Source organism: Pyrus communis, chromosome 8, assembly GCF_963583255.1.
Source record: "Pyrus communis chromosome 8, drPyrComm1.1, whole genome shotgun sequence".
NCBI classification, from domain to species: Eukaryota; Viridiplantae; Streptophyta; class Magnoliopsida; order Rosales; family Rosaceae; genus Pyrus; species Pyrus communis.
In genome coordinates, this window is record NC_084810.1 from 6,135,019 (window position 1) to 6,279,197 (window position 144,179).

Genomic DNA, 144,179 nt, shown 5'->3' on the forward strand with positions numbered 1-144,179 from the left:
ATCTAAGGATTAAAGGTTGCAAGCCGTTGAAATTTGATCCAACAGCTACAATTATTATAACTTTTAAAGGGGCCCCTGTTTGAAATCGTTGGATCAAATTTCAACGGTCCGGATCCTTTGTTCAAAAGGCTCAATTTATTTGAACCCGGAGGAGATCCGGTTCCGTTTTTTACTATCAATACTATCACACATGGCAGGGATAGTGCTACATAAGTTTCTCTCGGTTTGATGGAATGACTTTTTATTTTAGTACAAGCGATATTATTACTTTATTTACGTTAGGGGAAGGGAAAAAGTTTAAACTCGAAATGCAATGAGTTAAAGAGAAAGATTTTAATCATTGAAACAATTTATGAAAGCTAGTCTCAAAATTTAACAGAATTTGACAGGTTCATTTTTCCATCAATTTAAGGGATTAAACAATACAAAGTACAACTTAAACTACTACATGGGCACATATGATCAAATATCGAAGTCTAGGCATCCCAACCAAAAGAGATGCAGAAGCAGAGAGAAAAAACAATTACATAGAGCAAGCAAGACCTAATATTTAAATCCGCACTTGCCTTATTTATCCTATACTCGCAGAGTTGTTTCTCCAATCTGTGTTGATCAGCAGCCAATGCCTTCACTTCCACTTGTAGCTCAGCTACTTCCTTCTTGTATTCATTGAACTCTTTCTCCAACCGGTGTACATCTGCCCGCAGTGCCTTCACGTCCACTTCTGTTTCATCAGACCCGTTTAAGAAGCGGAGTGATCTCGCAACAATTTTGTAACCTACACGTCCACTTGCAAAATCAGTAGAAAAGCAACCGAGACTACAGACTAGAGTAACAAATTCTGTATTCATGCATTACTATACTGATGCTGGTGTAACAAACATATAGATAAGAAGAGTGCGATGAGGAAGTAAAACCTGGAATACCATTAAGGCCCTCCTCAATTGCGTGTTTTACGATGCTGGTGCCCAACCGGACCATCTTGGCCTGGGCATCCTCGTCCTGAAATAAGTGGTTCAAGTTGTTGTTGGAGCAATATTAGAAAATATGAAAAATAACAATATAATTCCAATGATAATAATCATAAAAAAATTCACAACATCAATTATACATGAGATTAATATAAACAACTAAAGAGAATGTTAGAAAAACTGACAAACTTGGAGATTGAGGCTTGCATAAATGCAATGTTCTAAAGACAGAATTTCGCCTCTACTCTTGTGCTTGTAGTTCGGTAAGCGTCCGTCTCCCAAGATTCAACAATCTATAATCTGAAATTAAAGTACTTCAATCTTCGGACTCTGGCGAACTTTATATATTCCGTACTCTCAAGACACGACTTGGAATTTGACACACGAAGCATGAGAGAAACAAAGTGGTGAAATCATATTTCTCAAGAGTAAAAATTAACTCTAATTTTCTCTATTTAATACCAATGGTTTCATGGGTTTATATAGAATCCAATTTCTACTTATCAAAAAGATGTAACTTTTCATCTATAAGTATACATCACTTATCAAGGGAATACAACTAAACAACATAACCTTTCTAAGAAATTGGTTAACAATATTTTTCATTCAATTATTAAAATTATATACTATAATATATAATATATAATTTCCAACAGTTGCCCCTGACGGCGCGATCCATTTCGATTGGTAACGAGCGGTGGAGCACGGTGTTACTTCTCATCTGTAGGGCTGCTCTCTTAGCTCAAGCTCAGGCGTTTCTCTTTGTAGTAATTGGTATAGCAAGAGATTATTTGGGAGGGTAAACAACCTTGTGTCTGATATGGGTACGTAGGACGATGATGCATGGGTCATATGAATAGCTAGGCGGCCTTGTGTTTATTGCAACGATACTCATTGGTTCGCCTTGGTAAGCACATGCTAGGAAATGAATTCCGCTTTGCTCTTTAGTATTCCCATTCTTGCATTGGTACATGCATTGTGAGTGGTGGTTTAAATTCCATTCTCTTCAATGACTTACCATAAAGAGCTAGTTTGAAAATGTTTTTTTGTAAAAAATAATTATGTTTGTATACACTTATATTAGAGAGGAAAATGCTAGAACAATCATTTTTTAGATTATATTTTGTAAATCATGTGGCTGTTGATGGTTAATTATTATTTTTTTTTAACAGTGTTCTAAAAATCCTTGCTTAAGCGCTAGGTGGTTGAGTAGGGTCTTTCATGTTGAACGGACCACACCTTAAATAATAAGACTGCATCTCTTGTGCGCTAGCCTTAGACCATCTTCAAAGGAGATGTTAAATTGTAAACCTAAAATTTAAATTTGAAGGCTTACATGGCATTTTGACATCTTTTAAACTTTTGCTCTCCAACCAATATGTCAAATTTTAAACATAAAATAATAATTCATGTACTTTCTTTGCATTGAGAATGAAAAGAAACAAAAGGATAATGCTTTAAACTAACAAAAAATTAATTAAAAGTATTTAATAATTAATTAAAAAAATTTGAAGGTGCTATCAAATTTAGCTGCAAGGGGGAGAGATGTCAATCCATGTCATGCCACATCAGATTTGGCTTCTCGGTTGGAAAACATTAATGCTGTCATTTGTTACCGTTATTACTAATTTGGATAATTTGACATCTCTTTTAGAAATGCTCTTATGCGCTAAACTTTGTGAGCCATCGATTCTAGTGATATAGATTTGGAAGTTAGTGTTGTCGATTCATCTGATATAGATTTCAAACTAGACTTGAGAATCGAGGCCAAAAGTGGGTAAGAATGAAACGTAGAAAGTTGAAAATTAACGAGAAGTTGTCAATGGTACCCAGCTAGTCATGGAGACAAGTATATATTCCAATAGAGAAAGCAAAATGTTGGTATAATCTTTGCTTCTGGTGATGGCATATGTTCTGCACTGAGTTGAGTGCATATGTTCTAGAACGATCATTTTTTATATTATATTTTGTAAATCATGTGGCAGTTGATGGTTTTTTTTTTTTTTTTTTTTTAACAGTGTTCTAAAAAGCTCTGCTTAGGTGCTAGGCGGTTGAGTTGGGTCTTTCATGTTGAACGGACCACACCTTAAATAATAAGATTGTGTTTGGGCCCAAAATATTATTGCTGGGCCGAGCAGCAGGATGTGCTCGGCCCAAGGAGATGATAAATACTATGGGCCGAATAATAAGGCCCGGGCCAGCTAACAGGGTCGGCCAAATCCTATCATAAATAGTCCAGATAAATAGAAAGGTCGAGGGAGTCCTGTTGCAACCAGGATTCTCGACCAGCAAGGAATGAAGTCCCGAAAAGAAGGAAAATTCAGAATCCCAGTAGGAGTAGGTTTGATCGAGGAAGAAGCGAAATGGGACAAGAACTCCCAATCCAAATCGGAGTCAGTTTCAAGGAATGGGGCACTATAAATACAAGAAATCATGCAAACAGAAAGGACCTTCAGATCAGCATACAATTGCCCTGCGCAAAACCTCTCAACCCCTTGAGATTTTTTCCTTTTCTTTTCCTGCCGACACACCTTCAGTTTGGATAAACAGCACTGTGGAAGCGCCCGGCGAGCACCTTCAGTTTGGATAAACAGCACTGCTGCCGCAGGATCAGCCGACCGAGAACCATCTTCAGTTTGGATAAACAGCACTGCGTCGAGGTCGACCGATTATCTATCCAAGTCTCGGTCGAGAAAGGTTTTCGAACCTTTGTTGGCAGAGGTCACCTTGCTAGCCTTCTCGGCATAGTTAGGTGTTACGAATTACATTGCTCGGCGTACTGGTCGCCGAGTGGTTTTATGATTGGATACTCACAAGTGAGTTTCAGGGTTCGGCATTCCGACGGCCGAACTACGTTTACCATCAAGACATACATCACGTTCGAGTACTTGTGCCCATACACCTTGGTCTCGATTCGACGTGCTTATACTCTCACGAATATAATCACAGTGACCGAATCGGGCTCGGACGATTTGTGAACTCCGCAGAATTAGCAACCTTGTCTTCAGGCTGTAGAACCCAGAGACCGAGAGTGTTCCTTCCTCGGTCGCAATCGCAAGTTAAAGAAGTCAGCGACGCGCTCAAAGCTACATCAACAAATTTTACTCCTCGGCCAGACTCGGCCGACGAGTTGGCACGCCCCGCATTCGACCGAAGGACGTAGTTAGGTTATTAGTTACTCGGCCTGCGCGCCACGTAGGTTTTGTAATTTTTAGGGTCAACAGATTGCATCTCTTGTCCGCTAGCCTTATGCGCTAAACTTTGTGAGCCATCGATTCTAGTAATATAGATTTGGAAGTTAGTGTCGTCGATTCATCTGATATAGATTTCAAACTAGACGAGAGAATCGGGGGCAAAAGTGGGTAAGAAAGAAACTTAAAAAGTAGAATAATAATGAGAAGTTGCAAATGGTACGTAGCTAATCATGGAGACAAGTATATATTCCAATAGAGAAAGCAAAATGTTGGTATAATCTTTGCTTCTGATAAGGGCATATGTTCTGCACCGAGTTGAGTGCATATGTTCTAGAACGATCATTTTTTATATTATATTTTGTCAACCATGTGGCATGGTTAATATTTTTTTTTTTTAACAGTGCTCTAAAAAGTCCTGCTTAGGCGTTAGGCGGTTGAGTTGGGTCTTTCATGTTGAACGGACCACACCTTAAATAATAAGACTGCATCTCTTGTGCGCTAGCCTTATGCGCTAAACTTTGTGAGCCATCGAGTCTAGCGATATAGAGTTGGAAGTTAGTGTCGTCGATTCATCTGATATAGATTTCAAACTAGACGAGGGAATCGGGGGCAAATGTTGGTAAGAAAGAAACTTGAAAAGTTGAAAAATAATGAGAAGTTGCAAATGGTACCTAGCTAATCATGGAGACAAGTATATATTCCAATAGAGAAAGCAAAATGTTGGTATAATCTTTGCTTCTGATAAGGGCATATGTTCTGCACTGAGTTGAGTGCATTTCGTTACCACAAGTAAGAATACCCGCACTTCGTTGCAGGTTTTAAAAACGTTTAAGTTGATAAATGAATAGCTAGAAACATAAGAACAGTTTTGTTCATTACTTAAATAGTAGAATATGTACATGGTAAATTTGTATCTATTCCACAATAACAACCTATGTACAACCAAAAAGGCCTATACTCAATTTCAAGATTGAGTTTAAAATCCTAATACAGCAGTAGCAAAGAAATCTGACATTTTAGTAGATGGGGGTTTGTTCAAAAGAAAAAAAATTCTTTCTCTGTTTTTCAAATTAGACACTAAATTCTTCAAGAGGCATAATTAGATAGTATCCACGTATATATTGATTATTTATTGATTATGTAATACTTATTATTGACTATTTATGATTCAATATTTAGTTCTCCACAATACATAGTTAATATATGATAATTACATAGAGATCAATGAACCATCAATATGAGATAATTTTGTAGAACTTATTAGAGTTTCTTATTGTGCCCCCATTGTGATTTAATCCTGGCTCCACTGCACAGAACAAATTAAAAATAAAAAAAAATAAAAAAAAATAAAAAAAATAAAAAAAGAGTTTAAATCCTTTCACATCACCTCCTTGATGAATAGTCTCAATGGATGAAGTAGCAAGATGAATATTATGAGAAACACAGAAAAACCGAAGATGAAAAGTACCAAAATCAGGGACATCAAGAAAAGAGGTCCAACTCCTTCATCAGTTTCTGATTTGCAACTGAATGAATGTTGGCTGTGTTTGGTGACTTCAAATCCACACTTGGCTTATCTAGCTGAACTTGCTTATGTCGTTTCCTGAGTTCACTGAACTCTTTCTTCAATTTGCGTAGATCAGTCTGCATTGCCTTCACTTCCACTTCCTGTTTATCGGACTCATTTAAGTCACGGATTGATCTCGCAACAATTTTGTAACCTACACAATCCGCTTGCAAATTAATAGAAAACAACTGCTGGTAGACTAGTCAAGAAACCCAAATCAATATGCTACACCATAGTTCTGAAGCTTCATGAAAACCAAACTTCACAAATTTTGAACAAAAGTTATGTTGGCACAATTCTATACAGCAAACCTACACAAAACAGATTCGTGAACCGCTATTCGCACCAACTCGTGCATGAAAAATTATCCAAAATAATGAATTATGGCTTATGACTAAATGGGTGTGGATTTAGGCTAAACCACGCACAAAGGACAACCAAAATAATTAGGTATTGAACATGTCATCCAAGTGAGTTAGAACCTCCTCACTTAGTGGAGATGAATGTTACATGACCGTAGTTTAGCGGCACATCCAACATGTTTTAAGACAACATCAACATCGAGTGTGTTCAAAAATCAGCAATGTAGTCTATGTAGAGTAACTTGGACATATGTGGTATATGTATGTAGAGTAACTATGACATATGTGGTATATGTTCGGGTTTCGCAAAACTACGTTAGCGCAAGGAGTACCGGTCGTCAAGTAAATTTCAAGCAAATTCTTTCTGGATTTTTTCCCCAATTTTATAATAAAGATATCAGCAAACCAAATAATATAAATACTTGCTTGGCAAAAATAAATATATAAATTTTTGTACAAAAATATAGCAGTATTCAGACACTTACCTAAGGCTATATCGACGCAATTTAATTTTCCAAAAAATGAGAAAATGACGAGGAAACAAAACCTGGGACGGTTTTGAGGCTCTCATGCGCTGTGTGTTTAACGATGCTGGAGCTGAACCGGACGATCTCTGCCCGGCCTTCCGTGTCCCCCAAATAATAATTCAAGTTACCCTGGACGGCCTTGTCTATTTGGGTAACGGCACCCGCCCGTACCCGTAAGCGGTGGGGCACAAGTTCTTGGCAGATGTTACATCGGGTGTGATTCGTTTGACCGAATCGGGTGTCGGCCACCGAGGTCCGAAGCTTTTCCGTTTCAGCGAATCGGTTGTCCCGGAGATGTAATCCCAAATCCCCATTTTTTCTCTGTAGCTCAAAGCGTCAGGCTTTCCTCTTTATCTTGGTGGCTTTATGAATAAGTGGGGAAGTTTGTGACTTGACTTTAACGCTATTATTAGACCCTGAGATTGGGACGTTTGGCGCCAATAGTAATAATACGTGTTTTGTGTATATTGCGTTTGTATCATTATTATGAAACGATATGGTTACGGTATATTTGTTCCATGTAAATGATTATAGAGATGAAGGCATGTTTAAAACTGCCTTTATAAGACGCACTTTCTGTCCATAATTGCTTTTTTCAAATTTGGAGGCACTTGCATTTAGAAGTGCTTTCACGCTTTTCTCTGTTAGAAGTGTTTTTTAATATTTTTAGGGTGCGTTTGTTGCACTGGACTGTCTCGGACTAGATTAGCTTCAAGGATTAAGCTGGACTGGCTTAGACTAGATTAAGCTGGACTAGTTTAGTGAAGCGTTTGGTGCAGTGTCGGACTCAGAAGTTGGATAATTATCTAACTCAAATATTATATTATTTTATCTATATTTATTAATATTTTATTATTAATTTATCATTTTATTTGTTTCTAGAATCATATACTCTTCTGTAAGGGCCAAAATCTTTTTATTTATTTATTCCTAAAATTATCTCTCTCTACCCTATTCCTCTTTTCCTCCGCCATTCTCCCTCTCATCTCCTTCTTTTTATTCTGTTTCTCCATTTTTCCAAAATATTCTTCCTCTCTCTGCAACTTCTCCCTATTTTCTTCCGGCAACTCTCTCCTTCCCCTCTCCTTTTTTTCCCTTCGTCCACTTTATCCCTAACCTCTCCCTCTTTTCCTTATGCAGAAGATTCGCATGGAGGATTCATCGGAGCTCTCCACGCAGTGCCTCCTGATTTTCTCGAAAAATCTCAGGATTCTCTGGTGATTTTGCCTTTTTGTTTTGAATTTATGTGGGGATTTGCAGGTGCTTGAGCATTTGGTACGCTTTCGGTCCCGACTTGCGTCTGGGTTGCGCGCGAATGCAGAGATCGACGGCGAGCTTCTGGTGATGGTTGTCTGGTGGTGGTCTGGTGGTTGCAACCATGACGCTTTTGCTGAGAAAGAGAGTGAATTGAACGGAGAAGAAAGGAAGGGAATCAATGGATTGTTTTTCAGTTTTGTTTGAGGTCTGGGTTTAGGCTTTTGGGTGGCATAGTGAAGGCCCAAGGGAGTGGGCAAAGGTGCGGATCAGAAGGGAGAGGGCGAAGGAGTAGGGAGACGACGAGGGACCAGCGGCGGGGGAGAGAACGGGACTAGCAGTCCGCTTGAAATTGAGGGGTCTCCTTAAGAACGTTTAGCGAAACGTTCAGTCGGGGCGAGTCCCCTTTAGTCCCATTAAACCTAATCCTTGTCCAGACCAAACAAGGGACTACAGTCTAGTCTAGTCCAGTCCCCCTTAATCCGGTCAAACAAACGCCCCCTTAAGGGTTTTGAATTTGTAAAAGCATTTTAGTCAAACAGTTGTTTTTTTTTTTTTTTGAATCAAGAAGAATAAATTAAGAGGAAAAACCACAAGTACAACTGTTCCTTGCCTAATCAAACTGAAGGGTATGAAGAGGAAATGAATGAGTACAATGATCCAAAATATGACAATCAGTAATAATAAGATCATGGCGAGCGAAGGTATCCACCACAAAGTTAACCTCTCAATTAATATGAAAAACAGTTTTTTCTTGTTGCATATAGTTTTATACAAGCGATATTAAGGGAATACAACTCGAACACACAAACCCCTTGCACTATTACTTTAAGCCATTTTTCGTTTTCAAAACAACAGCAGCTTGAGGCTTAAGAAATACACAATCGTAAGTCCCGAACAAACAAAAAATAATTATCTTTTGAAAGTTTTGTTTATCTGAACTCAACCTTTCTCGGCAGTGGTCGGTTCCATTTGAAAGTTTTGTTTTGTGGAAATAGACACTAATTATCTTAGTTGGAAGACATGATCATGTTACGACCTTCCTTGCCTTTTCGGATCACTTAATACTGTGTCCATATATGCTATACCAATGTACGTTTTTGGCACACTAATAACATCTTACTCTTGTATATCCTTGCCTCTTGACATGGTGTAAGTGTATGTTTTTGTGATGTAGAAATATGTGTATGGTAGTGATCCCGGAGATTATATATATCATCAACTTGGCATTCCATTTCCCACTTTGGAGTTAATGACTTGGAGCATTCCTTGGTTTCATATGGATGCAATTCTCCGAAGGCAGAATCGGCATGATGAACTTTGGACCTCTTTTCTTGACGTCCCCGAGTTCGGTAACTTCATTGTCGGTTTTTCTGTGTCTCTCATAATATTCATCTTGTTACTTCATCCATTGAGACTGTTCATCATCAAGGAGGTGATGAGAAAGGATTTGAACTCATTTTTTGTTTGTTTTTGTTGTGTGATTCTGAAGAACTGTACTTTAGAGTTCTTTACATCTTAAACCATGCTTTATTTTTTGTTTGTTCGGGACTTACGATTGTGTATTTCTTAAGCCTCAAGCTGCTGTTGAAAACGAAAAATGGCTTAAAGTAATAGTGCAAGGGGTTTGTGTGTTCGAGTTGTATTCCCTTAATATCGCTTGTATAAAACTATATGCAACAAGAAAAAACTGTTTTTCATATTAATTGAGATGCTAACTTTGTGGTGGATGCCTTCGCTCGCCATGACCTTATTATTACTGATTGTCATATTTTGGATCATTGTACTCCTTCATTTGCTCTTCATGCCCTTCCATTTGATTATGTAAGGAACAATTGTACTCGTGATTTTTCCTCTTAATTTATTCTTCTTGATTCAAAAAAAAAAAAAAAAAACCAACTGTTTGACTAAAATGCTTTTACAAATTCAAAACCCTTAAAAATATTAAAAAACACTTCTAACAGAGAAAAGCGCGAATGCACTTCTAAATGCAAGTGCCTCCAAATTTGAAAAAAACAATTATGAACAGAAAGTGCTTCTTATATAGGCAGTTTTAAACATGCCTTCATCTCTATAATCATTTACATGGAACAAATATACCGTATGACACGCCCCGACCCCGATATTCTCCGAATACCAGGATAGGCACGTGCTGGCCGACACCCGAGGGTGACGAAAGCCATTTATTGAGTGCAAATGCTGAAAACAAGGGATATATAAGACTTATAAATATAAAAGAATAATGAATATGCAAATAAGGACCGTGTTCAGAGCACACCTCTAATCTAGAACACTAAAAGAAAATAATATAAAATTGAATGAAACAAAGGAGTGGGTCCTACACCGAGAGGACTTGAAGATGCCGATGCGGAAGTGCCTGGACGTCGGGATTGTATGCCTCGATTCTAAGTCCTGAAGGGGGCGCAAAACAAACATGAGTGGACCAAGTTGATATATATATAATAAAACAGTTATCAACATACTAACCCCCAGGTTTTATGAAAACACATATATATAATGATAAACATAGGTTTTCCGAAACCTAGCATGTCGTGCAGTGTCTCAAATCATAATTCGGATAAATAATAAACACTAGTGAATGTCCGATATAACTCTTCAGGTCTCATGCCGACTCCCCGTCTGCTCAGCCGGCTCTGAGCAGACAGTCAGAGGAAAATACACTTCAGGCCCCTTGCCGGCTCCCCGTCTCTGAACAGACAGTCAGAGCAAAACACACTCCAGGCCATATGCCAACATCAAACCGTCGCCCTGGTCTGACCGGATCTATCCCTACGTCCCGTAGCGGAAATGACCACTAGGTAAGTACAAAACCAGTGAACATACATATATTGAAAATCAACTTCATAGTATAAAGTCATGCATCATCTATACTATAAAGATGTGTTCTAAACATGTTCTAAATATCATATCGTCATCCATCAGATATTCTATAAAATCATGGGTTATAGGAAAAATAGTAATAATTCAAACTAGCCTTAGTAAGCATGTTATCTCAAAACGTTTCATAAAACATAATCGTAAAGTCATGCTTTTCTGTGTATGCAATTCTACCATTAAAACATGCATTTTTAGAAGGGGTCCACTCACAGTACTTCGCCGTCGAAAAGCCACGCTACTAGCGAAGACGGAAACGCCACAATTAAACGCCCCTAAGCACATAAAGGGTACATTTAATCAAACTCTACTCAAACAATTGAATTTGGGAAAACGGATATCGGAAACGGGTTCGGGACGTCGAAATTAGCCTAGGAGGGGTCCCGCACGAAAACCAAAAAGTCAACGGTCAAAGTCAACGTTGACAGTCGACCGGTCAAAGTCAAAGTCAACGATGACCGTTGACCGGATCAACGGTCAGACCGGGTCCGGGTCAACAGGTCAAACGGGTCACGGTCACGGGTCACGGGTCAGGGCTTTAGGGTTTTGGGTTAGGGTTTTGGGCTAGGGTTTTAAATGGGTTGGGTTTGGGTAAAAACAGAAAATGGGTTTGGGTTTTTGAACCTCACGGCCCAAGGCCTAATTTAAAAGGGGAAATGGGTTTGGGCTGCAACCAAGGCCCTAAGGCCTTTGGGTTTTTAAAATGAAACAAAACAAAAATAAAAAGGAAAAGGTTTTGGGTTTTGGGCCAGAGACCAAACAGGCCTAAGGCCTGTGTGAGGGTGGAGAACGGCCCGAAGGCCTGGGTGCGCCGGAGAAGGACGCCGGAATTCGGCCAGAAAATTCCCAAGCTCTGTTGGAGCTCAAAACTTAACCAAAACATGTCATTTAATATACCAAATTGAAGCCCCGAAGGTAAGGAATCGAAATATACCTTGGTTCTCGTCATTGTGGCCGGAGTTGGCCGGAAAACAGCCTGGAAGCCACGGGTGTCCGCCGGAAACTGGGTAAGATTCAAATGAGCATAACTTCTTCAATACTCAATGAAATTGAGTGAAACAAAAAGGAAAGTTGTAGTACTCAGCGAGACGAAGAGATTGATACTTCGCACGCCGGCCAACTCTCCGTGTTTTGGCCGGAAATTGCCTCGAAAGGGGCGGTGCTCGCCGGAAAATTGGGTGTGCACTCACCCGTGCCAAAAACACTCCAAAACCTTGGAAATCAAGAACCCAAACTCAATAACCACATCTAGGCAAAGTCTAACATAAGAAAAGAAGAAGAAAAAGGGCTTACCCAACCGGAAAACAACCAAAACTCGCCGGAGGTGTTCGTGTCCTCCCGACGCCGCGAGCAGGGGAAAGAGAGAGAGAGAGAGATGCAGTTGAATGGCGATGATGGTGATGATTTCCTCGAGTAGGTGTAGTTGTGGGTGTGTGTGTGTGTGTTCTTGTCGGAGGAAAGAGCATCGAGAGGAGGGGGAAAGAGAGAGCACGGAGGAAGAAAGAGAGAAGAGAGAAGAGAAGACTTTTCAGAAAAAGAAAAGAAAAGGGAAAGGGAACCGGGGACAAAACAGGGGTTGGGCCCTTGGGCTCACCAATTAAGACTCAAAAACAATTTTAAAAAGAAAGATATCCCTCTAACTTAGTGAAAATACAAAAATACCCATTTTCTTCCGTAAATTCCGGGACGGGTTATTACACCGTAACCATATCGTTTCATAATAATGATACAAACGCAATATACACAAAACACGTATTATTACTATTGGCGCCAAACGTCCCAATCTCAGGGTCTAATAATAGCGCTAAAGTCAAGTCACAAACTTCCCCACTTATTCATAAAGCCACCAAGATAAAGTGGAAAGCCTGACGCTTTGAGCTACAGAGAAAAAATGGGGATCTGGGATTACATCGCCGGGACAACCGATTCGCTGAAACGGAAAAGCTTCGGACCTCGGTGGCCAACACCCGATTCGGTCAAACGAATCACACCCGATGTAACATCTGCCAAGAACTTGTGCTCCACCGCTTACGGGTACGGGGCGGGTGCCGTTACCCAAATAGACAAGGCCGTCCGGGGTAACTTGAATTATTATTTGGGGGACACGGAAGGCCGGGCAAAGATCGTCCGGTTCAGCTCCAGCATCGTTAAACACACAGCGCATGAGAGCCTCAAAACCGTCCCAGGTTTTGTTTCCTCGTCATTTTCTCATTTTTTGGAAAATTAAATTGCGTCGATATAGCCTTAGGTAAGTGTCTGAATACTGCTATATTTATGTACAAAAATTTATATATTTATTTTTGCCAAGCAAGTATTTATATTATTTGGTTTGCTGATATCTTTATCGTCTTTCCTTCACCTGTAAATATGTTTCTCAAACTTTATAAAGTCTGGGTTCCATGAGTTTCCAAAGTGTTGGTGTCATGCATTGATGCGGAGTTTGTTACAAGCCTAGCCGGCATTTGTTTTCTACTAACTTTTAGGTGGATTTTAGGTTACAAAATTCTTTCCAAATCACTTCGCGACGTTAAAGAGTCCGATAATCAAACTTCTCAAAAGGAGTCTGATAAAGAAAAAGTGCATTTGAAGGCGGTACGGGTTGATCTAGACGGATTGAAGAAGGAATTCAGTGAAAACAGGAAATTACCCAAGCAAGAGGAGATAGATAAGCCATGTGCAGATTTGAAGTCAGCTGATAAGATTCGTTCGAAGATGTGATGGAGGAGTTTATGGGCGGGCATTTCTTCGACGATCTAATTGTTTTTTCGCCGGGAAACCTAAGAAGACCATTGGAAATAGAAGGCAACGCCAGGTACCGAGTGAAGATAGGTGGAGCCATGATCACTTTTAGTCATGAATTTGTACTGTGTATCAGGGCCGGACCTGAGTTTTTCAGGGTTCTGTGCAAAACTTAAATAGACGCCCTTTATTTTTTTAATGTTATATTTCTTTATTATTTTTTTTTTCAATTTTTTCATCTATAAAATTAAAATATTACAAGTTACTGCAACAAAAATAAGTTGTTTGATCGGCTAGGTTTTTTTCCTTACCTTCAAAGGTCCTAGGTTCGATACACGTTGGATGCGTTTTTGTTAACCTAGCACATGGACAATAAGGAAGAAGAGTTAAACCGCTAGCTCTAGAACCACAAATATAAATATGATTGAATGAAAATTTGGGGGCCCCGTGCGGTGGCACCTTTTGCACACCCTCAGGGCCGGCTCTGCTGTGTTTCTCTAAGTGCTTTTGCAATTGCAATTCCATCTGTTTTATTGAGGGGCCTAGACTTAAGATTTCGCCAAAAAAATTTATTTGGTTGATTAGTGTAGCTCGAAATAGTTGGGATGCGAGTTTTCCACAACAGTTGCGTTTGTCCGAAACAAATCTTATGTGAGGGTGTTCGTGTCATATGGCAGTGTTGAAAAGTTGTACTGTACATAATTGTTCTTGCCCTTGTTTCAAGAAAAGGCTTAGCATCAGATTGTAATTTTGAAAGTACTTGAACTTCAGAAAGTGCTTATCCAAGATTTACAGTGCCATTTTATCCGGTGCTTCTAAAGACATTCTTTGCTTCCCTTAGCACCAAGACCAGCAGATACTTTGCTTCAGTAACTCTATGCTTTTAAGTTTTCAGTTCTCTTATAAAGGGCTTAGCCTTTCAAGGCAATCCCTCGCACAAATAAGTTACTTTTAATTTGCTCTGGTTTTCGGTTTCTTTTCATAGAGGACGCGACCTTCACCTGTTTTAGCAGTCAGTGAAGCCAGGTACGCTCTCTTTTCTGAAAATTATCGACTGCTAGTTTCTTTTATGTTACAAATTTCTGATAGTTTAGTTAATTAATCAGATAACAGTTAACAACTAATTTTAGATCAAACCCAAACAACCAAGAGCTAGCCATCGTAATCAGATACAAGTACTGCTAGTTCCCCGCTCTTCAAATCAGAATCAGGAAGAGTATAATTTCGACAAAAATCTCGACAAATATCTGGAAAATCATGTGGAAATGAAAAAGATAAAGGCTGGTGCTAATGAAGTTAATAGGACTTTCACTAAAAGAGATTAAAACTCAATACATAAATAGACGAAGATGTTGCTAGGACCTGTATATGATATGGTACAAAATGTTTAACCACAGTTTCGAAAACCAGATTAATGATCCTCTATATATCGAATTGCTTGTTGAAAAATATATGGATCGAGGTACCGTATATTCAGAGTAAAATTATCTTGCATTGTTCTGGTGATGTGCAGGAAGCTATGGGATTTCTGACACCGATTTGTGAACCAATAATGTTCATATGGGCTCTGATTACACGATGGTTAAAGTATCAACAAAACTTTGATTAGCCAAAGTCAAGATATAATCGAGAAAATAGAGGCCGAGCCTCTCCTTCCAAGTAAACCGCAACGCGATGAAGTCTATGAGTGGTTAGAGAATGTGGAAAGGATCAAAACTCAAATACTAACTATTGAAAAACTCGGCGAACGGAAATTTCTCTCGATTGCACATCTTGCAAAGCTTGTTGAAGAAAAAATTGGAGAAGTTGAAGAATTGCTCGAAAAGGGTAGTCTCTTTAGTGAGATTTCCAGTAAGAAGTCATTTAGGTACGTGATCATCGGTGGTGGAGTTGCAGCTGGATACGCAGCAAGGGAGTTTGTCAAGCAACGGCTTGAACCAGGTGAGTTAGCGATCATATCCAAAGAAGCCGTTGCACCTTATGAACGTCCGGCACTTAGTAAGGGCTATCTGCTTCCTTAGGGAGCTGCAAGGCTTCCGGGGTTCCATGTCTGTGTCGGAAGTGGAGGAGAGAAGCTGCTTCCGGAGTGGTATGCGGAGAAAGCCATTGAGTTACTTCTTAGCACAGAAATAGTCGAAGCAGATCTTCAATCAAAGATCCTCACTAGTGCAACTGGGGGAATGTTTGAATTCGAAACTTTGATCATTGCAACTGGTTCCAGAATTATAAGGTTGACGGAATTTGGTGTGCAAGGAGATGATGCCAAAAACATTTTCTACTTGAGGGAAATCAGCAATGCCGATAAACTTGTGGAGGCAATTAGAGCCAAGAAAAACGGAAAGTTAGTGATTGTTGGAGGAGGGTACATTGGTTTTGAAGTCGGAGCAGCTATTAGAATCAACAAGTTCAATGTCACCGTAGTTTTTCCGGAACCGTGGTGCATGCCTCGGCTTTTCACTAAGGAGATAGCCGCTTTCTACGAGGGTTACTACGCCAATAAAGGAGTTCAAATGATCAAGGGCACCACTGCAGTAGGGTTCGATGCTGACACGAACGGAGAGGTAAAGGCAGTGAAACTCAAGGATGGCAGGGTGCTGCAAGCTGACATTGTTGCTGTTGGTGTCGGCGCAAAGCCTCTAATTGATTTGTTCCAAGGGCAAGTCAGTGAAGAGAAAGGCGGAATCCAAACTGATGGAATGTTCGAAACAGATGTCCCTGATGTATATGCCGTGGGGGACATTGCTACTTTCCCTATGAAATTGTATGACGACATGAGAAGAGTTGAGCATGTTGACCATGCCAGAAAATCAGCTGAGCATGCTGTGAGAGCTATCAGGGCAAGCGAGGAAGGGAAGTGCATTGAAGAGTATGACTATGTTCCGTACTTCTACTCCCGTGCCTTTGATTTGTCGTGGACATTTTATGGAGACAATGTGGGCGATCTGTTTCTGTTTGGGGACCCCAATCCAGCATCAAACCAACCGAAGTTTGGAGCAGCATGGATCAAGGACGGGAGGATTGTGGGAGCGTTTTTGGAGGGAGGGACAGATGCAGAAAACAAGGCTATTGCCAAAGTTGCAAGGGCACAACCTTCAGCTGAGTATCTGGATACACTGAAAAGGGAGGGCTCTTCCCTTGATATTTCCATGTCAACAAATTCCCACATATAATTTGGGAAGTGAGTTTAATAGGTTACTGGAACTGAACTCTAGCCCCGTACTCGTAAGCGGCGGAGCACAAGTTCTTGGCAGATGTTACATCGGGTGTGATTCGTTTGACCGAATTGGGTGTCGGCCACCGAGGTCCGAAGCTTTTCCGTTTCAGCGAATCGGTTGTCCTGGAGATGTAATCCCAAATCCCCCTTTTTTTCTCTGTAGCTCAAAGCTTCAGGGTTTCCTCTGTCTTGGTCGCTTTATGAATAAGTGGGGAAGTTTGTGACTTGACTTTAACGCCATTGTTAGACTATGAGATTGGGACGTTTGGCGCCAATAATAATAATAATACGTGTTTTGTGTATATTGCGTTTGTATCATTATTATGAAACGATATGGATACCGTATATTTGTTCCATGTAAATGATTATAGAGATGAAGGCATGCTTAAAACTGCCCTTATAAGAGGTGGAGATGCCAAATTGTCCACATAAGGTATAACAGTAAAAAAAGACATCCACTATTGTTTCCAACCGAAATGTCAAATCTTATGCGGCATGACATGGAATGGCAACAAAAGGGTTTGCTGTCAAATTTGACAGCAGCTTCAAATACATTTTAATTTATTATTAAATGCTTTTTATTAATATGTCAAATCTTATGCGGCATGACATGGAATGGCAACAAAAGGGTTTGCTGTCAAATTTGACAGCAGCTTCAAATACATTTTAATTTTTTATTAAATGCTTTTTATTAATATTTTATAGTTTTAAAACATTTATGACTTCTTGATGATGATGAAGAGTCAATCTCAGTTGATGATGATGAATCGGAACTACAAGGCTTGGCCTCAGCCGATGCCTTAATTCGTTGCCCAAAAGCCGCCTCTGTTGAATCTTAGCCTCATTGGGTTCACCTTGTGCAGTGACTCCGAGTATTCTGCCCATGCCCATGTTTCACCTTTGAGGGAGATCTTAAGAGATATGGTGAAAGCGGAGTGGGTATTGATGGGTATGGGTCAATGAAAGAGTTGATTTGGCTTCCTTCACCTGGAAATGATGACGAGGAGGGTGGTGGCTGATCAAGTGAGAGGGATGTGGACGACCATGTGGAGGTGGAAAGGAGGTTGGATCATGATTTGAGTCGGTTCGACTTGGTGTACCCAAACTACAATGGGGTTGCTTGTAACAATGCTTTGGATAGGGTGGATGATCAGGATACCCATATTGTTCAATTGGAGGAAGAGAATCTGACATTGAAGGAGAGGCTTTTCTTGATGAAGAGGGAATTGGTGGATTTGAGAAGGATGATGTAGGTCATTGCGAGAGAGGACCATGTGATGGGCGAGGTCAACGAAGAGGTGGTGAAAAAAGGATCTAGATAATGTCAAAACAAAAATTATGAGAAATAAAATAATAATTTAATTTGACATATCAGATAGAGAGTAAAATTTTAAAATATGTCAAAATGCGACATAAGCTGTCAAATTTAAATTTTTTGTTTAAAATCTGATATCTTCTTTGGAGATGGTCTAGGAAGCACTTTTTGTCCATAATTGCTTTTTTCAAATTTGGAGGCACTTGTATTTAGAAGAGCATTCACGCTTCTCTGTTAGAAGTGTTTTTAATATTTTTAAGGGTTTTGCATTTGTAAAAACATTTTAGTCAAACAGTTCTTTTCTTTCTTTTCTTTTTTAATCAAGAAGAATAAATTAAAAGGAAAAACCACGAGTACAACCGTTCCCTACAGAATCAAACTGAAGGGCATAAAGAGCAAATGAAGGAGTACAATGATCCAAAATATGACAATTAGTACTAATAAGGCCATGGCGAGCAAAGGCATCAACTACAAAGTTAGCCTCTCAATTAATATGAAAAACAGTTTTTTCTTGTTGCATATAGTTTTATACAAGCGATATTAAGGGAATACAACTCGAACACACAAACCCCTTGCACTATTACTTTAAGCCATTTTTCGTTTTCAAAACGACAGCAGAAATACACAATCGTAAGAGTCCCGAACAAACAAAAAATAAAGCATGGTTTAAGATGTAAAGAACTCTAAAGTACAGTTCTTCAGAATCACACAACAAAAACAAACAAAAAATGAGTTCAAATCCTTTCTCATCACCTCCTTGATGATGAACAGTCTCAATGGATGAAGTAACAAGATGAATATTATGAGAAACACAGAAAAACCGACAATGAAGTTACCGAACTCGGGGACGTCAAGAAAAGAGGTCCAAAGTTCATCATGCCGATTCTGCCTTCGGAGAATTGCATCCATATGAAACCAAGGAATGCTCCAAGTCATTAACTCCAAAGTGGGAAATGGAATGCCAAGTTGATGATATAATCTCCAGGATCACTACCATACACATATTTCTACATCACAAAAACATACACTTGCACCATGTCAAGAGGCAAGGATATTACAAGAGTAAGATGTTATTAGTGTGCCAAAAACGTACATTGGTATAGCATATATGGACACAGTATTAAGTGATCCGAAAAGGCAAGGAAGGTCGTAACACGATCATGTCTTCCAACTAAGATAATTACAGTATCTATTTCCACAAAACAAAACTTTCAAATGGAACCGACCACTGCCGAGAAAGGTTGAGTTCAGATAGACAGCCTAGCAAAAAGCAACCCCAACACAACATTTCTCTTCTAATTTTAACCAGAATCATATACAAAACACAACATTCCATATTTCATTAACCAAAAAAATTAGTAAATTAAGAGCCCATTAGACAACCATAAATAAATAAATTAGGTAGCTAGACAATTTGGAATTTTAGTTTCCATGTCGTGTCGATCATCTAGAATACCAAATTGAGCAAAGGAAATTCAAATCCCTCCGTTAAAAATAAATAAATTAAAACATTCGAATTAAAACAAAAACTACCCTAATGAAAGCAAAAAAAATGTTGGTTCAATTGGAACGGTCCAGCGGGACATAGTGGATCCGGGTGGCACCGACCCGTTATCCTTCCACTGCAGAGAGCGGGAGGTAATCGTTGCCCTGTGAAGCCAGCCTTACGCAGTGCCCTCCGCTCTAGGAACTGTGGAGCCTGCGCCTTCGCCCAGGCCACACAGCCCAACTCCCAGCTTGGAATGGGCGGACCAGAAGAGAGCCACGACGGATCCGACCCGCTGAGACTGAACCAGCGTCCCAACATCCTGTTGCCCCCACTTGGGTTATAAGCTTTCGTTAGTAAGCTCGGCGATTGATGCTACATGCATAATCTATATAAAGGGTTATGTTTATCTGTCCGTGGTCGATGTGGGACAAATTCTGTTCTGAACTACGACCGTGTTCAAATTAAATTGCAGTTTTAAATGGAAATTCCTGAACATAATAGTTTAAATCCATTGGGTAGCAGGCGAGAGTTAATGGTTAAACTACGCTTTATACAGTAAACTGAAAATTCGACGTTTGTGCACCTGAATGGACAAAAGCTGGAGAATTTTGTTGAGAACCCGCAACCGGTGAGTGACGTAAGTGCTGTGTGCAGGCAGCTTCTGCATTCTCTTCACTTGTTCGTGCACTGGCGCCTCCTTCTCCCCAGGCCCTCTTTGCTTCCATGGAGCTTCCGGTCAACTTTCAAGAAAACCTCGAAATTGTTATTATTTGGAAAGCAAAGGTAGGCGTCTCTCAGATTTGCACAGGGAGAAGCGAAAGAAGAAGAAGAAGGTAGAGAGGGGGTGGTCGATAGCTTATCCGGCGTTTGAGAGTGACAGAAGGCAAGTTGAGAGCAACGGAAGCAGAGATTTTCGAAAGGGATAACTGAAACGGATGGAAAAATCGAGAAACTGCAGCCAAAGTAGAGGTTTCACACGATGATGGACTCGTGGCCAACGCGGACAAATGCGTAATTTCACTGTGCCAAGATGGAAAAACAACGGGGCAAGGAAAGCTGATTGAGGGCGATTCCACCATTTTACTGTTGATAAACAGTACTTTTCCATTGGATTTTAGTATATAAATAATTTCTTAAGTTTAACTATAAAAGCACAATTTAGACAACGTAGGTAAATAAAAGTAATTGGCAATAAGAGTTTTGAAAACGATGTTTGAACGGTTAGGACTTTGACTTCCATCTCTAACATTTTTCGCCTAAGCAACTAATACATACTATGATACAAAACAGATTTTTTTTTATGCTTTACATTTGTCTACCTAAAGGCATGGTATTTACTCTTTAAGCTATTGATTTCCCTAAACAACAAATTAGGCATGGGCGTCTACACTAACTCCTTTCATTCTCGAAGTATTTAGCATGGTATCTACTTAATTGCACTCCAAGAAAGCATAATACAATGGAAATCGACAAACACACGAATCCTAGAAAATAGTATCTATTCCGGTTATTCGTGATAATTAATTCCAAGAACCGTAACTAGTTCTCTTGTCACCCGGCATAGGTACAAGACTCGATCATCCAAATTTATCCATGTAACAAACTCAATTACAAAGCTATTCTATGATGATCAATCATAAAATAACTCAATAAGATTGGAATTAAAACTAGAATTTATCACTAAAGCATCAACAAATTGTCTTATAACAAAATGTATCGAAAATTCTCAAGGAAACATGATTAGACTTCAACCAAGTCCCAACTATGAAATTTAGTTACTCATAATGTAAATGGGCAGCAAAGTCAAACAAAACAGAAAGTAAAAGGAGAAGAAGAAACTCTTCGATGACGAATTGCAGAACGGTGCTCTGGTCCTTCCTTTTTCTCCCTTCTGTCGTGGCTGCCTCCTCTTTTTTGGTGGCTGCTGCTTACACAAGTGAAAATGAATACTATTAAACCGTAGTACTAAGTAGCACTGCAACTTGAGGCTTAAGAAAAACACAATCGTAAGTCCCAAACAAACAAAAATAAGCATGGTTTAAGATATGAAGATACTTAAAGTACAACTCTTCACATTCACATAACCAGTAGTGGAGTTACATTGGGGTCAACGGATGCAAGTGACCCCAATAAGCTCTTATTTTCACACAACCAATAATAGTCCCGACCCCATAATCAATCCAAACCCAGCAAAGTAAAATCCCTTACCGATCAGCCAAGCATAACCCCTGTATGAAGCTTTCTTGACCGCTGGTTCATTCCCAAGGCAAAGCTAGCTATAAAGCCATGGGAGAAAGGTCTCATACACAAACTGAATAAATGGAATAACTTATGTTCCATTTTAATATTTCCTGGAGAACTTCTTGAGTTTCTTATTGTGCCCCCATTGTGATTTAATCCTGGCTCTGCCACTACACAGAACAAATAAAAAAACCTCCTTGATGAACAGTCTCAACGGATGAATATTATGAGAAACACAGAAAAACCGACAATGAAGTTACCAAAATCGGGGACTTCAAGAAATGAGGTCCAAAGTTCATGCTGATTCTGCTTTCGGAGAATTGCATCCATATGAAACCAAGGAATGCTCCAAGTCATTAACTCCAAAGGAATTGCATCCATACACATATTTCTACATCACAAAAACATACACTTCCACCATGTCAAGAGGCAAGGATACCAGAGCAACAAAAAGAATATTACAAGCTTGGTTCACCAAAAAAAAAAAAACAAAATATTTATAGAGAGACGCATACAAAAGATAGTCACAAGAGTAAGATGTTATTAGTGTGCCAAAAACGTACAATCTTCAGTGTGTGATGGAAAAGACCCAAACTCGTGTCTTCTCATAAACACAAATATAAAATATAATTGGTATAGCACATATGGACACAGTATTAAGTGATCCGAAAAGGTAAGGAAGGTCGTAACATGATCATGTCTTCCAACTAAGATAATTACAGCATCTAATTCCAGGAACCGGATCCCCTCCTAAGCATAGGGTGGGGATCCTCCTAACCGGGTCATCTGGATCCTTGAATTTTGATCCAACGGCTACAAACAAGGGGATCCATTAAAAGTTATAATTATTGTAGCCGTTGGATCAAATTTTAAAGGCCCAGATGGCCAGGTCAGGAGGATCCCCACCCTATGCTCAGGAGGGGATCCAGTTCCCTAATTCCACAGAACAAAACTTTCAAATGGAACCGACCACTGCCGAGAAAGGTTGAGTTCAGATAGACAGCCCAGCAAAAAGCAACCCCAACACAACATTTCTCTTCTAATTTTAACCAGAATCATATACAAAACACAACATTCCATATTTCATTAACAAAAAAAAATAGTAAATTAAGAGCCCATTAGACAACCATAAATAAATAAATTAGGCAGCTAGATAATTTGGAATTTTAGTTGCCTTGTCGTGTCGATCAACTAGAATACCAAATTGAGCAAAGGAAATTCAAATCCCTCCGTTAAAAAAAATAAATTAAAACAAAAACTACCCTAATGAAAGCAAAAAAGAAATGTTGGTTCAATTGGAACAGTCCAGCGGGCCATAGTGGATCCGGATGGCACCGACCCGTTATCCTTCCACTGCCGAGAGCGGGAGGTAATCGTTGCTCTGTGAAGCCAGCCTTACGCGGTGCCCTCCGCTCTAGGAACCATGAAGCCTGAGCCTTCGCCCAAGCCAAACAGCCCAACTCCCAGCTTGGAATGGGCGGGCCAGAAGAGAGCCACGACGGATCCGACCCGCTGAGACTGAACCAGCGTCCCAACATCTTGTCGCCCCCACTTGGGTTATAAGCTTTCGTTAGTAAGCTCGGCAATGGGAGTTCCATGCACAATCTATATAAAGGGTTATGTTTATCTGTCCGTGGTCGATGTGGGACAAGTTCTGTTCCGAACTATGGCCGTGTTTAAATTAAATTGCAGTTTTAAATGGAAATTTCCGAACATAATAGTTTAAATCCATTGGGTAGCAGGCGAGAGTTAATAGTTAAACTACGCTTTATACAGTAAACTGAAAATCCGACGTTTGTGCACCTGAATGGACAAAAGCTGGAGAATTTTGTTGAGAACCCGCAACCGGTGAGTGACGTAAGTGCTGTGTGCAGAAAGCTTCTGCATTCTCTTCACTTGTTCGTGCACTGGCGCCTCCTTCTCCCCAGGCCCTCTTTGCTTCCATGGAGCTTCCGGTTGAGCGCCGCCGCCATCTTCCGTAGTCACATCAAGCGTACTCCTGGCCTTACAAGGATCAACTTTCAAGAAAACCTCGAAATTGTTATTATTTGGAAATCAAAGGTAGGGTTTTGGGCGGAGTCACAAAATTGAAAACTCAAATGCAAAACCCCAACATCTCACTGTTTGTCGAATAATATTTCGCTCATTTTCTCGGCAACCAAACAAGACCGCGATTTGGAAAAAGATGTAGGACAAAGAGAAGAAAACGTAAAACCCTACAACAAAGGGGGACTTGCAGACTTTTTGTAGTTATAGATTCCTCGTTACGAGGAAGCAATTTCGCGCTGGGGAAGAAGAAGCGGTGGAGTTATTGCGGGCTGGTTTGGAAGTTAAATTAAAATGTCTGAGAGTTTTTTTTTTTTTTTTTTTTTTGGTTGAAAATGATTTTGGAAATAATTTTTGATAAAAAATAACTTTAAAAGAAAAATTATAGTGCATTTACAAGAAGCACGCAACGGAATATTCTTGAAATAAAGCACTAATTATTTTGGGAATTTAAAAATATCTTCTTTAAAAACGTTTTTAGATATTTTGAAAGAACACTTGATTTTATTTGAATTGGAGAAATCAGACAACCAAGTTATAAGAATAGATTGTTGGGGAGAGATAACAGAATTATTTTGAAGATGACATCAAACTACCTGGTACTGTGTTCCATGGAACTAACCATAATGCTAACCTATTGGCACCTGGTAAAAGGAAAGGAATTCTCTCTAGATTCCTTCCATCAAATCCACCCAATCAATCAATCCGGGTTCTTGAAATTCGATCCAACGGTTACAAACAAAGAGCTTCTTTAAAAGTTGTAATAACTTTAGTCGTTGAATCAAATTTCAAATGGGCGGATTAGGTGATTTGGTGGATTTGGTGGAAGGGAACCGGAGAGAATCCCTTTCCCTGCTAAAAGGCTACTCTCGTTCTAATATGAGCATTGGGTTAAAATGTAAGTTGAAATGAAATGCAAAATTTTTTTATGAAAAAAGTTTGTTAACGGGTTGAATTTAAGTAACCTATTAACTTAACAGATCGGGTTGAAACCGATCCAAACCCAATAAAAATAACTAGTTACATGGTCAGCCCCAAAATGTTTGATAATTCCCACTTTATTAAGTGGGATGGATTCCCACTAAATAATTCTTCCACCTTTTGTGATCACTCAACACAACTCATTACCTGCAAGACTCAAACCAGCTCCCCCCAAATAACAATTGACATTTGCAAATTGATTTGTTAAATTGTTTTGTCTGCCAACAATTTCACTTTCTCATTCTCATTCATAGGTTTGGGTAGTGGTTAAGTCACATTCACACTCTCATTGTCTTCTTTTGCAAATCTTTTTTTATTTCGTTTAAGTTAGTTAATTCAATAGTTTTTTTTTTAATTACAAGCGATATTACTACTTTAAACTTAATTAAGGAAATAAAGAAGATTGGGACTAAAATGTAATGAGTTGAAGATAACGATCTATCTACTAGAACAATCTATCACTTGGTATTAAATTCAAAAACTAGAAAAAAATTGCCCATAAAAAAGTACTACGAAAATCGCTTCCCATTTTCCAGAATCTTATACCATCGGATCTCTTAGTTTTACCCCTTTTTTTTTTGTTTGTCAAAAACAATAAAGAAGTAGTAGTTATTGTGGAGCTGTTATTGCTTGTTTAGTTATGTTGAAGTTGGGTGAACCACACAGCAAGCATTGTCTGCTACTACTTAACCAATTCCACTAACTTGGAAGCCACCTTGAAAGGATGAATTATGCTTTTCTTCTCACCTTTTTCAAATCAAATCACTTTTATTGTATGATTAGATTAATACTGGCAACGATCACATAATATGATGATTTTGCCATTTAGTACTACGGTCTAATGATATTATTTTTTATTTGTAAGTGAGAGGTCTTAAGTTATATTATTACCAAAAGCGAATTTGAACCATATTATTACTAATCTATTGAAAGGCTTAGCTCACTCTACTACCTTTTAATATAGATAATATCGTATGTTTACGAAAAATACAATGGTCTTTGGCCATCTCCAACCGATGGCTGGCCAAAGGGCTCATTTTAGCCCTCTGGCTCTCCAAGATTCTCTAAGATATTAATATTTTAATGAACAGTACAAGGCCATATTTGCTTCCGTCTCCAACCGAGGGCCAAAGGGCCAGAGGGCTCATTTTAGCCCTATCACAAAAAACCGTCTCCAACCGAGGGCCATAGGGCCAAACATAATTTATTATTTAAAAACTACAACTTAAATGTTGTTTAAGTTTCATATTGTTATATGTTTTTTTTTAACAAATATGAAAAACTAGAAATGTTTTTTAATAATTTGTTAAATGTTGTTAAAAACTACAAATTTTGTAAAATAAAAGTTATAGGAAAAAATAGAATTTAAAAAAAAATGAAAAATAGAAGTTATAGGAAAATTTTCGTAAATAAAAAATAATAATAAAACTGTAAAAAAAAAATTTCAAATCAATCATATCGATTAAAACCGACAGTAATACATTTATATTAGTAATACAAACATAAGCAAAAAACAAATGGCCAACCCGAGGTTGGCTGGCTGGCCGGAAGTGGCCAACCTTCTAGCCCTTTAACCCTTTGGGAGCTCACTGGCTTCGGGTTCCATGGGAACTTCGAAGTTAAGCAAGTAGCGCGCGAGAGCACTCCTAGGATAGGTGACCCATCGGGAAGTTCTCGTGTGAGTTCCCAAAAACAAAACCGTGAGGGCGTGGTCGGGGCCCAAAGCGGACAATATCGTGCTACGGTGGAGTTGGGCCCAGGAAGTGGTCCCGCCTGGGGCGGAATGTGACAAAAAATGTAAAAAAAAAAAAAATTTCAAAAATAACAGTTAGTTGACGTCGGCTAGTCGTTGGATTCAAATTTTTCTTTAAGCAATCTTGTCGATTATAACCGACAAGAATATATTTATATTAAATATACTTTGTCGGTTATAATCAACAAGATTGCTCTAATTTTCTGGCCAGCCCGAGTTGGCTGGCTGGCTGCATGCGGCCAACACTTTGGCCCTTTCAAATTCCATGGGGCCCACGAGTCCTCTACCCTAACCCTCGGTTGAAGACGATTTTCGGGCTATTTTTTACCCTCTGGACCCTTTGGTTGGAAATGACCTTAATTTCATAATTTGAGCCAATATCATTTTTTTCTCTCTCCTACCATCCTGTTCTCTTTCTCCCATTTCTCTCTCCTATTTCTCTCTCATTTCTCGCTCTTTCGATCCTCCCTTTGAATTTCTATGTCTGGCCAATTAAATTTAGTAGTAATTTGCAAATTCACGACGAGTTGTAGTAGACATATTTGTTTTTTTTAATTATTAAAATTTAAAAACAATTTTAAATCTCATACCAAACAAATTTTTTAATTTAAAAAAAATGTTCTTAAAAGATGTTCTTAAGAAATATTTTAAGAAATTATAATTTTTTTAATACGATTACGAATGGATCTTTATATTTTTATTCTCACCTTGATTTTTCAAATCAAATCACTTTTATTGTATGATTAAATTAATATTGAGAAATGCGATCTGATATGATGGACTTAATTTCCTAATTTAAGCCAATACCGACCACATATTTTTTTTATACTAGACTAGTACTTGCTAGAGGAGCCAAAAGCTTCCCACCATCTTATGTCATTTCTAGCTTTCACATCAACATTACCATCCAACAAAGTGGAAACAATGATACAATGTGCTAATGTGGAATTATGTATTGTTTTACCATTTTTACTAGGGATATAACTTGTTTGAGCTAAGCATTTGCAAATTCAGTAATGTTATTTCAAAATAGAAATTTGACCATATTATTATCGTACATGAGACTTATCTTGATTAGAAAATATGTTAGCAATAGAGGTAGAATTTTTTGCCAAATTACCATAGCAATTGTACCATATCAAAATTGTGGCAAAAAATTTGTACCATTGGTAATGGTACAGTATTTGTCCCGTACCATACATTTTTGGTACAGTAATGGTATTTAAAACCATTACCAGTAGTATACCGTACCGTACTACTATTATTAATATTATATCATTTATTTATTCTTTTCTATATAATTAGGTATTATTATCATTATATATGCACTTTATATTTTTTTCCTAGTCATTTATCCAATTATCTCACCCTTTAACCTCTACTTTCTCAATAAAAAAAACATAAGCCTTCTTACACTGCAACTCTTTATCTTTTCACTCATCTAGCCACCTACTTCATATTTGTTGCTCCAGTTCCGGCGACTCTCTCTCCGAAGTACATCTCATCTTCTCCTTCATCAAATTGGGATGTCTTTCTCTCTGGCTTCGTCTATTAAGTTAATTTTTGTACATTTTTAAAGAATATAGATATGAAATTTAAGAATCTTTGTACTATTTTTTTTAGAAATATTGGGTTCTTTCAGCAATTCTTCCATCTATTTACTTCTTGTTTCTTAAATGAATCTCTATAAAATTCTCATAATTATATACAAAAGTTTTAGAAACCCAAAGGGAGTGGTCAAAACATGTTTGGATCTTGACTTGGGTTGAAAAAAAAAAAAAATCAAATTACCATTACCATACCATACCAACCGAACTATTTGGCATGCCGAAATTCAGTATGCCAAAAGTTTGGCACGGTAATGGTAATAGATTTTGTCATACCAAAAGTTTTGTATGGTAATTGGTACATGGGTTTTGGTACAGTAATCGTACCAATGCCTTGTGACATCCCACATCGCCCAGGGGAGTGATCTTTATATGTATATTCCCATCTCTACCTAGCACGAGTCCTTTTGGGAGCTCACTGGCTTCAGGTTCCGTAGGAACTCCGAAGTTAAGCGAGAAGGGGGCTAGAGCAATCCCATGATGGGTGACCCACTGGGAAGTTGCTCGTGAGTTCCCAAAAACAAAACCGTGAGGGAATGGTAAGCCCAAAGCGGACAATATCGTGCTACGGTGGTGGAGTGGGCCCGGGATGTGATCCGCCCTGGGCCGGGATGTGACAATTTGGTATCAGAGCCTAACCGTGGTTGCATGTGTGTCGATGAGGATGTCGAGCCCCTAAGGGGGGTGGATTGTGACATCCCACATCGCCCAGGGGAGTGATCCTTAAATGTATATTCCCATCCCTACCTAGCACGAGGCCTTTTGGGAGCTCACTGGCTTCGGGTTTCGTAGGAACTCCGAAGTTAAGCGAGAAGGGGGCTAGAGCAATCCCATGATGGGTGACCCACTGGGAAGTTGCTCGTGAGTTCCCATAAACAAAACCGTAAGAGAATGGTAAGCCCAAAGCAGACAATATCATGCTACGGTGGTGGAGCGGGCCCGAGAAGTGATCCACCCCGGGTCGAGATGTGACATGCCTCCCCTAGTAAGCAATATAGAAAATTTGATTGTTGATTAGTAGAAGATCTTCGAAGAGTTGAGATGATGTAGAGTGAATCCCTCTCAAATTGAAATTTAGAAAATCACATGACACCGCCATTGTCACACCTTCATGAGCAGCCAACGCTTCTATGTGTTAGGTTCAAGAAAATGTTATCAAAATAGTTAGCAAGTCTAAGAGCATTGTAAAGTAGATGTCAAATTTTAAATATAAAATTTAAATTTAAAAGCCTGTGCGGCACTTTTGATATTTTTTAAAGTTTTGTTCTCACCTAATTTACATTAATTACATTTTATAATTGTAATAAATATTTTCAGAACAAAAACAATAATAAAAATAATAAAGCCATTTATTAATATTTTTTTAAATTTTGTTCTCCACCCGATTTACATTAAATACTTTTAATAGAAATAATAAAATTTTGTTCTTCGTGTCAGGCTACATAAGAATTGACATTTCGGTTAGAAAACACTAATTTTTTTTTCCACTATTATTTCTGATACATACTTTGTGTTTGTGATATTCATTTGGAAATGTTCTAATTTTTAAGATTGAGGAAGAGTTCCTCTTCAGTTTATTTTGTATTTATAATTAAAATCGTTTATATTAAAATCATTTTGTAAAAATTTCCAAAAAAAATAGTTAAAATCAATGTTGTTTAATCAATGATAATAAATATATAGATGGTTGATAATGTTTTTACTGAATTTGTGCAATTTTTTTTGTAGGATTATATGATTTCATATTTTATCGATGTTTTTGCAGAGATATCCTTATAGAGTGGTTTATAATATTAACAGTTTCGATCATAAACTTGAAGTTTCTTGAATCAGCCCCCCAAAGTTAATTGAGGAGGAACTCCTCCTCAGCTAATGAGGAACCAAATTAATTCTTAAAAATATTACTTGACTTATCACACACACATTTTTAAATGTCAGTTCGGTTTAGACTAGTTTACAATAATATAAAATCAAATTTGATCATATCACTATAAATTGATTTGATTTCGGACCAATCGAATTTCTTATTCAAAATTAAATCAAACCGTTCAAAACGGTTCAAACCGGTCGGTTTGATCGGTTCGGTTGAACTTGACGTCACCTCCACTCCTAGTATGTGATTTTGGGTTTTAAAAATGGGAAAATCTGAAGGATCATGTGATCGTGTCCTTTCATCGTACATCGTACGATCAATTTTTATTAGGTATTATTTATATTTCATTTTAAATTTTAAATTTCAAATAATTTCTAACCGCACGATGTACGATAAACGGACACGATCACGGAAAAATCTCGAGGAAAAGGATCATTTTCCTTAAAAATGAAAGGAAAAAAAAAAATGAGAAATGTGAAAAGGGAAAAAACAGGGCGAGTTAATAGCAAAGACTCAAAAATAAAAGTCGAGAGCGAATCTGCTTTGACCTCTCTCCTTCTCTCTTACTTTCATTTCTCTTTGGTGGTCGCATAATAATCCAGAGAGAGAAAGGAGAGGGAGAAAGAGCGCAAAAAGACCAATTTGACCTTCGTCCGCCCGCGGAGCTGCTGCTGCTTTTTCTTCTTCGTCTTTCCTCGCGTCTGCTAGTTTTGCTGCTGTACGGTCGCCTCACCATGAACGAGAAGGCCAACGTCACCAAGGAGCTCAACGCCAAGCACAGAAAGGTCTCGTCTTTTTTTTTATTTTTCCCGTTTTCAAATTTTGGAAATTACAATTTATGCACCCAGAATTTGGAATTTGCCCCCCCCCCCCGCCCCCCAATCCTGTTCATTTCCGTGCAAATTGTTTCGGATCCTCGACTATGAATTGTGGAATTCGATTTCTGTTTTTGGGTGTTATTATCCCTTTTGTTTGGTTGCTGAGAATTGAGGGGAAAACGTTTGAGAATCTGTGCATGGTTGGAGTTTGATTGGATTTGATTAGATTTGTACATTTCAATTTGGATTCGTGGATATGAATTGCAATATTGAAGTGGTAGATTTGACTGGATTTGATGAGATTTGATCTATAGTTATGGGTCATGATTCGATTTATCTGAATTTGTTTGGATTCACCAATACCCCTACTGTTTTTCCTATGTGTATGAAATTTGGTCATAGGTTTAGATGATGAACTATCGAAATGGGCAATAATGGTAGTTTGCATTTGTGCTTTAACAGTTATCTGTAATTATCCGTGTATGCTGTTATTAGTTAATATGTGAATTTTGAAGCTTGGAGAAATTATTCTTGAAGAAGATCCTTTCGAAGCATTTATTGTCAATTCTGTTTATGTGTGATTTCCAAATCATTTTCTGCTTTGATTTCTTTTATAAAAATGAAAATCGAAGTTGCCTTATTGACATTCCATGTAAGCTGTTGCAGATCGTTTGCAACATTATGATTGTGATCCTACTGAGTGTTAAATCACCCAGTGCGCTATTTGTGCGGCAAGTCATTGGTCTCTCTTTAAATAGTTACACTTTCTTTTTATGATTATATTCAGTGGTTGCATGTATTTATAATTTTCGCGTATTTGTTTTATGATGTGCAGATACTGGAAGGACTTCTTAAATTGCCAGAGAATAGGGAATGTGCTGACTGCAAAGCTAAGTACGTAAGCATTCAAAAGAGATGATTTGCATTTCATGATACTGAATAACCAAGCATTGAGAATGAAAAATGATTTAAGTCATAACAGCCGTGCATCTTAATCCATGCATAACAAGTGTCATAATAAGCTTTCTAAATTGGTGAACGTATAGTATCAATTTTAAATGATGAATTGTCTTCTTCACAGGGGTCCAAGATGGGCTAGCGTGAATTTAGGTATCTTTATATGCATGCAATGTTCTGGGATCCACAGAAGTCTTGGCGTACACATATCGAAGGTGATTTTCATCTTTTATGTGGCTCATGACAAGAATACTTGGTGAACTAATTGTTAGGGCTGTTTACATTTCTCTTGGTATGCCTCTTCGAATTTTTGTTGACAGTAATATTAAGGTCCAGCAAATTATAATAACGGGTGAATCCACCTAACATTAGGTCTTGGTTTTTGAAAAATATCCTGAAAATGGATTTCATTAACTGCCCCTTGTTGGTGGCAAACGGCACCGTTGTGTCTTTTCATGCCTTCCATTCTTATCTATATATTTACATGGACAGGCTCCAAAAAACCGTAAAAAACCCATAAAATCCCCTTGGTTAACAAGATTTCTAATAAACGATAATTTAATATCATGAGGGTAGAACGGTAAACAAATAATTTTTTAAATTAACAGAATTTGATATAAAATCCAAGAACAACCCATGTAGTACAGTTGTAATGCGCTGATCTGAGTGTTATTGACTTTTTCTGCAGGTGCGGTCTGCTACTTTGGACACATGGCTTCCAGAGCAGGTTGCTTTTATTCAATGTAAGTTGGTCTTAGGACCTGGGCTTCTAGTTTGTTTCTCTGTTGATTGATGTCAATTTTCTTATGTTTAGAAAGATTGTTTGATTTTATACAGCAATGGGAAATGAGAAGTCAAATAGTTACTGGGAAGCAGAACTACCTCCAAACTATGACAGAGTTGGAATTGAGAATTTTATTCGTGCAAAGTGCGTGTCTGGCGGTACCCCTTAGAACTAGCATCTATTTGTCGAGATACAGTTATTGTCTATCATTAGTTTTTATTATGATTTAGGTAAACTCTTTAAAAGTGCTTCTGGCATTCTTTTCAGGTATGAAGATAAGAGATGGGTTCCTAGGGACGGACAACCAAAGCCACCTTCTAAAGTGTGGGAAGAAAGGACTAACTTACATTGGCCTCAACCTGCAGAAAAAAGTGGGCATGGTTATGTTGGAAATTCTGAAAAGAAGGTTGAGGAAAGGAAGAACATTCTAGCGACTCGTACAAAAGAAAGTGTTCCTGCTGCAAGAATTAGTCTTCCTGTTCCTCCGAAAGGTCCTGAACAGGTATTTAATATGGTGTTTCCCTGTAAGCTTATGTTTTTTCTGTTTGTTTTCATGTTGTTGCGCCTGATTGATTTCTTATTGTAGATTGGGGTTCTTGTTGACAAACTCAGTGTTAATGATTTTTATGTCAGATCTACCAATTGTTTTGCATGAACTGTATTGTTTAAGAAACAAGAAAATATATGATGGGCAGATATTCTCAGTAAGAGAGTTTTTTTTTTTTGGTCAACAGTAAGAGAGTTAGTAAAGCAACAAACATGACAAAAGAAAGGGAAATAGTAAAATTAAAAATGGAAAGTTTTATTTAAGGGGTGTGCTACTATGTTACCATGTTTTCATGGAAATCATCTTCCTTTAAAAGAAAAGAGCATTGTTGAACGAACTTGCGTTTGATAATTGGTAGCAAGAATGGACAAAAACATGTGATATGTTGGAGATAATGCATCATTCCGTTGCTGGCATGCAGAAAGCTTGCAAAAATTAAGTATCAATGGTGTCATAGAAATATTGAATTGCCTTTGGCATTTGGTAACCCAGAGTGTGAATATTGGTGGGGCACTAAAGTGGTAATTAGAGCGTAGAGGTTCAAGTAGGTGTCATAGAGAGACGTTTCTCAGGGACTTGTTGAGTTATTTTTTAACCTTTGTTCCACATCATGTAGTAGGGAGAAGATTCATTTCTGGAAGGATTTCTGGTATGAGGATTCCTCTTTCTGCGTTCCTTTCCCCTGATCATACTAGCTTCCCTTGTCTCATAATGCGTTAATAGCTAGTTCGGTGCTTCCTCTGCTTCATCTTTTGTGGTGGAACTTCAATTTCTTTGGGAATCTGAGAGATCAGGAAATTGTCCAGATTTCTGCTCTTCTTTTCGATTGAGACCATATCCCTTTCCCCTTGAAGAATAGCCTGGATGGCCATGCTTGGAGTTCAGTCACCTGTTTGTGTAGATCACTGTCCATGATTTTTATCCCTTGCTTACTATGGAAGGCTAAAGTACCTATATTAATGAAAGGTTGTTATCCCTTCAATGGTGTCCCATGTGCAAAGGAGCAATTGACAGTATCAACCGCCTTTTCCTTCTTTGTGCTGTTTTGAGTTCGGTGTCATCTGAATTCAGAAAATGTCATTTTCTTCATTCTAAACTTGGATTGTGAAGCTGCTATCTCTTCAGGTGGCATGTTTTACATGGTCATTTTTAATTTGCTTGTTGCTTGGTTCCTTTTGGTTTGACCTTTTCTATTTAAAGTGTATTGATTGATGCGCTTTGTCTTTTTTTTTTATTTCTTCTCTCAGTATGTTTCAAGTCCTGTAAAAAAAATTGCATACTTTGATTTTATTGGCCCATTTCCTTTTTTTTTTACAGTTTTTTTTCCATAGTATTTGTTACCTCGTTTATTTTAGAAAGAGTAGTAGACCTAAAAGTTTTGTCATGGTGTATCCAAATTTTGACAGTTTGTACATGGCTCAAGACCACAAGATGTTCAGAAAATAGAACCAGCTGTTGAGCCAGCTGAAGCAACAAAGCAAGCTGTTGATGCTGCTCCTACTGCCCCTCCAAAAGTTGATTATGCTACTGACCTTTTCAACATGCTTTCAGTGGATGGTCCAAGTGAGAATGGATCGGATGCAGCATCAGCTGAGGATAATGATTGGGCTGGTTTTCAGTGTATGTCTTTACTTCCCTCCCATCATTCTAACACGTTTTCCTTTACTGGGATCATCCTATATAAGTTTGGTTCTGGGGGTTAAGAGATATGGTTGCCTTTATCTGCAGCTGCTGAAAAGGCATCGACAGCTGAGAAAACTGGTCCATCAAATGCAGCAGAGAACAATGTCAAATCTTCATCAGGAATTGAGGATCTATTTAAAGATGCACCTTCGTTAACACCTGTTTCAGAGAAACCCCAGAAAGACGTAAAAACTGACATTATGAGTCTTTTTGAGAAGGTATGTGCTGGATTATCATGTGAATCCGAATTATTGTTTGGAGAATATTTAAATGGTTTGATAAATTCTTTTTGTTAGTTGGACAAAAATGGATCTGGCTTTTGCCCCATAATCCATTATAAATTTTGTACAAGGTTGATTTATTTAATTTAAAATTAAGCCTTACAAAATTAAGTAAAATAATCTTTTTAAAAATTACTTTGGTTTTGACTAAATCGAATTATCGTTTTCTTGTTCCGTTGCATAACATGGTTTGTAAATGCACGTTATATTATTTAAAGATTTGAATATCTGCAGTCGAACATGGTGTCACCCTTCTCAATGCATCAGCAGCAACTAGCAATGCTGGCTCAGCACCAGTCTCTTCTCATGGCTGCAGCTAAATCTGGCGCAGATCAAAAGTTTCCTGGTATTATTCAACAACCTGTGTCCAACGGAAGCAATTTACCTTCCCAAGGTTGGTCAAACGTTGGCTACCAATATCCTGGATTGGTGATGCCTGTAGATGGGCAGGCTGATCTACAGAAAGTTCCACAGGTAGAGTCCACAATAAGGCTTCATTATGCTATAGTTTTTTCATTCATCAACGTTGAGTGACATTCTCATTGTGTATTTTTCCTTTTGAGTCAGAGTCAGACAAAGACCATGGGACAGGCACATCCACTGGGGACCTCTGTTCCGTATTCAGCGTCTAGGTATGTCATTAATCTCTGCCTGTCCTAGTTTTAGTTGGCACAAGTGTGATGGGATTTTCTCGCTGTTATTTGGGTGTGTAAATGGTTAGCAAATGAAAAAAATTCCGAAGCAAATTGAGCTCATATTGGTCCTTGTGGTTCATGTTTCACAACCTTGATTGCTGCTGTTATGCAATAAGCCCCTTCTTGAACTGAATTGGTGGTGAATCGTTGACTGCCATGTCAAACCCAACCCCCCAAAACCAACACTGACAGGAAGTGAGCATGATGTGAACATTGAGCGTAAAACCTTAAGATTTACCATGATTTTTTTTTTCTCAATTTCCGTTATGAATCTAAGGCCGTACCTTTTCTTTGTGGAATATAATGAATCCGTCTCTTTGCAAGCACTGTTCTTAAAACATATGGGCTTAAGTTAGTTTACCAATTAGACGAGCTTACACTGGAGAAATGGGGATGTAATGCATCAAATATTCATCATTTCGTGCTAATGTTACATTTAGTTTTGCTTCATTAGCATAATAACACACCTCTTATCTGGTTCCCAAAGGTTTTCGGAGTTTCTAATTGGATTCTATACAGCTAATATTAATGAATGAAACGTTTTACCCCTAGTATTTTCTTTCATCCATACTACTGCTTCTATTTTGTAGCTTTTACGGTATGGCCCAAGTTAACCCAGTTAATGGCGTGACAAACGATGGGGCGAAGAAGACTCAATCACCATCTCCAGTATCATCTTCAACTTCTGCACAATCAGGAAAAGATTATGATTTCTCTTCTTTAACACAATTGATGTTCGCAAAACCCTGAAAAGTCTCTGGTCCCAGCCTTGTTATACCATACAAAAACAGTCGAATTACGGAAGGATATGACTTCTTTTTTTCCCATCGTCTGTTCCACCTGTACTGGGGTTCGTAAACTATTTTGTAGAGGGAGTACCACTTTTTAGCTTTTCTCTGGGTGGTCACTTCATTTGTATGATTAGGGCTATTTGATTAATAAGATGGGTTTAGATTGATCAAAACTATTTTGTTCCCAGTTTAATTTGTGTTCTTTGGATGAATATTTTTTACCTAAGGGAACCTCAAGAACAATGTCTATCGATACCTCGTGTTTGGAATCCCGGAATTCTTACAAATCGTTCCGTTTCTCGTTATTATTTTCTTTCGTTTTTCGGTAACAAGGATGGGTAACATCCCAAACACCAGCAAGTTCTAGCCAAAACTCACGGCAAGTCCTCTTGAAGTCCACTGTTTTATGCTCAATAACATGAACTATAAATCTCGAATAAGCACGCTAAATGGTCATGGTTTTGCCACAAGCAATGAAATCATGCTGCAATTGGGATAGGATGGTGGTTTGAAACCTCACCTACGTGAGAGAAACTTCAATACGCTACATGATTAGGACAACTCCCATATTGAGTTAAATTTTCGTGGGAGTTGAATGGGATTAATACAAGAAAGATCCAATGCTTTCCTGAGAGAATCATGACAGGATGGTAGTTTGAGGTCTTCCCTATGCTAAGAAGATACTTCAATAAGGCTGCTTGATTAGAGCAACTTTTACACTAGGTCACAATAGCTGGGGTTGAATGAGATCAAAATACAAGAAAGAACCATTGCTTTTATGAGAGTGATATCATCGTTCACGTGATCAAGTTGCCCTACTAAAGTGTTTCTCTAAGAGCCACAATAATGTTAAAGACTTTAAGGGAATCTCAACTTCATCTACCAAACTCCAAATGTAAAGATAACCTAACCTTTGTAATAAAAAGAAAGATAGAAAAGGAAAGGCCAATTTCAAGCATTGAGTAGTATTACAAAGTCACGGAATACAATAATTCATGGACAATTTGTCACCCAACGTTTTCAATTTTTTTTTAATTTCTTATTCTTATGAAGATGTTCAAGGTCATGCCTGGTGAACAACGATGAAATAAAGTTCAGACAACTATGACCATCATAGCACAACTCTCTTTTTAAAAATACTTTGATAGACTTTTTCAAAAAAATATTATTGTTTGTAACCAAGAATATTTTACATAGTATTTCTCTTATAACGTAACACATAATGAAATAAACTCAAAATACGAATACGAGGACATTTTTTATTTTTTTGATAGAATATAAGAACGACGTGCCAAAAAAAGAGGAAAAAAAACTCAAAATACACATGACAACATGTCTTGTTCTTGCCAATCGGTCATCAGAGCTTTTGTGTACTTAAGCCAAGTGAGCCATCATCTTTACGAATTTGGGTACATCTTGAAATTTCCCTACCAAAATTAGGTACAAAATGTTGAACTTGGAAAATACCAAATCGAAGTCCCCTGCAATGGTTGTAAAATTTGTAGTACTAGTTGTTCTAACTCATAACCCATCAGAATACAGTACCGGTAGATGGCTAACACTTGTCAATCACCCAACAAGTGGACGGTGGCATGAGAACACAGATGAATTTGTGGTAGTACAAGGCCATAAGCTACAGCTCCAAACCCTCCCAAATATTATCATCTTTGACTCACTTGTACCAGCTTGGTGTCCAAGTATATTAGGTCATCACCGGCCAATGGGAAACCACCACGTGTCGACTGCAAGCATGGGTTTTGAGAGAGGCCGACTGAAGATGATGAGCTGAATGACATGCATGCATGCATATATGCTCCATACTTTGCTTGATGCAATATAAGATCATGATAATGTCTTAAAGTTCTAACTCTGTGTGTATATATATAATTATATTATATATTGTTGACGTAAGCTCCTGGAGATTGAGAGCCTGGTGTGGGGATTTTGTTTCTGCTTCGGTGGGGCTTTCATCAGAGGAAGGGGACAAGTCATAAAAAGCTAGGACCAATGAGATTGCAAAAAATGAATCATCGGGAGTTTTAGAGAAAATTGGAGCGGAGCGTGAATGATTTTTACTTTGAAAAGTGTTTTAAGTTGAAATGCGTTGAAATTTTACTAAGAGTTTTTTTTTTTCAAAAATACTTGAAAGTACTTCTTGAGGATCTGTATAGAAAACACTTTTACATATAGGCACTTCTAAATAATTTACAATTAAAATTGCTTTAATTATCAGAACACTCTTTTTCCATTTTCAGAAGCAATCTGAAACACGTCTGAAATCTATGCATGACCTACAAATTTGTACTTGGAAAAAGAAACAATTACGCAACTGTAGTTCATGAGATTTGAACTTAAAAACTTTGCTAATAAAATAAAAATAAGTGTCACTAGACTAAATAATATTCAAATAAAATTGTTGAAATGTCCTTACGCACAGTTGATATTCAAGTTATCTAGTTGTTAGTGCCTAACTGTTTCTGTAGTTGTTTCGGCCTATTAGGCGGACATAACAACCCATTAAGGGCCACAAACGCCCCCATTAATTTTCCTAATCTCTTGTTCATGTTTCAGGGTGTCATCCGGCCACAAACATGACGGTGGTCTACAAATGTTAAGCATAAACAACTTTTTATGCTTACATCTTCTCAATTTAATTGAAAGTTTGTAACTTATATTTCTTCTCCGGCCGTCATATGTAGTTTGAGAGGAGAAATGGCTTTGAAAATCATATAATGGGCATATATATACAAATTAGTAATGTTCTCTTGACATATGACCTAACATATTGATATTGCTTGATCGTCGATGAACATCATTAGTTAGGTTAAATTATATTTAAATATTAGTTGATTAGGTTGATCTTATCAGTCTAACAACATAACTTGCCAAACAGTTGTAACGTGATAACATTTCTCTATTAAAATTCATTCTGCAATGGGATTTGCTCAATCTTATTAGTCTACTCCGTGTTATATCTGTTAATGTCCTCCTCGATCACATTTCTATGAAATTTGTTGCAAAACAATCATATATTACGACTTTTGCATGCTCGACCGTCTCTTGGCTCTGAGTCATTGCCATCCAATTGACTTTTATGACCATTTTTTGGATGTATATGCGTGCAGCCTTACTTTGTAGGACATGTCGACTTCTCAAAAACGACTTGATCACTGTCTCTCACTTGCGTATAGTTACACCAGCAATATATATATATAGCTAGCTACGGTTAAATAATCTTCCCACGTCGCACTCTTGCATTTGTATGTTTCTGGTAAGGAAAACGTGCATGGTTATATTGACCACAGACAAATCAAGACTCTTTAGGTACACACATTGCCTATCGAATTAATAAAACATGCACATCATGATTATATTCGTTGTTTGGACTACTGCAAAAACAAAAATGCTTGGTGCTTATTGGTTGGTCGGCAATCTTAACACATGAATTAATGTTTTATTATATGCTAATTAATTTAGGGTTCTTGAAAGTTAAGCCCTTGCGGTACTTATTTTTTAGACAAAAATCCATAACGTTTTAAACCTCTAAATAAAACCCAAGTTTCAAATTAACTCCCAAGTAGACAAATAAGTGACCTACTATTTACTAAAATATTTACAAATGTGTCATAACACTTTAATTACGTTAACGTATTTAATTACCTACCATGATTATGGCGAATAAGTGCCTTATTATTACAGAAATTATCCACTCATGAGTTTCTCACGTTATTTTAATACTTATCTATCACGTCTTATTTTTTTATTTGGTGACAACCGTTATAGGTAAATTATTTTACATGTTTTATTATTTATTAGGCACATTGTAATATTATTATATATGTGTGTGCAATAATTTACCTATACTTTATGTAAACTATATATAGGTAAATTAATTTTGAATCAAACAATTTATTTATTTATTTTGTAGGTAAATTATTGTGTATGTATTATTAGATATACTAAACACATTTTATTATTCTTATATATACGTGTGTGTGCGCGTGCGCAAATAATTTACCTATCTTTTTATGTAAAATGTAGGTAAGTTAATTTTGAATCAAGCAACATTCTTTTATTTTGTAGATAAATTATTTTTGTATGTATTATTATATTTATTAGGAACTTTTATTGTTATTACATATACGTTGTATAAAATAATTTACCTACATTTTTTTAGGTGAATTTACCTATATTTATAGGGTGGTGCTACATATATCAAATTTGTGCATAAAATAATGTGACACATTCTAATTTGTATTATTTAAATTGAGAAATAAACATTAATATTCAATATTTTTTATAATCATTGATCAAATTAATGATATCTTTCAATTTCAAAAAAAAAAAAAAAAAATCATATTTGATATTATATATGCAATGAATTTACAACGTTAATGCCTTTTTTCTCCTTTTTTTTTGTTTTTTTTTTTTTTGTTTTTTTGGCAAAGTCATTAATGCTGCTTTACAATTTGCATATAATTACTTGTCTACATCAAACATGCAATAGGAGTATTTTAGGGATCCAATAACTGTAAAATCTGTAAAGCATAATTATTGAATTTATTGATGTGGATCCTAGTCATTGGATTTTCTTTGCGTAAAAAAAAAAATGATATTGAGTTTATGTGGAGAAAATTAATTATGAGGGGCTAAAATTTTATTTTCAGTTAAGGAGGATCTATCCAATAATTATTTTGGGGTTGGAAAATGCATAATATTAAAAGATTTTAATTGATTTTTAATATTTTTAGAAAATATTAAATGAGTATAAAAGAAATAAAAACATATAATTAGATAACTGGACTCACTCTTAAAAACACTATGTTTTTGGACCTAGATCTAAAAGCCCCTATATTCAATATGTTCATATACTACTCTCACGCAATCTGGAGATACATTCTTGGATCCTGTTGCTTGTAAGTGCTCGTTTCTTAGGTGAGAAGTAAATATTGTATGAGGAAGAATTAGTGTTATACTAACTAGCTTATGTTATAATAAGTTTATTATAATATATCTTACACTTCTAAAATGTCACAATTTTATAACACATAGATTAGTACATAGTATGACAATATTTCGGTTCCATTCAATTTTTTTCGCAATGCATCTTGCATGGCTAATGGCTTTCGTTGCATTCTAATTAATTTGGTTATTGTACCATATTTGGCCTTCCCTTGTATCACAATCAATGTTTGAAATTTCTTCAATTTGGTTGAGATTAATCAGAAAAAGATATGGAAAGGGGGTGAAGTTGACTTCATTCTATATCAGATAAACTCTTAAATTTCGGCTAAAATCGACATATTTTTTTCTATAAATCCAGCATATTGGTTAAATATCGACAAACTGCCGTATGATATTTTCTAAAATTTCTATTTAAATTTCCACGTTTTAGCAAATTTTCATCATTTCCATCAAATGCAACTGATATCAATATATTCATCGTATTTTCATAAATTTACATATCAATATTTTCACCGACTAATATTTTAAACATTGATTAACAACTCACGAATTCTTTCTTAATTACCTTCTAAACACGGTCGGTTAATTAAGTAGGGTGGCAAGCGTGCGGGGAAGCTCAAGATTAATTAAGAAAAATCCATACCCAGTCTCCAAGGGTGAGTGAGTGAGTGGTCCAATGCGATACCCATGGACCGGGCATTTAGGATCCTTCACGATCAACACACTGCCGGAGTTAACGGTCACATTTATAAAAATATAGCCGTTGAGATGTGGTAGTGGTACCTTTTAAATATTAATTCTTCCTGTACAAAGATTAAACAATTAATCACCTTTTTTATTTACTTTTATGATGAAATGATAATTAAGTAAACAAAGAAATTAAAAAAAAGGGAAAGAACATGTCCCACCTCCCACCACCAGAACGGTCTGGAGAAGTAGAAACTGTTTATTTATGGACACGAAACTTCTTATCCAAGAAATAACAGGTAAAAGTCACATCTATTTTTGTGTATGAGAGACCCTAATCCAAGAAATGGCAGCTAAATTCTTATTTATGTATCCAAGATCATCACTTAAATTGTTAAAACTAAATTATTGAGCTTGAAAATTCATAGGATAGATAAATCAAGTGCTCCTCAAGTCACAATTTTCGCATCGGGGTTTTGCAACTACTTTAGCGAGAAATACTTTTGCTCGAGTGCTTCGATTAGAAGTGCTTTTATAAGAAATTTATAAAAAATACTTCTAGCTTTTTCTGTCAAACGCAACTAAAAACACTTATCAGAACTCATTTTTAACGATTTCAAAAGTAATCCCAAACATGTCTTAATGGAATGTTAATAAATAATAACATTTGCTAGTGAAATGATTCTAAACCCACTTAACCTTAAAATGATTTATTATTATTATTATTATTTTATTTATAAATAAAACATTTTTGGTTTGATGCTTATAAAACTAAAAATATGAATGATATTATTCATATATATATATATATAGAGAGAGAGAGAGAGAGAGAGAGAGTCAAAATAATCATTGAAATTGACATAACTCTTTACTTTGGCCGTTGGGGTTTGAAATCGATAGAAGTGGTCCCTGAGTTTGTCCACTATCAATCATTTTGGTCATTCTATGAAAAATTTCCATTAAATAAGTATAAAATGACAAAAATGCTCTTAATTTTTGTCAAATCATTTGGGCACATTGTTTATTAATTAAGGGTATTTTGTCATTTTGATCATTTTCAACATAATTCTCCCAGAATGACCAAAATGATTGATGGTAGACAAACTCATGAACTACTTCTATTGATTTCAAATTTCAATGTCCAAAATGAGGGTTATGCAAGTCTCAGAGATCATTTTGACTAAAAAACGTATATATGATACTAGTTAAATGTGTTTGTCGTGTCAAAATCGAGTCACTGATGCTGATATTAGCGTTATGCATATTAATTGGCAACCTGGTGTTGATATTAGCATCATGCATATTAATTGGTAACGACGTATTTTTTTTAGGTTCGTTAATTGTGGTCGTGTTGTGTTCAAAATTATCGCTTTTAACATGTGCTTTGCAGTGCCAAAAAGGAAATCTATATAGTTAGGAAAGAGATGGTATTTTATGTGTTAGATGGCTTCTCATTGGTAAGTGTAAGATGATAGAACTTATCAACTAGCTCAAAATTTAGCACTTTATCAATTAGCTCTAACTTTAGTAATATAAATCTTTTTAATATTCAAGGAGGAGCAAGGGAGACAAAAAATTTATAATCTATTGCGGATCATATTATATGCGATTAATTAATGTGTTTTTTTTCATAATTATTAAAAAATAAGTTCCATTATTAACCGTCACATCACTGATGTCGATGGTTTCAATCCTCTTATTTTCCCTAGCATTCGAAAACCCCAATGCCACGTGGAAGAAACCATTACATGCTTACGTGTCACCCATTCTCGTTTCGTCGCAAAAACTCTCTCTCCCCTCCGCCCCTATTTATAATCGTCCTCCTCACCCCATTCACTCATTCCTTAAACTTCCTATATAGAGCTCTCGCCGGAAAAGGTAAGATTCCGATCGATTCCCAACCTGCGTCGCCGGAAAAAAAATGTCTACGAGCACGAGCAACACCTGGTTACTTACTCTAAAGGTTGCGCTGATATCCACTGGTGTGGTCTCCATTGCCGTGGGGCTGAAACTCTCAGCTCCAGTGGTCGCCGACGCCGTCACCTCCCATGTCCCTTCTCTCTGGAGCTCCGCCGTCTCCTGGCTCAGACCTCCGTATCTCTACATAATCATCAACTGCATCATCATCAGCATCGTCGCCTCCTCCAAGCTCCACCCCAAACCCGAAGATTCGACGCCGGTGACGGAGCCGGAGCTGGTGAGGGTCTCTCCCGTGACGACAGCAAAGATATCCGCACAAATTAGTCCCGACTACTCAGCGTACGACGGCATCTTTCCGAGTGAGTCCGGTTACGATGAGAATGTTCTGACGAAGGTTTCGGATTCGTACGGAGGAGTGGTAGTGGAACCAATGGTTTCGGAGGTGGTGAAGGGGAAGGAGAAGAATAGCGAAGATCTGGCGGCGATTGAAGGCGGAGATGAGGCCGCCGCGGTATCGACGCCTGTAAAGACGAGTTTGCAGAGGAAGGACTCTATGGAGTTCTGGTTGAACGAGAACCAGAAACCGCCGGTTTCCGCTCGTATCGGTCACAGAAGATCCGTTAAAGCCGTTAAAGCTAGCCCTGAAGGTACCACTCTCTTTCTCTGTGTACGACTTGTCGTATAAGCCTTGGAATATTCGGATAGGAACAAAGAACCGGACTGGCCTGACCGCTTAACCGTTCGGTGGTCAGAGCGCCGCCTGGATTTTGCTTTTGTTATTATTGTGTAAATTCAAATTTATTTCTGATTGTAAAATATCGAAATTGACCTCGTCGTGTGGGTGCAGAAGTGTAATTGAACTGTGAAATGCCCGGCATAGAATTTAAGTAGACGATGTCACAATGGTAAATTAACGAGTTTGTTTTGGCAGGGGGAAAGTCGTTCGGAGTGTCGAAGCCGAAGCGGAACGACACCCTGGAGAGCACGTGGAAGACGATAACGGAAGGGCGGTCGGTGCCGTTAGCAAGGCACCTGAAGAAGTCGGACACGTGGGACACGCACGTGCAGGGGATAGACGAGAACACGCCCCCTCCGATGCCCAAGATGAACAAGTCGGAGACGTTCCAGGAGCGGAGCAGCGCGAACTCTCCGCCTCCGAACCCGAAGATGAAAAAGTCGGAGACGTTCCAGGAGCGAAGCAGCGAGAACTCGCCGTCGCTCGCTCGGTCGTCGGGGTCGGGGCGGCTGAGGAAAGAGCCGTCGCTGAGTCAGGACGAGTTGAACCGGCGGGTGGAGGCGTTCATCAACAAGTTTAACGAGGAAATGAGGCTGCAGAGGCAGGAGTCGTTGAATCAGTACCAGAAGATGGTGAACCGCGGGGCCAAGGCTCCAATGGCTCATTAGTTTAGTTATCTTTTTTTTTTCTTTTTTTTTTTTAATATATATATTTATAATTATAAACTTATAGAGTACTTGGATTTAACGGAAGACGTGACACAGAATCAAGCGCAATGACGTTTTAGGATTCATATAACCGACCATACTTAGTGGGAAAATGCTTTGTTGTTGTTTGTATTTATAATTATAAACAAATAAAAACATGCAATGTTGTTCTTGTGGGTTTTGAAAATTGCAATCAACTCCAACGGTTGTAAAGATGTTTGAAATCCAAATCAATATCTGCATACTCAAGTGTAGCGAAATTGGTTAGACAACATGCTTTTTTCCCCTTAAGTTGGAGCTTCATTGTCCAAAATTTTGAATTAGATTACGTTAATTGTAATATTTTTTGAATTTTAAAAAACTTTTAGGTCAATGATCAGTACTGGTGAATTCAGAATTCTAATATTGGGTATTTTTAATCAAGGTACAGTAAGCACAAATGGGATGGCGGGCTATTAAGTATCTATTTACATTTAGAAACTATACTTGTATTGAGAATGTGCGTTTATTATTTTAAACGAGCTAGTAAGTGTATATTTACACTTAGAAACTATACTTGTATTGCGAATTTGCGTTTGTTATTTTAACTAGGTGTATTGTTTAACATATATATGACATACAAAAATATCATAATTTTTTCTTTAGTATTATAGTAAATTTGATGGTATGAGATGAAAGATCATTAGGAGTTCATAGTACTTTATGAAAAGTTTCCCTTGCATAGCATCTGCACAGTCATGGTAGCTTTCTTTCTTCCACCACTTGCCCAGACTGTTGGATGGTTCTCAGAGATCCTCACAAGCGGTTCTTCGCCCCTTGATGATCCCGAGACCACTCGGGTCTATGGATGGATCCGCTTCTGGCTATGACTATGAGCGGCTAGATTCATTTGTTTACCAAAACACCTTCTTGAGGAGATCAAGAATAAGGTTGAGCCTTGGAGGAATGGAAATGAGATCAATTACTTGCTAATTTCAAGTATTGATTTATCGATAGCATGTACTTAATAACCTGTGTTAGTATAGTAAACACAAAGAAATACAAGAATTATAGGGCGTGTCCACTTAAAAAAAATAAAGCTAAATAGTATGAGTATCAATCCTACTCATGTGTTTACTAATGGATTGAAAAGTAAAGTCATCTCTAACCGAAGGCTAGCCAGAGGGTTCGTTTCTCCCTCTAGTCCTTCAAAAAATTAATATTTTAATGAACAGTGCATGACAATATTCCTTACCATCTCCAACCGAGGGACAAGGGGTCATAGGACTCATTTTAGCCTTGTCACAAAAAACCGTCTCCAACCGAAAACCACAAGGCTATAGTATGGAATGTGAAGAATTGAAATAAAATGAGGTAAGATAGTATGAAATAGTGAAAAATATGTGAGAAATGGTGTAGGAAAAAATTAGAAATAAAAAAAAAAAAAAAAAAAAAGGGCCGCTGGGCATAGAAACAAAAAGTGGGCTAGGACCATAAAAAAAAAAAAACCAAGCCCTAAACCCTAAAGTGGGCTGGGCAATGGAAAAGAACCAAACAAAAAGAAAAAGGGCTGGGCTAATGGAAAAAAACAAAAAAAACAAAACAAAAATGAAATTGGGCTAACTGAAAGTGGCTAGCTGATTTGCCTTCAGATTCCGTGGGGCTCACAAGCCTTCTGGCCTAATCCTCAGTTGAAGACGGTTTTCGGAAGTTTTTCGACCCTCTGGACCCTTTGGTTGGAGATGGCCTAAGTGCCTTCTATTGGTTTGATATGGCATGCCTGAAAAATGATGAGTATCCTACTAACGTAGGGAGTTATTTACCGCATACCCAATCATTCTCGTGCCCATAATGCTTTCAATACCAGTATTTTTTGTCTAGTTCTTTGCCCTACTCTGAATTCCTTTCACCAATCACAGCAGCCAAAGCATTTCAAATGCAGAGATCATGAGATCATGAAACATTTATGGAGTAAAACCCTAGGAAGAGAAGAAGACATCATGTTAGTATCATAATTGCGAAGGCGGTGGGTGGTGAGGTAAGTCTAACCCCAATAAATATTTAGCCTAAATTTGGCACAGTGGATAAGCACTTCAGAAAAAAGTACACCTCCACGTACTTGTAGTGGCTAATCTGTTAAGTGCTTTTTATAACCACGTAAATAAAAAATATTGGAAATTTTGTTTTTGCTGGCCTAGAAAATCTTCCATCTCAGACTTGAAGAAATAGTCGAGTCTGCAGACTCCACCAGTATCCACCGTTTGGGCTTCCCTTACCTTGTATTATACAGTTGCCATCTTCTTGGACCACATCGTTTCTGATTAATGATGTCATTTTTCCCAATTCCTAATATGAAGGTTATCAGGCCTACACAATTTAGACATCGTTTTCACTCTCCTTTGTGTCAATAGTAGAAGAAAATGGCTACCATCGGCCAATTCAATCGACAGAATGCGTCGACGATTTTGCGGTGTATGGAAACCGTATCCATTTTTAGAAAAAAATACATCATACGAGTTTCAGAGTTATTGGGCGCCCCTTTCCTTAGGCGCTAATAATACTTTGCTACTCAAAAGATGAGTAGGAGTTCTTACCCAGAATTGTTTGTTGTCGATTTGAAGAACTTTGTGTTTATGATCAGAGCCATTCATATTGTAAATCACTTTATAAAGATCTTCTTTGCAAAAAAATCACTTAAAACTAAGATTATTTAGTCATCGAGTTTTATAAGAATAGATGAACGGAATTGGTAAAAGCTTTGTGGACCGTCTAGGTATTTGCTTCAATAGATTGACTAAACAATCTTAGTCTTTAATTCATTTTCTGCAAAGATGACTTTACAAGTGACTAATATTATAAACAGTTTTCTAATTGTAAACATAAAGCTCAAAGCTCCTACTCATTCTTGAGTAGCCAGGTATTGCTCAGTTTTTAGGGCAAGTTCCACCCATGAGCTCTTAACAATGGCTAAGAATCTCTATCTAATGGCCAACATCCAAAACCTCTCATGCCATAATGTCATTTAACACCTTTATTTTGTCAAGAGAACCAAAAAAGTTCGTTATTCTAGCTAACAGTTAAACCGATGAGACTTTCCTATTAAGTTCATAACTAACATGGTTTGGTCAAGCCACTTAGTATTACGACCTAATGATATTTTTCTTTACTTGTAAGTGAAAGGTCTTAAGTTCGATTCTCGCAAAAAATGAATTTAAACTACATTATTGCCAACTCATTGTGAGGTTAAACCCACCCCTCCCTCCTTAGTGTAGATAATATTGTTTATTCAGAAAAAAAAAAAAAAAAAAATGGTTCGGTCAAATATGATGTTGACTGCTGATGGTCTTGCTTAGAGGATTCCTATTTACCTCAGTCTGAATGACGAAATCAGAATACTTTACAAAGGATTCACATTATTTTCACTCTTACCATCTTATGCAATTTTTGTATAGATTTACACATAACTAGAACTGTTGCATCCTGTACAAGTGAAACCGCGAGCAAACGGAGTTCAAAGAAGAACGTAATGCCGCCATTCTGGAAGTGTTTCGACGTTTATTTCATTGAGCAAATCTCTACATTGCCATTGTAACTGGGAAAAGCCTATCCAAGAAAGTATACACACCCCCTCCTAACAGAAGTGCGCCGCTGTTAAAACAACAAAATTCAAATATGTTAGTGAAAGTCGTTCAGTGACCCCAGGTATTTGAGAAATGAGCAAATAGCTCATAAGACATCTTAGTTGCCTTGTGATGGCCCGAGAATCACCAAAGTGCTCAATTTGAAAGTTGACAGACTTGTACAATATATACCACCTCAACAGTTGATTACTAATGATGGAGCTTAGTTCCTATAATTTGGGGGAACTCAAATGTGCTAACAAGTTTTCGAAGAATTAAAAACGACAAGGAAAGGTGTCAAGTGTTACCTGATTGGGTTTATCCATGCTGAAAATTTGCGAAATGAAAGTAGGCTCTGCACAAAACAAATATAGGTTTTGCTCAGGAAAAAGGAAAAATCCTTGAAGCAGAATACGATAATTATTTACTCTTAATTAATCACGACTTTGAAACAAAAGATTGAATGCATAGGTTTCCACAGAAATGACTATGATCTCATTTTGAGTTCCCATCAACGTAGTTTTTTGTCAGTTGATATGACTTCTATTATTATGTTCTTGCATGTTCTTTCCAATTTCTTTTTTCTTGTCCGAACTTCCGAACCATTCTTTGTTGTTTCTTGTTTTAAATTCATTCAATATTCAACTCACAATTACAGATGAAATGGAAGGTTAAAGTTGCCAACATTGCTAAGCAGACTTTCTAGAGACATTCACACATAAGTCTTGAATCTTTTAATATGAGGCCCGTCACAGGCGGGAGAACACAATAGCAAAGAAATATACTGGAAGCATTCACTAACCATTATGTTCTAACTTCTAACAGAACTTACAACACATCTAAAAAGTGATAGACCACATACCTGCAGTGCTCCAGCAAAAGAAGCAGCAAGAAGTAAAGGAGCAACATAACCACTTGTGTATGTCAAAAGTAAGCTGCCTCCTATCACTGGATTCTGTAATAAAATTTGTCCACTTAAACTAAAAATATCCGCTATGTATGTACATAAACTGTGAAGGGCACAACTTAAGCTGGCAAAGAGTACTGAGAGCATCAACTGTTTAGAATTTGCATGCTATAATATGATATCAGGATGGATAAAAAAATTTCTTATATATGACATTCCAGAGATGATTGACTGAGACCAATAAGCAACATCGAAGGAATTTACAATGACCCTGCTACATCATCTGCCTAACTGCAACTGATCTACACCAATAAAATATGAAGTTTTACTCCAAAAATGTGATCATCCATAATATCCAGTTAACAAAGGGTTTGAGGGAGTCCAAGAGCATCAGCCGAGTCTCACAAGCATTAGTGAAGAACTTGTACTGAAAATCTAAAGATTCTTCTGCATCTATCTATCTCCTTTCAAGAGTAATAGATTCTGAATATGCCAGGCTATTAACGAATGCACAAATGTAAAGTTACTGCTTTTGCTATCAGTAATCTCAAGCAAACTGAAAGCTAAAAAGAAATTTAAGAACATCAAACATTTGAGTTTACCTTAGACGTAGCAACATATCCAAGCAGAGTGGCCAGCACTGGCGTACTGCATGGCGAGGCAGCTAAAGCAAATGTAAGCCCAGCTAGATATGCTTGCACACCTAATACGTTCAAGTTGAAACTTGTAAGATCAGTTGGACAACCGGCTTTTATCTAAACCACAAAAGTCTATAACATTATGGTGGGTAGTTACTTGAAGGGAAATTAGCAGCAGCAGCCCGGGGATCAAAATTGCTAAAAAATGAGGGGAGCTGTAGTTCAATTACCTGCAACATCAACCCATATGGTGATAGCATAAAACTAAGGGATAGCATATAATCAGAAAGATTAGGCAATCAAAGTGAAAGATAATATCCAATAAACTAAGCGCATTCTAGGCAAAAATACAAAATACAAAATGTTAGCACATGAATAAATACCTCAAGGAGATTCAGGCCCATAATAATAGCTAAACCTGAAGCAGTCAAAGGTAACCCCTGCCCTGTCTGTCCATATGCCTTTCCAGCAAATGAGGCTCCTATGCCTAAGAGTGCAAGTGTAGTTGCCAATCCTAAGGAGAACGCAATTGAATTCCCAAGAACCTGACCAATAAAGGAACATTAACCTCATGCTATAGGAATATGTGTGTGTCAGCTGTCAGAGAGAGAGAGCGAAAGAGAAAGAGAGAGTAACAAAGGCAATCAAAAGTGGCAAGTTATCACCTCTGCCTTGCTTTTCCCTGAGCCAAATGCTCCTGTATGATTCAAATAAATTCATATAAGCATTACGCATGATATATGCAAAAGAGTCACTGTCCATCTTCATGCAAAACGACTCCACTCCCCCCATTTGTCTCCATATCCATGAAATAAAAGACATAAATGCTTACCTATGTAACCTAGGGTCAGCGGTAAAACGCTAAGAGTACAAGGAGAAAGGCTGGTCACAAGCCCAGCCCCAAAGATAACTGCCAAACTGCAAAGACGAACAAGCAATGAGAATCAGTGCATGTTCCAAGACAGTAAATCATCAAAAATAAAATTGTAAATGAAGACGTGAAGGTGGGACTGAACCTAGAGAAACTGAGGGCTGATAGCTGGTCTTGAACAGCTTCATTAGCATCTTGTCCAGCAGAAAATAGGAAGCCTCCAAACCATTCTCCGGGGCCTCCATCAGCCAAGGTATATACTGAAACAGCACCGTCCTGACTTGGAAAAGAATTCTAGTTCCTCAGATTATATATGAGAACTATAACTAGGATACAGACTTTAATAGTAGTTCTGGCCCAGGTACTGACAATCTAAACCATCATCATGAAACAACACAACTACAAAAACTAGAAGGACTGTGCAGCAAAATGATACTGAAATTTTGAAAAGAAAAAAAAAATTACTGAGAAGGTATAATGGGATCAGCAATTAAGCAAATTCTCACCAACATTTTCTCCGTGCTAGCCTTTGCCAAGTCGGCAAAGACCAAATTCGCCGCTGAAAAATGAGAAACGAAAAACCAACTCAGTTACAAGAAAGTTTATAGAGTACATCCAATCGCTTTGAATCAACTGAGAATCACAGGTAACATGGAAGATTTCCTTCGTGCCATGGCTGTTAATTAATGTAATTATCTACATGTATATTATATAAATATGCAAGTGAATCAATAAAACGTAAATGTTAAAATGAATAGCCAAACCACAAATATAAACGGAATATTTCCATAACTTATTCGAAACTAATACATTTTCAAATTTCAACAAAAAAAAACTTCCGAACCCCACAAAAAAACCATCAGGAAACGAGTGAGCTAAAACAACAGCTAATTTCTCACAGTTCGAAGAGTATAAATATTCACGAATTGTGAATGGTATCCAGAAGACAAAGGAAATCAAAAAGCTCCTGGCTAATTATACGTCTCTACGTTTGAAGTTAGACCTATTCTATTCATTAATGATATGAAAGTTCACTTCTTTGGGAGAAAATAAACAGAGGCAATAGAAACAGAAGTTAATCCGTGTTAAGCGAAGCTGCAAAAGACGAAGGCTTGTTACCTGCCATGGAATTTACGAAAGTCTTAATTGGGAAGCTGCTGGTGCTGCTGCTTCTATCAGTCTTTGCCAATGATGCAGAATCTTGGCAAGCATCCTGAGGTGTAGAAGTAGAAGCAGGTCCCTTCAGCATTCTGCTGGGCACCATATATTTTTTACCTTCAGCACACGAATTTGGGAAACAATAAAAATGCCACAACATGCATTAATTAGTATTTAGTAGTAAAACCCACATGAAATCTATACAAAAACATACAAAAGATTCAGCGCTTGAACTTGATAATATATCCCAACATGCAAAATTATAATCACAGTTTACTCACTGTGACCGATTTTCTGGCCACCCTTGCAGCTTGAAATTGTGAAAGGATTAATTCCATAACTGCCGCAATTGTTGATAGCGAAATTCATCTGCATACAGAAATCTCAAAACACAAAAATTGAACACTGGAAGAAATGATCGGGAACCCAGAAAATTGTTCGGCTAAATTTTCAATCATTGGTGGATTTGAGCAGAGAAAATCTCAAAGCTTTTTGCTTTTACCTCAAATTTTTCGGATTTGGTTCACACAGCAGCAGTGGAAGCAAGCAAGCAAGCAATCATTGGCAGAAATATCAACACAAACTTTGGAAGAAATAATATCACCATATATGGGTTTACTAGGCTAATGGGCATCTCAAGTAACACCCACATGCACATGGGTTTTAAACATAGAAGACACATTTGAGGCCCAATAGTTGCTTTCAGACGTTTATGATCAGAGGCATGAGTTATAAACATAGAGTTAGACATTGGTTGTAATTACATTTTTAGAAATCACTTTTGCTCGTAAACCCTTATGTTGGAAAGCGACTTTAGTATACACATGCGTGATGTTTTCATTAAAAACTCAAGTGTAGGTGTGTTTCCAAAAAGCGCTTTTATGAGCTAGTAGCACTTTTAGATTTTTCTGTTATATTTAATAGTGTTTTTTTGGTTGCCAAAAATTATTTTTAACTATTCTAAAAGCAAATTCCAAATTGACTCACATTGTTAAACTTTGGTATTCCTTTTTAGCATTAGTTAACTAAGACACTGACACTACCATTGAGACGCTTACCAAATGGTTAAGAACATTATCTTTATAGATGAGATTTTGAGAAATTGTCTTTAATTCCTCTGTTCTAATACCAATTGTATTAAAGAACTCACATTTATCCCCTGTGTTGGTTTCATGTACAAGTACGCTTTTGTTGAAGATCGCTCAAACTTTTTCTAGAAGTATGGCATGTGTTTCTTCAGCATCGTAGAACTTGATACTTAACATTAGTGTTTTTCAAGAAGTTCCCCCCTTTTTTTCCCATAGAATGGAGTCAATGATTTATTACACGATCAATTCCCCTTTGTGCACCCCATAACAATCTCAAAGGTGGATTGTTTTGTGAAATTTATGGAATGTCTCTATAAATATTTTGATTCATCATTTATGATCTAAAGAATCCAAATTGTACATGAAATAAATAATCGTTCTATTATGTGCTAAACTGTATTCATAGTAAGAACATAAAATTTGGAGAGAGAATAAGACATTCTTATGCATGTGCCCATTCCTCTTCTACAGATAAGTTGATTGTAATTAGTTAATTGTAGACTGGTTTATTAAATTAGCGATCCTAATTTCTTGTTGTCCGAATATTTCTTGCAAACTGGTGTTCAGTGACATTACATGGAATTGCTTCCGAAAGGAAAGCTTCAAATTGGAACGATAAGGGCTGCTTCGTCTGATCCGCCTGCTCTAGGTTAAGGTAAGTGTACAACACAATGCTGGATTGTAGACGATGAACCTGCTACGATGTATTTATAGATGAAGATCTGGGATTAGCTCTGTAGCTCAAGAAGAATCAATTAGAACTAAGATGGTTTTCTGTTTGCTCTTTTACAAATTCATGCCAAATTCCTGCGAGGCAGAAGGGACCAGACACACGAGAGTCCGGCACGAGTCTTTTGCTTTCATGCTTGTACAAGTCAACTAGCATCTATGGATTAAGGCAAAATGTCAACGTCAAGACCCGAAAACATCCATCTAATTACATTCGTTGTCAAAATATCAATTGGGAAAGAAACTTAAAAGGAAACTGATACAGGGATCATAAAAAGAGTTGAATCTTAATACTATCAATATGGGCGACCAGAATCCTCAGTCATACAGCAACTTTGCAGATTGAGTTCTCAAGGTTTTGCTTTCATGCTTCTTAACTTTCTCAACAGCCTTCTCTGTTTTAGATACAGCTCTCACTACGGCTTTTTTCTTTCGAGCATTTTTCGATCTCTTCATTTGTCTTCCCTTTATCTTTCTGTCACAGAAATTTTCACGATTAAAAAGGTGTACGAAACAGAAAACAGATTGCTTTAGGAAAAACGAAACCAGAAAAAGGCATATTACAAAAACATAAACGAGTAACTTGAAAAGACAACTTAGACATCACAGAAAGGGTTCATAAGAAAGAACAAATAAAACATCAATCGAAGGGGAAAGAAACTACGAAGCCACCAAAATACTAAATACTTGACCCTATTTTCAAAGGACAAAACATAATCAAATCGCAATCACGTGACGCATCAGTGAACCCTCCCTTCCTCAATCTCTTCCCATGATTTGAACCCTATATTCCTGCACCTGTGACATGAACAGTCACAGAGCAGTATCACCTAGTGACAAAAACAAATCTCCTCATTACCAATTCTAGCATGCTCAATTTTCACAGCCCCAAAACAGGAAAATAAGTAATCGTGCTAACTTGTATGCAACAAATACTTCATAATGAGAGTAGCAGAGATACCCTCTGTTGAAGAACTTGGGACTAGAAAACCATCATAAGTTGACAGTAATGCCACTGATCACTGTCCATAATAAAACCATTCGAGCCATCTGAGCCATTTAAGGAACAATCTCGCTTAAGGACTTAACAAAACTTTCATACATACGACATTCAACCAAGACATGTTCTGATAGAATTCTGGAATTACTCCCAATATGCATATAATTGGGTAACATCTACCGTGTAAACCAAAACAATATACATTCCAAGCTTAATTCATTAAAATTTGAAATTCTGTACCATTTTATAAAGTAAACACCGATATTCTCACACAAAAGAAGAAGACAGATAAACATGCATTGAATGCATACAGACATAAGTACGTACATACACACACATATACAGGATAATGCTAGGGAGACTAAATTTTGTATACTAAATGACATGGAAGTTGTTGATTGGATTATTACTTAACTATTGATTAACGTGCTTATTTTTATTGGTGACACATCATTTAGTTTGCAAATTTAGTCTCCACACACACACACATATATATATATATTCATTTTTTAAAATTAAAACCCATTAATCTCATACATAACCATACAATAATACCATCTCTATCCTGCACAGAATCTAGCATACTTTATCAGAATGTTAATCAATTCATTCATTCACATGGAATCATGCATAGACTTGTGATTAAGGTTTAGGGTTTCAATTTGTGGTCTTGATTGGCAGTCTGAAATTCTTCAAAAAATTAAAATTGACTGCTTTTTAATACTTGATACTTACAAATTGGAAGCAGCAGCACTTGGGTTATGAGCTCCAGACTCTGACGTATCCATTGCTGCACAAAGATCAAAACGATCAGAAATAATTTCATAACCATGGAACTTGAAGGAATTATAAAACAAAGATTCCAATTCTCGTGTGTCTTCTTCCAATTCGATACCTTGAGGCAGATCTGAGACGGGATCTTCGGCGATGTCCATTGAAGCGGCGCCGGTTTTCTTCTTCTTGTTCCTGTTCTTCGCCATGGCTAAAATCTGAGAGAGGTTTTAGGGAATAATCAACCCTAGCTCGTTGCACGGAGAGAGAACCCGCGGAAAGGCGGGCTAATTGGACCTTTAACTACCTTATACCTTGTTGGGCCATTGGCCCATGAGGATTTTGGACATCTAACCCATTATTTTTTCCTGGGACATCTTGCCCACTCTTACGTAAAAAAGTAAAAAAAACAATCTCTCTTTTCAAAAGTTTTTTTTCTTTTTTAAAATTTGATTCAAGTAGCCCTTGTAGAAAACTACCTTTCAAAAAAGCCTTGTTCCAAAATGCTATTTTTTTCCCCTATTATCCTCCTACTCATCTTCACTATTAATGGGCAATTGATCACTAGCACCCCGTTTGCCATAATCATGCTTAGAGGTCAAACACTCTGTGAGATTTAAGGATTGTATCTTGGAGTTGTAGAGAGTCGTTATACCGGCACGTAGGGAGGCGTCTATGGTGAACAACACAATTCTTGATATCACACGTCAGATCATTCCTTACCTTTTATTTTTACTGCTTTGTTTATTAATACTAGCATTTACATACACATTTTGTGTGTATGAACACATTTTTTTAGAAAATGAGAAGGAGAGAGGGAAAGAGAGAGAACGTGGGTTGAGTGGGAGGTTATTGCCCATCATTTTTTTTTATTTTTTTTTTTGTGATAGAAGACTAAGTAGTCTTTTCATCCTCTTTTGGTTGACAAAGAGAGTTTCATTAATTAATAGAGATATGTGTGTATAATGATTATAATCATTTATATTATCCTACAGAAATAGCCAGCCTTAATTTTCTTCAATTAATTTCTCTGTCTTTGGTGCTCATTGAAGACCTTTTGGTGTTCATGTTCGAGTTGCATGGTCTTGATTCTTGAATACGTCTCTTGCAGTTTTCTTCTCCGTTGGCATCTGAGAAAGCGGATACACTTTACAGGTTAGCGCAGCCTTCGTCTCCTACGGCGGCAACCTCTTTTCATGGTCAGCAACTCCTTTTCTTTCTCTGTCTCGCCATTGCTCGTGCCTGCTGCGATTTTCCCAGTGGCTTTGGCAACGTCTTTGATCGTTGATGTCGTCCTCCTTGGCAAACAAGTATGGACCTTTAAAGGAGCCTGCCCGCTCATACATTTAGGAATGGATTTGGGCCTTTCTTTGGTTTTATTTCGGCCCTCTTTAAAGTTTGTCAGTTAAAATTTGTATACATAAATATTAAATACCCTCATTTTGGACCAAGTGACTTTGTACTTTTAGCCACGCAGGGCGGCTATCCACATGTATCCCAAGGTGACATCCATCTTTTGGTAATGGGTATACTCGAGAGAGAATTTTGGAATTCGATCTCTCCTTATACGCGGGTCATGAACTCATTTTTTGTTTAGGATAAAGGAATTTCAGTTTAATGAAAGAGAAAGTGGATCTACATTTGTAAGTGTTTTCCTAATGGTCCATTCTAGTGGGAAAACATCAATTGAAATTATTCATCAGGTGACTGATTTCTAACTGTAGATTCCTATGGGATTCATATTTGGGGAAGCTTCTGAATTTTTTTATTCTTTTTTTTTTTTTTTTGAATAAACATATTATCTACATTAAGGGCATAGCCTTACAATGGGCTAGCAATAATATGATTCAAACTTGCATTTGGCAATAATCGAACTTAAGACCTTTTACTTACAAATGAAAATAAATATCACTGAGTCGTAGTACTTAGTGGCCAGTACAAGCAGGTCAAACTAGCATGTTATAATACATAGGAAGACACAAACTACATCAATGAAGCGAATGATGAGAACCGATGTTATATTGAGAAATTATCAATAATTGGACTATGACATAGCAATGACTTATCAATTTGGTAAATGGCAATGAGGAGAAATATAGATCCATTGGGTTTTGAGAGATGAGAGAAGGACGACGTTGCCAACGGCGACTTGGTGGATGAGAGACAAAAGTGAAACGAGTTTGCGTTTTCACGTTTATAAACATACTAGCCTTTTTGCACGCGCTTTTGTGCATGTGAAATGTATTTTCTTTATCACGGCCCACTACACATGACTTAAATATATTTATTCATGTTAATTGTTTTGCTCTTGCGCATGCAAAAGACCCCCCTAAAGATCGTATGTTTGGGCGAGAGGGACATCAAAGTTCCAAAAGAATTAAGGTCAAATTAGTAAGGAACGAACTACAAACTATTAAAGAAGAAAATAACTGCACTTTGTAGACATTATAAAGGTTTGTGAATGAAGGTATCAGTCATTCATAACTCCTATGCCTTTTGTAATAATTATGTAGGGCATTTATCTAACATTTCTAGTCCATTCAAGACTAACTTGACCTCATTAATCCCTTGAAATAAGTTCATTACTCCAATCATTAAAAGGGTGTCAAATACGAATACAAAAATGAACTCAAATTATTTTCAAAGTCACCATGTAGAAAGAGACTTAGTTCTCATGGAAGACAACAATAAAGTTGCAAATGATATCATATTACTTCGAAATCACCAACTAATTCAATTCATGTTCTTATAATACCTGGTTGAATCTGAAAGCAAATCCTTCTCCTATAATACATTGTTCCCATACTCTACAAATAGTGACGATTTCGTGCATTTGCGCACTTTAATGACAATTTTAAGAATGCAGTGAAGTATTTAAGGCTTGCTCTTCACTCCACATCCCCCAATACTGCTGGCCTTGCATCCTTTGGTACAGGTAAACATTTGTTCTAGTGAAATAATGTACTTGCAAGGATTGATATTTTTATCTAACTTGAGCAATAATCTTGAGAGTACTCAAGCTTGGGCAAAAGGAAATCAGCTACTTGTTGAACCATCTACCAAAGTTAGTTACAAATATGTAATTAATTGGTCCAAGAATTGACCAAGGCATATAAATAGAGTAAAATCGTTGGATCTTATATTACCTGCAATGAAGGGATAAACAATTTGGTATAAGAATCTAATAAGAATCTCATTCCACAAAACTTCAATTTGGGCCTAAACAAATGAAAGCAAAAAAATTCTCAAGATACATACTTTCATCCAAATCATCCACTGTCATTAACAAAACAACAACATATATCTTCCTTTAGCTAAGATAAAGCAAAAACTCAGATGCCCCGAAAATCAACTGGCTATTCAGTGATGGCTGGACTATTTTTAAAAAAACCATCAATTTGGAACATGCTGAAACCAAGTTTGGTACCAAAAGATTTCAAACTTGAATTGTTTGTAAATAGCAACTTTCATCCCCATGAACCTGAAACATTACAATAAAACACAACTTATTAACTATTTGACTTTGGCTTATAGAAAGGTAATTACTTTTCGCAACATTACAAAACCAAAAACTGCAGTACCTTTTCAGATATGGGAATCACGGATTTCTTCCCTCTTTCTTCTTCATACACATCCAACACCATTGCAAACTCTATAATTATTCTCTTATCCTCGCTTTCTACAACCTAACTCAAGTAAATCCCAGTGCTGAAAAAAGCATGCCAAAATAACATAAAAAATAGTCAGTAAAAAAGCTTCCTCTGCAATGTATTGCCAATTAAATTTTACCAATTGGGTAAATATATATAGGGTTCTAAGTTCTAAGCTTCCACTACAATTGAGATCGTCTACCCCAAACAGTGGACAAAAAACTCAAACCTATCCACTCCAATCCTAGCCTAACCAGTCGGAAATACAAATTCCTATCAAGTTCGTTCCACCAAACGTGCCCCTAAGTGGTTGGACCGGTATTAATCACCCATCACCATATATCCTCCTTTATTTTAGCCACTTGGCACAATTGGTTACTAATCTTGTTAGCAAAAATCCAACCCTAATCTCAAGGCCTAGTCACGTCAAGTTTTCCAAAGTCTGGCTTTAGTTGCACCTTTGCTTAAAATGAGTCCCATCATTTTCATTTTGGTCCTCATAATCCAGATGATGATCCTTCGAAAATTTTCCATAGCTATATCTACACGTGCTTGTCCATTGTTGTGTCAAACACTAATTGTAATGTGTAGAGTATTCAAGTGTGTTTATAATAGGGGAGGGAGATTTGAACTCAGAAAGAAAAGTACAGGTAGATTATGAGCTAGTTGATACTCATAGTCGATTAACAGACAATTTCGAAAGATTTAACAAAAGCTAATTACTTATGCCTTGATACAAATAAATAAGTGAATAAATCAAGTTAAGTGGCTACTACTTTTTTTTTTTTTTTTTTTTGAACAAACGATATTATCTACATTGAAGAAAGGGTGGGCTTAGCCACACAATCACAATAGGCTAGCAATAATGTGGTTCAAATTCGCCTTTGACGAGAATTGAACCTATGACATTTCACTTATAAGTAAAGAGGAATATCACTAGACCGCATTACTAAGTGGCTAAGTGGCTACTACCTAAAATACAATAAAAATTTCCCTTTTGCACACTCTTGTATATATTTTTTTTCTTTCAGATCTTGTTTTGATTTGTACAATCGAAAGACAAAAAATAAACAGAGATGTGCTGAAAGATAAAATAAATGTACGAAAATCACACCGCCTTCAAATAATATTGTCTAACACAAAGGACATGATGCAACATACACATGTTATGACCTTCTGGCATGGGGAATTTTGACGAAAAGTTTCCGGTACTGTTTACTTTAACGGAAAACCATATTTTTACACTAAAAAGTCAATCCTAGTACTATTCACTTTACCCTTTATTTTGTCTTTATAGTTAAAATTTAAAGTTTTTAAATCATTTTTATTAGTTTTCCTCCTGTCATGTGCAGTACACAGCTAGACAGGTTTGGTTTTTCGTTTTTGGCAATTTATATTTTGTAATTTCAAATGGGCCAGGACTTGTTACACAATGATCAATTGGGTTCAAATTGTACCAAACAAGAAGCCCAGGAGGGCCGACAAGAACAGAACAATCAACCAACAAAACAGCAAGAGCAACAGCCAGTTGTTGCCCGCTTTTATCAGACCACAAAATAGTGTGAACCTAATTCACAATCATATCACTAGGCTTCCATGCCTTTCTTTTCTTTTCCCCTTAAATATTATGGGAATTGTTTAACATAGAAAATGATTCAAAATATAAATTGATGAATTGATGTTTTCGACTTTTCAAGCTGTACAGGCTATGGATTTAAAAGGAACGATAAGATTTATAAGATGCATTGGTTTGCAATGAGCACGTTAAAAACTCGGTAGAATGTCTTGTGTAAATAATTAACATTAGGTTTTTAGAGATTTTAAGAAAGTTTGATTTTCTTGAAATTTTTTATGTTTATTGTCCTTGAGTCAGGGTTGCTTTCTTGGTCAACAAGTAGTTATGAATATTCTGCAACCTCTATGGTATCCTATGAATTACGGTTTTTAAGTTTTTTTTATTTAACCAACTTATTTAACAATAAAACTATAGAATTTTCTCTATTGCTAATGCATTTAGGTTTATGCTTTTCCAACAGGATCCTATCCGGATTTTTATGGTGAGAATCTTAGGAATTCGTGAATCGTGTTCGTTCATCGTAAATCATGGGGTTAATTTTTGTCAAGTATTGTTTATGTTTATTTTGAAATAAAAATATTTAAAATAATTTCTGACCGCACGATGTACGATGAACAAACACAATTCATAATCTCCAGAATCCTCACAAAGATAATCCAACGAAGATCTGGACTCTATGCTTTTGTTTTCGAATTTTTATTGTAAATTCGGTTTAGGGCTTTCTAATTTACTAATGAATTCAATGTGATGAAACTGTTTGTACTGGCATTGTCCTTTACCTTAGAAACTACTCAAGCAAGCAAGATCACAGAGGGAACAAAAGCTGCTCAGAAGTACTTAAGTATGGAGAGTTGGCAACCATTTTTAAGGAATTGGATCCCAGATCCATTTTGTAGAGATCATAAGGATTTTTACATTTTAATCATTTATCGTGTATCGTACGATAAAAAATTGATTTTTTTATTATTTAAAATTAAACACAAATAAAATCTAATAAAAATTGACTGTACAATATATGAAAAACGATTAGAATATGAGAATCCTTATGATTCTCACAAAATGAATTCGAAAAAGATCATTTTCTCATTTTTAAGACAAAATATTGATTGAACATTCCCTCCCACCAGATATCTCAGTTGTTGCCAGAACCTTACCTTTCACCAATAATGACTAAAGGGCTTTCTGTTGTCCTACATGACAACATGGAGAAGGTAGGGGCAGCCAATGACATTGACACATGCTCTCTCGTACAAAAGCAATCCATACTCCATTTTTCTGTCTTCTCTAATTTCAAGTCTTGTTTTAGGGTAGTGTTGTTCGGGATACTATTCTTTATTTTTCATGCATTTTTATTAATTTTTATTTATTAATCTTCTTTAATTTATTTAATTCAACGATTGAAAATTAAAAAGAGTGTATAAAAGAGATAAAAATGGTTGTTTGGAATGTGGATAGCACTACCCCTTGTTATATTCAACCAAACTCTTTTTATTAAATTTTATTCACCAAATGATGTTTTAATATGTTATATATTCATCTAAGGAGTATTAACTTTAGACTTCATTTGTTTTTACTGAATAAGACTCAGGATACACCGTTAGGTGAGTTAATAAACTTGATGAAGAAGTTGGAGTCTCTCAAATTACGAGAACAAATTATATGGATTGAGTATACTATCGTGATGGCATTTTGGTTGAATAACACAATTATATTTAAGACATTATGTTATTGGACCAAATTGTTTGGAAAATGCTAGGAAGACTAAATTTTTAGACTATTTTTTTACGACCACATGATGTGGCAATTGATGGTTGGACTCATTTTTTTAATGATTTGAAGAAAAAGTTCAACCATCAACAATCATATTATGCTGTCTACAAAAAATAGTTTACAATTTGATCTCTTTACTCTCTAACATCAACCGAATTGTTATTATGAAGGTATACCTGGTTCACTCAAATTCCTTGTCTAAAAACCTTACTTAAGCAAATGATGACCCTAAACTTTTTAAATTCCAGTAATTAGTTCAGGCTTTTAGAGGCTGAATTATTGCCAATACCAACTTTCAAGCCTTTTAAAGCTTTTAGGTGCAATTGACTTGCATAAAAGGGCATTCGGTTATCATAAAAAATCAAACTATGTGGACATGGTGCATGCCCTAATTATTGGTCTGCTGCTGAAGAGAAATATCGAACATGTAAAAATTGGGATTGAAGTATTATTTTTAAACTGTGTGTCAGTTTAGATCCGCATCGTTAGGTAAGTTAATTATCATATTCCCAGACAAACTTTTTGGTATATTGCCTTTGGGAAACACTATCATCGAAATTAAGCAAGTGGCACGTTCATAGGGTTTGGGATTTTGTTAATTAATTGAAAGCTTTTAGCTATGCTGTCATAACTTTTCAATTTGATCATTGAGATTTAAAATCGATTGAAGTAGTCTCTTAGATTGTCCATCATTAATCATTTTGATCAATCTGTGAAAAATCTATGTTGAGTTAAAGAAACCATCAGTTCAAAGGAATAGGTAGATTTTACAAAAATACTCTTTATTTAACGGAAATTTCTTACAGAATGACCAAAATAATTGACGGATGACAATCTCAAGAAGTGCTTCTATCGATTTTAATCCTAGGGATCAAAGTGAGGAGTTATCAAGAACCTAAAAATCATTGATTGAATGAGTTTGTTGTTATTTCAGAGGCCAAACTTGTCACTTTACGTATATCAAAGCTCCATCTCAATCCATATATCAGGTTCATGCTATGATAACCAATTAGGATTTCGAGATTTTGGAACTACCACTACCAGTTCATCGAATAAGCAAAACGTTTTTCCTCTTTTCCTCTTTTCTTCAGCTTTGCAGAGAAAAATTAAAGATGCCGTTTGCCACAGAAAGTAGATATATATGCATATGGTACAATGCCAAAATGTTTATGAAAAAAGAGTTTTTACTTTTATTTTGTGTACAAATGTATATTTTATATTACAAAGGTGGAGGAATTTGAGCTGTCACACAATAAAACCGTCATAATAATATGGTATCAAACTCATTAATTATTTATGAACCAAATTTAGATCTCGCACTTAAAGAATAATACTTGCATCCCCCCATGTGGGGAATGCACATATTTCTCCATTTGCAAATAACGTATCTTGACCGAATAAAATCGACAATCAGAATAGTCCAATTTATTAATCTTTATTTAAATAGACGGTTCATCATGAATATACTTGGTACCTAAACCGTCAATCTTTTTTAGAAATTTGAATGACTAGGTTTCTCCTATTACATGATTTTTTATATCGGTGATCCTCAAATTAAGAGTAATAGATTGAACGTTTCAGATTGTTGATTTTATTTGATCAAAATACGTTATTCACAAATGGGGGAATGACCTCATCCCTTCAAAGTGGATTGCAAGTATTATCCATTTTAAAATAAGGAATTCTTATTTGAGTTTTATTTTGATACAACGATATTATGAGAAGGGAGTTGGACTAACCTTCACAATCTGACAAGAGTATTATCGAATCGATCTCACCAGTCAAACCTAATATCTTTTATTTACATGTTAAGATGAATTCTTATTTGAATTTTTAAAATCTATTATGCATTCCTCTGTCACAAAAGCATAACAAAAAAAAAAAAAAAAAAAAAAAGAAAGAAAAGAAAAGAAAGATTAAAACAGTGATATATCATGATAAGGTAAGATGCGTAAAAAACCATCACAATTAAGTCTTATTTGAACATGTACGTGATATGATCTTGATTTATATGATACCTAATATATATATGATCCAACTGTTTGTTCAGAGGTCGAATAAGAAAAGCAACTGTTTGTTAAGAGAATATTATATATGTAATCCTCTAAAAGATAAAGTATATATGATGATTACTAAAAAAAGTTGTGTTGTGTTTGTGTCTAAAAAAACAATCGATCGAACTTTCTTTTAATCGCATGACATTAATGTGGCTACATTTAACGACATGCAAAACCTTATTGATTAACGAACGCGCTGCTTGCATATATACATGCACGCGTGCATTCCAACAAAGATGATGGTTTGTCCTTTGCCTCACCTGAAGAGATTAATCAGTCTTGAGTCTTGCACATATAAGATCGATTGGCTTTTGCCAAAACCACTTCCTTATGATTGTGGTAAGCATGTACTAGTTCAAAAACAATAGTTTATGTTGTAACAGTTGTATCTTTTTTTTGTATTTTAAGCCAAATTATATCTAGCCGTAGTAATCAATAAATTTGTATCGAACTTGCCAGTCATAATATTTAAACTTAAAATATTTTACTTACAACTAAAAAGAAAGATCACTAAATCATAGTACTAATGACAAAAACTATTGTTATTAAGTTTTTTATTTAAGCATTTAAGTGAATGAAGGAGGAAACTAGTATAAAAGCTAACTTTACTATTGAATTAAGAAGATAACTCCCACAAAATGAGTTTGAAGTTTCTTCTATATTTTTTTGTTTTTCCATAATAAACATAGATTAAATGAAGAATCCTCTCGTCATTTGGTAAAGAATGCATATTCACTCACTATTAAATTTGATTTGAATAGTTAAGATTAGAACAATTTTTATGGATAAATAGGACTCTGTGACCATGAATTCCTGGTCACTAAAATAGGACCCGTACGAGAATTTATATAAACTAAAAGAAAAATAATTACATTTCAAAGAAAAATAATTACATTTCAAAGAAAAATAATTACATTTCAAGGCACTATATGTGGTAGTGTATGCAAGCATGAATCTCAATTCAACCTAATACCATGACTCTAGTTCAACAAATGGGGTCACAAATTAGATTGATGTACGTAGCATCGCATTGAAAGGATTTGGCAATTAAAAAAGGGAAAGCAGCTATAGCTTTAAGTTGCAAAATCCCCTGCCCCAGGAAGAGAAATAGGTATGGTGGTGTTTGCTGGGCCATGATATTATTTTTTTGCTAAAGAGAATAAAATTTTAAATTAAATTTTATTTAAATTTTTATTTACGTATTTATTTCTTATTAGTGAGATATTATTTTATTTGTAAATTTAATTTATTTAGTATTCCCTTTATTTTTCAACCTGTTTTTGACTTTCATCAGTTTCCTTTCTGCCCTAATTAGCGCGAGCCACGTTACCGTTAGGTCCGTTATGATTGAATCCCCTCCATTTAAAATATGAATTGATTGATGCGTGCAACTTGGTAAGGTCAAATGACTCATGTACCCTTTATGTGGATAACATAACTCTTCAATGTCAAACTTTTACAAAATCTAGTTCTTCAATATATTAGCTAATTTGATTTTGAACGTCGTCCTGTTTAATTTTTTTTTTTTCAAAATAAAAGATAATTTTGTCGGTCGAGTAGGAATAGCAACATTAACATCAATAGTCAGAACAAAATAAATTAAATTATTCTTAAAAAACAATTGGTGTGACTCTGATCTATGAATTAAGATAAAAAGTTTCAGCTGTTGAATGTCCCACATCGGCCAGAGAAAGAAAGAAATAACAATTTAAATATCCTAACTTCACTTCAACTAATACTGAGGTGTTTTGTCACATACGACGAATTGTGTAGGTGGTAATTAACAAGTTAAAGACAATATCGATATTTTTGAAAGTGAGCCCTTGATCCATCTCTTTAATAATTTGACATTTCACTTCAAAACAGAATTTCAGCTTGTCTTGGTATTACTTGAATTAAAAAAAAAGTATTCGATTACTTTCGAAATGATTTGCTAAGCATTCTTAGCAAGAACTTACAAGAAAGAAATTAACCAACAAAATGAGTTTATATTTTTTGTCATATTGTTATTCTAAATTTCTTATGATATTTTGGACCACTGCTAAAATGAAGGGTTGTACCCCAAAATTGTTGATCTCATTCACAAATAGAAGCACTTATATATAAGGGATATGTAAAGTAAAGCTTTGAGTCGCATCCAAATTTAATTCAATAGGTAGGGCTCCATCAATCTTAAATAACCGAAGATAGAAATATTTCCAAAGTTATTTCAAGATGTGCCATTCTTTTCCATATATATGTTGGAGTTTGAGATCCTCTTGTCCCACATTGGTTAATAGTATTTTTTCACAAGCCTTTATATAGGCTTATTCCCTTTTCTTAGTAATTAGAACTTGGACCATTTGGAAATGGATTGAAGGCTTGGGCCTTATGGTTGTGTGGATTAGGTTTGAATATAATATAGCCTAAATACAATTAATATTAATTAATCAAGGCCTTGGAATTTAAAATTAATCAGATTCATTAATTTTAATTTTCGGATTAAGTTTTTTAATTAATTTATTAATTAAAAAACGTTTTGATTAAAAGACACAGCTGTTAGAAAGAGTTGTACTTTTTGATTAAAAGATACAGCTATTAGAAAGAGTTGTGTGCTTTCAAATACACTGAACATGTATTTGAAAGGGTGTGAAATAGCCTATATATTTGCAATCACAGTATCCAAGTGATGATCTTTTCTTCCTCCTTATCTTCCGTACAAAATTTCCAGAGAGTAAACACACAAAGAAATTCGCTAGAGTTCTATAATCCAGTGCGGGTTGTAGAATTTGGTAGTTGTATCCTGGTCGAGCAGACGTTGTAGAACCACAAGCACAAGAGTGGGACAAAAATACTGTTCGAAGGACATAGCTTTTACGCTAGTCTCTACCTTCTGTGATCAAGTTACTATCATTGATATTGTTATATTAGTTTATGTATTTATTGTATAATTTCATTCTGCACATCAAGTATATTTGGTAAATAAAATATTAGAATTTCAAGTTCTGTTTCTGTTATTTTTGTTTATTTCTGAATTGTTCTCCAACAATATATGCTAAGAAAACATGCACGTAGTGCTTGTTTAAGCTTGATATATATTGTTGGGACCAGATTGATGAAGTTTGGTTCATCATTTGACAAGTATAATGTGAAGTGTGGTCCATACGAAAGAGAAAATTGAGAGTATACTTGTTTATTTCGAAAGCAAATGCCATTCTATGATACTTGGGTTTTAAGTCTTTCACCTATTTATATATTTGTACAAGTTTTCTCATATTTGTTTGTTTCTTAACCTAAGTTTTACTTCATAACATATTTTAACGCACCCTAACCAAAGTTTATTTTCTTTAAAATTGATCAAACAATTGTCTCTTAGGACTAGAGTCTAAGAGTACTCTTCTCTATTTACAAGTGAAACTTTTGTAGACGTCAAATTCTGTACCAAATTTAAATAAATATATAAGAAATTTAATCAGGAGTCGAAATAGGTGCTTTTATATTTTTACTAACAAACAAATTGACACTTTTATTTTTCTTTACACAAGCAGTATTCTAAGAGTTTTTTTTATGTAACATATTGAGAGTGGGGTTTGGGCTGGTGGGCTAGTAATAATTTTGTATCAAAAATCACTTAGAATGGTGAGGAGAAATATCAGCATTATGATTCTAGTGATTATGATACTCTACACGTTTTTTGCTACAATAACGATATTCTACACGTTAAATGCAAGTATTTAAGATTTGACAAATAAAGAAAGTACAAGTTTTTAAGAGATGCTAGATATCAAATTTCACCTAATTAATTTTTAAACATTGTCCCCTTGAACTTCAACCAAAAGAAAAAAAAAATAATAGAAAAATGGTCAACCACCTTTGTACAAATCATTTTCTCTCATAAATATTAGGGATTTGTGAAGAAAAAAAATATTAGAAAGGGCTATGTTATCCACACATTTCTTTTTACTTCTCACACATTCCTTGTTAATTTTTGTCATTTGATATTTTTTAATTCATCCGATCTGACGATCGAAAATTAATAAAGTGTATGAGAAGTGAAAAAGGGTGTGATCCACACACACTCCGGTTAGAAATTTAATTTAATAATGGTCAAATTGACATTTTCAAGTTTGTTGGGTGTGATTATCAAATTGTACGTAAATAGAAAATAGAAATACACCAAACCCTATCCAACAAAATATAAAAAATCTTTTTCCTTGGTAACAAATAAAAATTGACCAAACCAAAAATAGTATGATTCTATTATTGTAATTTCCTCAAAATCTCCGTGCTAATCCAAAACCCCATTAACTAACAATTACCACTGTGGCTCAGTAGGTCCCATTTTATTCAAAATTTGCATCTTTTAAATCCCTAAATTCTATCGGATCCAAACGGCTCTCTGAACTGGAAGAGGCAAAATTTTGGAAACAATCTGCAGAGAAATAAAAAATTAAATTTAAATTCAAACCAAAGAAAATAACAAACAAAACAATGCTTTGAAGCAAACCAACGTATATACTAATCTTCTTCGCACGCTCCAACTCAAGAGTTGGTTTCCAATTTATTTATTTTTTTCAAGTGGCTCTCTACCATTATAGTAGAGATGAATGCTATCTTTAGATCACGGAATGATGTCAAATTTCTTTAACTCTTAAATTTAAGATTTAAATTTCTAATATAATAAATTTATCGTTTGAAAAAAAAAGTTATTTATTTATTGTTTTTCAAAAAACAAAGAGAGGAGAAGAAAAACAAACAGAACAGAAACAGGGGCTCATCTATCTGTTTTCATACAACAAACAGATTGTCCATTTTTTTTCCTCCATTTTCCCAACTCTCTTCTTCCTCCTCCTTCACAACACCCCCACCCCCCCCCTCTCTCCCCCCCCCCCCCCCCCCCTTTCTCTCTCTAGAAAAAGAGGTTTGTCTCCTCAACAAACTCAACCTCCCCTTTCCTTCTAGTCCTCCTTCTCCAACTCCTCCCCCTCCCTTCTCTCCTCTCTCTTTCTCTCTCTAAACCTCGTAACTTAGGCTTTCAGTATCGAAATCCCCAAAACGTAAACCCCTCGATTAGCCCAGTTTCGGAGTTCGTCTCCCTCGGTTTTTCTTTCTCCCCTAACAAGAAAAAGATTGCGCATTTCCATTTGCACAGCTCGCCGTCCGTCCAATCCCCAATTGGGTTTTTCTGTTTCAGTCTGATGAGAGAATTTGAAGAATTGGGTCGCTGTTTCTGGACACTTGGATCTTCGGATTTTGTGGGTTCTTGGTTTTCTTCGCAATGCGGGGTTTGAATTGGGTCGGGGTCCAAGTCTGAGGGATTGAATTGACGTTTCGAGGTGTGAATTTGGGGGTTCGGGAGGTGTGCATAGACTGAATTTGTAGCTTGTGGTTGTGAAAATGATGGTTTCCGTGTCTCCGTCGATGATAGCGAGGAGCTCGTTGGAGGAAATGCTGGAGTCGCTTCAGCGAAGAGATATGGGGGAAAAGCCAAAGGAATTGCCGCCGGCATTACCAGCTCGGCCGCCTTCCAAGGCTCGGCTGCCGTCAGCCCGCCGCTCTATGCCCAACAACTTCAGGGTCGAAAACGCAGAGGGTTCTCTGGAGTGTTTACCTAGTTTGAATAAGAGAAAAGAGGGGGACTTGGGGTTCAAGGCAGGTCATTTTGGTGTGAAGAAGACGGAGAATGATCAAACTGTTGAGTCGCCCTACGGCGGGTCACTGGAGGACTGTCGAACGAGGCCGGAGAAGATTGCAAAATCGGATTGCGATGACAACATTGGTTATTTCATCAAGAAGGTAATTAGGAGGGTGACAGTTAGTTGGCTGATCTCCTTTTTATTTTTATTTTTTATGTTTCTTTACTCTTACGCATTGCTTTGTGTTACAGTGTTATTTGGAGTATGGTAATCCAAGAACTTTAGTCCATAAGATAAGTTTTGGGTAATGTGATAGAGCTTGGATTTATATGATTGCAATGATTCCGCAGAATTTGGATTTTGGTTATGATGAACACCTGTACTTTCAAATTAGAGGTCAAACCTTTTTGTTGAAATGTCATAGATCCGTAAGAAAAAAAAGATTTTTGTTCGATATCATTTTGTAAATATAGCATCTTTGTTCTTTGGGCATAGGAAATTTATATGTAAAACATGAATTGATGTTGAAATATTTGGTTTCAGAAACTTTGTGTTTGGTGTCGGCTACCTAGTGGGCTGTGGGAGTTAGGAACGATACAGTCAACTTCAGGGGACGCCGCACTTGTTTCACTCTCTAGTGGAAATGTAAGTTCATCAGTTTTTGGCTTCACCCCAAATCCCATTTCAACTGCTGAAGGTACTTAGATTGATGGGCTGTTTATGCCCTTGTTCTGTTACTGTAGGTAATCAAAGTGCATAGAGTTGAGCTCTTACCTGCAAACCCAGATGTTCTCGAAGGTGTGGATGATCTTATACAGCTTAGTTATTTGAATGAGCCTGCTGTTCTTTACAATCTTCAGTGTAGATATTCCCAGGATATGATTTATGTAAGTATCACATTTTCCTGTTGCTTATGCATTCGTTTCAGATTCATGTCTTCTTCTCTTCTCCTTTTACATTCTCGTGTTTTTATTCTGTAGAGCAAAGCCGGGCCAGTTTTGATTGCAATCAATCCTTTCAAAGATGTTCAAATTTATGGAAAAGATTCTATTAGAGCTTATAGGCAGAAACTAACAGACAAACCTCATGTCTATGCTGTGGCAGACACTGCTTATGACGAGATGATGACAGGTGCATGACACCTATTTTATTTATATATTTACTTTTGTGCCGAATATTTTCTTTTTATGGTGGCATTGTTTAACTTGTTCTGTAACTTGTTTTTGACCGTTTTCCTGGATGTAAATTTTATTTTGCAGATGATGTAAATCAGTCCATAATCATAAGGTTAGAACCTCTTCAAATTGGTTTCTGGTATATTAGAATCTTCTTTGTGAATCACGCTTAGTACTTGTGTACTGTGTTATCCTATACTAGATCATAAAGTTCATTGTTAAATCAGAATGTAGTTTGCAAATAAATAGTCAATAAATTTTCTTTTACAGTGGGGAAAGTGGAGCTGGGAAAACCGAGACAGCAAAAGTTGCAATGCAATACTTGGCTGCTCTTGGTAGTGGCAGTTGTGGCACAGAGCATGCAAATGCAATCCTTCAGACCAATTGTATACTAGAAGCGTTTGGAAATGCAAAAACATCCAGAAATCAAAATGCTAGCCGATTCGTAAGTTACTTTATTTCTTTCTTCTTTTTGAAGTTTTATTCAAAGTTATTGCCTGGAATTGGTTATTTATTTTGGCAATGATATCCATCCTTTGTTTTTCATTACTCAATTGAGGTCTAAAGGGTATGCACTTTAAACATGGTTTCTGCTTTGCTTCAGGGGAAATTGATTGAATTTCATTTTAGCACTGCGGGAAGAATATGTGGTGCTTTTATCCAAACATGTAAGCTGTTTAAATTGAATAAATTCCTTTTCTGGTATTCTATTACCTGACTTGCATTTCAATCAGAGTAACTGACTTGATTTTACTACCTCATTCACATGTCAACTCCAATGCGGCTATCATGATTGTGAACAGTTTTTTTGGACAAGGTAATTAGTTGCCCCTTTTGAGTTTAATCAGCTTAGTTTTAGCTGTCTAAATATGCCTTATCTGACACTAGAATATCTCATTTGAGCAGTCCAGAGTTGCTCAACTAGAAAATGGTGAGAGGTCGTATCATGTCTTTTATCAACTCTGTGCTGGCGCTCCATCAACGCTAAAAGGTAGGGAAGTTTTATTTTAATCATCAATTCTAGTTGCTTGTTTCACCATATGTGGCAAAATGGCAAATTCATGCCCATTAATCTATTTTCTAAATTTATGTCCTCTTTATGGGATGCCTAGATTTATAAATTATAGTGTCACATCATAAGTTCGGGGGTCTACTTTGTTGAAATCTTGCTGTATGACCCATGAGCTTTAACATAATTGGCATGGGTTGGGGTTACGTGAAAAGTAAATCTTAGGTTGAATTCCTCTTCTAAGCAAGAAAGGAAAACAATATAGTAGTTGGCAGGGAACCTAATGTTTGGAACCACTATATCACCACATAATGTTTGGAACCACTAACACCACATAAAAATATTGAGCTCCAGGCTAGTCTTCTTGATTCCTTTTTACAAAATTGGTTCGTATGGTGATTAGCAATGATCAGTTATCAGTAATGGCCCTTGCTTGTGTTTCAGAAGCTGGCAGGAAACGTATTAAATGGGTTCATTACAAGTTCTATGATAACCATTTGCCTTTTAATGTTTAGTTCTGTTATTAGACAAAATTAGAGCCTTCAACAGTTCTGCTGTACAAGTATTGGGGAATCATTGTTTGTTTTTGATTGCAGAGAGGCTAAACCTTAAAAGGGCTAGTGAGTACAAGTATCTTAATCAGAGTGATTGTTTGGAAATCGATGGTGTAGATGATGCGCGAAAGTTTCATATACTTGTGGTAAGTAAAGAGATAGTTGTTTATATCACCATTCATGCAATCAATATACTTTCTTTTCCAGTTTGTTCCTTCTATAACCAAAGTGTCACTTTCTCCCATGTTGTATTGTTTTTGCATCTCCTCAGGAAGCGCTAGATGTTGTTCATGTTTGTAAGGAAGATCAAGAACACATGTTTTCATTGCTGGCTGCAGTGTTATGGCTGGGAAACATATCATTTCAAGCGATTGACAATGAGAAGCATGTGGAAGTGTTAGCTGATGAAGGTAAGAAATAGGTCATTCACTTGGTGATCTTTCCATAGGATATTTTGTATAGAATGCTTGATTCTAAGTCAGTTGCATACCTGGCTTGGATTTTTAATGAAAGTTCTAACTACTAAGGTTTTCTATTTGGTCATTCACTGGATCACTGGAATGGCATTTTGGGGTCCGCTACTGCAGTCATATTATTGAGCAGTGTTAAGAGTGTTGTGCACATATATGTCCAAAAAGACCTTTAAAATTTTGTCTATCCAAATTTTTGTAAGAGGTTTCCCTCGGTGTCTGATTTCATTCCATGTGAACCATCTGCGGTCTCAGAATGTGTTTGTTCTATTAAGTCAAATATTACTTTTAGACTTACACTTGAGCACATGAACAGATGCCTACATATGAGTAACTTCTCTTTGTTTTTCCATTGGGCAGCTGTAACCATTGCTTCCATGCTGATGGGTTGTAGTTCCCAGGAGCTAATTCTTTCTTTGTCCACCCCTGAAATCCATGGTGCCAAGGATAGTATTGACACAAGGCTAACACTGAGACAGGTTTGTTAATTTCTGTAACAATCTATGCTTGAGTCCTGACAGCCTTTAAATGTTTTGATGAAAATAAGGCTTATTTTTTCTTTCGTTCTTTCGTATTCAGGCAATTGATGCAAGAGATGCGTTGGCAAAATTTATCTATGTTAGCTTGTTTGATTGGCTTGTAGAACAAATTAATAAGTCACTTGCAGTGGGAAAATGCCGTACTGGGAGATCCATCAGTATACTTGATATTTATGGGTTTGAGTCATTCCAGGTACTACTATATACTTCACTTTTGGTGATGTTTGCAATAAGATTTGTGTATTTAGTAATGATCTTAAGGGCTATTTTTCAGAAGAACAGCTTTGAACAAATGTGCATTAATTATGCAAATGAGAGGCTGCAACAACATTTCAACCGACATTTATTTAAGCTTGAGCAGGAGGTGAGCATCTCAAGTGCAATGTAGCATTAAGGTTGCTTAGTGTCAGACTACATGTTATGACTAAACGTGTGAATTATGATTGCTTATTCCTTTTACTTCAGGAATGTGAATTGGATGGGGTTGATTGGACTAAAGTTGATTTTCAAGACAATCAAGAATGCTTGAATCTGTTTGAGAAGGTATTTCATTGAGCCTTCTATATCACCGACCCGCTAATTTTTCATCAGAATTTCATTAGATTCATCTTCACTGTATAGTATATGTGACATTCAAATCAACTTGTATAATTTGTGATAATTAGGGGTTGGGCCTTCACATTTTGCTTTACCTTGATTAATGCTTATGATATCTTAATAGAAATTCACATTGCATGATTGCTACAAAAGCAATGAATTACGTGGTATTAGTCTTCTGTTCTCTTTATATGTTTTAAAGAAAAACTTCATTAGCTCAGCTGGAGGAAAACCCCTCAACTATCCACTTGTATGTTCTAATTGATTCTTAATTGTAAATTCATTTGGTTCGTTTCTTCTCCAAAAAAAAAAAAAAAAAAAAAAAATTGTAAATTCATTTGGCGCCCTTCTCCCGTTGCAAAGTAAGAAGGGTGTATTACGGATCATAGTATTTGCCTCTATCATTAAAGCCACTTTTTATTGTGTTGTGGGCAGAAACCTTTTGGGCTACTATCCGTGTTGGATGAGGAATCGAACTTCCCTAAGGCAAATGATTTGACCCTTGCCAATAAATTTAAGCAACACTTGAATGCTAATTCTTGCTTTAAAGAAGAAAAAGGAAGCACTTTCAGTATTCGCCATCATGCTGGAGAGGTTAGTTTTTGTTTGAGCATGTTCCCAAGCTTTAGTTGTGTGCTGACTTCATTTGCACTATTGTATATGTACGCACCAACTTAAGAATTGTTTTGACTCTGCTTTTTATCATTCTTTCTGCATGCTCTGAAAGTAGTGCATAGAAAGTAGCTAAGTGAATCATGGAAAGGTAAAAATAACAGTGGTGACAAATTATGATTGTCACCGTTTCGGCCTTCTTATTGGAAGATTTCTGAAATAACTCTGGTCTTCGGATTCGCATCGAAGGTGTTGGACATTAACATCACGCCAAGGTTTCTTGGACTCACTCCTAGAGAGATGCTAGAAAATTTCTGGCATCACTTCGGAGGTGCCTTCAACTCAACCCAGGCAACTCATCCTTTTCACAAACTTTACTTTGATTATTAACTGCTATCCTCATTGTCATCACCAATCTTCATCCTCTTCAAGGAACTATTGTTAATTGCAAGTTTGCAACCACTTGATTAACACACATGTTTCCTGTTGCCTCTGCTTTATTGATATCAAGGGTGTCTTCAATCCACCCCAGACAACTCATCCTTCCCAAAATTTTTACTTCTTTGATTCTTAACATTTATCCTCATTCTCATCACCAATCTTCATTGTTAATTTGAGTCTCCTCAAGCTACCATTGTTAATTGTGAGTTTGCAACCACTTGATTAACACATTTTTTTTCCTTATGACTGGTTCCTTGGCTTTATTAAATAACTTACGCCTTGACCATAGGGAAGGACTGGCTTACGAGACATTGCATTGGTTGCTCTTGATTCTCTTAAATGTAATTTGAGGATAGTCCAACTTATGTTTTTGTACTAGGCAATACATGATGTAAGCCTGTACATATTGATGCAAGTTTGATGACCTTTATTTCTATAAAATTGCTATTGGTTTTCATAGTGTAATAGTTTTACTAACATTTGTATTTTTATTAGGTTCTATATGACACAAGTGGCTTCCTGAAAAAAAACAGAGATAGGTTGCCTTCTGTTTTCGTCCAACTCCTGTCATCGTGCAGATGCCGGCTTCTGCAGTTGTTTACCTCCAAAGAGCTTAAGCAGTTCCAGAAACCTGAAAATGGTTCGTACCAGATAGATGCATTGGACCCTTCAAAATCAAGCGCTGGTATTGACTTCAAGGTACATATGCTTGCACAAGTTTTAGCTGGATATAGGAGTAGCTTTTGTATGCTTAGATCAGATGCCAAAATTTTGAATGTCATCCGAGTAGGATGGGACTTTGTTAGATGAGTTTGGATGATAGTTTTCTTTTGGTAACAGATGGGGGTCGATGATCTTATTTGTTCAGAAAGCTACATCTCATTCTAAATTATTGAACAGTGGCTGAGACATAGCTGTACTGCATCGTTTAAAGTTTAATTGTACGTCATTCATTCCTGTAGGGTCAATTGTTTAAACTACTGCACCAGTTGGAGAGCAGCACCCCTCACTTCATTAGCTGCATAAAGCCAAACAGTAAGCAGCTTCCCGGCATGTATGAAGTAAACCTTGTTTTACAACAGCTCAAGTGTTGTGGAGTTTTGGAGGTTGTTAGAATATCACGATCTGGATACCCTACTAGAATGGCACATCAAGAATTTGCAGGAAGGTTGGTATACATTGAACCGGAGTTACAGGTTTTTAGTTAGTACTGGCTTTCTCAACTATCTTTTCTCATGTGTCTTTTGGATTAGGTATGGTTTTCTACTTTTGGAGGACGATTTACCTCAGGATCCCTTAAGTCTATCCATTGCTGTTCTAAAAAGATTCAGTGTCCTCCCTGAGATGTACCAAATTGGATATACGAAAGTGTTTCTTAGAACAGGGCAGGTGAGCTCCTTTAAGAGTTTTGAAATTTTTCTCTTCATTTCTTTCTGTTTTTATTTTTATTATTTTTATTTATTTTTATTTTTATTTTTTAAAGCTTATTTCTCTGGTGGCTTTCCTAATGTTGCTGAGTCTGGTTGTTCATAGATTGCATCATTGGAGGATAAGAGAAAGAAAGTTCTGAGAGGAATAATTGGTGTCCAAAAATACTTCCGTGGTCACCGAGCTCGTTGCCACTTTGATCAACTTAAGGAGGGAGTCCCCAAGATACCATCAAGTAATGCCTACTAACTTTTATAGTTTCATTTGATCAAGACATTTAGCTGTTTTTATCATATATTACAGCATTGTTTGGTACAATTTGATACTTCTTCTGAAAAACAAAATCCTGGTTCAATACAAATTTTGGACTCTCTTCAGGATGTTGTAGTTTGGCTGACCATACTGTTCTTTATGTTATGAAATGAACATACTTGAATTTTTGGTTCAAACTCCATTTGTTGCCCAATTCATGTATAATGAAAAATAATATCTTTTGACTACCTTTTAGTATTAATGGAAATTACTTTTTAAGATGCAGACGGTCTTGGTGAAAATACTGGAAGGAAAGCAGGTTCTTGTGAAACTCTTGATGAGCGTCAAAATTTGAAGAAGTCACATCCTGAGAATGGGAAAGCTAAAAGGAAGGCTGGCAGGAAGATGTCAGAGGTGAAGGTACTTCCGATAAAGTAATTACTTGCTAAACCTGTTTTCTTTGCCTCATCTCCTTATGAAGATCTTAATGCTGAAAACACACTGAAATTTGACTAGTCATTACCCAATACTTGCTCTTTTTAGCTGATTTGTCAAAAAATTTGTTCAACAGTTATAGTTATAGTTTTACTTTTACCTAACCACATGAAACAATCTAACTTTATTTAATAGAACCAAAAACACGTCCGGTAGGTTGAAGGTTGAGTTTTCAAAAGCACTGCATTAGCTTTAATCTTGAGTTTCAGTTTTAAATAGAAGTCTTTTCCAGTGTGGTTAAAGAATTTTATCTTCCTTGGCTATTGAATTTAGGTCGCCCCACTGTATAGACAAAATTCTCCAAGGCTTGAAAAATTTAAATTGTGAAAATCTGCTCTTTGAAACAGTATGATTACACTTAAAGCTGAAAATTGCAAGAAATACTTGTGCATTTTGGTAAATTTTTCTTTTTGGAGGTTTTGTAAATGAAAGGTCGACTATTTTCCACTCTCTTATGTCTCTGAGGTTTGCGGATCTGAATAACTGAACGTGGAAATGTTTTCTGAACAGGATTTGCCATCAGATTTGGCAGAGCTTCAAAGGCGGGTGCTTCAGGCTGAGGCAACTCTGGTGCGGAAGGAGGAGGAAAATGCTGAATTACAGGAGCAACTGCAACAATTTGAAACAAGATGGTCAGAACATGAATCAAAGATGAAATCGATGCAGGACGTGTGGCAAAAGCAGATGGCGTCTTTACAGGTGAGTTTTCTTGTGTATGCTTGATCTTAGTTTTAAGAGATATGCACAAGTAGTATTATGCAATTTATGCTTATAGAACCAAAAGCGAATCCTGAAATGAGTAGAAGAATTGGGGAAAATGATGCAACTTGTATGGTTGTTCCAACTCACAGTCAATCTGAATATTCAGATCTGAAACAGTAATGGATGCTAAAATTATGCAATTTTAATTTATTCTGTAAAACTGCATTATAAAGCTGCACAAGAGATGGTTATCTTCATCCAATTAAAATCATATTCTTGCTGCATGCGATGAAAACCCAAATTGACCAGTGAGTTTGTTGTTCTGGTGACTTGGAGATGATTATCCAGTTTATGTCGACTTAGAAGAAGTCAACTGTTAACGTATGTTATTAAGTTGAACTCGATAGGGTGTTGTGTTTGTAGTTTGTACCCATGCGTCATGGGTTCGAAACTCCCCCCTCCTAATTTATTGTAATAGTATTGAACTCTCCACCCTTCCCCCCTTGTAGTATTAAAAATTTTGAGAAAAAAAAAAATTGAACTCGATGAAGTCTTTTGAACCTCCACCTTTTTTCGATCAACATTGTTGAACTGCCACCTTAGTCGTAAGCTTTTGGGATCATAATTTACTTCACCACAACCAATGTGCATGCACATGCATCTTCACCTTATATTTACATTTTGTCTCCTTTGAAAGAAATGGATGGTTCCTTGTTGATGATTGACATCTTAGATTGAACTTTGCATCACCTTTAATACTCTCTATTATTATGCAGACGAGTCTTGCTGCAGCCAGAAATAGTCTTGCATCTGACAATACTGCTGGTCAACCTGGAAGACTAGGTTCTGTTTCATCACCCCGCTACAATTCTGAAGAAGCCACATCTATGGGATTCAATGGAGCAGGGCGTGAGGCTAATGGCAGTTCAAATGCAGTCAGCAGTCTGGTGAAGGAATTTGAGCAGCGGAGACACACATTCAATGATGATGCGAAAGCTCTAGTTGAGGTAAAACCTGGGCAGTCAGCTGCAAATATGAATCCTGAGGAAGATTTACGAAAACTTAAACACCGGTTTGAGTCCTGGAAGAAAGAGTACAAGGCAAGATTACGGGAAACAAAGACAAAGCTTCATAAAATTTGGCACTCAGAAGAGGAAAAACGACAGAGAAAATGGTGGGCAAAGATAGGCTCAAGAGCATTGTAGTATCTTGTTTTAGATGATCAATCACCATCTCATGGTGGACCAAGAAGGAGATACCTAAGAGGATGATTGAAGAAAGGAAGTAACTTTCTCAGTAAGCTACCTCCTTCTTCAGTAGCTACTCCTCTGTTTATATATCTCGCATCGCATATCGGTGAATCTTGGTGTGGTGTAGTATTATGGAGAGAAACTTGTAGATCTACCAAATTTTTGTGACTGGGAATGTTGATGATCAAGTGAACAGAAAACTAGGGACTTTTAAGTGGTTTTCAGCCGCTATTTCTTTGTTGATTAGTTTACGTAGTTTGTGTATATTCTGTTGGCATTGATGTAATGTGCTACAGTGTAGATCTTGTTATTGAAGATGTGGGAAAATATGTTCATATTGTCTCTGTATGAAGTGATTAGTACCTGATTTTCCAATGTGTTTTTTATCTTTCTAAAAGCATATTACATATATAATTGTAGGGTTATCGTTATTCTATATTCAACTCCTGAGCAATGTGTTTGTGTGGGGGAGTTTGGTGCCTAGGATTGGATTGGATAATTTTATAATTTTAAAGTATATATGTTGAGGATAGAGGTGAATAATTGTATATGTAGAAGTGATGACACCTGAAAGAAACTCATCCTTCTTATTGTATCACTTTGTATATTTGTGAGGTCTTAGGTCACTTAGTACTACGGTCTAGTGATATTTCTCTTTACTTGTAAGTGAGAGGTCTTAGGTTCAATTCTCGGCAAAGACGAATTTGAATGACATTATTGCTAGTCTATTGTGAGGCTTAGCTCACTCCCATATCCCTTAGTTTAGATAATATCCTTTGTTAAAAAAAAAAAAAAAAAAACAATCTGCTTGGATGAGTAATTTATATTTTGACTTGGGCGCAGCTAAGGGCTTGAGCAGTTTGCTCTCTCCTTGCACTCAAGTTTGATATCTCCGTCTTGTTATTGAACAAAAGAAATGATTCAAAGTAGATCTGAAATGATGGAACTAAGAAGATTGGATTACAGTTATAGAGTTGATACTGATAGTGAAATTTGAGAAATCTGATCAATTAAAACGGCAAGTATTAACATCTCCATAAAATTTTCCATTCAATTACATTCTCCCAAACAAGATTAATAATTACTAACTAGAGGAACTGAAGATTAATTTATGATCCGGGCACAAACTTGGTGGCATAGACCCATGCATTATTAGCTACAGGGTTGTCAAGGTGGTCCAAGAGGTTCTCTAGGGGACCCTTCCCAGTCACAATGGCTTGGACAAAGAACCCAAACATGGAGAACATGGCTAGCCTCCCATTCTTGATTTCCTTCACCTTGAGCTCGGCAAAGGTGACAGGGTCATCGGCAAGGCCGAGGGGGTCGAAGTATTGTCCTCCGGGGTAGAGGTTGTTGCCCTCTCCTACGCCATCAAGACCGTTGATACGGAATCCTTCAACGAGACCCATGAGGATGACTTGGAACCCAAGCACTGCTAGGATGCTCTGAGCGTGGACTAGGTTGGGGTTGCCCAAATAGTCGAGGCCGCCTTCTGAGAAGATTTGAGCTCCGGCTTTGAACCACACTGGCTCTTTGAAGTCCACTCTCACCCATTTCTCGAGAACTTCTGGGGTGATGCAGCCTAGTGCTCCAAGCATAGCCCACCGGCCATGGATCACCTAAAGTTGCACAACATTACTAAACCTCTACTTCCAAATCAATGCAAAGTAGTATAATCGTTATCAACAACAATCTCTCGTTAGATATAAAAAAATTTATGTTGTCAGACTGTAAATTAAGACTGCATCATCAGTCTCCACTCATTTTGGTTTTGAATTGCGAATAGAAGGCAATAACATGCATGTATTTTTGAAAAATATGCTTAACGTCTTGCTTCATTAATTCTTAATCTTATGTAACTGTTTGGGTTATTTGGGGAGTGGAAAATTAACACTAATGGGAGTGAAAAATTAACAGTACTTGAAGTGTTGAAATACCTCAAGAGCCCGGTTCTTAGCAAAGGCCTCTGGGTCAGCTGACAACCCTGCAGTATCCCAGCCGTAATCACCAGGAAATTCTCCGTTCAGGTACGAAGGAGTCTGAGCAGAAAAGGGTCCCAAATACTTCACTCTGTCTGGTCCATACCACAAATCATTCCCCTATTCATGTCACAAACCCCGAATATTAGACATGCATTCTGTAGTTTAGACTAATTTAGTGTAGACCATCGCTCGACTAAAAAAAAAAAAATTACATAGATACGTACGCACCATGGTGTATTTGCCAGTTCCCACTGGGACAACATCTCTGAGAGTGTTAAAACTTGGCCCTCGGCTTTGGCCAAGAAATGGGGTTGTTTTTAGAAGAGTGCTTGAGCTAGCAGCAGCTGCCATGACTTTCCAAGCTTTCAGAACTTAATTCCGATGACTTGATTTGTGTTCTGATGAATTAATTGGTGGAATTGTGTTTGAAGCTTGGAAGTGTGTAGAAAGGAAAGCTGTGTGTGCAATATTATGCACAGATGGGTGGTAGAGAATGCAGGAGTGGGAAGTAATGGTGGGCATTCTGAGGGTTTGAATCAACCAATGAGAAGGTTTCAAAGGATTTTTAAGCATCTCCAACTCATATCTTTCTATCCACATTTTATCTAGCCAAAGGCACATCACAAACTCACAAGTCCTTAATATTAATTTGTTGGGAAAACTTGCACTGTGTGGCACAGATGGATTTAGTGTTTGTATGGGGCCCTACGGCAAATTCCTGATGGATCAATGAATGGTGGTTGTGATTTAACGTCTCTAATTGCTCGGGAGTAACTTACACAAAACGGGCTTACTACTATACCGGATGTTGTGGTTAATAATATAATATCAATTAACAAAAACTTACACATGACATGTTAATTGTATAATGTATATTATATTATTGGCTTGGGATGCCATAGTAGCTATGTACCCATTCCATGTTAGTCATTCTCCAGACTGATAGGGACATGTTGCCCTTGCTTGGGGGAAGGGGCTTGAAACAACACATTTTATTATATAATGATAAATTTACACTAAGGAGTGACGTAATTGGTTTCAAACTAGCCATCCACGATATTCGAACCCCTTACCTACAAGTAAACGGATAATGAGCCAACTAAAGGTCATGTTTTATATGCAGCTACACAAGTGCATAATGAGCCAACTAGTAAGTTCTTGTTATGAATTCTTTAATCTTTCTCGAGTAATTAAGGTTATATACGTACAAGCATGGTAATGGCTTTACTCGTGCTGGAGTTTTTCTTAAGTCCCTTGTCAATTAACTATTGGACTTGAGGAGACGCGATGAACGGCGACATTAAGAGCCCTTAGTCAGGGGACTCTTAGTATATATCCTCGATGATCATGGCCTATGAGGGGCCATGATTTGCAAGATGATTATCTCGTTAAAATGATCCCGAGATTATTTGACTATATTAACAGGGCTTGATAATGGAGGTGGTAGTGCTAGTATGGGCGGTGACAATAGTTGGGAGGAGGGAGCAATGGTTGTGGGAGTCATGATGGCAAAGGTGGTGATGATAGCAGGCAGTGGCGGCGAAGGCAACTATATCGATGGTGGGATGTGCGGTGGTGGTGAGGGTGGTTGGGAGGTAGTGGAATTGATGGTGCTATAGATGGTGGTGTGGCAGAGATGGAGGTGTAAATGGTACGAGGGGAGTGATGATGTGATTGTGGTGGTAATCGCAATGGTGGTTGAGGTGTCGGTTGTGATGATCATTATAAGGTGGTGGTGCCGTATGTTTGTACCATACTTCACTAATTTCAAAACTACTGAACACCAGTCAATTTCATACCTTTAGGAATTCACTAAAGGATTAGTGTGGAGGCACCCCTACCAATGCTCAAGAGTTTCTCGCTAACCAAGAAGCCAATCACAACGTGACACATTTTAACATCAGATGAAAGTTCCTAAAGTCTCACATTGAACGTGGACGAAAGCATGAGACTATCCTCAACTCTAAAAGAAGACTATTCTCCTACAACTAATCCCTAATTGTTGTAATTATGGATGCCCACTTGCTCCCATCTATTATTTGGTTTGAATGGATGACTCACACCTTTACAACATTGTTAAAGAGAATGGCTTGGTAGGTTTGGCAAGTTTATCAGACATTTTGCCTGATTGAAGAATAAAGGAAAAAAGAGAGGTGAGAGACATACCGAGGAAAAGAAAGAAAAGAGGAAAGGAAGAGAGAAAAGAAAGAAGAGATTGAAAGAAAGGAAAGAAAGAAAGGAAAGAAAGAAGAGAGATGCATAAGAAAATACCAGTGAGCTAGGTTAGAGAAAAAAAAGAGAAAATAGTGATAGTTATTTTGTACTCTTATTATTTTAGATAATGAAAGAAAGTACTACCGCTGTCCCAAGGACGTAGGCATTGCCGAATCACATAAATATTGTGTCTTATTTATTTTATTTCACTGCACACATATCATTAATTTCAAACACTAATGTCATTATTCTACTTAATTCATTATTAAAACTCACTAATAATGATTATGCATAAACCTTTGTATCATGTAAACTCTACATTATTAATGAGAACTCCTTTACTCTTGTGGACATAGCCTAACTTAGAGTCAACTACATATATCTAGTGTTTGCTTCCCTATCTCTATCTCTTTACATATTACCTACATTTGGTGATCGAAACAACCTTGTAAAGATCACACCTTGACATTTTACATTGTTCCAAAGTCAATCCGATTTTGTGCATCAACATCATACATAATTTTTTTTTATTTCTTCTTAAAACACCAACTTTGTCTTACAACCTAAGTTAAATATTGCATGTTGTGGTAATTTTTTTTTTTCTAACTTATTATTTTAAAATAGTATACCAAACATACTTTTACACTCGTTTTTGTATGTCTAAAATGAAAAATCGATTTGTAAAACGTGACCAATACTTTCTACGTAGGGCTGCACCAATGTTTTCAGTCATGTCTAAGTTCTCCCTTCTTGTACTATCAGGCAGCTGTCCCTAGTCGAACTTGTGCACTAAATTTGCTAAAGCAATCTCGTTAATAGCCATGGCAAACCGAATCCCTGGGCAGCCTCGTCTTCCAGCGCCGAACGGAATGAATTGGAAGTCGTTCTCTTTATAATCTGTAGTACTATCCAAGAACCTTTCTGGCCTGTACTCCTCCGGTTTGCCATGCATTCACCAGAACTTGTGTGTTGCCTTTAATGTCGTAATCGTTTATTTTCACATTTTCAGAGGACGTCCTTGGCAATAGCAGTAATGGAGCGGAGGATGTAAACGGAGACTCTCCTTGATCGCTACCTTCAAGTGGTGCATTCCAACCAAATCATCCTCAGTTAAAATGTCTGTTCTCTTACCTCGCTCTGCAATTTTTTCAGGATTCTAGGATGCCTAAGAAGCTCAGACATCGTCCACTCTAGGGATGTCAATTGCCACATAAGGTGGTATGAAATCATGGTATATTTAATGGTAATAATAACATTACTCTTAGACTATGTATTATAAGTGAAATATTGTTTGTATTGTAAGCGACATTGGGGAGAGGGTTTGAATCTGGGGATTGAAGAGAAAACCATAACCACTAGAGCAATCAACCATCTGCATGTGGAATTTTTTTTCTTGTTTTTTGAGGATGGATTGATTTATTGGAATTTTAGGGTTAAGTAATACTAAATATACATGTTTGGCACACCATAATTGATTGAAAACCCAAAAATTGCAATTCAAAACGTTAATAAAACAATTAACATTACTTGCCTTGATTAATGAATCGCCTACGCTAGAAGGGTAAAATAGGCACAAAGAAATAGAAAATTGCAACCGAAATAGAGAGCTGCTAGACCCACCCCGTTGTCTTATTTCCCCACCCACGTTATATTTACACCCACTATAAAAAGTTAAAAAAATTAAAATGTTATTTCCCCACCCACTATTATTCCTAAAATAACCCTTTATATATATATATATATATATTTTTTTTTTTCTTTTTTTTTCAACTTAACTATCTATGCTCCACTTTCACCATATCTCAAGTCATGTTGTTTTATTTTTCTAATTGATTCACGTTTTCGTTGTTTTATCGAACTGAGTTTAGTCAAGTTAATTACAACACCATGCTTCATGTTTCTAGTTCGATTGATCACGATACACAATCCATTATTGCCAAATTGTACGGCAACGTAATATGAAATCGTAGATACAACACATTCAAATAGGAATCAATTCGATGAATGATTCAAGTTCGAGTTGCCGTGCTGTTGAATTGTCTGATCGGATGGACATAAACGTTAATCAGAATTTTACCCTGTCAACAGGTTACCGTCATCAGGAAATACCACTGAACTTGAACAACTTCCAGTCTCCAGGGCATTGAACTATTTTAAAAGTAGGTAAAATCCTATTGTAAAAGTAGCTCTCCCACTTCTCCCACCTGAGATTTCATCAAAAAGGGCATACCTTTGCATCAATTTATGAATAACAGTTCAGGCTTTAAAGACACTGCATACGCATACAAATAATCTCGTCTTAGACCCAACATTCGAGCACTTCTTTATTGTCCAAGTAAACCCAAAAATAAAAAGCCATTCCATTCGATTTCTGAAATCGGGCTGTGTAACATGAGACACAAAAGTGATAGTTACAAGACCTAATACATTTGTATTTCTCCGAGAATTAAAACTTTCATCAATTGCATGTAAAATAAAAACCCAGAAAGGCAAATGTTTAAATCCTAACAAATTGCACACAAAAAATTATTCTTTTACCTCTTTGATGGAAACATAATCCTCTGCTTTTTCCATAAAAACGTCATCTTCTAAGTTCATTCTTTTTGCTTTCTATGAAGGATGAGAGATGAGAAGGATGAGTTAGGATTTAAGGAAGACAAATAGTCTAAAGAGTTATCAAACTCAAACTTTTATTTTTTATAAAAAAAAATAATGCAAAAGAGGGTAACTAAGGTCCTTATTAGTCATTTTACAAATGGACAAATTTGTAATTAAAAAAGTCATTAAAAGGTGGGTGGGAAGATAAGACATTGAGGTGGGAATAACAGCTCTTCCGAAATATCATCCGACTCATCACCACTAATTTGAAAAAAAGTAATGCTAAGGAGACTAAATTTGTAAACCAAATTTTATAAATTAAATGACATAAAAATTGATGATTGGTTTATTACTTAAGTATTAACTAACATGCTTGTTTGATTGATGACATATTATTTAGTTTGCAAATTTTGTCTACCTAGCATTACCCTTTAAAAAATTAAAAAGTTTTAACATTTAGAGTTTTTCCTAAGACATGGCATTGTTTTTGAGTTTATATAAAATTTTCTATATCGATAACTATATCGTATACATTAACGACAATAGTTTGCATAATATCGACTGCATACAATGACATATCTGCAGTTAAAAACTGTAGTGAAACGCAACATAGAAAGCCTCATATGTATATGCACCCATATACAATATTTCTACAATAAGATGTCCATATTGTAAGAAAAATATGGACTTCCCTGTATGGCTACTCCACTATGCATTCAATGATAAAAAATTGTATGTACTTTGGTGTTTATTTAAGTGTCATCCATGCAAATAATCATCCAAATTCATAAATGTTTACATCTTTACCGAATAATCATCCTAAATGTGCAAAGGAACATAATTTGTTAGTTTGAAATGTGATGTGCATAATCAGACGGCTAAACTGTGATGACCCTGCGTGAACTTCAAATTTCACATTGCTTGAGTGATGGAATGTGATGTGGTTTATATGTGCACATCTAATCATTTCATGATGGAGTCAAGCAAATGTTCATAAAGTAAAATTAGGTCGATGGGCTGGATTACATGACTTTAAATGGAAATGCATTGGAAATGTAAAGTAGTAAAAGCCCTTAGCAAGCTTCAGGACATGAAGGGAAAGATAATGCTAGAGGACCGAGATCACTGTCTTCGGACTGGACTTAGTACAAAACATACTCCTTAGAGAGGGAATTGCACGTCAACCAAATCATAACATGGGGTGATAGAACTATAACAATTTAGATCTCAGGGGTCATAATCAGCGTTTGCTTCGAAGGAAGGCTTTGAGTTTGTAGCTAAAGAGCTGAGAATTGGTTTCTGCTGAAGAACAATAAGGTTTGTGCTAAAAATAGTTGGGTTGATTGAAGAATCACTCAAGGCTTTGTATAATCATAGAGATTAGATTTGACGAAGGTCGTTAGCTTGAAAATGCATTAATTACATTAATATTAAAAGTTAGGAACTTCGATAAAAACAAAAAACCAATAAGGTTTCAGTCAAAGAACATTAGTGGCTAAAGACCACATTCAAAGTCTCCTTGCTTTTTAATTATTCTATCAGTATATTGTTCGTTTGGGCCTTTACACTATACTAGAGTTGGGTCTTCAAAAAAAATATTGAGATTTAAAAACTTACTTTCGCATAACCTAATATTAAATATTGACATTTTTATAGTATTTTTGTATATGTGTACTAATTAAAAAAAAATGGGGGCCCTCTTTCATACGGGGCTCAGGTGGTCGATCTTCTCACTGTTGCTCAAAGCATCTTCATTGGAGTCCCTAAATAGGGACAACTAACATATAAAATGGGTATAAACAAAGGGAATTGTTATTAGCACTTCAAAAATCTCATTTTACACTCCTCACACTTGTATTTTTCTTTCTAATTATGGAAAGTTTGGAGTGCCAAATGAGATTTTTGGAGTGCTAATAACAATTTCCTCAACAAATATAGGGACAATGAATCTCCAATGGATCGTAAAGTGAGTCCCTAAAGTATAGGGACACTAGATACATAGTGTATGTACTTATTTATAGGGACAACAATGAGTAAAAAAATGTGGCCCACCACCTTGAATGTTGTGCTGCTAGATGGTTACTTGCCTCACACGCGTGATTGTTGCTAGACTCACCAAACAGCTGTTGACACAACTGCAGGCTTGGGTCCTAGCATAATGGCCTTTTCCTTTTTTTTTCTTTTTTTTTTGTTTTTTGTTTGTTTGTGTGTGTGTGTGTGGTTAAATTAGAAACTTTCTTAATTAAAAAACTATTACATGAAATAGAAAGCCCAAAGGCAGTCTGAATACAAGTATAGTTCAAAAGGAAATACATCATAGATGCCCCAAAAGAGCAAGTCTACAACAACAAAAACCTTAGATATGGAAGATTGCTGCCTCCACCACAATAGTCACACCACCACCAAGATGAAGAACCCACAAACAAGTTGGATGAACGGAAAATGGGGGTGAGCGAGCCACTCGCGCAAAAAGCACTCCCATAATCATTCCAATTAGTGCTAAAGGACTTTAACAATCACACAACACCAAAGTGTGCCGCTGTTGAGAGACATGTGACGTGCCGAGTAGAAAAGGTTGGCGGTGGAAAACTGACAATGGGGATAAGCTACGGAGGAAGAAAGGGGCATATAAGCTCAAGAAAACTAGAAATTAAGAACGTTACTAGAAACAAGCAAGAGAATAAACCATGAAAATTGAGGAGAGGGACCAGGACCAGAAAATATGGGAGGGAAGAGAGAGGGCTTGTGAAGAAGTAAGTTAGAGGGGGACCAGATATGAGGGAAGAAAGTGTTGAAATATCCCACATTGACCGTATCTCAGTGAAAAGAAGAGTTTAAATATCCCAACTCTTCTTCAACTAATACTGAGGTCTTTTGCGATAAAACCCCACACATGATGAATTGTGCAGGTGATAGTTAACAAGTTAGGGATAATATCGGTGTTTTTGGAGGTGGGAATTTGGTTCATCTCTTTAATAATTCAATATGACATCAGAGCTAAGGAGTTGACCCGTACCATACTGCCACGTGATAAGTGGGTCCTCTTGGCCCCATGCGTTGATGGTGGGTCCCTTGACCCTAGGTGTAGGGTGAGTCCCCTTGGCTCCACGTGGTTCTCAATGTGTGGATCTGCCACGTGTGACCCACCAATTGGTCCCATGTGATAAGTGTGTTGAAATATCCTACATCGACAATATCTCTGTGAAAAGAAGAGTTTAAATATCTCAACTCCATTCCAATGAATACTGAAACATTTTGTGATAAAACTCCACACCTAACGGAATATGCAGGTGGTAATTATCAAGTTAGGGATAATATCGGAGTTGTTGGAAGAGAGCATTTGGCCCGTCTGTCTGATAATTCTATTGAAAAATGATTTGAGGGAGGGGTAGAAGGCTGTATAGGAGAAGGAAAAGGAGAAAGAGCAAGTAAGTTTGCCTACCGACCCCAACCAGAGAGGAAGGAGTGAGCGGTTAAGTAGGGATTTTGTTTTGGGAGGGGGCGGCGGCTTCGGTGTTAAAGAAGAGGGGATAGCGGCTAGGCTTTGCTCGAAAAATTTTAAACGTGGAAAAAAAAAAAAGAGCTCATCTTTTCTTTCTTTTACACCGATTATTAGGATGATGGGAGACCTTTTTTTATGTTTTTTGTTTTTTTTGTTTTTTTAGGGGTGATGGCATTTTATTATTAGGATGATAGGAGACTTTTTGTTTTAAACGTAGAAAAGTTTTATCGGGTGACGGCATTTTATTATTAGGATGATGGGAGACTTTATGTTTTTTTTTTCCCCTTCTTTTCAACAGATTCTAGGAATGTGATGATTGTTATAAAATCGGTGATATGTGTGTTGTGGAATATAAAATAAATGAGACACAATATTTACGAGGTTCGGTAAGTGTGCTTACGTCGTTGGGGTGTAGTAACAATACTTTCTCTCTTTATGTGAAATAATAGAAGTACAGAGATAATTCTCACTATTTTCTCTTCTCTCTCTAGCTTAGCTCACTGGTAATTTATTCCGCATCTCTCTTATTTCCTCTTCTCTTATCTTTCTCTTTGATGTTGAATTGTGTGTTTACAATGAACGAATGAGCCTCATTTTATAGAGGTTTTCATTCGACAGAATAATGTAGCAACACTATTCACTTTACAAAATTTCTTCAAATGAATATTGCATAAATAGTAATCCATCTAATTTTTCTTCAGATTAATAGTAAAGAACTATTCATGTGGGCCATCCACCTATTACATTACAACACTACCCCTTGGATGGCTATATGTTAAATTTGGTTGCCTCGTTAAAAACTTGTTCTGTTTTGGATGCTCTGCCTGATGGGTATCTCTCCCTAATTTCGAATTCTCCAATTTGACTAATTACTAAGTTGATGTAATATGATATCATGCATGATAGTTGAAGTGTTTGCTTTTGATTACATGTGCTCCAAATTTTAATAGGCAACAAGTATCAGCCAAACACATTCATGACTAACTTCATGGAGATAAGTATTTCTGAGAAATATGAAGATGTAGCAAATGATCCTTGCTTCATCGATCATTGCATAATCAATATATTTCCATATGTAAATACAAATCCTTTCCAAGAGCATTTTGTATGCATGCTAGAAAGGTATTTTGATTTTGCTTGCCCAATAAGACCATGGCTATTAGTGACTTTATTCGAATAGAACAAGCACATGTCTATAATTTCTCGGAGATATCAATAGATAAGCTTCATTTCATTCCAATACCTATATGTTGGTATTGTGCCTTAGAAGAAATGTTTCATTTGATTCAATGTGTTGGCTAAATACAATAAGGCACATACTTCACTAAGATGTGGTACTTCTGGACCAAATATCAATTCACACGAGGATGAATGATCTTCCTTAGTGTCTAAATATCAATTAATCAGTTGAGTGTTCAACTCATGACCTTTAATCCACATGGTTCTTTAACCATAAAACCCTTTTGGTGGATAAGAATCGTGTTGGCATATTGTTTGATTTGCAGCTCGAAAAATATTCCTTTTAACACTTTATAATCTTTCTAGACTCTTCACGAGTCCCAATTTAATATCATCAACTCTTATAAGAGATTAGTATGTTGCAGTAATATTATAATGATAGTACTCACTAAGGTAATTTATACCATCCATTGACATTGAGTACATAATTTGTGCTTGACCCTTTTAGGGCTTACTTCAAGCTATTTGAATCATTCAGGGATATTCTACACTTCATGACACATTCTCCTTTGGAATTTTATACAAAGCAATTTGCTTCTATGTATACTTGAGGGAATTACTTATGAAGATATGCTTCGGGCATATATATAATTCTCCATTAAAATGAATAGGTTTCACAATAAGAAACCATGTTTAAAGGAGTGTATTACAATTTCAGGTTTCGACTATGAACCTGTTGTTATATCATACTAGTGTGTTTCATTGTATCAAAAATGCCCATATGTAACCTTCTAGGTTCAACATTCTTTGGCTATTTGTACAATATATATGTCCATTTTTCTACGTTCTTATTAAACTGTAATGAAATTTCCTCTCCATTGTTACCAATAATTTTTCCTTTTTTTCGTCGATGAATAAAAGAACGTGTCTCAATATCAACACAGCTCATTGATGAATTTAGTAGCTACTGTAAAACCAAAATTGACATTGGTAATCATCAATTCGTGATCCTATAATTCTCACGTGATTTATGAGCATTTCATTACTTTGGATATCCTTGCCTCTTCAGGGGCTTTACATTGTCTTTTCTAGGATAGTCATCGCTTATTACATGAATTGTTTGAGAATTTGGATCATAACCTCCTCTAGAGTGTTATAGAACTTGAATTTGTAATCTCCACTTATGGGGAGTTGGATCATTGGAACCTACACATCGATCATGCTCCTGGCATAAGATATATTAAAATTACCGTGTCCATGGATTATCCTTTTGGAGCTTGAATTCATGCAGCGACTATCATGCTTCAGGTATGCAACAGTTCAGTAGTGTCAAGTTTATAGATAGTCTGACTAAGACTTCAATCGGTGCGGCATTTTTGTAACTTGTAATCAATTAGTAATTTTCATTACCTTTTTGTACATTATGTGAATTATATAAACTGGTAGTGTTTGTTAGGGTTGTGAGTAGGATTCCCATCATTGAACTTTGGCCTTCCATTCATTCAGTTAGCCACCAATTTTCTCCCTTTAGACTTTATGGGTTCATCGTTAATTTTTCTGCTTCAGTCTCTTGCACAGTATAAGTGGTGCGTAACCTTTGCCCTTAGATGGTCCATCACTTCTTGGTGACTCATCCATGCTTGGCAACTTCAGTGTAAAGAGCCAACAGTGTACCAATTATTGGTGACTTGAGACCCGGCTCCAACAACAGTTGAAGATCATTACTCGAGAGCAATGCAAGGTAAGCAATCAAGGAAAGGTTCCAGGCAGTCAGTTCTTGACTGGAAGTTTGATTTTAGGTTCTGACTGATTGCTCTTTTTCTCTTTATCTTGTAGGTAAGAGCAATGGCAAAGGAAAAGAGAGGGAAAAAGCATGATATAAGGTACTCTTGCTCTTGACCCTAATGATATGGGATACTTTTGCTCTTGAAGGAAAAAAATATAAGATTTTGATGCTGGTGTAAACCTTTTCGATCAAAATGGGTTTCTTGCTGAGGAAATGAGTTTGACATTTTTGAGGGACTTGGTTGAAGAGGTATTCTCTGAGAGGAGGAATACTCAGTATTTTGTGAGGCTTGGTTGAAGATGCATTCTCGGCAAGGAAGAATAGTTAGGCGTTTTGGAGGTGTGCATTGCCATAGAGGACAAAGATCGATATATATAGGGATTTCACGATAGCTTGTAGTGGTGAGGTTGTGACCTTGTCACCTACGCTTGACAGCAACAGTGGTGTAGTTGGAATAGTGAACTTTATGCGTTTTAACTTTGCCAGAGACAGTTTGACAAAGTTGTCCTTGATATCTAGAAAGCTGAGATTGCATCTGAGAAATGTTGACAAACTTTATTCAGGAAAATTTGGCTTTTGAAATTCGGAGAGTGGTATCTCTTTGATTTTTGAACAAGTAGCTGCGTTGCCTCTCCTTTTATAGAGATATTAATTGTATCCAAAACGCACGCTTTGAAAATTGCATGCCTACGAAAATTGTGGGTGCCTGGCAATATCTTACTTTCACAAGATGATGGAAAACCCTATCATAGCCCTGAACAATAGAGAAGCATTGTGGGTGCTTGACAATATCTTATTTTCACAAGACCTGACATAACGTTTTCTGTCAATCCAGCATGCCAATTCGTGCATAACCCGATGGAATCCCATGTTGTCACTGTGAAAAGGATTATCAGGTATCTCAAAGGTACCTTAGATTATGGAATACACTTTAAACTAGGACCAATTCATCTTCAGGCATACAATGATGCTAATTGGGCAGGTGATCCCGATGACAGGCGATCTACTTCTAGTTTTGTTGTATTTATAGGTTCCAATCCCATATCTTGGGCTTCAAAGAAACAACATACAGTGTCACGCTTATCCACTGAAACTGAATATATCGGGCATTGGCAATCACATTAGCTGAACTTGCCTAGATAAGATAGCTTTTCAGTGATCTACATCATATTCTTCTCATGTCTCCAATGTTTTATTGTGATAACATCTCAGCTATAGCACTATCCACAAATCCAATTTTTCATTCTAAGGCAAAACATATTGAAATTGATTACCATTTTGTCCTAGAAAGAGTAACAAGAGGTGACCTTCGTGTCCAACAGGTGTCTTCTACTGAACAGTTTGCATACATTTTAACTAAAGGGTTGTCATCATCTTTGTTTCATCAATATTGGAGCAATCTCATGCTCAGTTTCATGAAGCATGAGCTTGAGGGGGATGTAAAAATATCAAAGCTAGTGATCTAAGTGAAGAGGAAACAATGGTTAAGATTGTGCCACATATCAATGGATAAGGAGGGTTGTTGTATAAAGGTTGTTAGGATTGTTGGTTGTTAGAATTGTAGTTTGTTGAAGTAAGAAGGTTACACATTGTGTTAGCTTAACTAGCAAGCTTTGTAATGGCTTAGTATATAAGCCCCTTGTAAAAAACAGCTACTTGGTAGTCAAGAAAGATCAATTCACAAAGCTTTCGATCTCTCTCTCTCTAAACTTCTTATGCATTTCTATTTCTTCTGCATTTTTCTCAGTTCTTACAGATCATAGCCGTTAAATTATAAGTCAAAAACAAAAAAACAAAAGTTCGAAATATGACAGTTTGGTGGGTCCAAAATAATTTAAGTCAAGCTTAAATCCTTAAATCCTAGGGGGAATCTAGCCCCATATTGTGCGAGGGAAGCCATTGCAGTCCCGTTTTCGTCTTCTGATGAGTCAGTGCAGGTCGTTGCGTTCCCGTTTTCGTCTTCTGATGAGTCAGTGTAGGTCGTCATCATAGCGAAGATGGAGAGAAGTAATGGTGTGATGATGAGGAACGGGAGATGGGCTGCAATGATGGGATGGTGAGAGAAGAATAATATATTGTTATCTAAAAGGAAAACGCGTAGAAGCAGTACAAGAACACAATGAGAAGTAATGGAGGGTGATGAGAAATGGTGTGGGAAGATGGAAAGCTTCAAAGGATTGGATGGTTAGAATTAGGGGGGTGGTAGTGTTCTTATATAATGTTAGAGAAGAGAGAAGTTTGTAGGTTTTACTGATTTCGAGCATTCGATCCGATAGGTTTGTAGAAACGGACCTGAGGTCGCTCCCCTTTGTGTTTTGGAGTGGGATGTTTATCTCCCTGTTTGTAATTAATTAGGGCAGAAGAGTTTAGGTTGGTGGGTGAGTAATGTGGGGCGTCAATACTTCAGTGCAGTGCATTCTTGCACAATTGATCTTCCAACTACATACTCTCATATGGTAAATTTGGATAAATACATGCCTACTATCATTGAAGAATGACATATTTCACCTGTTGCGAATATTCATCGTATGAATTCAATTATTAAAAACATTCAATTTCTTAATTTAAAGATCATTCTTACAAAAAATTATTCAATTCAAAGATCGTCTATACATCCAAATGTATAGAACAAACTGACAGTTTAAGTACCAAGTGGTAGGAGATCGTCTATACAAAAAATTATTCAATTCAGAGATCGTCTATACATCCAAATATATTCACGATGAACCGTCTATTAAACCAATGGTAGGAGCAAAATACCTAAAATTTAGTATTGTATATTGAACTATTCATTTATACATATTTTCAACTATTTTGTTAGTTTCATTTATTTAATTTTATATTGAATATGAAGATAATATTTAAGGAGGGAAGTACCAACTACATATGTGAATGTATTTTAAATTTATCACGTAATGCCATGTAAGTAAGTTAAAACTCGTTACAACACAAAATAGGCTTGAAACACTTGATAACACATAATATTTTTTTCCCTGCTTGTGATCGATGTTTATCCTAAATAAGTTTAGATGTTCTTCTAATGCATATGCATGCTAATTATTAAGAGACTGAACAAATCAGTCAAGCTCAAGGCACAAGAAAGGTGGTGGACTGATGAGAGATGACATAAGTTTTTAGTCAAGAACATTAGTGGCTAAAGACCACATCCAAAGTCTTCTTGTTTTTTAATTATTCTATCAATTTATTGTTCTTTTGGGCCTTTACAGTTGAGTCTTTAAAAAAAATATTGAGATTTAAAAACTTACTTTTGCATAACCTAATATTTAATATTCACGTTTTTTATTTTTTTGTGTATATGTGTACTAAAAAAAAAAATTGGGGGCCCTCTTTGATACGGGGCACAGGCAGTTGATCTTCTCACCGTTGGTCAGAGAATCTTCATTGAAGTCCCTAACCAACGTTTAAAATGGGTATAAAAAAATATAGGGACAAAATGAATCTCCAATGGATCGTAAAGTGCATCCCTAAAGTATAGGGACTTACTGGATACGTAGTGTATGTACTCATATCTAAGGACAACAATGAGTAAAAAACGTGGCCTATCACCTTGAATGCTACTAAAAGGCTACTTGCCTAACACTCGCGATTGTTGCTAGACTCGCTAGACAGCTGCTGACCCAGCTGTAGGCGTGGGTCCCAGCTGAATGGCCTTTTCTTATTTTCTTTTTTGGTCAAACTAGAAACTTTCTTAATTAAAAAACTATTACATGAAATAGAAAGCCCAAGGTAGTCCAAATACAAGCATAGTTCAAAAGGAAATACATCATAGATGCCCAACAATAGCAAGTCCACAACAAACAAAAACCGTAGTTCTAGAAGAATGTTGCATTCACCATAGCAGCCACACCACCATCGCAGATCCACCACCGCCACTAAGAGAAAGAACCCACGAACAAGTTGGATGAACGGAAAGTTTCTAGTTTGACAACCACACGACACCAAAGTGCGCCGCCGTTGAGAGACACGCAATAGGCCGAGTAGCAAAGGTCGGTGGTGGAAGACTGATGACAGAGATAAGCTACGAAGGAAGAAAAGGGCATAAAAGCCTAGATATGAGAAAAGCTCAAGAAAACTAGAAATTAAGAATGAAGCTACGAAGGAAGAAAAGGGCATAAAAGCCTAGATATGAGAAAAGCTCAAGAAAACTAGAAATTAAGAATGTTAACAAGGAAGAGAAATAAATCATGAAACTGAGGAGAGGGGACTGGAACCAGAAAATATGGGAGGGAAAAGAGAGCGGTTGGGAAGAAGTAAGTTTTTTTGGGGGGGGGGGGGGGGGGGTGGGGGGTGGGCAATTTCAGGGACCAAAATGATGTATTATGCAAATCTCATGAACCATTTTGGCTAAAAAACCTTCAAAGAAGGATGGGTGGGTTTTTGTTTTTTAAGTGATGCCTTTTTAGTCATGACTCATAATCCAATCATGGAGCCCAATAATGGAGCCATGATGTTCAACAATGTAGTCATTCTAGTTATGTTTTTTTTTTTTTTTTTTTCAAGAAAAAAATTGATATCAAATTTGAATTTTTTTTTGTCTAAATATTCACAATTTTTTTACGACAATGTTATAGGAAATTAATTCAAAAGAAGTTAACACAAACAAAAAAATTTCACCTAATCAAATAATTACTTAAAATTGTAAAAACCTCAAATTTATGGATTCTACTATAAGAACTCTTATATTGGAGGCAATATTCTTTTAGAGACAGAAATATTTCCTTAAAAATCCCTAAATGAGTCCTCAAAAATGGTGGTAGAAGTCCATAAATAGAGATTCCCATTAGATGCTCTTAGGAATGACCCTGCTTATTTTTTGAGAGTTGGTAGAGTACAAAATTTTAAAATGAGGACTGTTGCCAAAAAATCTGTGTGCATCTTTTTATAAAGTTATACTATACTCTCCAACTTGTCCTACTTTTGTTAGGTTAGAGTTAATTAACCCGAATGCATCTACGTGATTCTCGCATGTATTATGACAATGTTTTTATGACAATGTTTTATTATGATTAGTGTATACATCATACCTAAATAGAAATTGTTATAGTCTTATACATATTTTAATATTTATCATGTACTAATACAAAGAGTCATATTTCTACACGGTATCACCATCGTGAACCTAGCCTACCACAGACCTTCCCCTTGCTTCCCTCTGTTTCGTCTAGGCTCGCTGCACCAGTCTCCTGCAGCCCCACTGTCAGCTTGTGAGCGTGCCGACATCTTATCCCAGCCCCAGGCCGTGCGTTCATCTGTTGTGCCTTTGCGCCCTGCCACACCTGATCCTGCCGACCCCACTTTGACACCCGTGCTGCCCCAGCCACATCAGTCCCATGCATTCCCCTTCTTTCTATGATATAAAATTCATATATACTTTGTACGTTTCATGATAAAGACTTATGATCGATACTTTATCTGTTACTATTAGTTTTAAATTGATATAGGGATTTTAATTTAGTAAAACATTTGAAGCTAGTTTTCATTAAAAACGTTTTCAGCAATGTTTTGTAGAGCACATGTAACATGCGTTGAAATGCTGTCCCTTTCAACTATAGCATAGATCACATAGAGAGAGAGGGAGATATATATATATATATATATATATATATATATATATATATATATATATAGATGTTAATTTAGTAGCACTTTTGAAGCTAGTTTTTCATTAAAAACAATTTTAGCTATGTTTTGTGGAGCAAATGTAACATGCATTGAGATGTTGTCTTTTCCACTATAGCATGGATCACACAGGGAGGGAGAGGGGAGAGTTAGAGAGATATAGAGATTAATTCAATAAAACGTTTGAAGTTAGATTTTCATTAAAAACCTTTTTAACTATGTTTTGGTGGAGTAGATGTAACACGCATTGAGATGCTGTCTCTTTCAACTATAGCATGGATCACACAAAGAGAATGGGAAAGGGACATAGAAATTTTAATTCTGTAACATGTTTGAAGCTAGTTTTTCATTAAAAATGTTTTTAGCTATGTTTTGTGGAGCAAATGTAACACGCTTTGAGATGCTGTCCCTATAAACTATAACATGGATCACACAGGGTGGGAGAAAAGGGGGGGGGGGGAGAGAGAGAGAGATAGAGAGATTTTAATTCAGTAAAACGTTTGAAGCTAGTTTTTCATTAAAAAAACTTTTTAGCTGTGTTTTGTGGAGCCGATATAACACGCATTGAGATGCTATCTCTTTCAACTATAACATGGATCACCCTAAACCTTGTTTGTCGATCCCGTGCCCATATAATTAAGCCTACTAAAAATTATGGTCTTTGCTATAAGCCGATAAATAATGTCGTCTCCGAAGGCCCTGTAGTGAAACAAGGACCAGCAAGTCCTCTGAAGTTAGTTTCGAAAGACGGTGTTTCTTCTCGTTGAAATTATATATATATATATATATATATATATATATATATGTGTGTGTGTGTGTGTGTGTGTGTGTGTGTGTGTGTGTGTGTGTGTATAAATGCTTGAATAAAGTGATTTGGATTGTCAGTTTGTTCTCTACATATACTACCTATAAAAAGGGAAGATGTTTAATAGTCTGAGTTTTTCTTCTAGCGCATTTGATGAGCAGAATATCCCATTGCATTGAGAAAATGACCGGATGCCAAGGGCACTCTTGGTTGAATAGAATAGGGTTTCAGTCATCGTTAGTAACATTTCCATTAACCCTCTTATTGCAGAGAAAAATCAAATCTCTAGATTTGATAAGCTAATTTGGCACACAATAATTTTCAATCAAATTATACGACATCAAAGGGGTTTTGTTGCTGGACGTTCGTACTCTACAACCATGTGTTTAGATTTTATAACAAAGTGACAAATTAAAAGAAATCACGGGCAATCATGCAAAGACGCTACGCAAGGAATGAGAAGCATGGGCAGCCTGGCGGCATTTGCAGCCCTATCGTAATACATAAAATCCAAACTACTTTATTTTGTTCATTTGTTGACAGTACGAATGGAATGCATACAATCCAAATTACTTTATTGAAGCAGGCACTGGCTTGGAAACAATTTCAAAGGACTAGCTTCTTATTTTACTACATTTCTTGGGATGGGTATTCATGTTTTAACTAACAGAAAGGGAGAAATCCAAAGTTACAGGCTCATATATGCATCAATAAGGATATGGAATAGCAACAGCTTTAAGAGGCTATTTTATAGGGGAAACTTGATATAAGTCCAATTTTTTGAGCCAATAGTAGGAATAGTCCAGTTTATTAAAATAAGTCCAATTTGTTATATTTAATTATTTAATTATCAATAGTTATCTGTTCAATAATAAGATTTATTATAAAAATCAAATTTCTTCCCAATTATCTCTTTGCTTATTTCTTTTTATTTATCTTTTTGTTATTTCTCGTTCTTACTCCTGCTTTAAACCCCATTTATAGATTTTATTTTTAATTTTTATAATCAACCTATATCACAGGTTAATTATATTTATCTACCTATATGACATATTCTTTTTTTATAATCAACCTGTCACAGATTAATGTGTCTTGCTTGTAGGTATGTTATGTTTTTTCTACCTTTTAATTAGGTTTCATATCTCACGTATAGGTATTATATACATTCATATATTTGTTACTTGAGTTAGGGTAGAATGCTTTGCAGATAAATTTATGTTAGTATATTAGTTTTTTTGTTATAAGATATTAAATATTTTTTGTTTGGAGTTGGAAAATGCATAATATTAGAAGATTTTAATTGATTTTTAATATTTTTAGAAAATATAAAATGAGTATAAAAGAAATAAAAACATATAATTAGATAACTAGACTCACTCCTAAAAACACTCTACGTTTTTGGACCTGAATCTAAAAGCCCCTTTTTATTTTCCCCCACCACCCTAGAAGAAAAAAAAAAAAAAAACTATCAATAAAAAATTTAATATTAGAATGATTCATACTTCATTGATTATATACAAATGGTACAAGTATCATGAAGAAGTTTATGCCTATTAGATACAAATGGTAGTCTAAACAAAATTTATATGTTTAATCAATCTTCTGCATCTCAAACACCGAAATGATGAAAAGTTAAAAGCATGTGTCTTCCATGATCCATCCTGTAGATACACCACAGAAGGTATAGCAAGTTAGAGTAAAACTATTTTTAGAAAAAATAAGAACCAAAACAATCAAATTATGTAGAACTCACAACCATGAAAAGAAACTGAAAGAGAAAGTGAAGAGGATGGTAATGGCTCGATCAACGCCTTCCGAAAAATTGAACTTAATCAACAACGTTCAGCAATTAGGTGTCTCCCGCCATTTCGAAAATGAGATTGAGGAAGTTTTGCAGCAAATTCACAAGAGCTATTATGAAGGTGATGTTATATTAGAGTATGAGTGTGATTCATACGTTTTGGTGATAATCTTTGTCTCAGATTGCTATAAAGAAGTCTTAATATGAGAGTTAATTCGACTTTGGTTTGGATTGAAACTCTGTGTTGATAAGCTTAAGAATAGAACTCATACTTGTATAAGGAATGCAGTCTAATATTCCTCGTAGGATTGTTATAGGGCAATTCAGGTCTTGTAGTATAAAGCCATAAGCCCCTGTTCTCACAAAGCACGCTCTTATTATTCCAATTACCTATAACTTGGAGAGCATTGAGTTTTGCAGAGAGGAAGGTTGTGTGCAGGTTTTCATGGTTTCTTCATCCATGCACATGTCCGCAGGTATGTATTGGTATAATTGCTGCAGTTCTTACACTTATATTACATACATAATTTAAGGATTGTGATTTAGTTGATTAATCCTTGTGTTCTTGGCTAATGTATTAATATTTAAGTCTAGTTTACTCTTACATGTGGTATCAGAGCCAGATGGATTTTTCAGTTAAGTTCAATCACTGGTCCTTCAATCTGCAAAACTAATTGCGAATTAAGTTAAAGAACAAGCATGTTTATTGGTTTTATAGAACAATGATAATACAACGTCGTTTTATGAATACCCTTTTGTTTTTTTTATTTCTGACCCTGGCAACATGAAAGGGAAAACTAGGGATTTATTCTACTTTAATTTTCTTTGACCATTATTGATCCAAAAGGGGAGAAACTCGTGTTCTTCAATCTGGGAAAGGGTGAACTTATTCTTGCTTGCTTTTCTGGAGATCAATAAAGTCATTTAGCAAAACATATTTATCTTAAACATCATAGTTCTAATTTTGAGAATTATTGCTTCCGCTGTTTTTATTATGATGTCTGCAGATTGAGGTAATTGAGGTTTCTTAATCCTTTATATGAATAAAGATGTATTCTGATCAACTAATTATGTTGTTAAAAACCATTGAATAAAGATCGTGTTATCCTAATGATTCTTCATATTGATGTTGACTCATTCCTTGTTCTTGTATTATTGAAATCTGAATGAGAATTGTCTTTTTCTGGGAATTGGTGCCGACGGGATTCTGGCCGATAACTTTGGCGATGATTTTGGTTCAGCGCATTTTGTAACAATGGCGATTTACTTCGAAAATCTGCAATGAGTCGAGGAATCTCAGTTGGGTTGACGAATATGGGTCCAGTGATGCATTCGAGTAACTCAGTTCACTATTTCATGCATGATTAATTGTTTTCCTATATGCATGATTATAGTGCGATGAGTTGGAGCATAATGAATTAAGGCTTTTGCTATTTCAAGTATGCTTGTTTATATATATATATATATATATATATATATATATATATATATATATATTGTGAAGTCATGATTATACTCGAAATCCCTATAGATGCCAACTTGTGATTTACGTGAGATGTCAGGAATCACGATGTATTTAATTGCGGGGAGCAGCACTTGCACATCGTATTGTCAATTCCTGATTTTCAATTGGTTTGATTTATATCAAGTTTGGGTTGGAATGGATTTGACTGCATATCATATGCAAGTCGGCATGTATTATATAGAAACAAATACAAATGTATATATAAAATGGATGCCAATTGCTTTGTGATTTATATATAATAGCATATATGAATGAAATCTATATGCATATGGAGATAGCATTCGTGCATAGATGTTGTAATTATGGGCATGCGGTTTTATCTATATCAAATAGAACTTGCATAAGTTTCTTTGCATATTGATGCATGCATACAAGAAAATATATGAACAGATGAATGAACATATATATGTGAAATATGTTTTGGGTAGAATTGTTATTGTGCATATATGACGGATCTATATACAGTGGTGTCATTTGGGTTTTATTTATGTAATGATCTTATTTTCATTAGTTGACCCAAATTAGATTTTGTGGCGATATACATTGATCTTAGCCTTAAAAATTTACTTGTATGATTATATAGGTCAAGCTATAAATTTTTGAGAATTAGCTTGTGTCATCCATTATATAGAGATGATAAACAAATTAGCTTCTGTGAGCTGTTGTCTATATTTTTGTACAACACAAATTGACATTTCTGAATGCATATTGATTTAATTTATGAATTCATAAGAAAGCCTATGCTTATTGTATTATGAAAATCATGGAGTTTAAAATGCATGCTTATTGTATATGTATATTTGTGATTTCATGATGCATGCTTCCGCTATTATATTTTGGTTGAAATCGCAAATAGGGAGGAAGATGAACTTTGTGTTCTCCAGAAGAAATAATGGTCTTGATTATCTCGTTTTAATCAGAAGAAATAGTGGTCTTGATTATATCGTTTTAATCAGAAGAAATAGTGGTCTTGATTATCTCGTTTTAATCAAGACATATTGTTGTGACATATATCCGGACATTATCAAGATTTGGTTGATCTTGCTGAATGGATATTGAACTAGTTAGGATCAAATTGAATGCAAAAATATTGTGCTTGCTATTCTAATTTTGATCGTTGTTGAAACTGGTGATTTTGGGTTTATGTGAGATAATTTTTTTCCAAATGGATTGTGACTATCTTTTGATACATAGACTATTTGCATAATGGTTTAGGTGTATATGACTAAACTAAGATTATGCAATTGGTGAGGAATTGGGAACCAATCGGTTCCCAATTGGTTCATATCTTCGGTTTCTTTATTTGTTGTGCAGTACACTCTGCTTATGCTTAAGTGGGAGAATCATATGTTCGAATGTAAGCATAAGGCTAAAAGTATTTAGGCCGGCCATTATAATTCATATGGATGCTTAAAAACCAGTTAATGGTTTTATTGAAGCAATTGGTTGAATTATTTCTGTTACTTAATTTGTTTAAGTAATGAGAAGGATCCTATTATGTTAGCATTCAGAAGGAAACGAATTTGGTTTCCATATAGATTCTGATTAGTCATTCATTGTATTGGAATGATTTTTAGTTAATATAGTTGCTATTAACTTGTACTTAACTTGGTTGTGTTAAGTATGGCCTAGTTAAGTGGGAGCAAATTGGTTGGTTTTGCTACATTGGTTCACTTAGTTACAAAGTGCAAATTAAGTATGTTGTGACTTTTGAGTTAATTCTGTGATGTAACAGAAAAGATTCTTAAGTTTAATACTATAAAATGCATTGCTAAGTTGTATGTGAGGTTAAGCTTTTGTCATCCAAAAGATTTGGTGATCACTTATAGAGCTTGTATGGTTGCTCTTAAGGTGAGGGAAAAAGTGAAAGAAGGTGCCATCATTGTGGAACATTTGGCCACTGATTTTATGATTGCTGATCCTTTAACCAAAGCCTTGCCAAATGGAGTTTTCAAAGCTCATATTGCTCAAATGGGAATGGTGGATGCTCTTGATAAGTGGGAGTAATTATATCTGTTATCAAGAGCTTATGGAAGCCTGTTGTTAAGTGCTTTACAAGTGGAAGTATGCTGCACAAGGTTTTCTAGAAGCTAAGTGTTCTAGTTTAGAACTTTATGCTTTATAGTTAGCTTTATGCTTTGTAGCTAGCTTTTGTATATGTTATCTAGTTAGTTGATGTTTTCATATAGTTCAACACTTCCGGATAAATCTGTGATCAGTTGTTCGATGAAAACAGTTTGATAATTCAATAAAGGCTCTTGAGTCAATATTTTCGAATTTTGATAAAGCTGTTGGTTAATTATAATATTTAGGGCTTTATGAGTGGGAGTAAACTTTTGGTTTGCTCGTGAGCTGTGAAATGTTACTGCAACCATGAATTGGACTTTGTGATTTATAAGATGAATTTGTACATTGTATTGCAGAGGAGATTATGAATTCATTGTCTGATATGTGTGAGTAGTATCATTTAATATTGGAGACATATGTGTTAAGGCTTGTGTGATCACCTTTATATTGAATTTGAGATGATTATTTACTGTTGTGAATCATGCTCAAGTGGGAGAATATTAGAGTATGAGTGTGATTCATACGGTTTGGTAATAATCCTTGTCTCAGATTGCTATAAAGAAGTCTTAATATGTTTATGAGAGTAATTCGACTTTGGTTTGGATTGAAACTCTGTGTTGATAAGCTTAAGAACAGAACTCAAACTTGTATAAGGAATGCAGTCTTACATTCCTTGTATGATTGTTATAGGGCAATCCAGGTCTTGTAGTATAAAGCCACAAGCCCCTGCTCTCACAAAGCATGCTCTTATTGTTCCAATTACCTATAACTTGGAGAGCATTGAGTTTTGCAGAGAGGAGAAGGTTGTGTGCAGGTTTTGATGGTTTCTTCATCCATGAACATGTCTGCAGGTATGTATTTTTATAATTGCTGCAGTTCTTACACTTATATTACATACATAATTTAAGGATTGTGATTTAGTTGATTAATCCTTGTGTTCTTGGCTAGTGTATTAATCTTTTAAGTCTAGTTTACTCTTACAGGTGATGGCCGAGAAAATGATGGTGACCTTTACACCACCGCTCTCCGTTTTCTGTTGCTTAGACAACAAGGTTTTAAGGTTTCATGTGGTCAGTTTTCTCTCTGAGGTCATGGTTTGTTAATTAATAATGTTTATAACTTTGGATTTTCCCTAATTTTGTTTACGTTAACAAGTGTATTTGGTGGAGCTAGCAGACATGTTCAATAAGTTCAAGGAAGTCGATGGAAAATTCAAGGAATCACTTGCAACTGATGCAGTAGGGCTATTAACCTTGTTCGAAACCACACATGTTAGAGTTCACGGAGAGGATTTGCTAGATGAAGCACTGACTTTCACCACCACTCATCTTGAATCATCGATTGAAGCGCACCGTTTAAGCCCGTTACTTTCGAAACAAGTAACTCATGCCTTGTATCAACCATTCTGGAAGGGCTTCCCTAGGCTAGAAGCAAGGAGTTACTTGTCTATTTATGAAGAACGTGGTCATTCAGTAAATCAAACTCTCCTAACTTTTGCAAAGTTGGACTTCAATTTGTTGCAGCAAGTCCATTAGAAAGAATTAAGTGAAATTACAAGGTTAACTCTGATCGCGTCCACAAGCCATATACACGCTACAAGAAAAAGGACAAAAATCACACTTTGTTTTGTGGCTGTTTTCTTGTAGTGACATGTCAGTTCTTACAATAGTGAATGTAAATATGTGTGAATAATGTTATTTAGACACATAAAACTATATACATTTGTTGACACTAATCGAACTATGCCCTATTATTCTCTATGGCTACATATATTAGTAAGTGTGTTCGTGTGTCTAAGTATAACATCACTCTTTATGCATGTGCATACGCAAAAGTTACAATAAATAGTAATTGGATTGACTAATTTCATTATTATTATGTATTAATTGGCAGGTGGTGGAAGGATTTGGACTTTGTAAACAAACTACCTTTTATAAGAGATAGAGTGGTTGAATGCTACTTTTGGGCATTGGGAGTCTTCTTCGAGCCCGAGCATTACTTTGCTAGGAGAATATTATGCAAAGCTATTGCTATGAATGCCACTATTGATGACATTTATATATGATGCGTATGGAACATATGCAGAACTAGAGCTGTTTACTAAAGTTGTTTAAAGGTTCATAGATTATATATTATAATACAGTCAATTATCCCTTTAATTTCATACCTTATACTACAAGTTTAGTTAACGACTGATTAAATATATAATCATCACTCAAGAAGGTCTTACTAATTTTTTTTAATCACCTGCAAATGGGATATCTCAGTCATGAACCAACTGCCAAAGTATTTGAAAGTCTGTTATCAAGCTATGTTGGATGAATACGTTGAAATCGAAGAAAAGCTTACAAAAGAGGGGAAGTTATATGGCATTCATCATGCGAGAGAAGCAGTAAGACTTTTTAATATTTTCAGCTGAACACATTCACTTCATATTATATCAATGTTAAAATAAGGGGTTAAAAGTGAATTTATGCGTATATGATATAGTAGTAAGAACATATCAAAGTATTATCATGATACCACGTTTTAGTGCCTCATAATAATTGCTCAAAAGGTCAATTGTGGTTTTTTTACTTTTTATGTTCAAATCTCATATTGCTTTTGGAAATCTCAATGACTCACCACACTTCATTGATTTTTAGTGTCACACTTGCACCATACCGTGAAAAGTACTAAAAATCATGATATAGAGTTAGGGGTGTGAGATTTGAGCTTAAACCACATAATAAGTTAATTATATGAATACGACTACACCCTTAAATTAATCTTGTTTATTAACAAATTTAAATGATCATGAAAAATAATGTTGTAATTGTATTATCATCAGATTACCTATGGAAAGTAATTAACTAGAGACTGCGTGTTGATTTCACGGATGAAAGTTCTAGTTCGAGCTTACTTCGAGGAAGCCAAATGGTTGCACCAAAATTACACACCAAAAATGGATGAATATATGTCAGTAGCACTTACCACGTCCTACTTTCTGCTATCAGTCGTGTCATTTGTTGGAATGGCAGATTTTGTGACAAAAGACTCCTTGGACTGGATTTTCAATGACTCTAAGAGTTTTCACGCTTTATTACTACTTGGCAGACTCATGGATGACATGAAATCCCACAAGGTTCGTACCTATACTAATATCTATAAAGGTATATATACTAGTAATATATGAGTAATATACTTAAGAGTAATGCTAGATATTTGTAGAATATTTACTGAATACATTACTCAATAATAGAGAAGCGACTCACCCATGTATGTGATATCCATCTTTAGTTGAGATGTTCATTAGTAAATATAGTACGAATAACATCACTCGTAGACTAAAGTATTTTTATTCTCAACTTTTTCTTTTTTCTTTTCGTAAAACAATATTTTGTACTTAGACAAACAATCACTTGGGATTTTCTATAGCATCCGGAGCATTGGATACTCTGGGGGATTTAAGTTTTAAACTTTAGATCCTTGATATAAAAAACACACACACAGACACACAAATCAAGATCTAACAGTTCAAAAGCTCTTTTAACCTTAAAATTCATGCATGCATGTATGTATATGTAGTTTGAGCAAAAGAGAGGACATATTGCGTCGGCTGTGGAATGCTACATGACGGAACAGGTGCCACAGAAGAAGAAACAACAATCGAATTCACCAAACAAGTGAATGATGCATGGAAGGACACAAACGAAGAATGGCTGATTCCCACCATTCCTAGGCCCCTTCTGTTGCGAATTCTCAATCTTGCACGCACAAATGAAGTTATATACAAGTATGAAGATGGCTTTACCCATGCCGAACTAGTGCTTAAGGATTCCATTGTTTCTTTGTTTGTCGATCCCGTGCCCATATAATTAAGCCTACTAAAAAATATGGTCTCCGAAGGCCCTGTAGTGAAACAAGGAGCAACAAGTCCTCTGAAGTTAGTTTCGAAAGACAGTGTTTCTTCTTGTTGAAGTTAGTTTCAAGCGCTCCCATATAGAACCAGAGTAATGGCAGTTGACTATCTGTCTATAAAATTAGGGCTCAAGGCACCCGCCCAACTGATCTTTAGGATGGTTACATAAATTACCCCAATTCGGTATATAGAAAGGTATCCCGCAAGGTAGACCAAATCAAACTTTCAATCAAAACTATAGATAGATAGGCGGTGTTCAAATACCCATGGATTCGCTGTTTGCTTACTGGCTTCATATAATTCAGAAAACACTAGTTTTCTCGAAGCCTCTTGTTCATATCTCTCATCAAAAGGTGCTATTCGATAATGTCTATTAAAAAGGGAAGATGTTTAATAGTCTGAGTTTTTCTTCTAGAGTGATTTGAAGTAGTGCATTTAGGGGTGGGCACGGTGCGGTTCCATCCTTAAATCGGAACCAGAACCGGAAAATATCAACGGTTCGGTTTGGTGTGGTTCTGCTTAAATTTATTACTAAAACCTTACGGTTTGGTCTACACCGGTTCCAATTCGGTTCTTGCCAGTTTATGGTTCGAAATACTAAATTCTTTGAACACCAAATCATCATTCATTCAAATACATCTTCTCAAACTCTTCAACAAAAAAAAAAAAAACTTCTAAAACTGATTATATAAAGTTGCATACAACACAACAGCAGCAAGCGAAAAAGAAATATTCAAAGTGAGGGCTGGTAACATTACATTATGTGATCTTTAAAGTATCCTGAACATAAATTAAACGTGATTTCTTTCCCACCAGCCTCCTCAGGTGGGAAAGGAGGAAGTTTTGCATTAAGATCTGAGCATAAAAGCGCATACATAGGACAAAAGGTTGGCTCCAGCACAACCTTATCAAATATCAGAAAGATAACATCCTGCAATTCAAATTGAACCCTCAAGCTCATCAACAGGAAAGTAATAGCTCAGTATGGAGTAAGAAGTTTTCAAAGACATTTAGTTAATACAAATCCTTAAAATATCTGGAGTGGTAATTCCAGAATCAATTTGTTGGCCCTTGAGAATGTCAAACTTCTCTGAGGGTCAATTTGTTCAGTATACTGCACAAAAATTAGAACACTTTCATAAGATAATCAGATACAACAAGTAGTTGCACACAAAAAAAAAATTCTAGCTTCTATTAAATTGCAACCTTTTGTAACTTGGTAAAACTAATTTTTCAACCTATTATACCATGACATGTGTGCATATATAATTTATTTATTTATTATTAATAAAACGGTTCGGTTCCAGCTAGTTCTTGATCATTCGAAATCGGAACTAGAACCAATTTAAACGGTTCAGTTTGGTTTTTTACTCAAAGTTGACTTTTCCGGTCAACACGGTTCTTTTTGATTCTTTGTCATACGCTTCAATACGGTTTTGCGGCTTGACGGTTTTTATGCCTACCCCTAAGTGCATTCCAACATCTTCTGTTATGTTTGTTTTGTAGTCGGCGCAGTTGCCCTTACTTCACATTGAAATTTCTTCATAGCCCTTGGATATTGTAAAAGCTAAGACTTTCTCCACTCAAGTGCTGTAAGGGTAGATTTGTTGGGAATCTCGCTCCACCGTTGAAGAAGCGGGGATAGATAGTGCCATAATAATTGATTATGTTTTTGGAGTTATATCTAATTATCTCTCTATATAAAGAGTTAGAATTGGGGGGACACCATGTTAGACACATTTTGAGACATATTTTCATGACCTGCATATTTACTCTCCGTGGACAATGAGAATGGGAGATCCGGTAAGCATTCCTTTTTTTCCATAAATGAGATTTTCTAATTTTTAACATTTTAAGGTTTTTTTTTATTCACGTGGCACAAATATGTGGGGTTCACGACTTCCAAATAGGCAAATAATGGAGGAAATAACAGAAATTGGGATGGATGTATGACATTGCAATGAAATAGTAAGTTTGTGTATGACATTGCAATGTTTTAAAGGTGATGTATGAGTTTGCAGTTGTACCCAAACTTGAGGTTGCAGAACGCAATTACCCCATAAATTATTACAAATAGTTCGAGTCTTGAAGACTCTGATCAAATCATCAAATAAATGAGTTGCAATCCATTCAGGTGGATTCTCAAAATAATGATACCCAAGATTCATGTTATAACTTCAATTGGCAAGGCCGTCCGTCACAACGTTCTTTTCCCAGTAGACATGAATGAACTTGCAACAGGTATGGGTACCATAAAATGTCAAGGTTGTTCAATGATGTTGGCAAGATAAACGAGAAATATTTTTGTGTACCTCCAAAGTATCATAATATAAATGATTGGATTTTTTTTTTCTTCTTCAGGTATCCAACCACTTGTATTATGACAATTGGTGTATTCAACTATGTTCTCTGTACACTGAAAAACCTCTTCAAGCAAACGGGTCTATATTTTTAGTCTTATCCGGTCTCTTACACAAGCTGTCAAATATTGATATAATTTTGAAACCACTAAAAATACAGTGTGCCAAAATTAAACCCAACAGCCCATTTTGAAACGGACTTCAAATTGAACCCGGCCCATTACCAATGTGAGAACCTTTTGTTTTCCTGGAAATTTGAATTCCACTAACAACGGTCACATGGTTGAAGCTCGCTCTCTCCATTCACAATCACGGTCTTGAGCCGTCCGTTTACATCGGGGGAGGTCTCTCAGCTTTGAAAGCTGAAATGGCATACATATTGTGCCTTCCAAAATAGCAAAACAGAAGCAAAAATGGAGGATGGTCATGGATGAAAGAAGCTCATTCGCCTGAGGCTTTTGGAGGTTCTTTTCAGCGGCGCAAAGAAGTTGAAGGAGACAAGAATATGGCTCTCAGTAACAGTAACGATCGCTGGGCATTGCTGGTATAAAATTCATCTCCTTGAACTTACTCTCTCTCTCTCTCTCTCTCTCTCTCTCTCTCCCTCCCCTCGAATTAAGGGTCTTTTTTGGGTTGGGAAATTGGGGTTCTTGGTTTTGAAATCTTGGGTTTATTTTGCCCTTTTTGTAATTTTGAGTTCTAATTGAAATTGGATTTATTAGGTGTAGGAATCTGGTTTGATTGACAAGAATATGGCTCTCAAGAACAGCAACGATCACTGGGCATTTCTGGTACAAAATTTCATCTTTCGAACTTGTACTCTCTCTCTCTCCTCGAATTAAGGGTTTTTTTTGGGGATGGGAATTTGGGGTTCTTGGCTTTGAAATCTTGGGTTTAATTTTCCTTTTTTTGTAATTTCAAGTTCTAATTGAAATTGGATTTATTGGGTGTAGGAATCTGGTTTGATTGACAAGAATATGGCAATTTTTCGTATTTCGATGTTGCAATCTTTATTTGTGTTCATGTTTACCCTTGTACTTCTTTTTCTTAGCCCACATATTCTTAGAAACCAAACATATCCTAATCAAACCTGAAGGTGCATTTTCTCCATTTTGTCTTTGTAATTCATGTTGTTATATGAGAATGCTGAGTGTTAGTAATATAATGGAATTATTAGGTTCCACCAATGCTCTTCAAGCTAGTACAAGAGCCAAGACTTCCGTCTCTAAGTCAAGAGCCAAAACTTTGTAAGCAAGAAACGGAGTGTGGAAAACCAAGATTTTACATTCCGTGTCCCATTAGAAGCCAACACAGTAATCAAACCTGATGGTGCATTTTATTCTTGTGAATCGATTGCTGAAACTATGTTCGGTTATCATTTCAGAATGGATTGCGTTCAGTTCTCTGTTTACAACATTGGGAATAGGGAAAGGATTTAGAGCTTCACATCTTTACAGAACCCCATTACTACATTAGGATTAACTTGCAATCTCTTTTATTTCATGCAATTTCTCTGTACCTTTAATTTGCTTGTTTATATCTTTCTTTGCTGATTGATACAGGAAGAACGCAATCGATGTGGATCTCACATTAGAATCCAACTCAACGTATGTGGGTTCTAGTATACTCAGAAACAAATATTGTCATATTCCCACACCTTTTTTTCTTTAATTTTCAGAAATGGTTTATAATTCAGAAAGTATATGTGATCACCAATTTCTAATTCTTCTTTTTTGGATACATTGCTTGTAGTGATGATGACTGTTTTTACCGAAGCCATTTGTAAGTACTTTGATCCTTTGATTATGAGGCATTCTCCATTTTGATTATGATACATAACATGTTTTATTTAGAATCATTTTTTTTGCATTTTTCTGAGAAATAATAGGGGTCTAGAATTGCTTCTTGTGCAAGTTTAATAGTTAATGTATTATTATATTACATAGCTAGCTGTAATTTATTAGTTATAGGTTATTGTAGATAGCTATGTGTATATACCTCTCTTTCAATAGTTCTTAGCACTAAGTTTGATACATTTCAAGAGACAAAAACCCTTATATCCTTCTCTTTATTACCCTTGCATCATTTTCTTCCCAAAGTTTCTTCTATTCCTCTCAGATCTTTCTCTCTGTTACTTCCTACCCATTCATTTGCCATGGATGCTGTAGACTTTAGGTCCTTAATGCTTATCAGGGGAGGTCTTAAATCTGATGCGCCTGTTTTCAACAAGTCATTGTACAACCTTTCCAATGCCTTCACCCATAAACAAAGAGGGTGATTTTGAGGTATTCGCGGAGTTGCATCGCGATGTGTTGGTAGCTCTGGCCTCATGTTGGAGGCGCGTGGGGTGAATGTGTTCATTGACCTGTATGAAGGCATGAAGGTAACCTGGCCAGATGTCCATATCCACCTATGGTATTTAAGCATGGGTCTCAAACTCCCCATGTTTGGCTTCATCAAAAAGGTACCAGCCCATTATCAGCTTGCCCCTATTAATCTTACCCCTACTACCTATAGGGTCATGTATGCTTTAGAGCGTTTAAACATGATTTATAAAGCTGGGTTGGGCCTTCCTAAGTTTTGAGCTTTATATCTATTAAAGAGCATCTCCACGAGTTCGAGCTACTTTTTCCAGAGTCGCCATGCCGGACGATGGAATCGAACTTGGATTAGGTTTGCCTAACCTTACGATCATGACGTACTTCGAGTCATAAGGAATTAGGAGGGTGACATTACAGGCCGTCACATTCTCATGATACCTGCGACCTTATCTGCTATTTTGGATCGTTTATCCAAACCGGGATTTTCACAACAGAATGAAGGATGTTACCACGTGGTGTCTTGAAGAGGTGGTGACTCAAAAAGTTGGTGATTATTTGGATGTGAAAAAGCCAAACAGAGTTGTCAAAGTTCCCAAAGATGACCAGACGGATTCAAGGGCGACGAAGAGGAAAACTGCCACCTTTTCTTAGAAAGAATGCAGGTCATCCTGGGGAAAGGTTCAAGAGGAAGTTGTCGATTTATGCAAATTTGGTGGCATTATAAAAGGTGAAGCGGAGTCAATGGCAGAGCTGCTGGCAATTAAATCTAGACCTACATTGGTGATTAAAGGAGGAGAAGCAGACCTGGAAGATTAAGTACCTCTAAGAAAGAAGCGACTTCGCAAGACAAATGAAGTGGTTGCTGCCAAGTTCATGAAAAGAAAGACAGAGTTGGTTGAGGCTATTAATGTTGAGAATGTTATGGAGGTCGTCAATGTTGGTAATGTTGTCGTGCCTGTTGATGGGGGGACGAATCCGGTGGAGTCGATGTTGAAGTTTACTGGTAGAATGAAGCTGAAGGAAGTGGGAGTTTAATCTGCCAGAATGGACTTTTAGGTTCCGATCACTCATATTGCCAGAATGGCACCTTAGGCCGTAAAAGCCAACGGTCTTGACAAAGTGGGCACTATAGAGTTTATGATATGGAGGCCACTAGAAGCTGGGTTATCATTTTCTTAGAAGGAAGTTCCTCGCCATTCGCTCGCTTTAGAGGATAGTCGCCATTGATGTAATGTTGCCCCGAGTTTCTAGATTGAGAATTATGTATTCAATATCTTCATCCGCCTTGGATTTAGGCGTACAATCGTCATGAGGTTCAAGATCAATGTTGAATTGGTTAATGTCCTCAACAGACCCCCATATTTTGATTACTATGCAATGTTGATGGCTGGAGTGGGCAACTCTGCCTGGTTAGGCTTAAGGACAAGGTTAAAGCTCGAAACAACATAGGAATAAGCGGTTGCCTGGTCATCCTCAATCTCATTTACCTATGTTAGAGTAGGATACCAGATCACTTGATAGTAAATGGAAGGGACTGCCCTCATAATATGTATCCAGTTCCACCCTAAGATCGCGTTTTGAGGCGAATATGTGTCTAGAACATGAAAGTTTATCATAGAACTATAAGGGTCGGCAACGATCTACAATTTGAGTCCCTAAAGTGACAGGTGTCATTTCAAAATGCTAATAGAATCAACCGAGTTTTCTTGATGTCACTGAGTAATCCCATCCACTCCATGGTGTCTTTGAAGAGTAGATTGACTTCAGCTTTGTTATCGACTAAGATACGACTCACCTTCGTGTGGGCTATCTGTAGAGTGACATTGAGTGTGTCATTGTGCAAAGTGCAAACTCGCTCCATGTCTCAATTCGAGAACATGATTATGTTGCTATCAATGGGGATATCTTTATTGACAGAGGCCACTATCTTCAGTTTCTTACAGGTAATTCTCTGCTCTTTTTGTGAGGTCCCTAGATACTTTTGGGGGTAAATGCAGTTGATATGAAATGTCGACCTTTTCATAGGTCTTTCGTCTCAGTCACTTTTATTCTGGTGTCATCTCGCTTACCTTCCTTCGCATTTTCAGCTACGAACTTCCAACAATGGCCATGGTCAAGTAGATCCTCGATGAACTCCTTGAGGTTTATGCAATTTCTTGTTGCGTGATCGCAGGTTTTCTGGTAGTTACAATACTTCTTAGAATTTGGGATTCGAATTCGTATGGAACAAGGCTTCTTAAAGTAAGGCTTGTTTCTGATTTCATTCAGTATGTTGTTGAGGGATGTGTTCAGCAGAGTGAAGGAAGATGAATCTCTGCGATGCTCTATGCGTGGTCCGTTTGCCTTGCTCGTTTTCCTTTGCCTTCGCTATGCTCATATCAGGGCTCATTCGTTTTTTTTTTTTTTTTTTTTTCCGACGAGCGCGACGTCAACGAAGGGCCAGACTTCAATGGTTTCCCATTCCACCAGTATTCCTCATCTCAGACGACTATCTCTTCTACCTTGTCGAAGTATTTTGTAAGTGTGATATACTCGTACATGGGTTTATGCGACTAAGTTCAAATTTAATGAGAAGTGCATTTTTGAATGTGGTGGTTGCCATGCGGTCATCAGGTCTGTCAACCTTGGCGTACTCTGTACGGACTCTTTATATGTAGTTTATGAGGTTTTCATTGTCTTTCTAATGGATCAGAAACAAGGTATCCGTTTCGTGCTTCACCTCCTTATACGCTGAGAAAGCCTTCATGAATTCATCGTTGAGGATCTTGAAGTCGGTGATGGATTTGGAAAAGAATTCTGTGTCATGGCATTTCCCTTAAATGTGGTAGGGAACATTTTACATATTAGGGAATCATTGTGGTTGTACAAGGCCACAACATTCCGATACGACATTTTATGGCTTAAAGGGTTGAAGTCCACCTTGAAATATTTCACCATTAACTGCGTGAACTTGTCTGGTGGTGCTTCATACACCAGAGCATTGGAGAGGGAGTCACCGCCGTAGCATGATTGTGTGCCTCCATCCAATGGTGCCTGGCTTGCACCATTCAGATAAAAATTCAAACTTCTCTGGTTGATTGGAGAAACTCTAGTCTAGCTCCGTGCACGTTGGGACTGCATGACTAAGGGAAGCTCTAATGGTGCATCTCTTGCCTTTAGAGAGGTTTCTGCAGCTGTTGGGGCATATACCAAAGTTGGGGCATTCGGGGGAATGTCGTCCTCCAAAAAGCCTAGATATCCTATCCAGGTAACACAGATTCTGGCATTGTTGCAATCTAGGGTAGATTTCAGTCGCAATCTAGGGTAGATTTCAGTCGCAACAAGCATTTTTTGACATCATTTGTAGAGGACGCGTGCTGCGTAAAAGAGTTTGCAATAATGGCAAGAGTGGGTGTAGGGCATTTCACCATTTCTGCCTTAAGGAGACTGAAGTCGGAAAATCAGCCATGATAGGATAATAATGAGTGAGACCTACATAGATCAAGAATAGGCAAACGTCGTGAGTCCAAGCGCCGAGAAGGGTGGTTCTCGGCGTAGAGGCTTCGATGCCTAAGCTAGTGGTTGTAGAGAGAACGGTGTAAAGTGTGTTTCTGAGTTGTTCTGGGCTTACCATTGGTGAGAGGTCACCAGGCACATTTATAGGCCATTTGTAGAGTCGGTAAATGTCACTCGACATTCCCCTTCATAGAAGGGAATAAAGGGTCCGAGAGGATACCATTTTCACAAACAGACGCCATATCGAAGAAGGACAATTTGTCTCTTCTTCATCACGGGTAAGAGGAGTGGTTGTGTTAGATCGATCCCCTTCGGGGGTAGACTTAACTTTCACTTCATTCCGGATCGTACCTGACAGTGCTTGTCTTACCATATAGCCCAGGTAGGGCAAATCCTCCATTTCCTTAGCTAACACCATATAGCCAAGTAACGCAGACGCAACGAAAACATTGTCCAGTTCCCTTGAATCTACCATTAACACGTCTCCATGGAATATTAGCTCCAGAACCAGATACGGAGCTCTCTCCAAAGTGGCAGAGCAGGATTCTCTCCACCCACAAGAATGTCGGCCGACCGCTAAATGACTTTCCCTTCGCTAGATAACCTAACCTCAAGTAGCTTCTAAATCTAAGACCTCTGATGGGCTCTGAACTCACTCTACCCTCTTTCACAAATCGCGCTTCCCTTTTCGTAGGCAAAGTGACTCATCCCTTAGCTACTCCGCTAGATCTTTTCTCAGTAGGCTCAACGATGACATCCCCTGTATCTACTTTTAGATTAATCACTTCACCAGTACATTTAATAACAGAAACATCCCTAGAAGAATCTACGCCAGCTTCAACAACCTTGGGCTCAGCTTCTCGGTGAATCATTAACCCCTATTCATTTCCTCATTCCACGAGTTTATCCATACCTTGCTCTTCTCAACAGCTACGGACCATTTTGCTACTTTGTTGTTCCCAATAATCATTGACAATTCTTGCACTCTTACCCTTACCCTTATTAGGAACTGTGATCCCAACCTCTCTAGCAACCTTAATCAGCTTTGGCACAAGAATAACACGAAACTTATAAATCTTTGCAATCTCTTCCCTAGCCTTTTTCTTAGCCACTGTACTTCTAGAATATTAGGACTCCGCACATAAAAGAATCACCTCTCTTTACTCGGTTGTAATCTTCAACCACCTTAGCAACCTTTAATTCTAAGCGTTCTTCATCACTTCCACCAATCATCCATGCATGTCCCAATCCGGATGGGCGATCTACTGGCATTCCCAATGTCTACAAGGATCACTGTATAGGTCTTGTTGATCAAATGTGCCATGACAGCTCCAACTTTATCCAAAAGGTCATCCAACGTAACAGATTTGGTCCGAATGACTACAACTTGTTGGTGGCACTCATCGAAAACAATTAACACATCGTGTTGTAGTCTTACGTGGGAAGGTTTTTAATTCAGGAGTAGTTCCATTTCCAGGCAATGCGGCTTTGGAAGAAAAATCTTGAACTGGCAGGGATCATCTTCAAAAAATACAATGCTTTGAACTTCACGAAGCCCATTCAGGTACCAGGGATAGATTCATCGAAAATGCTTGTTTCGCGTAGGCCTAATTCCAGATGGCATCCACCCAGAACTGCCCCACAAACTTTTGCAGTGCCACCTTATTATACATCGTTGGCGGCATCGGAGGGCTGCACCTTGAATTGTTGAAAACAGGAATAACCCTAGATGAATGGGCGACAATGAGGTGTTTCAACAATTGCGGAAGAATTGGGTGACGCCATCACAAGGTTGAGGAAGAATTGAGAATATCATAGAAGGATTTTCAACAATTGCTGGGTAAACTTCATAACTCAAGAACCAAGGTTTGCAAGATAAAAAATGAAGGCAGAAAGAGGGAAAAAGAAAAGGAAAAGATATAAATACCCAAACAATAGATAAAAAATGCATGCAATTGGCGACGTTAAAAGCAATAGACCATGTGGTTATTTGTCCACCGTGATCGACGGGCTTATGCACGCTCTCCACCTCCAACAGGCATGACACCTAAACTAATGATGGTGTTTAGTATAAACAAAGCGTCCCCGACGCACCTATTGGGAAGAATATGAAACCAAGCGCCAGGGATAGTGGTTCTCGGCGTAGGTATTTTGACGATCAAGTTAGGAAGTGAATGAAATGGATGATTGAGATGCTATGAGTATAGAGAAAACTTATAGTGTCTAACCATTCTGTAAAGATTTAGGATGCCTATTTATAGGCTATTGGGGAGTCATACTAGATGCTTTGTCAACTCTCTGAAACATTAGAGTTATTGGAATTAAAGGTAAGGCTCTGTTCACTTAAACGTCTCTATTGCATAGGTTTAGCTCCCTGCACAGCATGGGTCAGTCTAGTTATTCATTTGCATAGTATGCTCTATCACATTGCCTATGCCTATCATTCTGACCAGACTTTCTATGTAGCAGAGTGGAGATGACGTGGAGGCGATTAGACATGATGTGGGTGCCTATAATGCCCATTCTTCCCTAAGTGGCTAGAAGACAAATTGCATAATCCTGTTAAGGCTCCGACCTGGGGCAGTGAGATTTTTTTCTTTTAAAACCAAGTGTGATCTTGCTAGAGCTATCAGCAGAAGTGTGGTTGCCCTTTAACCTATAATCTGTTGAAATATCTTGGGGTCCCTCGGCTTTAAGAAAGAGTTTTGGAGTGGTCGTGTTGGACTTAGCTAGAAACCACCAAGTTTTAGTATATCGCGATAGGAGGAATGGGGTACCTCAATCACTCCGGCTAGGTCTACAGGATGGACTTGCATATTCATTGTTACAGCTATGCCCCAGAGTACCTCAGGGTGTAGTTAAACAAGACCACACCACCTTACCCAGAGTAAGATTGGAGTTGTCATCAAAGGGATGCAATCTTGTCCTAGATTACATGTTAGTAACTGTAGAGATTTTATTCCAACATTAATTATTTGGTGCGAAGTGGAAGTTGTCACTCTGAGCTAGAACTTGGATATGGGAAAGACTAGCAAACACTTAGCACTTTTTGGATAGTCTCTTAAGGAGCCTGTTGAGTGATCCATACAAATGGAGGCAAGAGTTAATGCTTGACGTCGAAGTTCAGGCGCGCACAGAACTCCAGTTTGTGTCAGAGATGCTTTGTTTCCGCCAACCGTCACCATTAGTTGGGGGGTAGCACGCCCTTTATAGATGGTGGAGCATGTGCGAGATTTGGTCCGTCGATCACGGTCGACAAACCGCCACGTAGTCCATTGCCTCTGTTCGTCTAACGCCGCTTATTAGGCTTTGAGTATTTAAACCCACTTCATGACTTTTTCCTTATTTCTTTTTTCACTTCTGATCATGCCCTTGTTTTTTTCCTTCTTAAATTTATCTAGCAATTTTCAAAATTTTGTTTATGATTTTTCTCGGTTCTTCCTCAATCTTCCTAACTCAAAAACCCTTCGTGAAGGATTTTTTCCGACAATTCAAGGTGTAGTCTTCCAATGTTGCCAACAATGTACAATGAGGTGAGGCTGCAAAAGTTTGTGGAGGAGCATTAGGCAGTTCTTGGCCAATGCCTTATGGGGTTGGAATCACGGGGAGCAAGCATTTAAGATTGCTTGAGTTTGGGGTGGCTCACCACCTCTACGTCTGAATCTATCCCTATTACTTAAGCTAGGAATTAATATTCTTGATGTCTAGAATTGTGAAGTAACCGTTGATTCACTACGGCCTTCTTCTTCCAACCTCACTTAAATTGCTTACCATGTTCTCACTATTAACCGGGATGGGCTTTGCAGCATTTAGAGCATTGTCCTTATTGAAGATGTTCCCTGCCAATTCAAGATTCTTCTTCCAAAGCTGCACCGGGGACCCTTATTACCAATTCGCTCGCGTTGGGCGACGGCTCCTCTTACTTCTCTTTTGGTCTAGGAGACTCCGGTACAAGCTTGAGCTTGATAGGCTTTCCCATTTTTTTGTATTATGTCCTAAGCTACAATTTCTCCCGCCTTATTTAAGCACTCCGACAAAGTAAAAAACTCACATTTTGGCTTGTGGAGTTTCTTGTTACTCTCAAGCACAATAAGAAGGCCCTTCTTGAAATTTGTGGCAGCCAAACTATCATATGGTCTATCCATTTCTGCGAACTCCGTTTGGAATTATTTTATGTACTCGCGGAGACTTTCTCCTTTCTTTTGCCTTATTAGGAAGAAAATGTATGTCTCGCTCTCTTCGCTCCCCTGTAGGCGAAGAAAGCTTTCACGAACTCCATATAGAGGGTCCTGAAATTCGAAATGAACCCAGATGAAACTCAACATTCCATTCTAGATTAAGGGAACACCTTGTAGATCAATGAGTCATTATTGCCATATAGAGCCATAGCATTTCTATATGACAGAATATGGTTGGAGGGGTCAGACTTTCCCTTGAAATATTTTACTCGGAGTTGAGTAAACTTATCTAGAGAAGCATCCCATATCAGATTTGCGAAGAGGGGGTTATCTTTGACTGACTACTGCAATCCTTTTTCAGAGTGAGTCCGGCTGGAGCCGCCAAAATCAAATTTATGCCGTCTGGGTTATTTGGAGGTGCCTTTTTCTAGCTCTTCATGTTGCGGGATTGCACGATAAGCGACACCTCTACGAAAGTCACTCATGCATGGAAAAGTATTTTTGTAGTTATAGAGAAGGAGTCATCGCGCTGCGGTATTCATTTACCCTTTTTTGGATGAGAGCAGACCTTAAGAAGGGTGTGAAAGGTTAGTTAACCCTCTCTATAAGGAGAGCGGACCTTATGAAGGGTGTAAGAAGGGTGTAAAAGGTTAGTTAACCCTCTCCATAAGGAGAGCAGACATTGAGAAAGGTGTAAAAAGTCAATTTACCCTCTCTTGGTGTAGAGCATAGAAGTCGTTAAGTATGTAGTCAAGCAATGTTTATGAATGATTTTATGAATCTTCATTGAAAATAAGTAAAATGTATCAAAATTTGCTAGAAAGAGAAAACTACAAAACAACAAAGACAATCCTCAAACACTTAGAGGAGTATATCGATCTGCTTGAGTCTTTGAACTTGATAGGCCTAAATGAGATTCAGGGAGTGACGGGAGGTCACATTTAGTACTTTCTCAGATTGTAGGAGTTCCTATGCTTTTTAAATCTACTTCTCGTTCATGGTGGTGAAGGTGTAGCTACTTTTTCCACCTACCCTCCTAACAACCTTCCCAGATATGATCTATCTTTATAGAGCCTTCTCCATGGGCAGTGATAAAGGTCTTTCTTACGAATATGTCTTTAATCTGGAACTATTAGATCTTGGTCCTTTTATTGTAGTAGGACAAGAGCTGCTGCTCGATAAGCTACTATTTGGTGACAACCTTCTCACATTCTTCCTTTGCCAGGTACAAGTTAGTGGCCACCTCATTGTTCTGCTCTAAATTTGGCAGTATAGTGCTGATGGTTGGCATAACGACGTTGGAATGGATGATTGCCTTAATGCCAAATGCCAAGGAGAAGATAGTTCACCAATAACTTATCATTTGCTTGTATGACACGTTCATAGGAGGTTGTCTGGCCACTTCCCTTTCTTATGTATAAGAGACTTCTTGAGGCAATCCAAGATAGTCTTGTTGGATGCCTCATCTTGCTCATTTCCCTAGGGGTATCTTGGTGTGAACATGTGATGCGGGCCGTTGTTAGTGACGGTGTAATGCAGGATTCCAAATCAGTAGAAGATGTTCTTCTAGATAAATTTCTCTATGTCCGTCTCGGGGTTCAGCCTCAACACATTTGGTGAAGTAGTCAGTTGCTACAATCATCATGTCTCTGGCCCAGTAGTAGGCGGCATTGGTCCCACCATGTTGGTTGCTCACTACATGAATGAGCAAGGGCTCGTCTGCGGATGAAGTATGATGGCAATTGTTGCACCTTTGTACAAGTTTCTTAGCAACTTGATGCATGGTTCGCCAGTAGTAGCTTAAGTTAAGAGCTTTCTGAGGGAATCCTACTCTAGAGTGGTTGCAACAAACGTCTTCATAGATCAAGCTCATAACCTTCAGGTCTTCAAGAGGCGCCACACTTTCGTGCTTCTTTCGGTAAAAAAGTTTGGCTCCCTGTTAGGCCATGGGCCAAAATCCTTCAATTAGCTAAGTCTTGATGAAGACTATCGTGACTAATTTCGGGAAACGCTGGCTCAAGTCGTCATGCACCCATTTACACCAGAACAGCCAAACTCATCCATGTTTTGATATACGGGTAGTTTACCTTTTCCCAGGGGAGAGTAGACGCTGAGAAGGGTGTAAAATATTAGTTTACCTTCTCTTGGAGGAGACTAAGTCATGAGAAGGGTGTAAAAGGTGAGTCTACCCTCTCTCGAAGGAAAGCAGACACAAATAAGGGTCAGTTTACTTTCTCTCGAATGAAAATAGCCCTTAAAAAGGTGCAAAAGATTAGTTTCCCCCATCTCGGATGAGAGCATGAAAGTTGTTGTTGACTATGCAGTCAAGCAAAGTTTAGGAATGATTTCTCTTGAAAATAAGTGAAATGTATCAAACTTAGTGCTAAAAACTATTGAAAGAGAGGTATATACACATTGCTATCTACAATAACTATAACTATTAAATTATAGCTAGCTACGTAATATACTAGTACATTAACTATTAAACTTGCTCAAGAAGCAATTCTAGACCCCTGTTTATTTCTTAGAAAAATGCAAAAAAATGATTCTAAATAAAAATGGAGAATGCCTCATAATCAAAGGGTCAAAGGTACTTACAGATGGCTTCGGTAAAAACAATCATCATCACTACAAGCAATGTATCCAAAAAAGAAGAATTAGAAATTGGTGATCACATATACTTTCTGAATTATAAACCATTTCTGAAAATTAAAGAAAAAAAAGGTGTGGGAATGTGAAGATATTTGTTTCTGAGTATGCTAGAACCCACATAGGTTGAGCTGGCTTCTAATGTGAGATCCACATCGATTGCGTTCTTCCTACATCAATCAGCAAAGAAAGATGTAAACAAGCAAATTAAAGGTCCAAAGAAATTGCATGAAATAAAAGAGATTGCAAGTTAATCCTAATGTAGTAATGGGATTCTGTAAAGATGTAAAGTTCTAAATCCTTTCCCTATTCCCAATGTTGTAAACAGAGAACTGAACGTAATCAATTTTAAAATGATAATCAAACATAGTTTCAGCAATCGATTCACAAGAACAAAATGCACCATCAGGTTTGATTACTGTGTTGGCTTCTAATGGGATGCGGAATGTAAAATCTTGGTTTTCCCCACTCTCTTTCTTACAAAGTCTTTGGCTCTTGACTTAGAGACAGAAGACGGAAGTTGTGGTGAAGATGATCCTACTTACTATCCTCAGCGAAATTCAAATATGCAGCCTTCAACTAGCTTGAAGAGCATTGGTGGAACCTAATAATTCCATTATATTACTAAAACTCATCATTCTCATATAACAACATGAATTACTAAGACAAAATGGAGAAAATGCACCTTCAGGTTTGATTAGGATATGTTTGGTTGCTAAGAATATGTAGGCTAAGAAAAGAAGTACAAGGGTAAACACAAACACAAATAAAGATTGCAACATCGCAATACGAAAAATTGTCGTATTCTTGTCAATCAAACCAGATTCCTACACCCAATAAACCCAATTTCAATTAGAACTCAAAATTACAAAAAAGGTAAATTAAACCCAAGATTTCAAAGCCAAGAACCCCAAATTCCCAGGTCCAAAAAAACCCTTAATTTGAGGAGAGAGAAAGAGTACAAGTTCAAAAGATGAAATTTTGTACTAGAAATGCCCAGTGATAGTTGCTGTTCTTGAGAGACATATTCTTGTCGATCAAACCAGATTCCTACACCTAATAAATCCAATTTCAATTAGAACTCAAAATTACAAAAAGGGCAGAATAAACCCAAGATTTCAAAGCCAAGAACCCTAATTTCCCAACCCAAAAAAAACCCTTAATTCGAGGGGAGAGAGAGAGAGAGTAAGTTCAAGGAGATGAATTTTATACCAGCAATGCCCAGCGATCATTGCTGTTACTGAGAGCCATTTTCTTGTCTCCTTCAACTTCTTTGCGCCGCTGAAAAGAACCTCCAAAAGCCTCAGGAGAATGGGCTTCTTCTTTCATCCATGACCATCCTCCATTTTTGCTTCTGTTTTGGATGGCACAGTATGTATGCTATTTTAGCTTTCAAAGCTGCGAGACCTCCCCGGACGTAAACGGACGGCGCAGGACCGTGATTGTGAATGGATAGAGCGAGCTTCAACTATTTGACCGTTAGTGGAATTCAAATTTCCAGGAAAACAAAAGGTTCTCACATTGGTAATGGGCCGGGTTCAAATTGAGGTCCGTTTCAAAATGGGCTGATGGGTTTAATTTTGGCACATTGTATTTTTAGAGGTTTCAAAATTATATCAATATTTGACAGCCCGTGTAAGAGACCGGATAAGACTAAAAATATAGACCCGTTTACTTGAAAAGGTTTTTCAGTGTACAGGGAACACGGTCGAATACACCAATTGTCATAATACAAATAGTTGGATACCTGAAAAAAAAAAAAATTTCAATCATTTATATTGTCAACATCATTGAACAACCTTGACATTTTGTGGTACCCATACCTGTTGCTAGTTCATTCATGTCTACTGAGAAAAGAACGTTGTGACGGACGGCCTTGCCAATTGCAGTTATAACATGAATCTTGGGTATCATTCTTTTGAGAATCCACCGGAATGAATTGGAACTCATTTATTTGATGATTTGATCGGAGTCTTAAGGACTCGAACTATTGTAATAATGTATGGGGTAATTGCATTCTGCAACCTCAAGTTTGGGTACAACTGCAAACTCATACATCACCTTTAAAACATTGCAATGTCATACACAAACTTACTATTTCATTGCATTGCAGTTTCATACATCCATCCCAATGTCTGTTATTTCCTCCATTATTTGCCTATTTGGAAGTCGTGAACCCCACATATTTGTGCCATGTGGATTAAAAAAAACCTTAAAATGTTAAAAATTAGAAAATCTCATTTATGGGGAAAAAAAAAAAAGGAACGCCTACCGGATCTCCCATTCTCATTGTCCACCGAGAGTACATATACAGATCATGAAAACGTGTCTCAAAATGTGTCTAAAATAGTGTCCCCCCAATTCTAACTCTTTATATAAAGAGATGATTAGATATAACTCCAAAAACATAATCAATTATTATGGCACTATCTATCCCGCTCCTTCAACGGTGGAGAGAGATTCCCAACAAATTGTACAGATTTGTGCCGTCAAAGTTGTTTGGAGACTTGCAACCGAGTTCCTAGACTAGAAAAATCTACCCCTTACAGCGCTAGAGTGGAGAATGTCTTAGCTTTTACGACATCCAAGGGCTATGAAGAAATTTCAAAGTGAAGTAAGGGCAACAGCGCCGGCTACAAAACAAACATAACAGAAGATGTTGGAATGCACAATTCACTCTAGAAGAAAAACTCAGACTATTAAACATCTTCCCTTTTTGTAGATAGTATATGTAGAGAACAAACTGACAATCCAAATCATTTTATTCAAGCATTTACACACACACACACACACACATATATCAACAAGAAGAAACACTGTCTTTCGAAACTAACTTCAGAGGACTTGCTGCTCCGTGTTTCACTACAGGGCCTTCGGAGACCACATTATTTATCAGCTTATAGCAAAGACCATAATTTTTAGTAGGCTTAATTATATGGGCACGGGATCGACAAACAAAGAAACAATGGAATCCTTAAGCACTAGGTCGGCATGAGTCAAGCCATCTTCATACTTGTATATAACTTCATTTGTACGTGCCTAGGAATGGTGCCTAGGAATTCGCAACAGAAGGTGCCTAGGAATGGTGAGAATCAGCCATTCTTCGTTTATGTCCTTCCATGCATCATTCACTTGTTTGGTGAATTCGATTGTTGTTTCTTCTTCTGTGGCACCATGTTCCGTCATGTAGCATTCCACTGCCGATGCAATACGTCCTCTCTTTTGCTCAAACTACATATACATACATGCATGCACGAATTTTAAGGTTAAAAGAGCTTTTTAACTGTTAGATCTTGATTTATGTGTGTGTTTTTTATTTATTTTTTATATCAAGGATCTAAAGTTTAAAACTTAAATCTCCAGAGTATCCAATGCTCGGTTGCTATAGAAAATCCCATGTGATTGTTTGTCTAAGAACAAAATATTGTTTTACGAAAAGAAAAAAGAAAAGGTTGAGAATAAATATACTTTTGTCTATGAGTGATGTTGTTCGTACTACATTTACTAATGAGCATCTCAACTAAAGATGGATCTCACATAATGGGTAAGTCGCTTCTCTATTATTGAGTAATGTATTTTGTAAATATTCTACAAATATCTAGCATTACTCTAAGTATATTACTCATATATCACTAGATATATACGTTTATAGATATTAGTATAGGTACGAACCTTGTGGGATTTCATGTCATCCATGAGTCTGCCAAGTAGTAATAGAGCGTGAAAACTCTTAGAGTCATTGAAAATCCAGTCCAAGGAGTCTTTTGTCACAATATCTGCCATTCCAACAAATGACACGACTGATAGCAGAAAGTAGGACGTGGTAAGTGCTACTGACATATATTCATCCATTTTTGGTGTGTAATTTTGGTGCAACCATTTGGCTTCCTCGAAGTAAGCTCGAACTAGAACTTTCATCTACGAAATCAACACGCAGTCTCTAGTTAATTACTTTCCATATGTAATCTGATGATAATACAACTACAACATTATTTTCCATGATCAATTAAATTTTTTAATAAACAAGATTAATTTAATGGTGTAATGGTATTCATATAATTAACTTATTATGTGGTTTAAGCTCAAATCTCACACCCCTGACTCTATATCATGAGTTTTGGTAATTTTCACGGTAGTGGTACAAGTGTGACATTGAAAGTCAATGAAGTGTGGTGAGTCATTGAGACTTCCAGAAGCAATATGAGATTTGAACATAAAAAGTAAAAAAACCACAATAGGCCTTTTGAGCAATTATTATGAGGCACTAAAACATGGTATAATCAATTCATTTATATCATGATAATACTTTGATATGTTCTTACTATTATAATATACGCATAAATTCACTTTTAACCCCTTATTATAACATTGATATAATATGAAGTGAATGTGCTCAGTTGAAAATATTAATAAGTCTTGCTGCTTCTCTCGCATAGTGAATGCCATCTAACTTCCCCTCTTTTGTAAGCTTTTCTTCGATTTCAACGTATTCATCCAACATATCTTGATAACAGACTTTCATATACTTCGGCAGTTGGTTGATGACTGAGATATCTCACCTCCAGGTGATTAAAAAAAATTAGCAAGACCTTCTCGAGTGGTGATTATATATTTAATCAGTGTTTAACTAAATTTGTAGTATAAGGTATGAAATTAAAAGGATAATTGACTGTATTAGTATATAATCTATGAACCTTTCAATAGCTTTAGTAAACAGCTTTTGTTTGCATATGTTCCATAAGCATCATAAATGTCATCAATAGTCGTAATCATAGCATTAGCTTTGCAGAATATTCTCCTAGCAAAGCAATGCTTGGGCTCGAAGAAGACTCCCAAAGCCCAAAAGTAACATTCAACCACTCTATCTCTTATTTTGTCCACCAAAAAAAAAAAAAAAAAAAAAAAAAAAAAAGAACACTCTCTCTTATAAAAGGTAGTTTGTTTACAAAGTCCAAATCCTTCCACCACCTGCCAATTAATACATCATAATAATGGAATTAGTCAATCCAATTACTATTTATTGTAACCTTTGTGTATGCACGTGCGTAAAGAGTGATGCTATATTTAGACACACGAACACACTTGCTAATATATGTAGCCATAGAGAATAGTAGGGCATAGTTTGATTAGTGTCAACAAATGTATTATAGTTTTATGTGTCTAAATAACATTATTCACACACTTTTACATTCACTATTGTAAGAACTGACATGTCACTACAAAAAAATAACCATAAAACAAGTGTGATTTTTGTCCGTTTTCTTGTAGCATGTATATGGCTCGTGGACGCGATCAGAGTTAGCCTTGTAATTTCACTTAGTTCTTTTTTATGGACTTGCTGCAACAGATTGAAGTCCAACTTTGCAAAAGTTAGGAGAGTTTGATTTACTAAATGACCACGTTCTTCATAAATAGACAAGTAACTCCTTGCTTCTAGCCTAGGGAAGCCCTTCCAGAATGGTTGATACAAGGCATGAGTTACTTGTTTCGAAAGTAACGGGCTTAAACGGTGTGGTGAAAGTCAGTGCTTCATCTAGCAAGTCCTCTCCGTGAACTCTACATGTGCGGCTTCGAACAAGCTTAAGAGCCCTACTGCATCAGTTGCAAGTGATTCCTTGAATTTTCCATGGACGTCCTTGAACTTATTGAACATGTCTGCTAGCTCCACCAAATAAACGTGTTAACGTAAACAAAATTAGGGAAAATCCAAGGTTATAAACATTATTAATTAACAAACCATGACCGCAGAGAGAAAACTGACCACATGAAACCTTAAAACCTTGTTGTCTAACCAACCGAAAACGGAGAGCGGTGGAGTAAAGGTCATCATCATTTTCTCCGCCATCACCATCATGATAGTCTTGCGAATTTGCTGCAAAACTTCCTCAATCTCATTTTCGAAATGGCGGGAGACACCAAATTGCTGAACGTTGTTGATTAAGTTCAATTTTTCGGAAGGCATTGATGGAGCCATTACCCATCCTCTTCACTTTCTCTTTCAGTTCTTGGACATCTTTCTCAAGTTTTGTATCTGTTTCCTACATAAACAAATTTAAAAGATGTTAATAAAAGTATGATGTTCATGCATGGTGTATGCAAATTAAAAAGTACTTATAAAAATTAATCTACAATAACAAAGTATATACTCTAAATGTAAGTCGCAGCTAGCACTTGATTAGTATTAATAGCCCATTCTTAATTAGCATTATTAGGCATAATTTTCTACCAGAGAAGCATATGAAATAAAATAAGAGTAATGTTATTCTCATCTCAATGTCTTATCTTCCCACCCACCTTTTAATAAATTTTTTAATTACAAATTTGTTCATTTACAAAAAGAATGATAAGGACATTAATTATCTTATTTTGCTTAATTTAAAAAAAAAGGTTGGGTGTGAGAGACAATTTGTCTATCTTAAAACCTTAACTCATATTTTATCTCCTTTCATTCAGAGAAAGTAAAAAAATATCAATAGACTTGGAAGATGACTTTTTCATTGAACAAGTGGAAGATGACGCTTCTACGGAAGAGGTAGAAGATTCTGTTTCCATTGAAAAGGTAGAAGAATAATTTGTGTGTAGGTCATTTGAATTTGTCCATCGTGTTTTTGAATTTGTCGTTGTTGAATTCTTTTGAATTTGGATACATATGTCGTTTCCATATGAATTTGCAAACCTTAGTGGTTTTTTAAGGGACAATTTTATAATTTAATATGTATGTATACATTAAAGATTATTTTGGGAATAATAGTGGGTGGAGAATTAGCATTTTAATTTTTGTAACTTTTTAAGGTGAGTGAAAAAATAGGACAATAGAGTGGGTCTAATAGGTCTGTAAAATAATCGCCCCAAGCGCTGGAAGAGAAATTAGCTAAACGTCGTTTAACATCTTCCGAAACCACATTTAGTGTTTGACCATGAGATGCAGCTGAAACTTGATGATCTGACATTTTTTCCCTTATTCGGATCGACCATGGAGATCAATGTTCTTTTAATTATTATTGAAAAGGGCTATACTCGGCTCTTTATAGTGAAATCTCCCTCTCTCCCTCCCTTCCCCCTCTCTGTGTGATTCATGCCATATTTGAAAGGGATAACCTCTCAACGATTGTTACATCTACTTCACAAAAAAAAAGCTAAAACCGTTTTTAATGAATAACTAGCTTCAAACATTTCACTGAATTAAAATCTCCATATCTCTCTCTCCCCTTCTCCCTCCCTCTTTGTATGATCCATGCTATAGTTGAAAGGGACAACATCTCTAATGCGTGTTAAATTTGTTCCACAAAACATAGCTAAAAAAGTTTTTTAATGAAAAACTAGCTTAAAACATGTTACTGAATTAAAATCTTTATATCTTTCTTCATCTCGTTGTGTGATCCCTGCTATAGTTAAAAAAGATAGCATCTGAACGTATGTTACATCTGCTCCACAAAACATAGCTGAAAAGGCTTTTAATGAAAAACTAGCTTCAAAAGTTTTACTGAATTAAAATCTCTATGTCTCTCTCTCTCTCCCCCTCTTCTCCATCCTTGTGTGATCCATGTTATAGTTGAAAGGGACATCATCTCAACTTGTGTTACATTTGCTCCACAAAACATAGCTAAAAACGTTTTTAATGAAAAACTGGCTTCAAACGTGTTACAGGATTAAAAGGTCTATGTCTCTCTCCCTCTCTTTATGTGATCCATACTATAGTTGAAAGAAACAGCATCTCAACGCATGTTACATCTGCTCCACAAAACATAGCTGAAAAGGTTTTTAATGAAAAACTAGCTTCAAACGTTTTACTGAATTAATCTATATATCTCTCTGACTCTCCCCTCTCCCTCCCTATGTGATCCATGCTATAGTAGAAAGGGACAACATCTCAACATGTGTTACATTTGCTCCACAAAGCATAGCTAAAACCGTTTTTAATGAAAAACTAGCTTCAAATGTGATACTGAATTACATCATATATATGTCTGGATCTCTCTATGTGATCTGTGCTATAGTTGAAAGAGACAGCATCTCAACACGTGTTACATCTACTCCACAAAACATTGTTGAATCCCCCCCCCCCTCTTCTCCCTCCTTTTGTGATCCATCCTATAATTGAAAAGGACCGCATCTCAAAGTGACTTACATCTGCTCCATAAAATGTAGCTAAAAACGTTTTAAATGACAATCTAACTTCAAATGTTTTACTAAATTAAAATCTTTATGTTAATTTAGGAGGCAGATTGTCTGCCCTCTGTTACCAGTGCCCTTTCTATCCCCTTTTATTTATGGGATCACGGTTAAGTCACGTCAACATTTTATATTGCTATTGATTTTTTTGTCTTATTATCTCTGTTAAAAAATTAATATAAAAGGTTGACGAGACTTAACCATAATCACATAAATAGGAAGAGACGAGAAGAGCACGCCAACAGAAGGACAAACAGTCTGCCTTCGTCAATTTAAATATCTAATAGTAACAAATAAAGTATCGATCATTAGTCTTTATCACGACACGTAGAAAGTATGTATGAATTTTATATCATAGTAAGAAGGGAATGCACGGAACTAATGTGGCTGGGGCAGTACGGATGTCAAAGTGGGGTCGGCAGGAACAGGTGTGGCAGCGCGCAAAGGCACAACAGATGAGCGCACGGCCTTGGACTGGGATAAGATGTCGGCACCGTGGGGCTGCAAAGGACTGGTGCAGCAAGCCTACACGAAACACAGGGAAGCAAAGTGAAGGTCTGTGGTAGGCTAGGTAGACAATGGTGATACCGTATAGAAATGACTCTTTGTATTAGTATGTGATAAATATTAAAATATGTATAAGGTTATAACATTTTTTATTTAGGTAAAATATGTATAAGGTTATAACAATTTCTATTTAGGTATGATGTATACACTAATTATAATAAAAGATTGTTATAATGCATGCGAGAATCATGTAGATACGTTCGGATTAATTAACTCCAACCTAACCAAAGTAGGACAAATTGAAGAGTATAGTATAACTTTATATGAAAAAGATGCACAATTTTTTTTTGGCAAGAGTCCTCATTTTAAAACTTTGTACTCTACTAATTCTCAAAGAATAAGCACGATTATTTTAAGAGCCTTTTCAATGGGAGTCTCTATTTATGGACTTCCACCATCACCTTTGAGGACTCATTTAGGGATTTTAAGGGAATTTTCCTGTCTCTAAAAGAATATTATCTACAATAAAAGAGTTACAATTCCTAAATTTGAGGTTTTTATAATTTTAAGTAATAATTTGATTAGATGAATTTTTTTTGTTTGTGTTAACTTTTTTTTTAATTAATTTCGTATTACGTTGTCATAAAATATTTTGACAAAAAAAAAAATCAAATTTGATACCAAATTTTGTGTTCCAAAAAATAAAATAAAAAACGTAATTAGAATGATTACATTATTGAACATCATGGCTCATTATTGAGCTCCATGATTGGATTATGAGTCATGACTAAAAAGGCATCACTTGAAAAAAACAAAAACCCACCCATCTTTTTTGAATCTGTTGGAAAGTAAAAAAATTCAAAGGCAATCACCATCTTCCTTGAATATGTTGAAAAGGATAAAAAAAATAAAATAAAATAAAAGGTCATCATCATGGCCATAGAATATGCTGGATAGAAGGGGATAAAAAAACAAAAGTCTCCCGGTATCCTAATAATAAAATGTCATCACCCGTTAAATCGGTGGAAAAGAAAAAGAAAAAGGAAATAGGAGCTCTAGCTTTTGTTTTTTTCTTTTCTTTTTCCACATTTAAAACGTTTCTAGCAAAGCCTAGCCACTCTTCACTTTTTTCTCGCACAAAAGCCCCAACAAAATTCCTGCTTCGTCGCCGAATTCTTCCTTTCTAATGGGAGAAATTTTTTATTGTGACTGAAATACGGATGGTAAGCTACGTATTTTTATATAAATGGTGAAAAATTTTAATTTTTAAGTTATTAACTTTTTAACACACAATCTCACTATTTGTATAATGACACGTGGTGTATCACCCATTATTCTGATCACAACGAAAAATCTCTCCTCTAGTTAGGGTTGGCAAAAAACTTACTTGATGTTCCTCATTTTCCTTCTCCTCTCCAGCGTTCTACCCCTCCTTCAAATCATCTTTTTGTTTTTTTTTTTCTGACAAACTTTCGAATCATCTTTCATCCCTCCCATTCGGTCCCCCCCCCTCCCAACTTACTTCTTCCCAATCGCTCTCTCTTCCCTCCCATATTTTATGGTTCAAGTCCCCTCTCCTCAGTTTCATGTTTTATTTCTCTTCTTTGTTTCTGGTAACGTTCTTAATTTCTAGTTTTCTTGAGCTTGTCTCAGATCTGGGCTTTTATGCCCTTTTTCTTCCTCCATAGCTTATCTCCATCGTCAATCTTCCAACACCGACCTTTGCTACTCGGCTCAAGGCGCGTCTCTCAACGACGGCACACTTTGGTGTTGTGTGGTTGTTAAATTGTTTTTAGCACTAATTGGTAGGATTATGGGAGCATTTTTTGCGTGGTTGTCCCTATATTTTTTTATACCCATTTTAAACGTTGGTTGTCCCTATTTAGGGACTCCACTGAAGATGCTCTGACCAACGGCTAGAAGATCAACTGCCTGAGCCCCGTATAAAAGTGGGCCCCCAATTTTTTTTTGTTAGTACACATATACGCAAAAAATAAAAATGCAAATATTTAATATTAGGTTATGCGAAAAGTAAGTTTTTAAATCTCAATATTGTTTTTAAAGACCCAACTGTAAAGGCCCAAACGAACAATATATTGATTGAATAATTAAAAGACAAGGAGACATTGGATGTGGTCTTTAGCCACTAATGACCTTGACTAAAACCTTATGCCATCTCCCATCCGTCCACCACCTTTCTTGTGCCTTGAGCTTGACTGATTTTTTCAGTCTCTTAATAATTAGTATGCATATGCATTAGAAGAACATCTAAGCTTATTTAGGATAAACATCAATCACAAGCGGGAACAAAATTATTATGTGTTATCAAGTGTTTCAAGCCTATTTTGTGTTGTAACGAGTTTTAACTTACTCACATGCATTACGTGATAAATTTAAAATACATTCTCATATGTAGTTGGTACTTCATTCCTTAAATATTATCTTCAGATTCAAAATAAAATTAAATAAATGAAACGAACAAAATAGTTGAAAATACGTATAAATGAATAGTTGAAAATACGATGCTAAATTTTAGGTATTTTGCTACCATTGGTTTAACAGATGGTTCATCGTGAATATATTAGTTGGTACTCAGTACTCAAACTATTAGTTTGTTTTATACATTTGGATGTATAGACGATCTCTAAATTGAATAATTTTTTGTAAAAATGATCTTTAAATTAAGAAATTGAATATTTCCAATAATTGAATTCATACGATGAATATTCGCAACAAGTGAAATATGTCATTCTTCAATGATAGTAGGCATGTATTTATCCAACTTTACCATATGAGAATATGTAGTTGGAAGATCAATTGTGCAAGAATGCACTGCACTGAAGTATTGACGCCCCCCATTACTCACCCACCAACCTATTGAAAGTGTCATATTTGTTTAAGTTCCAGTTAATTTTTTTTCCCGTTCAATTTAACTAGCACTTAATGGAAATGAGTTTTCAAAAAATTGGATACATATTTGCAATGTTTGAAAAGGTTAGGATCACCTTGGAATGATACTAAAAGGTTAGGAAGCGTTACATAATTAACATACAACCTACACACAAAAATTCAATAATTATTACAACTAATTTGAAAATTACAATTAAATGCCAACGACTAGAGTAAGGTTTCAATATTATACAAGGTTTTATTAAAAAAAATAATAATATTTTTCAAGGATTGGAATAGAATTTTCTGCTACATGGTAATTATGAACAAAAACTATTGAGGTTATGAATCACACATCTGTAAAAGAAGAAATTTTACATGTACTAATAAGTAATTGTATTACTCTACATATATTTCATTATTTGATGATAAAACTGCAACTTTTGTCAAGAACGTCACTTAACAATTAACCTCGTTCCATACAAGGTGTTCTCATATTTCATACATCTTCCTCACATGCCAGAAACATCGACATTGAAATTAGGCCTGGCAAACAGGTCATGTTTGCTGTGTTTCGTGTCTTTTTCGTGTAACACCTATTATCTTAACGAGTCCTTAACAAGTTGGGTCACTTTACCCAACAGGTAAAATGACCCGACCCATTAAAAAAATATTTTTTTTCTTAAATTTGCACATACCACATTGTCACATAAATATTACTTTAAAACATAAAAACATATTTGCCGTTAAGTACTACATCTACACTCCAAAATAAAAGACTAATAAAAAAGCACCAATACACTACTAGTTTACTACAAAATATCAAATGTGCAAGGATATGCAAAATGAATGAGTTTTTCTTTTCAAGGTTGTGAAGACTTTCTTAGAAATTAAAATCTTGCCAATGAAACTCAAAGTTTGCATGTTATTCATTTTCCAAAATCCTTCAATTTTCATCGATCATCATGGGGAAATTGTATTGGAACTTTGGCTTGATCAACCTTCAAAAGTTATGTTGATGATGTTTTCAGTAAGATTGTCAACATGAGAACTCTCTTCCGCAGAAATTAAGTATAGAAAAGCTAAACATTATAAATCATTCAAATTATGTGAAGTTTATCAAAATAATTATGAAAAGAAACAAAACAATAGTACTATAGCATATAAAAATGCATTACCTCTTTTTCCAAATTTTCTAAATTTAATTTAATATATATAATTATATATATATATGTGTGATTTTATATTTATATATATATATATATAATTGTTATAGTATTTTTAAGGATATAAAATTATTATTAAATTAGTATTTTGCTTCTAGTGTATAGGGTTACGCACGTGTATAACCGGACCAATCCGTTATCTTAACAAGTGTTTATCCAGTTATCTGATAACGACTTGATTCGTTACTTGGTCACTGGATAACTTGTTAATTTCGTGTTGCTTTGTATCGGATTAATGGATCGTGCTAGAAATTGCCAAGCTTAATTGAAATAATGCTATAAAGTGGAAAAGGACAAACTACTAAACGTCCCAGCAATTATGTGACCCCTGAATAAAGGGCTCCCACTCATAAAACGTGGAAGGGAGCATTGCCGTTCGCTGACATTCAAATCATTGCATACTTTACAGATTTTTCACATGATTTATGAATCTGAGTGTTATCAAATTCTACATTTGCTTGCCTATATATAGACGTGATCGTCCACGCATTGTTCTTCAAATTGACTAAAATTTTCCAACAGGAAAGCATGGAAGACATGGCATTAATCCAAGGTTCAGCAGAAGCTCAATCACAAAATCCCAAGCCTGAAGTTGCTCGTCGGACGGCAAATTTTCACCCAAGCATTTGGGGAGATCAGTTCATAAATTATGATGATTCCCAAGACATTGTAATACATATTATGCAAGCATGAACATTTTCTTTCTACAACACCACAGCTGTTTTTCTTTTCCTTTTTAGAAAATCTTCGTTTGTGAGTTTTCAAATTTGGTGGAAACTTTAGTTATTTTTTCTAATAAATGAAAGTATCTACATTAAGGGAGAGGAGATGACTTAGTCTTGCAATGGCTTAACAATAATGTAGTTCAAATTTGCCTTATAGCTAATTTTGCACGTGACTTTAATTTTCTCAAAACGTTTTCTGACATTTTTTACTCACGTAAATAATTTGTTGTTGCAGATTACACAAGCTCACAGTCAACAACAGGTTGATGAACTCGAAAAAATTGTGAGGGAACTATTGATAACCAGTGCAACTGATTTTTCACTTCAGCTAAAGTTGATTGATGCAATCCAGCGCCTTGGCGTGGCATACCATTTTGAAAGAGAAATCGAGAAAGCACTTGAACGTATGCATGCTGCATTTGATGGTGACCATGGCAACGATGATGTTGATCTATACACTGTTGCTCTTGCTTTCCGGCTGCTAAGACAACACGGGTATAATGTTTCATGTGGTAGGTGTAAACAAATTAACTTAATTGATTATTTGATTTTGAGTTACTATTAAAACTTTCTTAATTCTTGTGTCCCTATTTTCTGAAAATCATGCAGCCATATTCACCAATTTCAAGGATCAAAGTAGTAGCTTCAAGGAAAGCTTGATTGATGACGTGTCTGGTATGCTAAGCTTTTACGAAGCAACACATCTGAGGGTGCATGGAGAAGACATATTAGAAGAGGCTCTTGTATTCACCACCACTCACCTTGAATCAGCAGCAACCTGCGTAAGCAATCCACTCGCTACACAAATAACTCAAGCCCTAGAGAGACCCCTGCGAAAAAGTCTAGAGAGATTATCTGCGCGACGTTACATTTCAATCTACCAAGAAGAAGCTTCACATAATGTCTCTCTTCTGAAACTTGCAAAGTTAGACTTCAATCTTGTTCAACTTTTGCACAAAAAGGAGCTCCGAGAGATTACTAGGTAATTAAGATGATCTTATTAGTTTGCAAGATGGCACCAAATATATATATATATATATATATATATATATATATATATAACTTTCGAATTCGAAGTAATTAATAGGCAAGTAATATGTTTAGGTGGTGGAGAGCACTAGACTTTGAAAGGAAGCTGCCATTTGCAAGAGATAGGATGGTAGAGTTGTACTTTTGGATCGTCGGAGTGTATTTTGAACCACAGTACTCTGTTGGGAGAAAAATTATGACAAAAGTAAGTGTCTTGCTGACAATATTGGATGATATCTACGACGCATTTGGTACATTTGAAGAGCTCGTAGTCTTTACTGAAGCGATTGACAGGTTTGAGATAATTAAATAATAACTATTTGTTAAAAATAATTAAAAACTGCTACTTTATTCCAATGATTACGATGATGATTATGCTAGCGCTTCAGGTGGGATGTCAATTGCATTGATGAACTCCCGGAATATATGCAAACATTTTATCATGCACTTTTAAATCTCTACAATGATATTGAGGCAGAGATGGCGAAGGAAGGAAGATCATACCGAGTTCCATATGCAATACAAGCTGTACGTAGTACATAAACATATGCAGAACTTTCCTTTTGAACTTTTTTTCTAACTGGTAAATTAACGTATATAGCCTTGGTTCGTCAGATGAAAGATCAAGCTCGATCTTATTTTAATGAGGCCCGATGGTTGCACGAGGGACGAGTTCCAAGTATGGAGGAGTATATGCGCGTTGCAACAGTTTCGATTAGTTACACCTGTCTTACAACCATATCTTTACTTGGCATGGGAGATGTTGTGACAAAGGAAGCATTTGAGTGGTTGTTCACTGACCCCAAAATTGTTAGAGCTGCAAATACCATTTTTAGGCTCATGGATGACATTGTTTCGACAAACGTATGTATAATTTTATCAACTTCTTGTGTGATTATTTCAACACAACAAGATCCTAAGACATTAATTTTGGATTTAACTTTTGCAGTTTGAGAAAGAGAGAGGGCATGCTGCTTCTAGTGTTGATTGCTACATGAAGCAATATGGGGTGTCAGAGCAAGAGACAGTTGATGTTTTTCAGAAGCAAATTACGAATTTGTGGAAGGATATAAACGTGGAGTTCTTTAGACCAACTTCTGTGCCAATGCCTGTTCTTATGCGCGTTCTCAATTTAACAAGAGTAACTGATCTTCTTTACAAACAGGAAGATGGATTCACACATGTGGGGAAGGTGACGAAAGATAGTGTTGCTTCAATTTGTATCGATCCAGTGCCACTATGATGTGGTTTCGTTGTTGTTAGAATATTGTCTTGTTGAGTAGGATGACTTTGGTACTTATCTTTGGGAGCCTTTTAGAGATATGACTTAAATAAGGTGATTCTAAGAGTATAGCCTTATGGCTAGTTTGGTATTACTGTGTTTTAAAAAAAAAACTACTTCTGTTGTGCTATGAGAATAAACAGTGTTGTAAAATAAAGTTGTTGAGTATTTGGTAAACTTTTATTGTAAAAGTTCTTTTAACAAAAAAAAAAAAAAAAAAAAAAACAATGTTTGAGTGTTTGGTAATTTTTTATACAAAACTGTTGTGAATATGTTAAATGACTAAAAATGATAAGGTATTTAATGCGATTCGCTAAAGAGAATAATGTAGGGGTAAAGATTGTAATGTTGTAAAACATGTAGGAGTATAGTTGGCATTTGAAAATTTCATTAAAGGAGCATTATTCACTATGCTTTGAACAAATTGCTTCAAGAGGTAGTCTCCCTCCGTCTAAAGCGTTGTTGCAAGTTTTGGACGAAATGAGCTGTGTGTTACTTTGGATTGCCTTCCCTTTCAAATTGCATGAACATAGTACGTTGGAAGCTAGTCAACATCCGCAAGCTATCAATTCGTTTGGTGTATGGCTTGGAATACATCAGTGTACCTTGCGAAGCACCTTCATTCTATGCTTTGATGGTGTTTGCGATCATGTTCTGAAGTTGTTAGATAAAAAGAGAGCCCATTAACATGGCTTCGGACTCTGGGTTTTGTTTCCCCCCAGCGTTGTCGACACAACGCACCTCCTCCTCGCCAGATTCCTCGTCATGCTTATTCTTCTTTGGGTTAGGGTCTGCAACTCCAACCTGCTCATAAGCATAGTGATTTGCATGTCATTCTCATTGACAGTCCTGGTCAGCTTTGCTATCGCCTCGTTCATCTGTGTGAGTTGTTCTTTGATTGAGGTGGCACTGGTGGTCATAACTTGTGCAACCAAATGATGAAACTCTTTACATACATCAAGGGTGTCAACAAAGTTTTTATGCGACTGTCGCTACTTGATGATCTACGGTACAATCTTGCGCTTGAGGCTTTATCCAAAATCGGTGACAAGGAATGCTCATTTAAATCATTTGAAGTCAAAGAATGCCACTCATTGCTTTAGGACATCTTCTTTTGTGTTGCTATAGTATGCTTTAGTGCCCCTAACAAGGCTAGGTTGATGACGGGTTTGCGCCTCTAGCATTCCCCTTGCTTCTTTAGTGTCACCAACTTGGAAGTGGCGTGTTGAAGCATGAGCACCGCCTTTGACTTTCTCTGAGTTATGACACCAATGGATTCTCTGCTTGTAGCAGAAGTGCTAATGCTCATTCTCTTGGTTACGAGAGTAGCTTGACCCTTCTTGGTAGCCATTGATTTTGAAGTGTGTTTGGATTTTTTGAATGGAGAAAGCTATGAGAGGTAGAGATTGTCCCACCGAGTGTGTCAAATTTGTAAACACGAATTTCCTATGACAAATGAGACAAGAACATGTGTACAAAATTATATTTGTATTAATGTAAATGTTCAGGGTTTACAATCTCTGTTACAAATTTGAATCCCCTGATTTGGTCTCTGGAATATAAAATGTGTGTAGGGAATTGTTGGTCCAAGGGTCACGATGACTTGATCTCAGATGAACGAATGTTGTAAGGGTTTGCCTTGTGGCAATGGAAGAATTGGCATGTGTAGTGGTGCTTGATGATTTTTCACGAGTTTGATAAAGAATGTAAGGAGGTTTCTGGAGCCTTGTATTTATAGACTCTCTAAGTTTGTCTACAAAAGAACTAAGATTTGATTTGTGCCTTGGTTCGAGATTTAATTTCATCAATTAATATTTGATTTGAATTTAAATTAATTAATTAGTTTAATTTTAATTTAAAAACAAATAATTCCTTTCCACCAAATGTTGACACGTGTCCGTCTTGAGGACTCATCTAGTTTTGATGAGTCACATGCCATGTGTACGATTTGTGAGTCACATGGTGCATGCCATATAAGCCCAGCTTGTCAAAATTTAATGTGTTGGTGAACATTTATTTTCACCAAAATTTACATGTCTATAAGGGGTGGGAGTGGTTCAAAATTATTACAATAAACTAGGGGAGGGAGAGTTTTGAAGCCCGGGACACCTTGACTTCCAAGCTTCTTTCGCCTTCAAATTATCCTATCGTCTCTGTGATCCAAAGTGACCGGTATTTCCATCATTCTCTCTTTGTTTTCCTTGATTTTATATGTCTATATTTCTAGGTAAGCAATACTATGATCATGTTTGATGTTTTAATGAAAGGTTTTATAGTTTTAATAAATGGTTTTAGATTTTTGGTAATATGATGGATTGTTGCTTTTTTTTTTTTTTTTTTTTTTTTTTGGCTAGAAAAAGAAATTCATTAAAGAGAAGAACCTCTAGTATAACCAATTCCGAAAGCATCAAACAACAAAGCATTTGAAGTTTTGACCAGAATACAGGCATCCTAAATATAAGGATAAATGGACTTGATACCAATAGAAGCTAAAACATCGGCCACAAAGTTAGCTTCCCTAAAGATATGACATCACCTAACTTCCTGAAAAGTGCTAGCACACCACTAAACATCCTTAAGGATGGATCTCAAGTTCCAAGGCATCTCGCACTTCCCTTGAACAGCATCAATGATCAGCTTTGAAATGGGAGAAATTCTTCCTCTATGCCTAATAGATAGCTTCCTGGAGAGCTAAGGCCTCATCCACATTAATGGTATTATGGCCCAAATTTAAAGCACCCATAATTAAAGGGTTCCTAAGCACATTCCTAACCACAAAACCTCCAGCTGCAACTGAGTTAATGACCGACCCATCAAAATTGATTTTAACAAAGGGATGAGACGGCTTGCACCGTTTAATAATGTCATTAAACTCATGGTTCCTACTCGAACACTAAAACTGACATTTTCCTTAAAGAACTCATTCACAGCTGACATTGCCCTAATGTAAGTTCGTTACAAATAGGATTCTCGCTTCTGAAAATAATATCATTTCTATCATTCCAGATTTTCCAGCAAATCATTAATGCATTACCAAAAGTACTTAGCTCCTTCCCATTTTTATGAAGGAGGGCAGTCGACCAATCCACCACATTGTTACTAGTTAAAGCATCTCTCAGCAAATCAACATTAGCCAAATTCCACACTTGCCTAGCAAAATTACACTATACCCTCTTTGTTATTTTTACAAAACGGATAACTCGTATCAATGTTATTAATAAACCTACTCAGTCGTGCTTTAGTTTAAAGCTTACCTTTAATGAGACACCACCCGAAGATTTTAATTTTAGGGGGAAAAGTTCATTTCTAGAGAATATTGAGAAGATTTTGCACATAAGACAAGGCATGGTTATCCATTTGCAACCAAGTAGTCGTCTTAACTAAAAACTTACCATTAGCAAAAGGGCCCCAAATCAATTTGTCTTCATTCTGTTGTAAATGAATAGGGATACTGCAAATCTTAGTGAGAATACAATTATCAACAAGATGCACTCCTCACAACAAGAAAACCCACAGTCACACAACAAGAAATTGCATAAACCTCAAAGAGCTCATTAAGGATTTATGATCATAGCCATTGTTGGGAGTTTGTAGTCGAGAAAAAGAAGGAAGGTAAACGAGATGACACTAGAAGATCGACTCCGAAGAATAAAAGTGACGGAGACAAAAGGCATGTGTAGAGGCCAACGTTTCATATCAACTGCATTTACCCCCAAAAGTACCTGAGGCCTCACAAAAAAAGCAGAAGATTGCCTGCAAGAAACTGAAGATAGTGGCCTCTGTTAATAAAGATC

The 144,179-nt window shown here is 36.5% G+C and overlaps 8 protein-coding genes, 2 long non-coding RNA genes and 3 pseudogenes across 12 annotated transcripts; 7 read left to right on the forward strand and 6 right to left on the reverse strand.

The window, feature by feature from the left end:
* Positions 1-5,321: 5,321 nt before the first annotated feature.
* Positions 5,322-6,974, reverse strand: LOC137741440 (uncharacterized). The gene is made up of 3 exons (XR_011069296.1): positions 6,642-6,974; positions 5,634-5,886; positions 5,322-5,471 (listed from the first exon to the last, which is right to left on the reverse strand). It is a non-coding gene; the product is annotated as an uncharacterized lncRNA (long non-coding RNA).
* Positions 6,975-12,630: 5,656 nt separating this feature from the next.
* Positions 12,631-13,618, forward strand: LOC137741311 (uncharacterized). The gene is made up of 2 exons (XM_068481032.1): positions 12,631-12,956; positions 13,265-13,618. Exons 1-2 carry the CDS (start codon positions 12,662-12,664, stop codon positions 13,486-13,488), a joined length of 519 nt encoding a protein of 172 aa, XP_068337133.1. The 5' UTR covers positions 12,631-12,661; the 3' UTR covers positions 13,489-13,618.
* A 1,410-nt stretch (positions 13,619-15,028) lies between these two features.
* Positions 15,029-17,091, forward strand: LOC137741338 (monodehydroascorbate reductase, seedling isozyme-like; annotated as a pseudogene).
* Positions 17,092-21,208: 4,117 nt separating this feature from the next.
* LOC137743729 (uncharacterized) lies at positions 21,209-24,117 on the reverse strand. Its single transcript, XR_011069517.1, has 4 exons — positions 23,572-24,117; positions 22,029-22,159; positions 21,736-21,938; positions 21,209-21,451 (listed from the first exon to the last, which is right to left on the reverse strand). It is a non-coding gene; the product is annotated as an uncharacterized lncRNA (long non-coding RNA).
* Positions 24,118-30,551: 6,434 nt separating this feature from the next.
* On the forward strand, positions 30,552-36,837 carry LOC137741984 (ADP-ribosylation factor GTPase-activating protein AGD5-like). The gene is made up of 11 exons (XM_068481702.1): positions 30,552-30,813; positions 31,682-31,740; positions 31,928-32,018; positions 32,492-32,546; positions 32,641-32,731; positions 32,855-33,089; positions 34,541-34,754; positions 34,863-35,035; positions 35,333-35,572; positions 35,666-35,730; positions 36,384-36,837. Exons 1-11 carry the CDS (start codon positions 30,763-30,765, stop codon positions 36,541-36,543), a joined length of 1,434 nt encoding a protein of 477 aa, XP_068337803.1. The 5' UTR covers positions 30,552-30,762; the 3' UTR covers positions 36,544-36,837.
* A 7,261-nt stretch (positions 36,838-44,098) lies between these two features.
* On the forward strand, positions 44,099-45,588 carry LOC137743843 (uncharacterized). The gene is made up of 2 exons (XM_068483777.1): positions 44,099-44,803; positions 45,088-45,588. Exons 1-2 carry the CDS (start codon positions 44,158-44,160, stop codon positions 45,558-45,560), a joined length of 1,119 nt encoding a protein of 372 aa, XP_068339878.1. The 5' UTR covers positions 44,099-44,157; the 3' UTR covers positions 45,561-45,588.
* A 3,330-nt stretch (positions 45,589-48,918) lies between these two features.
* LOC137741993 (cytochrome c-type biogenesis ccda-like chloroplastic protein) lies at positions 48,919-53,351 on the reverse strand. 2 transcript variants are annotated; one of them, XM_068481718.1, is made up of 13 exons: positions 53,275-53,351; positions 53,054-53,141; positions 52,734-52,889; positions 52,121-52,173; positions 51,760-51,890; positions 51,576-51,661; positions 51,409-51,440; positions 51,127-51,288; positions 50,901-50,973; positions 50,708-50,808; positions 50,061-50,153; positions 49,507-49,553; positions 48,919-49,226 (listed from the first exon to the last, which is right to left on the reverse strand). In XM_068481718.1, the coding sequence occupies exons 2-13, from the start codon at positions 53,139-53,141 to the stop codon at positions 49,154-49,156; spliced, it is 1,095 nt and encodes a 364-aa protein (XP_068337819.1). In that variant the 5' UTR covers positions 53,275-53,351; the 3' UTR covers positions 48,919-49,153. The 2 variants fall into 2 exon arrangements, with proteins under 2 accessions (XP_068337819.1, XP_068337818.1); XM_068481717.1 differs by lacking the exon at positions 53,275-53,351 and having other exon boundaries at positions 53,054-53,268.
* Positions 53,352-54,595: 1,244 nt separating this feature from the next.
* Positions 54,596-56,624, reverse strand: LOC137741994 (uncharacterized). 2 transcript variants are annotated; one of them, XM_068481720.1, is made up of 4 exons: positions 56,485-56,624; positions 56,325-56,379; positions 54,884-55,064; positions 54,596-54,746 (listed from the first exon to the last, which is right to left on the reverse strand). In XM_068481720.1, the coding sequence occupies exons 1-3, from the start codon at positions 56,567-56,569 to the stop codon at positions 54,908-54,910; spliced, it is 297 nt and encodes a 98-aa protein (XP_068337821.1). In that variant the 5' UTR covers positions 56,570-56,624; the 3' UTR covers positions 54,596-54,746; positions 54,884-54,907. The 2 variants fall into 2 exon arrangements, with proteins under 2 accessions (XP_068337821.1, XP_068337820.1); XM_068481719.1 differs by lacking the exon at positions 54,596-54,746 and having other exon boundaries at positions 54,767-55,064.
* A 13,666-nt stretch (positions 56,625-70,290) lies between these two features.
* LOC137742660 (myosin-2-like) lies at positions 70,291-80,891 on the forward strand. Its single transcript, XM_068482583.1, has 23 exons — positions 70,291-71,188; positions 71,572-71,673; positions 71,772-71,915; positions 72,009-72,159; positions 72,288-72,315; positions 72,474-72,648; positions 72,808-72,871; positions 73,007-73,020; positions 73,110-73,194; positions 73,809-73,912; positions 74,038-74,176; positions 74,597-74,715; positions 74,816-74,968; positions 75,050-75,139; positions 75,241-75,318; positions 75,808-75,966; positions 76,921-77,124; positions 77,388-77,593; positions 77,679-77,814; positions 77,959-78,088; positions 78,386-78,525; positions 79,111-79,299; positions 80,079-80,891. Exons 1-23 carry the CDS (start codon positions 70,790-70,792, stop codon positions 80,505-80,507), a joined length of 3,438 nt encoding a protein of 1,145 aa, XP_068338684.1. The 5' UTR covers positions 70,291-70,789; the 3' UTR covers positions 80,508-80,891.
* A 667-nt stretch (positions 80,892-81,558) lies between these two features.
* LOC137742395 (chlorophyll a-b binding protein 13, chloroplastic-like) lies at positions 81,559-83,016 on the reverse strand. Its single transcript, XM_068482255.1, has 3 exons — positions 82,763-83,016; positions 82,490-82,651; positions 81,559-82,171 (listed from the first exon to the last, which is right to left on the reverse strand). The coding sequence occupies exons 1-3, from the start codon at positions 82,883-82,885 to the stop codon at positions 81,662-81,664; spliced, it is 795 nt and encodes a 264-aa protein (XP_068338356.1). The 5' UTR covers positions 82,886-83,016; the 3' UTR covers positions 81,559-81,661.
* Positions 83,017-83,988: 972 nt separating this feature from the next.
* LOC137742847 ((-)-germacrene D synthase-like) lies at positions 83,989-109,508 on the forward strand (annotated as a pseudogene).
* Positions 109,509-127,486: 17,978 nt separating this feature from the next.
* On the reverse strand, positions 127,487-131,505 carry LOC137742849 ((-)-germacrene D synthase-like; annotated as a pseudogene).
* Positions 131,506-137,876: 6,371 nt separating this feature from the next.
* On the forward strand, positions 137,877-140,346 carry LOC137743838 ((-)-alpha-pinene synthase-like). Its single transcript, XM_068483771.1, has 7 exons — positions 137,877-138,018; positions 138,310-138,586; positions 138,684-139,056; positions 139,179-139,397; positions 139,493-139,631; positions 139,719-139,967; positions 140,053-140,346. The coding sequence occupies exons 1-7, from the start codon at positions 137,878-137,880 to the stop codon at positions 140,344-140,346; spliced, it is 1,692 nt and encodes a 563-aa protein (XP_068339872.1). The 5' UTR covers position 137,877.
* The last annotated feature ends 3,833 nt before the right edge of the window (positions 140,347-144,179 follow it).

Excerpts from the sequence above, each read along its gene's own strand:
- LOC137741311 (XM_068481032.1), top strand. The coding sequence starts at position 12,662 with ATGGGGATCTGGGATTACATCGCCGGGACAACCGATTCGCTGAAACGG. Across the intron at positions 12,957-13,264 it reads GAGCCTCAAAACCGTCCCAG|GTTACAAAATTCTTTCCAAA; the intron begins GTTTTGTTTCCT and ends GGTGGATTTTAG.
- LOC137741984 (XM_068481702.1), top strand. The coding sequence starts at position 30,763 with ATGAACGAGAAGGCCAACGTCACCAAGGAGCTCAACGCCAAGCACAGA. Across the intron at positions 35,573-35,665 it reads ATCTACAGAAAGTTCCACAG|AGTCAGACAAAGACCATGGG; the intron begins GTAGAGTCCACA and ends CTTTTGAGTCAG. Across the intron at positions 35,731-36,383 it reads GTTCCGTATTCAGCGTCTAG|CTTTTACGGTATGGCCCAAG; the intron begins GTATGTCATTAA and ends TCTATTTTGTAG.
- LOC137743843 (XM_068483777.1), top strand. The coding sequence starts at position 44,158 with ATGTCTACGAGCACGAGCAACACCTGGTTACTTACTCTAAAGGTTGCG. Across the intron at positions 44,804-45,087 it reads CGTTAAAGCTAGCCCTGAAG|GGGGAAAGTCGTTCGGAGTG; the intron begins GTACCACTCTCT and ends TTGTTTTGGCAG.
- LOC137741993 (XM_068481717.1), bottom strand. The coding sequence starts at position 53,147 with ATGCAGATGAATTTCGCTATCAACAATTGCGGCAGTTATGGAATTAAT. Across the intron at positions 52,890-53,053 it reads TGGCCAGAAAATCGGTCACA|GTAAAAAATATATGGTGCCC; the intron begins GTGAGTAAACTG and ends CGTGTGCTGAAG. Across the intron at positions 51,289-51,408 it reads CAGGGAAAAGCAAGGCAGAG|GTTCTTGGGAATTCAATTGC; the intron begins GTGATAACTTGC and ends TTTATTGGTCAG.
- LOC137741994 (XM_068481720.1), bottom strand. The coding sequence starts at position 56,569 with ATGGCGAAGAACAGGAACAAGAAGAAGAAAACCGGCGCCGCTTCAATG. Across the intron at positions 56,380-56,484 it reads CGTCTCAGATCTGCCTCAAG|CAATGGATACGTCAGAGTCT; the intron begins GTATCGAATTGG and ends ATCTTTGTGCAG. Across the intron at positions 55,065-56,324 it reads AGTGCTGCTGCTTCCAATTT|AAAGATAAAGGGAAGACAAA; the intron begins GTAAGTATCAAG and ends TTTCTGTGACAG.
- LOC137742660 (XM_068482583.1), top strand. The coding sequence starts at position 70,790 with ATGATGGTTTCCGTGTCTCCGTCGATGATAGCGAGGAGCTCGTTGGAG. Across the intron at positions 75,140-75,240 it reads TATTTAAGCTTGAGCAGGAG|GAATGTGAATTGGATGGGGT; the intron begins GTGAGCATCTCA and ends CTTTTACTTCAG. Across the intron at positions 77,125-77,387 it reads GCGCTGGTATTGACTTCAAG|GGTCAATTGTTTAAACTACT; the intron begins GTACATATGCTT and ends TCATTCCTGTAG.
- LOC137742395 (XM_068482255.1), bottom strand. The coding sequence starts at position 82,885 with ATGGCAGCTGCTGCTAGCTCAAGCACTCTTCTAAAAACAACCCCATTT. Across the intron at positions 82,652-82,762 it reads GAACTGGCAAATACACCATG|GGGAATGATTTGTGGTATGG; the intron begins GTGCGTACGTAT and ends TGACATGAATAG. Across the intron at positions 82,172-82,489 it reads CTAAGAACCGGGCTCTTGAG|GTGATCCATGGCCGGTGGGC; the intron begins GTATTTCAACAC and ends GTGCAACTTTAG.
- LOC137743838 (XM_068483771.1), top strand. The coding sequence starts at position 137,878 with ATGGAAGACATGGCATTAATCCAAGGTTCAGCAGAAGCTCAATCACAA. Across the intron at positions 138,587-138,683 it reads CGGGTATAATGTTTCATGTG|CCATATTCACCAATTTCAAG; the intron begins GTAGGTGTAAAC and ends AAAATCATGCAG. Across the intron at positions 139,632-139,718 it reads TTCCATATGCAATACAAGCT|ATGAAAGATCAAGCTCGATC; the intron begins GTACGTAGTACA and ends TTGGTTCGTCAG.